At 42.8% G+C, this 144179-nt stretch overlaps 5 protein-coding genes, 1 long non-coding RNA gene and 1 pseudogene across 10 annotated transcripts in view; 4 read left to right on the top strand and 3 right to left on the bottom strand.

Annotated features, from left to right (window-relative positions):
* The window catches only part of LOC110498379 (frizzled-3), a 42609-nt gene extending 2804 nt beyond the window's left edge, over positions 1–39805 (top strand). The window contains exons 3-10 of the mRNA XM_036955028.1: positions 24511–24707; positions 25240–25705; positions 25846–26145; positions 26627–26878; positions 35694–35842; positions 36648–36759; positions 36869–37056; positions 37392–39805. Coding sequence (XP_036810923.1) covers positions 24511–24707; positions 25240–25705; positions 25846–26145; positions 26627–26878; positions 35694–35842; positions 36648–36759; positions 36869–37056; positions 37392–37602 — 1875 coding nt within the window. The 3' untranslated portion in view covers positions 37603–39805. The remainder of the gene's footprint in view (positions 1–24510; positions 24708–25239; positions 25706–25845; positions 26146–26626; positions 26879–35693; positions 35843–36647; positions 36760–36868; positions 37057–37391) is intronic.
* Positions 39806–40114: 309 nt separating this feature from the next.
* Positions 40115–44873, top strand: LOC118941489. Its single transcript, XM_036955027.1, has 4 exons — positions 40115–40322; positions 43763–43939; positions 44042–44291; positions 44461–44873. Exons 1-4 carry the CDS (start codon positions 40320–40322, stop codon positions 44481–44483), a joined length of 453 nt encoding a protein of 150 aa, XP_036810922.1. The 5' UTR covers positions 40115–40319; the 3' UTR covers positions 44484–44873.
* A 6242-nt stretch (positions 44874–51115) lies between these two features.
* LOC118941377 lies at positions 51116–58302 on the top strand. The gene is made up of 3 exons (XR_005037609.1): positions 51116–51475; positions 51928–52015; positions 58257–58302. It is a non-coding gene; the product is annotated as an uncharacterized LOC118941377 (long non-coding RNA).
* Positions 58303–58921: 619 nt separating this feature from the next.
* LOC110498084 (gastrula zinc finger protein XlCGF57.1) lies at positions 58922–96286 on the top strand. 3 transcript variants are annotated; one of them, XM_021574660.2, is made up of 4 exons: positions 58922–59074; positions 59515–59604; positions 64770–64941; positions 95930–96286. In XM_021574660.2, the coding sequence occupies exons 1-4, from the start codon at positions 59045–59047 to the stop codon at positions 96004–96006; spliced, it is 369 nt and encodes a 122-aa protein (XP_021430335.1). In that variant the 5' UTR covers positions 58922–59044; the 3' UTR covers positions 96007–96286. The 3 variants fall into 3 exon arrangements, with proteins under 3 accessions (XP_021430335.1, XP_021430333.2, XP_036810920.1); XM_021574658.2 differs by lacking the exon at positions 95930–96286 and adding an exon at positions 79838–82196 and having other exon boundaries at positions 58924–59074; XM_036955025.1 differs by lacking the exons at positions 58922–59074; positions 95930–96286 and adding exons at positions 59150–59288; positions 79838–82196.
* On the bottom strand, positions 93175–95577 carry LOC118936464 (transcription factor Adf-1-like). The gene is made up of 2 exons (XM_036955026.1): positions 95361–95577; positions 93175–94407 (listed from the first exon to the last, which is right to left on the bottom strand). Exons 1-2 carry the CDS (start codon positions 95491–95493, stop codon positions 93941–93943), a joined length of 600 nt encoding a protein of 199 aa, XP_036810921.1. The 5' UTR covers positions 95494–95577; the 3' UTR covers positions 93175–93940.
* heatr4 (HEAT repeat containing 4) lies at positions 96155–102123 on the bottom strand. Of its 3 annotated transcripts, XM_036955024.1 has the most exons (15): positions 101881–102049; positions 101637–101789; positions 101361–101564; positions 101027–101170; positions 99098–99274; positions 98683–98852; positions 98426–98530; positions 98182–98300; positions 97915–98095; positions 97664–97733; positions 97299–97488; positions 97001–97079; positions 96759–96912; positions 96519–96580; positions 96155–96276 (listed from the first exon to the last, which is right to left on the bottom strand). In XM_036955024.1, the coding sequence occupies exons 1-15, from the start codon at positions 102017–102019 to the stop codon at positions 96190–96192; spliced, it is 2034 nt and encodes a 677-aa protein (XP_036810919.1). In that variant the 5' UTR covers positions 102020–102049; the 3' UTR covers positions 96155–96189. The 3 variants fall into 3 exon arrangements, 2 of the variants coding, with proteins under 2 accessions (XP_036810919.1, XP_021430332.1); XM_021574657.2 differs by having other exon boundaries at positions 101361–101789; positions 101881–102123; XR_005037769.1 differs by lacking the exons at positions 96155–96276; positions 97001–97079 and having other exon boundaries at positions 101361–101789.
* A 3722-nt stretch (positions 102124–105845) lies between these two features.
* On the bottom strand, positions 105846–107596 carry LOC118941376 (annotated as a pseudogene).
* Between the last annotated feature and the right edge of the window lie 36583 nt (positions 107597–144179).

The raw sequence follows: 144179 nt of genomic DNA, 5'->3' as shown, positions 1-144179 counted from the left end.
ATGTAGCTGTACTTTCATCTTTTGCCTCGCTTTCTCTCCTCTGTCTAAATCTAGTTGTAGCATGATGATGATGACATAACTTATGTTTTGCTGCAGTGGACCAGTTATGTAAATATATTATGAATGAAGTGTAAAAATCCAATCTGGTCCAGAAATTCCCAGCACAGCTGTTCCTCATTTTCAGATGATCTTGACCCCGTCTGAATCACCCGAAAACATCACATGGGGAAAACCAACCAGGTGGTGATTTATTTTCTGTGTATTCAATCATTGGGCATTTTTTGTTGTTGTTGAATTGTATCAACATATATTAATGTTAAGATTTTAAACTAACGTCTGTTGTTGAACTTGATTTAATCCAGTAGAGAAGTTGCCTAACCTAAACCCTACCCTGCAGCCCCAGAAGGCAGCTTTACAAAATTGTTGCAACAAGAGGAGTTGCAATGTGCGAGTGTTCTAGTTGTCTCTCCAAGTAACCCTGGCAGCATCAGTGGAGGGCTCTGGATGTGGGAACCCGCAAATTTAATAATATCCCTCACGGGACACTGGCTATACCCGCTCTGATTCATAGTGTCTTTGTGTGTGCACGCGAACGCGGCTTACATCTGTCTCACCAGAACGCCGTGTAAACCCTGCCTTTAGTGAACCACATCCAATTACAGCAACAGAAAACATGTATTGAGTAGAGCTGTAGCCCTGACTGTTGAGCTATAGCTGGGCCCTGGGTTTAATGCTGTATGTTTGTCTGAGGCCTGTAGCCCTGACTGTTGAGCTGTAGCTGGGCCCTGGGTTTAATGCTGTATGTTTGTCTGAGGCCTGTAGCCCTGACTGTTGAGCTGTAGCTGGGCCTGGGTTTAATGCTGTATGTTTGTCTGAGGCCTGTAGCCCTGACTTTTGAGCTGTAGCTGGGCCCTGGGTTTAATGCTGTATGTTTGTCTGAGGCCTGTAGCCCTGACTGTTGAGCTGTAGTTGGGCCCTGGGTTTAATGCTGTATGTTTGTCTGAGGCCTGTAGCCCTGACTGTTGAGCTGTAGCTGGGCCCTGGGTTTAATGCTGTATGTTTGTCTGAGGCCTGTAGCCCTGACTGTTGAGCTGTAGCTGGGCCCTGGGTTTAATGCTGTATGTTTGTATGAGGCCTGTAGCCCTGACTGTTGAGCTGTAGCTGGGCCCTGGGTTTAATGCTGTACGTTTGTCTGAGGCCTGTAGCCCTGGTTGGTGGTGTAGCTGGGCCCTGGGTTTAATGCTGTATGTTTGTCTGAGGCCTGTAGCCCTGATTGGTGGTGTAGCTGGGCCCTGGGTTTAATGCTGTATGTTTGTATGAGGCCTGTAGCCCTGGTTGGTGGTGTAGCTGGGCCCTGGGTTTGATGCTGTACGTTTGTCTGAGGCCTGTAGCCCTGGTTGGTGGTGTAGCTGGGCCCTGGGTTTAATGCTGTACGTTTGTCTGAGGCCTGTAGCCCTGGTTGGTGGTGTAGCTGGGCCCTGGGTTTAATGCTGTATGTTTGTCTGAGGCCTGTAGCCCAGTTTGGTACTGTGCTGTGTATCCTGAGTGATTGACAGCAGGTCTATTGGTGCCAGATGACATTATTCACCATTGCTAACAAGCCACTAATCTGCCCCAACGCTCCACAATCGAGGGTTTGATTCTCAGCGTGGAACGATTCTCTCTCACCCGACACTGCAGTCAATTAAGCCTAAGGGGAGGAGAGGGGGGAGAAAGGGATGTGGCGAAGGGTTGAGATTAAAAGAGAGAGAGTGTGTGAACGGCCAAATGAGCTCTTGAGTCACAACAGAGCACCCAATGTTGCACCCACTAAGCAACCCCCCCCCAGCACATACACCTGTATATAGCCTCGTTGTTGTTATTTTATTGTTATTTTTTCTTTTTTACTTTTGTTTATTTAGTAAATATTTTCTTAAACCAATTTATTGAACTGCATTATTGGTTAAGGGCTTGTAAGTAAGCATTTGACGGTAAGGGCCCCTACACCTGTTGTTTTTGGCGCATGTGACAAATAAAATTAGATTTGATATGACGCAGTGGTGACAGCCAGGTGGTTCCCAAGGTCTTACGGTTCCCAGGGGAAATTGCTCATGATAACATCACTCTGGAGTTGGCCTGGTCTGACAGGATAATAATAAGGACATTTAATTAATAATAATTGATTGGATTTATCCCCTCTACCCTCTAATAATAACCCTGTACAAGAGAGAGACCAGATAGACCTGAGCTAAGGGACAACTACATGAGAGAGAGAGAGTAAAGGAGGTTGGATAGAAGAGGGAGAGAGTATGTGGTGTGTGTCAGTTTGATATGATGAGGGTGAGGGAAAGTGGGTGAGTGGGATAGAAAGAGAAAGTGTCTCAGACTGGAAGAGAGGGATAGTCAGGGTGTGTGGGAGGTCTGTCTCCACCATGGTGGTTCTCTTCTCTGTCTCTCTCTCCCAGCATGGGGTCCTGGCAGCCCACATACTCTACTGCTCTAATCAACTACACTAAACCCTGGGAACACCACTTGACCACCAGGTCCTTAGAAAAAAACACACACACACACACTGCTACCCTGAATTGGGTGATTATGCCATTCAAAGTCTGTCAGAGAAATGAAGGGAAGTATTTAGTCTTAAAAGCCTTAATTATCTTGCCATTTCTATAGAGCTTAGTTAAAATACAGAGAAACAATCAGAACGTCAATGCATTTTCACACATAGCCTTCACCAGAGACAGACAGTTGGCTGGGATAACACCAGTTAGCCTACACCTTGGTGAGACAAATCAAACCCATTCATCGATCTATACTGTGTAGGCTAGTAGTAGCTATATCCTATATGGTGATGACATATCCTCAGTGGGATAGAGAGCCAAGTTCTGCTTGGTGCAGTAGAGAAGAGCAGAACAGTCCCGTGATGAAAAGCATACCTACAGTGCCTTCAGAAATGATTCACACCCCTTGAGATTTTTTTCTAACTGGTCTACATACAATAGCCCATAATGTCAAAGTGGAATTATGTTTTTCGACAGAAGCACAAACAGATATAATATTTGACTAAAACATAATCATTTCAACCCTTGCTTACATTTGGTATACAAGCACATATACAGTGCATTTGAAAAGTATTCAGACCCCTTTACTTATATCACATTTTGGAATGTTACAGCCTTATTCTAAAATGGATTACATATTTAAAAATGTCCTGAGCAATCTTTACAGAATACCCCATAATGACAAAGCAAAAATAGGTTTTTAGAAATGTTTGCTAATGTATTACAAGTAATGAACATTATTTTTGATGGTAGTCTACTTGTGGTAAATTCAATTGATTGGACATGATTGGATATATAAGGACCCACAGTTGACGGTGCATGTCAGAGCAAAAACCAAGCCACTAGGTCGAAGGAATTGTCCGTAGAACTCCGAGATAGGATCGTGTTGAGGCACACATCTGGGGAAGGGTACTAAAAAAAAATCTGCAACTAACTTTGAAGGTCCCCAAGAACACAGTGGCCCCATAATTCTTAAATGGAAGAAGTTTGGAACCACCAAGACTCTTCCGAGACCTGGCCGCCCGCCAGGGAGGTGACCAAGAACCGAATAGTCACTCTGACAGAGCTCCAGAGTTCCTCTGTGGAGATGGGAGAACCTTCCAGAAGGACAACCGTCTTTGCAGTACTCCACCAATCAGGCCTTTATGGTAGAGTGGCCAAACAGAAGCCACTCCTCGGTAAAATGCACATGACAGTGCACTGGAAGTTTGCCAAAAGGCACCTAAAGGACTCTCAGACCATGAGAAACAAGATTCTCTGGTCTGATGAAACCAAGATTGAACTCTGGCCTGAATGCCAAGCGTCACATCTGTAGGAAACCTGGCACCATCTCTGCGGTGAAGCATGGTGGTGGCAGACTAGTAAGGATCGAGGGAAAGGTGAACGGAGCAAAGTACACAGAGATCCTTGATGAAAACCTGCTCCAGAGCGCTCAGGACATCAGACTGGGTCCGAAGGTTCACCTTCCAACAGGCAACAACCCTAAACACACAGCCAAGACTAAACAGGAGTGGCTTTGGGACAAATCTCTCAATGTCCTTGAGTGGCCCAGCCAGAGCCCGGACTTGATCACAAGAACGGTGAGCAAAAATCCCAGAACCACACGGGGGGACCTAGTGAATGACCTTCAGAGAGCTGGGACCAAAGTAACAAAGCCTACCATCAGTAACATACTACGCCGCCAGGGACTCAAATCCTGCAGTGCCAGACATGTTCCCCTGCTTAAGCCAGTACATGTCCAGGCCCGTCTGAAGTTTGCTAGAGAGCATTTGGATGATCCAGAAGAAGATTGAGAGAATGTTAGATGGTCAGATGAAACCAAAATATAACTTTTTGGTAAAAACTCAACTCATTGTGTTTGGAGGACAAAGAATGCTGAGTTGCATCCAAAGAACACCATACCTACTGTGAAGCATGGGGGTGGAAACGTCATGCTTTGGGGCTGTTTTTCTGCAAAGGGACCAGGACGACTGATCCGTGTAAAGGAAAGAATGAATGGGGCCATGTATCGTGAGATTTTGAGTGAAAACCTCCTTCCATCAGCAAGGGCATTGAAGATGAAACGTGGCTGGGTCTTTCAGCATGACAATGATCCCAAACACACCGCCCGGGCAACGAAGGAGTGGCTTCGTAAGAAGCATTTCAAGGTCCTGGAGTGGCCTAGCCAGTCTCCAGATCTCAACCCCATAGAAAATCTTTGGAGGGAGTTGAAAGTCCGTGTTGCCCAGCAACAGCCCCAAAACATCACTGCTCTAGAGGAGATCTGCATGGAGGAATGGGCCAAAATACCAGCAACAGTGTGTGAAAACCTTGTGAAGACTTACAGAAAACGTTTGACCTCTGTCATTGCCAACAAAGGGTATATAACAAAGTATTGAGATAAACTTTTGTTATTGACCAAATACTTATTTTCCACCATAATTTGCAAATAAATTCATAAAAAATCCTACAATGTGATTTTCTGGATTTTTTTTCTTATTTTGTCTGTCATAGTTGACGTGTACCTATGATGAAAATAACAAGCCTCTCTCATCTTTTTAAGTGGGAGAACTTGCACAATTGGTGGCTGACTAAATACTTTTTTGCCCCACTGTACATTGTGTTTGCCAATACCCCTAAGATCATGTACATTTGATGCAGCATTATGACGACTCATTGTCACAATGGTAGGGATTAACTGAGCTGGTCTTGGATCATTTACCAGTCATTGTTTCAACGCCTTGAAATGTGTGGACAGAGTCCAGGAGCCAAGATGATTTGGATGGACTCCGTCATTCCTGTAGAGTATCTTCTGTTTCCAGAATGTGTCAAAGTTATTAATAAAAGTGACTTCAGCAGAGCTACAGTAGTCTTTTAGCCAGATGTGTAATGCCAGCAGTCTGTTGAATCTTTCACAGCCGTGGCCCAACGATGGTACTGGACCTGAAATTATTGGCTGTTTTTGATTTTTTTTAAACGCTAAAATCAGTTCTTTAAAATCCATTTTCACATGTTCTGAGCTAGCCCTCCTGATGTTGTTTGACCCCACATGGACTACGACAGTGTCAGGTCCCAGCATCTGGGGTAGAACAGTCTGCAGCAGCCTTGTTATGTCCCGTACAGCCTTGTTATGTCCTGTACTCGTGCTCCTGTGGTAGAACAGTCTGAAGCAGCCTTGTTATGTCCTGTATTCGTGCTCCTGTGGTAGAACAGTCTGAAGCAGGCTTGTTATGTCCTGTATTCGTGCTCCTGTGGTAGAACAGTCTGAAGCAGCCTTGTTATGTCCTGTATTCGTGCTCCTGTGGTAGAACAGTCTGAAGCAGCCTTGTTATGTCCTGTATTCGTGCTCCTGTGGTAGAACAGTCTGAAGCAGCCCTGTTATGTCCTGTACTCGTGCTCCTGTGGTAGAACAGTCTGAAGCAGCCTTGTTATGTCCTGTATTCGTTCTCCTGTGTAGAACAGTCTGAAGCAGCCTTGTTATGTCCTGTACAGCCTTGTTATGTCCTGTACTCGTGCTCCTGTGGTAGAACAGTCTGAAGCAGGCTTGTTATGTCCTGTACTCGTGCTCCTGTGGTAGAACAGTCTGAAGCAGCCTTGTTATGTCCTGTACAGCCTTGTTATGTCCTGTACTCGTGCTCCTGTGTAGAACAGTCTGAAGCAGCCTTGTTATGTCCTGTACTCGTGCTCCTGTGGTAGAACAGTCTGAAGCAGCCTTGTTATGTCCTGTATTCGTGCTCCTGTGGTAAAACAGTCTGAAGCAGGCTTGTTATGTCCTGTACTCATGCTCATGTGTAGAACAGTCTGAAGCAGCCTTGTTATGTCCTGTACTCGTGCTCCTGTGGTAGAACAGTCTGAAGCAGCCTTGTTATGTCCTGTATTCGTGCTCCTGTGTAGAACAGTCTGAAGCAGCCTTGTTATGTCCTGTACTCGTGCTCCTGGGTAGCACAGGGTTTTTGACTTGGGGACCGAGATGTTTCTCACCATAGAGCTGTCTATGATGACAGCTGGTGATGTTGAATGGGCCGGTCTCTCAACCAGCCTCACGGTCTGGTGAGGCTGGGAGCTCGATTACTCCAATTACGGGCTCAAAATGGCCAGAAACAAATAACTCGTCAGTCTATTCTTGTTCTGAGAAATGAAGGCTATTCCATGCGAGAAATGGCCAAGAAACTGAAGATCTTGTGCAACGCTGTGTACTTCTCCCTTCATGGAACAGCTCAAACTGGCTATAACCAGAATAGAAAGAGGAGTGGCAGGCCCCGGTGCACAACTGAGCAAGAGGACAAGTACATTAGAGTGTCTAGTTTGAGAAACAGACTCCTCACAAGTCCTCAACTAGCATCTTCATTAAATAGTACCCACAAAACATCAGTCTCAACGTCAACAGTGAAGAGGCGACTCCGGGATGCTGGCCTTCTAGGCAGAGTTGCAAAGAAAAAGCCATATCTCAGACTGGCCAATAAAAATAAAAGATTAAGATAGGCAAAAGAACACAGACACTGGACAGAGGAACTCGGGCTCGCCATCTACTCCAGGGCCGCCAGTGTACCTGGGAACCCTTCTGTAGAGGGTGCATTTTGGTGTAGGATTAAGGGAGTGTTGCTGGTTTTAAATCCTCAATGATTAAGTCAGGATCTTTAAGCTGGTCCTAAATCTGTGGATAGTGGCATCTTCTATCTATGATGTATTGACTGTATTATAAAGCCGTTGTGACATAGGAGAGTAGTTGATATGAGTCTGATGTAACTGAATGGTGTGTGATGCAGCCCAGAGGGCAATGTTGTGTGACAGGAGCTGTGTGGGTGGTAGTGATAGTGGGTGTGACTGTATGTAGGGATGGTACTCATTGTATGCTGTGATGGCTGTGGTGCATACACATTCAAATAGACAAAACATGGGAACATGTTTTGATTTCCTCTTCACAGGGGTCTGTGCATAAATACTCCTAGTGTGTGTGGGTGCGCACACACATGTACATACCCCCTGACCTCCTGCAGGATGAGGACCATCAGAAGCCTTAATGTCAGATTGATCCATTTCTCCTCATCACCGGTTACTATGGTACCCAGAGCGGAAATGCAAAAAGATGAATGCCAGGAAGAGAAGAGAGGAGTGGAGCAGGAGAGACCTGATGAGAGAGAGAGAGATAGTTATGGAGGGAGGTGAAGAGTAAATTAAGGAGGTGGGTGTGTTGCAAGGATGGATAGGAAGGGTAGAAAGTGGATGTATATAGGAATGGCAAAACGAGTTGAGAGGGAGGAGGGGAAGTGGGCATGTGCTGGAATTCAGGAACAGCTCTTGTCTGATCCGGATTGAATGATGGAGGAATGAATAAATAAAATGAATGAACGAATGACTTGGCGAGTGTGGGAGAGGGCTGTCTTTTAGTCCCTCTCTTTTCAGAGAAGAGGAGTGCAGATTAAACTGTTTGTTCTCCTGCTCTTATCATGACCAGCCCCCTCTCTCTCTGGAAAGCCTGAGAGAGGAGGGAGAGAGGCAGCCCAGCATGGACAATAAGGTTACGGAACAAGAGAGAGAAGGATTGGAAAATGGAAATGGTTGATGCAATAAGAGTAGGGACTGTGTCACATTGTGCAAGGATGTGGCTAATAGAGGAAGGATATTATGAATGACAGAGTGATACAGCTTTAGGGTATGGGTGATGAAGAGAAATACAAGGATGTGGCTAATAGAGGAAGGATATTATGAATGACAGAGTGATACAGCTTTAGGGTATGGGTGATGAAGAGAAATACAAGGATGTGGCTAATAGAGGAAGGATATTATGAATGACAGAGTGATACAGCTTTAGGGTATGGGTGATGAAGAGAAATACAAGGATGTGATAAAGAGAGAGAGAGGTGGTAAAGAATGGGTGATGGAGAGAGGGCTGATGGTGTTGAATAGAGTAAGAGAAGAGATGAGTCAGCATTATTTTAAAAAGATGAACTGGTCTTAAGATGCTGTCCCTAAGTGCTCTGACCCCGGTGGCAACAAGAATAGACTGCAAACACAGTTGAGCCAAAAGCAACACACTACAAAAACAAGGTAGTTTCTAATTATGCCAATGATTTCCCCTTCCCTGATTGGCTTCACCTCTTCTTTCTTTGGTTTTACAGGCGTGTGTCAAATAAAATAAAATGGTATTTGTCGAATGCGCTGAATACAACAGGTTTAAACTTGAATGTGAAATGCTTACTTACGAGCCCTTTCCCAACAATGCAGAGTTAAAAAGTAATACAAAATGAGCCAATTCTTAAAAAAGGAAATAGTAACACAATAAAATAACAATAACCAGGCTATATACAAGGAGTACTACCGGTACAAAGTCAATGTGCAGGGGTACGAGGTAGTTGAGCTTGTTGAGGCATGTACATGTAGGTAGGGGTAAAAGTGACTAGGCAATCAGGAGAGATAATAAATAGAGTAGCAGCAGCGGATGTGGAGAGTGTGAGTGTGTGGCGCCAATTTGCATGTGTGTGTGTAAGCATATGTAGTGTGTGTGTGTGTAAGCCCCAGCACCATGTGATTGCAGTCTGCATGTTAGTGCTCAGCTAGTTTAGTAGTATGTGAGGTGTTAAGTGTCACCATCACCAGAGTGGCATTAGGGCACAGTAAGACCAGTCACCTGGCCTGACCACTGGGCCATAGTATAGAGACCAGTCAGCTGACCTGACTACTGGGCCATATTACAGAGACCAGTCAGCTGACCTGACCACTGGGCCATATTACAGAGACCAGTCAGCTGACCTGACCACTGGGCCATATTACAGAGACCAGTCAGCTGACCTGACTACTGGGCCATATTATAGAGACCAGTCAGCTGACCTGACCACTGGGCCATATTACAGAGACCAGTCAGCAGACCTGACCACTGGGCCATATTACAGAGACCAGTCAGCTGACCTGACCACTGGGCCATATTACAGAGACCAGTCAGCTGACCTGACCACTGGGCCATATTACAGAGACCAGTCAGCTGACCTGACCACTGGGCCATATTACAGAGACCAGTCAGCTGACCTGACTACTGGGCCATATTATAGAGACCAGTCAGCTGACCTGACCACTGGGCCATATTACAGAGACCAGTCAGCAGACCTGACCACTGGGCCATATTACAGAGACCAGTCAGCTGACCTGACCACTGGGCCATATTACAGAGACCAGTCAGCTGACCTGACCACTGGGCCATATTACAGAGACCAGTCAGCTGACCTGACCACTGGGCCATATTATAAAGACCAGTCAGCTGACCTGACCACTGGGCCATATTACAGAGACCAGTCAGCTGACCTGACCACTGGGCCATATTACAGAGACCAGTCAGCTGACCTGACCACTGGGCCATATTACAGAGACCAGTCAGCTGACCTGACCACTGGGCCATATTACAGAGACCAGTCAGCTGACCTGACCACTGGGCCATATTACAGAGACCAGTCAGCTGACCTGACCACTGGGCCATAGTAATCTCACTACTAATGACAGCTTTAGGAAGTGAGCTGCCGTGTGTGTGTGTGTGTTGTGTGTGTGTGTTGTGTGTGTACTTGTTTTCCTACCTTATTAGGACCCCAACTCACCCACTGTCCTGACAAGGTAGGAAAACAAGACATTTTTGGAAAAGTCAGGAATCTTTCAGGTCCTGAATTTGTTACAATTCTATTTTAAGTTTAAGGGTTAGGGTTAGGGTTTTTGGGTTAGGGTTTTTGGTTTAGGGTTTTTGGGTTAGGGTTTTTGGGTTAGGGTTTTTGGGTTAGGGTTTTTGGGTTAGGGTTTTTGGTTTAGGGTTTTTGGGTTAGGGTTTTTGGGTTAGGGTTTTTGGTTTAGGGTTTTTGGGTTAGGGTTTTTGGGTTAGGGTTTTTGGTTTAGGGTTTTTGGGTTAGGGTTTTTGGTTTAGGGTTTTTGGGTTAGGGTTTTTGGTTTAGGGTTTTTGGGTTAGGGTTTTTGGTTTAGGGTTTTTGGGTTAGGGTTTTTGGGTTAGGGTTTTTGGGTTAGGGTTTTTGGTTTAGGGTTTTTGGGTTAGGGTTTTTGGTTTAGGGTTTTTGGGTTAGGGTTTTTGGTTTAGGGTTTTTGGGTTAGGGTTTTTGGGTTAGGGTTTTTGGGTTAGGGTTTTTGGTTTAGGGTTTTTGGGTTAGGGTTTTTGGGTTAGGGTTTTTGGGTTAGGGTTTTGGGGTTAGGGTTTTTGGGTTAGGGTTTTTGGGTTAGGTTAAGGAGTAGTGTCAAAACATTTGACTCCCCCAAAAGTCCTGAAATTTCACGAAAATAAAGCTGTGTGTGTGTGTGTTTGGTAACCACAGGGCTCGGTCAGACAGAGGTAGCAGGTTCTCACGTTCCTAACACCAATCCCAGTGACTCTCTGATCCTCAGGGAAACCCATTCTTTTCCCTTTTTCTCTTCCCTTTCTCTCCTTCTTTTCACTTTTTCTCTCTCCCTCTCTCTTCTTTAAGCCGAAGACATTATACAGAGTTTCTTCAAGAGTTGGCAAACTGGCTTTCCTACCGTCACCCTAATCTTCACCACACACACACACACTGTGCAACTTGTTTTTCTCTGTGTCTGCTACCAACAGCCCCACCCTGTACCTTACAACTATCTGGGGAGAGAGAAGGTGAATGAAAGGTTATAGCGATAGAGGGAGGCTGTGAGACAGATAAAGAGATGAAACAGAGAGTGAGATTTATTTCCCTGTCTGGAACTATCCTCCAGACCCATCCATCACGGTCCCCCTCAAACTCCCAGTTGACAGCCCAGGACAGGCAGAGTCTGCTAGGTGTCTGCGCCAGACAACTATCCCGCTCCGGTGCCTGCCTCTCTCTCTCTCGCTCTCTCTCTTTCAATTCAATTAAATGTACTTCTCTCTCTCTCGTGGGGCTCACTAAGGTAACTTCCATTCAGTCTTTCTTTATACAAACCGTGGCTTCTACCGGAGAGAGAGAGGAAAGTAGGGAAACTTAATCCAGCTATTGAAGTAGAGGAGGAACAGACGGGGTCTTTTTCGCCCCTACCAAAATACCCTCCCTGTTTCACATACATCTCCTCCTACACACACAACCCACACAGCCTTCTGCTCAGCACCCCATAAACACCCCCAACGCTGCTGCCAGCACACACTCCTCTCCTATGGAGAATCTAACATGAACTTGTGTCTTCTGGAAACATCATGTCTATGTAGCACACAGTATGATACAAAACTCTTCCATTAATTAAAGGTGTTCAGAATACTCAACTCACCATAATCCTCAATTTAGAGCTGGGCTGAAACAAAAGCATGCACATCGTATCGCTATTCTCCTGAGACCAGTTTTTCAAAAGTTATCTATCTGGATTTCGCCTATCGGATAGGATTAAATACATATAACTAAAATGCATAGATTGGGAGTCCCCATTCCATTCAATGATTTGTCTGTTCTATTCATTCTATTTTTATGCATGAAATCCTATCCGATAGGTGAAATCCAGATAAATAACTTTTGAAAAACTGAGTCAAGGGGATGACCACGCCTGCCTCCTGCCCATCCTTAAGCCAAAGGGTTGTGCAATCACCCCAAGGCTTGTTTTAGGGGCGAAGGCTTTTGTCTTGTTTTTGACCAGCGACAGCAGAACAAAACATGTGCTCCCAAATAAAACCAGGTCGTCATGAATACAGATTTGATCACCATTCTTATCCCCCTCCTTTGACACCACAATCAAACCACTTAATGTCTGTTGTCCGGACCTCTGGCAGTGGGGGTGCCACAGGGTTCAATTCTTGGACCGACTCTCTTCTCTGTATACATCAATGAGGTCGCTCTTGCTGCTGGTGAGTCTCTGATCCACCTCTACGCAGACGACACCATTCTGTATACTTCCGGCCCTTCTTTGGACACTGTGTTAACAACCCTCCAGGCAAGCTTCAATACCATACAACTCTCCTTCCGTGGCCTCCAATTGCTCTTAAATACAAGTAAAACTAAATGCATGCTCTTCAACCGATCACTACCTGTACCTACCCGCCTGTCCAACATCACTACTCTGGACGGCTCTGACTTAGAATACGTGGACAACTACAAATACTTAGGTGTCTGGTTAGACTGTAAACTCTCCTTCCAGACCCATATCAAACATCTCCAATCCAAAGTTAAATCTAGAATTGGCTTCCTATTTCGCAACAAAGCATCCTTCACTCATGCTGCCAAACATACCCTTGTAAAACTGACCATCCTACCAGTCCTCGACTTTGGCGATGTAATTTACAAAATAGCCTCCAATACCCTACTCAACAAATTGGATGCAGTCTATCACAGTGCAATCCGTTTTGTCACCAAAGCCCCATATACTACCCACCATTGCGACCTGTACGCTCTCGTTGGCTGGCCCTCGCTTCATACTCGTCGCCAAACCCACTGGCTCCATGTCATCTACAAGACCCTGCTAGGTAAAGTCCCCCCTTATCTCAGCTCGCTGGTCACCATAGCATCTCCCACCTGTAGCACACGCTCCAGCAGGTATATCTCTCTGGTCACCCCCAAAACCAATTCTTTCTTTGGCCGTCTCTCTTTCCAGTTCTCTGCTGCCAATGACTGGAACGAACTACAAAAATCTCTGAAACTGGAAACACTTATCTCCCTCACTAGCTTTAAGCACCAACTGTCAGAGCAGCTCACAGATTACTGCACCTGTACATAGCCCACCTATAATTTAGCCCTATCAACTACCTCTTTCCCAACTGTATTTAATTTATTTATTTATTTTGCTCCTTTGCACCCCATTATTTTTATTTCTACTTTGCACATTCTTCCATTGCAAAACTACCATTCCAGTGTTTTACTTGCTATATAGTATTTACCTTGCCACCAAGGCCTTTTTTTGCCTTTACCTCCCTTCTCACCTCATTTGCTCACATTGTATATAGACTTGTTTATACTTTATTATTGACTGTATGTTTGTTTTACTCCATGTGTAACTCTGTGTTGTTGTATCTGTCGAACTGCTTTGCTTTATCTTGGCCAGGTCGCAATTGTAAATGAGAACTTGTTCTCAACTTGCCTACCTGGTTAAATAAAGGTAAAATAAAATAAATAAATAAAAATGTCCATATTCTCAGTACACACACACAGTGGTAGAGAGACCAGCACAGTACACACACACAGTGGTAGAGAGAGAGACCAGTACAGTACACACAGTGGTAGAGAGACCAGCACAGTACACACACACAGTGGTAGAGAGACCAGCACAGTACACACACACAGTGGTAGAGAGACCAGCACAGTACACACACACAGTGGTAGAGAGAGAGACCAGCACAGTACACACACACAGTGGTAGAGAGACCAGCACAGTACACACACACAGTTGTAGAGAGAGAGACCAACACAGTACACACACACAGTAGTAGAGAGCGAGACCAACACAGTACACACACACAGTGGTAGAGAGCGAGACCAACACAGTACACACACACAGTGGTAGAGAGACCAGCACAGTACACACACACAGTGGTAGAGAGAGAGACCAACACAGTACACACACACACAGTAGTAGAGAGCGAGACCAACACAGTACACACACACAGTGGTAGAGAGAGAGACCAGCACAGTACACACACACAGTGGTAGAGAGAGAGACCAGCACAGTACACACACACAGTGGTAGAGAGAGAGACCAGCACAGTACACACACACAGTGGTAGAGAGAGAGAGATCAGCACAGTACACACACACAGTGGTAGAGAGACCAGCACAGTACACACACACAGTTGTAGAGAGAGAGACCAACACAGTACACACACACAGTAGTAGAGAGCGAGACCAACACAGTACACACACACAGTGGTAGAGAGCGAGACCAACACAGTACACACACACAGTGGTAGAGAGACCAGCACAGTACACACACACAGTGGTAGAGAGAGAGACCAACACAGTACACACACACACAGTAGTAGAGAGCGAGACCAACACAGTACACACACACAGTGGTAGAGAGAGAGACCATCACAGTACACACACACAGTGGTAGAGAGAGAGACCAGCACAGTACACACACACAGTGGTAGAGAGAGAGACCAGCACAGTACACACACACAGTGGTAGAGAGACCAGCACAGTACACACACACAGTTGTAGAGAGAGAGACCAACACAGTACACACACACAGTAGTAGAGAGCGAGACCAACACAGTACACACACACAGTGGTAGAGAGAGAGACCAGCACAGTACACACACACAGTGGTAGAGAGAGAGACCAGCACAGTACACACACAGCAACTGTACCGCCCTCAACCGCAAGGATCTCCAGTTGTAGTGAGGTCTGCACAACACATCACCAGGGGCAAACTACCTGCCCTCCAGGACACCTACAGCACAAAATGTCACAGGAAGGCCAAAAAGATAATCAAGGACAACAACCACCCGAGCCACTGCCTGTTCACCCGCCACCATCCTGAAGGCGAGGTCAGTACAGGTGCATCAAAGCTGGAGCCGAGAGACTGAAAAACAGCTTCTATCTCAAGGCCACCAGACTGTTAAACAGGCATCTCTAACATAGAGTGGCTGCTGCCAACATAAACACTCAAATCTCTGGCCACTTTAATAAATGTAATAAATTGATTTAATAAAAGGTATCACTAGTCACTTTAAATGACGCCACTTTAATAATATCTACATATCCTATATTACTTATCTCATGTGTATATACTGTATTCTATACCATCTACTGCATCTTGCCTATGCCGTCCGGCCATCGCTCATCCATATATTTACAGTTGAAGTCGGAAGTTTACATACACCTTAGCCAAATACATCAAAAGTCAGTTTTTCACAATTCCTGACATTTAATCCTAGTAAGAAATCCCTGTCTTAGGTCAGTTAGGATCACCACTTTATTTTAAGAATGTGAAATGTCAGAATAATAATAGAGAGAATTATTTATTTCAGCTTTTATTTCTTTCATCACACTCCCAGTGGGCCAGAAGCTTACATACACTCAATTAGTATTTGGTAGCATTGCCTTTAAATTGTTTAACTTGGGTCAAATGTTTCGGGTAGCCTACAAGCTTCCCACAATAAGTTGGGTGAATTTTGGCCCATTCCACCTGACAGAGCTGGTGTAACTGAGTCAGGTTTGTAGGCCTCCTGGCTCGCACATTACTTTTTCAATCCTGTCCACATATTTTCTATAGGATTTAGGTCAGGGCTTTGTGATGACCACTCCAATACTTTGACTTTGTTGTCCTTAAGCCATTTTGCCACAACTTTGGAAGTATGCTTGGGGTCATTGTCCATTTGGAAGACCCATTTGCGACCAAGCTTTCACTTCCTGACTGATGTCTTGAGCTGTTGCTTCAATATATCCACATAATTTTCCCACCTCATGATGCAATCTATTTTGTGAAGTGCACCAGTCCCTCCTGCAGCAAAGCACCCCCACAACATGATGCTGCCACCCCCGTGCTTCACGGTTGGGATGGTGTTCTTCGGCTTGCAAGCCTCCCCCTTTCTCCTCCAAACATAATGATGGTCATTATGGCCAAACAGTTATATTTTTGTTTCATCAGACCAGAGGACATTTCTCCAAAAAGTATAATCTTTGTCGCCATGTGCAGATGCAAACTGTAGTCTGGCTTTTTTATGGTGGTTTTGGAGCAGTGGCTTCTTCCTTGCTGAGCGGCCTTTCAGGTTATGTCTATATAGGACTCGTTTTACTGTGGATATAGATACTTTTGTACCTGTTTCCTCCAGCATCTTCAGAAGGTCCTTTGCTGTTGTTCTGGGATTGATTTGCACTTTTCGCACCAAAGTACATTCATCTCTAGGAGACAGAACGTGTCTTCTTCCTGAGCGGTATGACGGCTGCATGGTCCCATGGTGTTTATACTTGCGTACTGTTGTTTGTACAGATGAGCGTGGTACCTTCAGGCATTTGGAAATTGCTCCCAAAGATGAACCAGACTTGTGGAGGTCTAGAATTATTTTTCTGAGGTCTTGGATGATTTATTTTGATTTTCCCATGACTTCAAGCAAAGAGGCACTGAGTTTGAAGGTAGGCCTTGAAATACATCCACAGGTACACCTCCAATTGACTCAAATGATGCTTCTGATGACATACTTTTCTGGAATTTTCCAAGCTGTTTAAAGGCACAGTCAACTTAGTGTATGTAAACTTCTGACCCACTGGAATTGTGATACAGTGAATTATAAGTGAAATAATCTGTCTGTAAACAATTGTTGGAAAAATGACGTATCGTGCACCAAGTAGATGTCCTAACCGACTTGCCCAAACTATAGTTTGTTAACAAGACATTTGTGGAGTGTTTGAAAAATTAGTTTTAATGACTCCAACCTAAGTGTATGTAAACTCCCGACTTCTACTATATATGTACATATTCTTAGTCACCCCTTTACATTTGTGTACATTAGGTAGTTGTTGTGAATTTGTTATATTACTTGTTAGATATTACTGCACTGTCGGAACTAGAAGCACAAGCATTTTGCTACACTCGCATTAATATCTGCTAACCATGTGTATGTGACAAATAACATTTATTTTGATAGAGAGACCAGCACAGTACACACACACAGTGGTAGAGAGAGACCAGCACAGTACACACAGTGGTAGAGAGAGACCAGCACAGTACACACAGTGGTAGAGAGACCAGTACAGTACACACAGTGGTAGAGAGAGACCAGCACAGTACACACAGTGATAGAGAGACCAGCACAGGACACACACACAGTGGTAGAGAGACCAGCACTGTACACACACACAGTGGTAGAGAGACCAGTACAGTACACAGAGTGGTAGAGAGAGACCAGCACAGTACACACAGTGGTAGAGAGATAGACCAGCATTCTACACACACACAGTGGTAGAGAGAGAGACCAGCATTGTACACACACATCGTGGTAGAGAGGGATCACCATAGTACACACACACAGTGGTAGAGAGACCAGTACACTACACAGAGTGGTAGAGAGAGACCAGCACAGTACACACAGTGGTAGAGAGACCAGCACTGTACACACACACAGTGGTAGAGAGACCAGTACAGTACACAGAGTGGTAGAGAGAGACCAGCACAGTACACACACACAGTGGTAGAGAGACCAGCACTGTACACACACACAGTGGTGAGAGACCAGTACAGTACACAGAGTGGTAGAGAGAGACCAGCACAGTACACACAGTGGTAGAGAGACCAGCACAGTACACACACACAGTGGTAGAGAGACCAGCACAGTACACACACACAGTGGTAGAGAGACCAGCACAGTACCCACACACAGTGGTAGAGAGAGAGAGACCAGCACAGTACACACAGTGGTAGAGAGATAGACCAGCATTCTACACACACACAGTGGTAGTGAGAGAGACCAGCATTGTACACACACATCGTGGTAGAGAGAGACCAGCACAGTACACACACACAGTGGTAGTGAGAGAGACCAGCACAGTACACACACACAGTGGTAGAGAGAGTCACACAGCAGGAAATATGAAAGAATATGAAAGGTATGAAAGAACACTCCATTCGGCTGGCCTGTAACAGTCATGCAGAAAAGAGCTGTGTTAATGCTTCTGTAAGAACATGGCACTCAATAGGAATGTAGAGGGAGTGTGCGTGCATTGTGGGGGATATCAAAAGAAGGCCTCTGATTGGTAGTTTTAACGTGAGGTGTTCCCATTCAGCCATTCTGATAGGTAGAGCAGGACAGGACCAGATGAACACTGAGACATAGAAATTGTCATACACACACTCACGCACAAACACACACTCATGCTCTTGCTACTCACACACACACATACACACACTAGAGGTGTCCATTTGTGGTGCCAATATGTTCACCTGTGAGCTTTGGCCCGTAAACCCAAGCTCACACGCTCTACCACTCTTTCTCACAAAGGCGTTTATGCATGACCAAGATCTCACCAGATTACATTATATTGTATTTTACCAGGTAAGTTGACTGAGAACACATTCTCATTTATAGCAGCGACCTGGGGAAAAGTTACAAGGGAGGGAGGATGAATGAGCCAATTGGCAGCTGGGGATGATTAGGTGGCCTTGATGGTATGAGGGCGGTTTTTTATTTATTTAACCTTTATTTAACCAGGTAGGCTAGTTGAGAACAAGTTCTCATTTACAATTGCGACCTGGCCAAGATTATGCAAAGCAGTTCTACACATACCACAACACAGAGTTACACATGGAGTAAAACAAACATACAGTCAATGATACAGTATAAACAAGTCTATATACAATGTGAGCAAATGAGGTGAGATAAGGGAGGTAAAGGCAAAAAAAAGGCCATGGTGGCGAAGTAAATACAACATAGCAAGTAAAACACTGGAATGGTAGATTTGCAGTGGAAGAATGAGCAAAGTAGAAATAAAAATAATGGGGTGCAAAGGAGCAAAATAAATAAATAAAATAAATACAGTAGGGAAAGAGGTAGTTGTTTGGGCTAAATTATACATGGGCTATGTACAGGTGCAGTAATCTGTGAGCTGCTCTGACAGCTGGTGCTTAAAGCTAGTGATGGAGATAAGTGTTTCCAGTTTCAGAGATTTTTTGTAGTTCGTTCCAGTCATTGGCAGCAGAGAAGTGGAAGGAGAGGCGGCCAAAGAAAGAACTGGTTTTGGGGGTGACCAGAGAGATATACCTGCTGGAGCGCGTGCTACAGGTGGGTGATGCTATGGTAACCAGTGAGCTGAGATAAGGGGGGACTTTACCTAGCAGGGTCTTGTAGATGACATGGAGCCAGTGGGTTTGGCGACGAGTATGAAGCGAGGGCCAGCCAACGAGAGCGTACAGGTCGCAATGGTGGGTAGAGGTTTAACGTTCCCCTGCACAGGGCCATGTCCCAAAACACTGACCTGGATAATTTTTTTAGACCATAGGAAAGAATACCGCCCACTTGCCTTCCAACACACTTCCAGCAGCATCTGGTCCAGGACAAACCCTGCTTAGCTTCAGAAGCAAGCCAGCAGTGGGATGCAGGGTGGTATGCTGTTGGCCTAATATTGACTGTGTGTGTGTGCTCAGTCATTTGAGGCTGTTGTGTTGGTGTGTGGGGGTGTGCTGTTACTGTCTTAAAAAACATGGAATCTTATGCGTTGCTGCACCCATTTGCGGGTAGAACTTCTTTTCTCGTGCACAGATCTGGAAAGCATCAATCGGGAATGATCAAAACAGATTCCTAACAAGGCAGGTAGGCCAACACACACACACAGAGAGAGTGGGGTGGGCCATACTCTAAGTGCAGCTTTTTATTCCTCTGCATTTGTCTTGATTCATTACCGTCAAATTATGTCTGAGCGCTGCTCATCGCTCACTCGCCTGAATAACCATCTTCCTTTAGGCAACAGTAAAAGGACACTCTAAAATGTGCAGTTTTGCACAAAACACAATGCCACAGATGTCTCAAGTTTTGAAGGAGCATGTAATTGACATGCTGACTGCAGGAATGTCCACCGGAGTTGTTTCCAGAGTATTGAATGTTCATTTCTCTACCATAAGCCTCTTCCAACGTCGTTTTAGAAAATTTGGCAGTTCGTCCAACCGACCTCACAACTATGTAACACAACATGTAACCACGCCAGCCCAGAGCTTCCACGTCCATTTTCTTTACCTGCGGGATCGTTTGTCGGGGGGGGGGGGGGCTAGCTGCCTGCCTGCCAAGTGGGTAGGCCTATGCCCTCCCAGGTCCACCCATGGCTGCACCCCTACCCAGTCGTGAAATCCATAGATTAGGGCCTAAATCATTTATTTCAATTGACTGACAGCAGACACATCGATGGCTCTGAACAAACTTTATTTGACTCTTTGCAAACTGGAATCCATATATCCGGAGGCTGCATTCACTGCATTCATTCAAACAAGACTCCCTAAATTGTATCAGCATATCGATTGCGCAACCAGGGTTGGACAAACCTTGCATCATTGCTATTCTAACTTCAGCGACGCATATAAGGCCCTGCCCCGCTCTCCTTTTGGAAAAGCTGACCACGACTCCATTTCGTTGATCCCTGCCTACAGACAGAAACTAAAACAAGAAGCTCCCGCGCTGAGGTCTGTTCAACGCTGGTCCGACCAATCTGATTCCACACTCCAAGACTGCTTCCATCACGTGGACTGGGATATGTTTCGTATTGCGTCAGACAACAACATTGACGAATACGCTGATTCGGTGAGCGAGTTCATTAGAACGTGCGTTGAAGATGTCGTTCCCATAGCAACGATTAAAACATTCCCAAACCAGAAACCGTGGATTGATGGCAGCATTCGCGTGAAACTGAAAGCGCGAACCACTGCTTTTAATCAGGGCAAGGTGACAGGAAACATGACCGAATACAAACAGTGTAACTATTCCCTCCGCAAGGCAATCAAACAAGCTAAGCGTCAGTATAGAGACAAAGTAGAATCTCAATTCAACGGCTCAGACACAATAGGTATGTATATACTGTACTCTATATCATCTACTGCATCTTTATGTAATACATGTATCACTAGCCACTTTAACTATGCCACTTTGTTTACATACTCATCTCATATGTATATACTGCACTCAATACCATCTACTGTATCTTGCCTATGCCGCTCTGTACCATCACTCATTCATATATCTTTATGTACATATTATTTATCCCCTTACACTTGTGTCTATAAGGTAGTAGTTTTGGAATTGTTAGCTAGATTACTTGTTGGTTATTACTGCATTGTCGGAACTAGAAGCACAAGCATTTCGCTACACTCGCATTAACATCTGCTAACCATGTGTGTGACAAATAAAATTTGATTTGATTTGATTTTATTTCCTTATATGAACTGTAACTCAGTAGAATCTTAGAAATGTTTGCATGTTGCGGTTATATTTGTGTTCAGTATATTTGGATAACTATTCAGCAGTCTTATGGTTTGGGGGTAGAAGGTGTTCAGGGTCCTGTTGGTTCCAGACTTGGTGCATCGGTACCGCTTGTCATGCGGTTGCAGAAAGAACAGTCTATGACTTGGGTGGCTGTAGTCTTTGACAATATTTAGGGCCTTCCTCTGATACCGCCTGGTATAGAGGTCCTGGATGGCAGGGAGCTCAGCCCCAGTGATGGACTGGGCCGTACGCACTACCCTCTGTAGCGCCTTACAGTTGGATGCCATGCAGTTGCCCTACCAAGCGGTGATGCGGCCAGTCCAGATGCTCTATGGTGCAGCTGTAAAACTTTTTGAGGATCTGAGGGTCATGATAGGTCCTTAGTGATATGCTTGGTTGGTATTCAGATTGTCAGATCTTCATACCGACCATGTGCCATACCAGGATAATCGGTAATACCAGCACTGAACACAAGGGGTGCTGTTTTCAAACCTCACTGATACTCTGTAATCCAAAGGTTAGCAATGCTAACAAGTACATGTAAAATCCCATAGAGAATGCTAATTAAATGCTAAGAGCACAGATTTTGTACAGTTTCTGACCTAAAGTATTCAAGTATTTTATACAGTTAACTTAACAGTTATACGATATCTAGCTGGCAAACATTTAGTTGTAAATTGCATACTGCAAATGTCTTTAAATCACCTGGCCCATGCTGCACAACAGTGAGTGCCTCTCATTGTTAATAATAATGTGACAGGTGAGATGAAGAACGCAATGTTCTTTATATCCTAACGTATTGCACAAGTTGACTGCAGGTATTTACTTAAAAGTAGCTACGAATATTCAAATGTATTTAAAAACTTCAAAGAAATTGTTCAGTTTTCCAAATACCCAGGTATACGGTCTATACCCTCACCACTATAGTCCCGTTGATGTGAATAGGGGTGTGCACAAATGGGGGTGTGCTCAGCCCTCCGTTTCCTGTAGTCTACGATCAGCTACTTTGTCTTGCTAACGTTGAGCGAGTGATTGTTGTTCTGGCACCACACTGCCAGGTCTCTGACCTCCTCCCTATAGGCTGTCTCATCGTTGTCGGTGATCAGGCCTACCACTGTTGTGTTGTCAGCAAACTTAATGATGGTGTTGGAGTCATGCTCAGTCGTGGGTGAACAGGGAGGACAGGAGGGGACTAAGCACGCACCACTGAGGGGTCCCCGTGTTCAGGACCTGTACGGCGGATGTGTTGTTACCTACCCTTACCACCTGGGGGCAACCCGTCAGGGAGTCCAGGATCCATTTGCAGAGGGAGGTATTCAGTCCCAGCGTCCTTAGCTTATTGATGAGCTCCGTGGGCACTATGGTGTTGAACGCTGAGCTGTAGTCAATGAATAGCATTCTCACATAGGTGTTCCTTTTGTTCAAGTGGAAAAGGGCAGTGTGAAGTGCAATAGAGAGTGCATCATCTGTGGATCTGATGGGGCAGTATGTGTATTGGAGTGTGTCCAGGGTGTCTGGGATGATGGTGTTGATGTGAGCCATGAACAGCCTTTCAAAGCACTTCATAATTACAGATGTGAGTGCTACGGGGCGAAAGTCATTTAGACAGGTTACCTTGGCGTTCTTAGGCACAGAGACAATGGTGGTCTGTTTGAATCATGTAGGTATTATAGACTGGGTTAGGGAGAGGTTGAAAATGTCAGTGAAGACACTTGCCAGCTGGAGACACACACTCACAGTATACACACGCCTGCTACTATTGTACAAATTACACATGGACGTACACACAGGTTGATTTGACTGGCCCTCTGTGTATCTATGATGGTGTTAGATGTATGAGCTGTTCATATGAGGTGACATTTAGACAGTGTAAAGCCCTTACACAGGTTGCCTGTCTGCTAGTCAAACACAGGGAAATCCCATCTCTGTCTGCCTCTGTCTCTCACGATTCTATTTCTCTGCTGGGGATTATATTGTGTGTGTGTGTGTGTGTGTGTGTGTGTGTGTGTGTGTGTGTGTGTGTGTGTGAGAGAGAGATTTCTGTTTTCTGTGAGCCCTTACATGCCTAAGAAAGAGCACTAATCATTTTTCACAGCATTAAAGTGATAGACAGGGCAAATTAGTGGGATTGTGTGTGTGTGCATACAGAGTGTGTTTTTTGACACAAGGGCTCAGTACACAGATTGCTAGGGCTTGTAGAGAAAATGCATTCAGACAAAAGCACTGATGTAGCCAGTAGCTATCTACCCAGCTGCTAGAGCAGGGATGGGTTCTCTCCATCTTTCTAACCCTGAAGAATCTGCTGTTTCTTCTTCTTCAAACCAGCATCTGATTTAGATCTGGGAAACCAGGTGTGTTTACCAGTAGAGCAGACACTCGGGCCCCAAAGGACCAGAGTTTCCATCCCTGCTCAATAGCATAAATGTTTATCTTGTTGCTCTCTGTGCGTGATGTGATGTTGTGGCTGACCAAAGGCGCGATATTCACTGTGTGTGTCCTGACTGTTCTCTGATGTGAGGGCTGCCTGTGAATATTTCATAGCCTGGAGTAAATATTTATGGTGCTTCTGACGACAACTATATCCCCCTCTCTCTATCGCCCTCTCTCCCTCTCTATATCATTCTCTCACCCTCTCTCTATCTCCTTCTCTCTATCCCCCTCCCCCTCTCTCTATCCCCCTCCCTATCCCCTTCTCTCTATCCGTCATCTCCCTCTCTCTATCTCCCTCTCGGTCTCTCTATCCCCCTCTCTCTATCCCCCTCCATATCCCCCTCCCTATCCCCCTCTCTCTATCTCCCCTCTCTATCCCCCTCTCTCTATTCCCCTCGCTATCCCCTTCTCTCTATCCCCCCTCTCCCTCTCTCTATCCCCCTCCCTATCCCCCTCTCTCTATCCCCCTCTCCCCTCCCTATCCCCCTCCCTATCCCCATCTCTCTATCGCCCTCTCTCTATCCCTCTCTCTATCCTCCTCTCTATCTCTCTCTATCCCCCCACTCTCTATCTCTCCCTCTCTCTATCCCCCTCTATTTCCCTCTCTCTCTATCTCCCGCTATCTCTATCCCCCTCTATATCTCCTTCTCTTTCTCTGTCCCTCCCACCTCTCCCACGTTGTTTCCCTCCCTCTCTCCTTTCCTCCTTCAGCCCTTCCACCCCATGGTGAACCTGCAGTGTTCGGAGGACCTGAGGATGTTTCTGTGTGCCCTCTACGCTCCAGTCTGTATGGAGTATGGCCGCGTGTCCATGCCCTGCCGAGCCCTGTGCCACCGCGCCAAGAGAGACTGCCACAAACTCATGGAGATGTTTGGGGTGGCCTGGCCAGACGAGACAGAGTGTAGCAGGTATGTATGGGACTGTTTCTGTGTTGGCTTTACACAACACTGTGTCCTGAACTTACCCTGAGCCTACTTTAACCTGAACTTACCCTGAGCCTACTTTAACCTGAACTTACGCCTGAGCCTACTTTAACCTGAACTTACGCCTGAGCCTACTTTAACCTGAATTTACCATGAGCCTACTTTAACCTGAACTTATCATGAGACTACTTTAACCTGAACTTACCCTGAGCCTACTTTACCTGAACTTAGCCTGAGCTTACTTTAACCTGAACTTAGCCTGAGCTTACTTTAACCTGAATTTAGCCTGAGATTACTTTAACCTGAATTTAGCCTGAGATTACTTTAACCTGAACTTACTCTTAAATTGTTGGAGAAATCTTAAACTGTCCATAGCCCAGTATCACCATCATCACAACCCTAATCTGATTTCCATGTAGAGCCTGAACCTTGAACACAAACATCACAATCCCTCTTTCAACCTAAACTCAACCTTAACTATTTTTATAATCTCTCTCTCTCCCGCTCCCGCCCCCAGGTTCCCAGACTGTGACGAGTCCTACCCCCGTGCGGTGGACCTCCAGACCAGTGCAAATCCCACCGATATCTCTCCCATGTCTGTCCAGAGGGATTTCGGCTTCTGGTGCCCCCGCAAGCTCAAAATGGAACCCGACCTGGGCTACTCATTCCTGGGCGTGAGGGAGTGCTCGCCCCCCTGCCCCAACATGTACTTCCAGCGCCCGGAACTCACCTTCGCCCGCTACTTCATCGGCGTGGTTTCCATCGTCTGTCTCTCGGCAACACTCTTCAGCTTCCTCACCTTCCTCATTGACGTCACGAGGTTCCGCTACCCGGAGCGGCCAATCATCTTCTACGCCGCTTGCTACATGATGGTGTCGCTTGTGTTCTTCCTGGGCTTCCTATTGGAGGACAGGGTGGCTTGCAACGCAGCGAGCCCCACCCAGTACCGGGCGGCCACCATCACACAGGGCTCCCACAACAAGGTGAGCCATCCCAGTCTGTTGTCTTAGTGATTTATTGATTAGCTGCTTTACTCTATGACATTCAGGGCCACTACTGTATATTAAAGAAGGTAGCAATGATAGGATGTAAGTGTGAGATATTTTCAATCTCCCACTCCCAGGCGTGCACGCTGTTGTTCATGGTGCTCTACTTCTTCACAATGGCGGGAAGCGTGTGGTGGGTCATCCTCACCATTACCTGGTTCCTGGCGGCCGTGCCCAAGTGGGGCAGTGAGGCCATCGAGAAGAAGGCCCTTCTCTTTCACACCTGTGCCTGGGGCCTGCCCGGCTGCCTCACCGTGGCCCTGCTGGCCCTCAACAAGATCGAGGGCGATGGCGTGAGTGGCGTGTGCTTCGTGGGCCTCTACGACGTCACGGCGCTGCGCTGGTTCCTGCTGGCGCCGCTATGCCTCAATGTGGCGGTGGGTGTTTTATGCTCTAGAAAGGAGAGTTGTTCTAAAGGCTTTTACACCTCTGTCTAATTACAGCAAATTAATTATCCATCTTGCATTGGGTAGTTTTTCCCCAACTCAGACCAACTGTCTGTGGCTGATTCTACGTGTTAAATCTGGACCAACTACGATGGAAAATGTCTTGCGGCAAACAACTGAGATTCTTTCAACAACCGTCCATAGATGGTTGGGTTGGCTGTTGGATAGATGTGTAGAAGCATTTAGAGTCTAACCTATGCATCCCTAACATACATGTGATGGCCCCTTGAATCAATACATTATCAATATCTGAAGATGGTCCCCTTGAATCAATACATTATCAATATCTGAATATGGTCCCCTTGAATCAATACATTATCAATATCTGAATATGTTTCCCTTGAATCAATACATAATCGATATCTGAAGATTGTTCTCTAACCTAGTCTAATCCCTATATATCTGCCTCTAGGTGGGTGTGGCTCTGCTTCTGACGGGGATCGTGGCGCTGAACCGTGTGCGTATGGAGATCCCTCTGGAGAAGGAAAACCAGGACAAGCTGGTGAAGTTTATGATCCGTATCGGGGTGTTCTCTGTGCTTTACCTGGTGCCCCTGCTTACGGTCATCTCCTGCTACCTGTATGAACACAGCTACAGGTCTGTCTGGGAGACCACCTGGGTCCAAGAGCGCTGCAGAGACTACCACATACCCTGTCCCTTCCAGGTAGGTGTACAGTTCCTTCAGAAAGTATTCATACCCCTGGATATATTCCACATTTTGTTGTGTTACAGCTTAAATTCAAAATGGATTATTATTATTTTTTTCAGCCATCAATATGCAATACCCCACAATGACAAAGTGAAAACATGTTTTTAGAAATGTTTGCAAATTTATTGAAAATGAAATACAGAAATATCTCATTTGCATAGGTATTCAGATCATTGAGTCAATACTTTGCACCTTTGGCAGCGATTATTATAATTTTTTTATTTAACCTTTAGTGTGTTAAATCGGAGGGCCTGTTGTCCGGACCTCTGGCAGGCTCTATGGGGGTGCCACAGGGTTCAATTCTCGGGCCGACTCTTTTCTCTGTATACATCAATGATGTCGCTTTTGCTGCGGGTGATTCCTAGATCCACCTCTACTCAGACGACACCATTCTGTATACATCTGGGCCTTCTTTGGACACTGTGTTAACAAACCTCCAAACGAGCTTCAATGACAGACAACACTCCTTCCGTGGCCTCCAACTGCTCTTAAACACTAGAAAAACTAAATGCATGCTCTTCAACCGATCGCTGCCCGCACAAGCCCTGCTGACTAGCATCACTACTCTGGATGGTTCTGACTGTGGACAACTACAAATACCTAGGTGTCTGGCTAAACTGTAAACTCTCCTTCCAGACTCATATTAAGCACCTCCAATCCAAAATTAAATCTAGAATCGGCTTCCTATTTTTCAACAAAGCCTCCTTCACTCACGCTGCCAAACATACCCTCGTAAAACTGACTATCCTACCGATCCTTGACTTCGGAGATGTCATTTAAAAATAGCCTCCAACACTCTACTCAGCAAACTGGATGCAGTCAATCACAGTGCCATCCATTTTGTCACCAAAGCCCCATATATTACCCACCACTGCGACCTGTATGCTCTCGTCGGTTGGCCCTCGCTACATATTTGTCTCCAGACCCACTGGCTCCAGGTCATCTATAAGTCTTTGCTCAGTAAAGCTCCGCCTTATTTCAGCTCACTGGTCACCATAACAACACCCACCCCTAACACGCGCTCCAGCAGGTATATCTCACTGGTCATCCCCAAAGCCAACACCTCATTTGGCCGCCTTTCCTTCCAGTTCTCTGCTGCCAATGATTGGAACGAATTGCAAAAATCGCTAAAGTTGGAGACTTATATCTCCCTCACTAACTTTAAGCATCAGCTATCTGAGCAGCTAACCGATCGCTGCAGCTGTGCACAGCCCATCTGTAAATAGCCCATCCAACTACCTACCTCATCCCCATAATGTTTTTATTTACTGTTTTTGTTGCTCTTTTGCACAACAGTATTTCTACTTGCACATCATCTGCACATCTATCACTCCAGTGTTAATTTGCTAAATTGTAATTACTTCGCTACTATGGCCTATTTATTGCCTTACCTCCTCACTCAATTTGCACACATTGTATATAGATCTTTCTATTGTTTTATTGATTGTACTTTTGTTTATCCCACATGTAACTCTGTGTTGTTTTTGTCGCACTGCTTTGATTTATCTTGGCCAGGTCGCAGTTGTAAATGAGAACTTGTTCTCAACTGGCCTACCTGGTTAAATAAAAATAAACTAGGCAAATTAGTTAAGAACAAATTCTTATTTACATTAACGGTCTACCCAAGGAACGGTGGGTTAACTGCCTTGTTCAGGTGCAGACAGCCCTTTTCAGGTCTTGCCATAGATTTTCAAGTAGATTTAAGTTAAAACTGTAACTCGGACACTCAGGAACATTCATTGTCTTCTTGGTAAGCAACTCCAGTGTAGATTTGGCCTTGTGTTTTAGGTTATTGTCCTGCTGAAAAGTGAATTAACCTTTCAGCGTCAGGTGTTCCATTCTGTTTCTTTTTTATCCTGAAAAACTCCCCAGTACTTAATGATTACAAGCATACCCATAACACTATGGAGAGTGGTCTTCCATAACGTGTTGTATTGGATATGCCCCAAACATAACACTTTGTATTCAGGACAAAAAGTGAATTGCCTTGCCACATTTTACATAGGTGCCCTTCTTTGCGAGACACTGGAAACCTCCCTGGTCTTTGTAGTTGAGTCTGTGTTTGAAATTCACTGCTCGACTGAGGAACCTTACAGATTATTGTATGCTTGGGGTACAGTGATGAGGTAGTCATCAAAAATCATGTTAAACACTATTATTGCTCACAGAGTGAGTCCATGCAATTTATTATGTGCCTTTTTACTCCTTAAGTTATTTAAGCTTGTCATAACAAAGGAGCTCAGAAAGTATTCAGACCCATTCACCTTTTCCACATTTGTTTATGTTACAGCCTTATTCTAAAATGGATTAAATAGTTTTTTCCACTCATCAATCCACACACAATACCTCATCATGACAAAGCAAAAAAAAAAAAAAAACTTAATTGTCAAATTTACATAAGTATTCAGACCCTTAACTCAGTACTTTGTTGAAGCACCTTTGGCAGTGATTACAACCTCAAGTCTTCTTGGATATGACACTATAAGCTTGGCACACCTGTATTTCGGGAGTTTCTCCCATTCTTCTCTTCAGATCCTCTCAAGATTTGTCAGGTTGGATGGGGAGCGTCGCTGCGCAGCTATTTTCAGTTCTCTCCAGAGATGTCCGATCGGGTTCAAGTCCGGGCTCTGAATGGGCCACTCAAGAACATTCAGAGACTTGTCCCAAAACCACTGGCTGTGTGCTTAAGGTCGTTGTCCTGTTGGAAGGTGAACCTTCGCCCCCAGGCTGATGTCCTGAGCGCTCTGGAGCAGGTTTTCATCAAGGGTCTCTCTGTACTTTTATCCATTCATCTTTCCCTCAATCCTGACTAGTCTCCCAGTCCCTGCTGCTGAAAAACATCCCCACAGCATGATGCTGCCATCACCATGCTTCACCGTAGGGATGGTGACAGGTGATGAGCGGTGCCTGGTTTCCTCCAGATGTGACGCTTGGCATTCAGGCCAAAAAGTGAATCTTGGTTTCATCAGACCAGAGAATTTTGTTTCTCATGGTCTGAGAGTCCTTTAGGTGTCTTTTGGCAAACTCCAAGCGGGCTGTCATTAGCCTTTTACTGAGGAGTGGCTTCTGTCTGGCCATTCAACCATAAAGGCCTGATTGGTGGAGTGCTGCAGAGATGGTTGTCCTTCTGTAAGCTTCTCCCATCTCCACAGAGGAACTCTGGAGCTCTGTCAGAGGGACCATCAGGTTGTTGGTCACCTCCCTGACCAAGGCCCTTCTCCCACGATTGCTCAGTTTGGCCAGGCAGCCAGCTCTAGGAAGAGTCTTGGTGGTTCCAAAATTCTTCCATTTAACAATGATGGAGGCCACTGTGTTCTTGTGGACCTTCAATGCTGCATAGATGTTTTGGTACCTTTCCCCAGATCTGTGCCTCGACACAATCCTGTCTCAGGGCTCTACGGACAGTTCCATCACCTCATGGCTTGGTTTTTGCTCTAACTGTGGGATGTTATAAAGACAGGTGTGTGCCTTTCCAACCATGTCCAATCAATTGAATTTACCACAGGGCCGTCACAACCTGAGCTCAATTTCGAGTCTCATAGTAAAGGGTCTGAATACTTGCAGTTGAAGTCAGAAGTTCACATACACCTTAGCCAACTACATTTAAACTCAGTTTTTCACAATTCCTGACATTTAATCCTAGTAAAAAATCCCTGTTTTAGGTCCGTTAGGATCACCACTTTATTTTCAGAATGTGAAATGTCAGAATAATAGTAGAGAGAATTATTTATTTCAGATTTTATTTCTTTCATCACATTCCCAGTGAGTCAGAAGTTTACATACACTCAATTAGTATTTGCTTGCATTGCCTTTAAATTGTTTAACTTGGGTCAAAGGTTTCAGGTAGCCTTCCACAAGCTTCCCACAATAAGTTTGGTGAATTTTGGCTCATTCCTCCCGACAGAGCTGGTGTAACTGAGTCAGGTTTGTAGGCCTCCTTGCTCGCAAGCCATTTTGCCACAACTTTGGAAGTATGCTTGGGGTCATTGTCCATTTGGAAGACCCATTTACTACCAAGCTTTAACTTCCTGACTGATGTCTTGAGACGTTGCTTCAATATATCCACATAATTTTCCCACCTCATGAAGCCATCTATTTTGTGAAGTGCACCAGTCCCTCTTGCAGCAAAGCACCCCCACAACATGTTGCTGCCACCCCCGTGCTTCATGGTTGGGATGGTGTTCTTCGGCTTGCAAGCCTCCCCCTTTCTCCTCCAAACATAACGATGGCCATTATGGCCAAACAGTTATATTTTGGTTTCATCAGACCAGAGGACCCTTTTTCCAAAAAGTACAATCTTTGTCCCCATGTGCAGTTGCAAACCGTAGTCTGGCTTTTTTATGGTGGTTTTGGAGCAGTGGCTTCTTCCTTGCTGAGTGGCCTTTCAGGTTATGTTGAGATAGGACTCGTTTTACTGTGGATATAGATCATTTTGTACCTGTTTCCTCCAGCATCTTCACAAGGTCCTTTGCTGTTGTACTGGGATTGATTTGCACTTTTCGCACCAAAATACTTTCATCTCCAGGAGACAGATCGTGTCTCCTTCCTGAGTGGTATGATGGCTGCGTGGTCCCATGGTGTTTATACTTGCATACTATTGTTTGTACAGATGAACGTGGTACCTTCAGGCGTTTGGAAATTTCTCCCAAGGATGAACCAGACTTGTGGAGGTATACAATATTTTTCTGAGGTTTTGGCTGATTTCTTTTGATTTTCCAAGGATGTCAAGCAAAGAGGCCCTGAACTTGACGGTAGGCCTTGAAATACATCCACAGGTACACCTCCAAATGACTCAAATTATGTCAATTAGAAGCTTCTAAAGTGATGACATAATTTTCTGGAATTTTCCAAGCTTTTTAAAGGCACAGTCAACTTAGTGTATGTAAACTTCTGACTCACTGGAATTGTAATACAGTGAATTATAAGTGAAATAATCTGTCTGTAAACAATTGTTGGAAAAATGACTTGTGTCATGCACAAAGTAGATGTCCTAACCGACTTGCCAAAACTATAGTTTGTTAACAAGACATTTGTGGAGTGGTTGAAAAACAAGTTTTAATGATTACAACCTGAGTGTACGTAAACTTCCGACTTCAACTGTATGTAAATATTTCGAACATTTCTAAAACCTGTTTTCGCTTTGTCATTATGGGGTACTGTGTGTCGATTGATGATGATTTTTATGTATTTAATCCATTTTAGAATACAACTTAACAAAATGTGGGAAAAGTCATGGGGTCTGAATACATTTCCGAATTCATTGTATTGACTCAAGACATTTTAACTTTTCATTTATATTTAACTATTTCTAAAAACATAATTCTACTTTGACATGATGGGGTATTGTGCATAGGCCAGTGATGAACAATCTCAATATAATACATTTTAAAATCAGGCAGTAAAACAACAAAATGTGGAAAAAGGAAATGGGTGTGAATTCATCCTGAAGTCACTGCAAGTTTAGAGGTATTTTTCTCTCTCGCTCTCTGTTTCTCTGTCTGTCTCTGTCTCTCTCTGTCTCTCTTTCTCCCTCTCTGTCTCTCTCTGTTTCTCTGTCTGTCTCTGTCTCTCTCTGTCTCTCTTTCTCCCTCTCTGTCTCTCTCTGTCTCTCTATTAATCTCTGTCTCTCTCTGTCTCTTTCTCTCTCTCTGTCTGCTAGTTTACTGCTCCTATTACCAGTCCCTCTCTAGTTAGTTTTCTGTAACCCACACATTGTAACGTTACTCTGCCCAACCCAACTCCATGGCATCAAGTTTCCTCCACTCTGTGGAGGCTTTGTAGTGCTCCCTCTTAATTATTAAGCACCTGGTGTGTGTGTGTCTGTGTGTCTGTGTGTCTGTGTGTGTGTTAGAGCTGGCACAATTACCGTGTAACCGTAAAAAAAACATTTTTGGTAACGAACTGCTGACTGAAGATTGACGAAACTTTGTTGCTCCTAGCTGAAACAACTCACTGGGCACAGATGTCAGTTCAATATCTAGTTTTGATTTACATTTGGTAGATTTTTCAACTAACATGAATTGAATGTAAAATCAACAAAAAAATTTACCATCTCGTTTGATCCAACCAATCAGTTTTTCACGCCGATTCAACGTCATCACATCAATTTTTTGGTGGTTGAAATGAGGTGGAAACAACGTTGATTCCACCAGTTTTGCCAAGTGGGAAGCAAGGTGTTGTAGCAAACGAGCACACATAAAAGGCTGCAAGCAAGGTGCAGCACTAGCACACATTGAACAGGTTTGGAACCTCTAACCCTGGCAATTTGGCTGGTAAACTCATGGATACACTCGCAATGGCTGCCTGGTATTGTGATGCAATAATTTCCATGGTAATGTAGAATGTTCATTCAAATGATTGGTATCAACAAACCACAGCACATACTTCCTGATTTGACTTCCTGCTTTGCTCCTAGGTGGAAAATGGGAAGGTAAAGACAACGTAATAATTCCATGCTGAAGCATTAGAAAATTAAAACATTAATGGGACCAGCGCTGTTGCTGGATTCTACAGGATTAGCCTTGAAAACGTGACCAGCGGTCAGAAAATCCAGTAATAACGTGGCTATAGATTCTTCTATTTTTTATGAACAGAATGACAGTTATAATATGTGTTCGCTGAGTAGTTAGCTGAAATTCAATACGATTGTGTTTACTTTTCACTTTGATGCCAAACTTTCTGTACTGCTACCATTCACTCCCAGTCATTCTGAATGCAGAAGCTGGTCCCTTGTTAAATAGTTCTGGCATGGTTCCCCAACTAGCGGCCCAACTGGCGGCCCAACCAGCTGCCCAACTGGCGGCCCAACCAGCTGCCCAACTGGCGGCCCAACCAGCTGCCCAACTGGCGGCCCAACCAGCTGCCCAACTGGCGGCCCAACTGGCTGCCCAACTAGCGGCCCAACTGGCTGCCCAACTAGCGGCCCAACTGGCTGCCCAATTGGCTGCCCAACTGGCGGCCCAACTGGCTGCCCAACTGGCGGCCCAACTGGCTGCCCAACTGGCTGCCCAACTGGCTGCCCAACTGGCGGCCCAACTGGCGGCCCAACTGGCGGCCCAACTGGCTGCCCAACTGGCGGCCCAACTGGCGGCCCAACTGGCTGCCCAACTGGCTGCCCAACTAGTGGCCCAACTGGCGGCCCAACTAGTGGCCCAACTGGCGGCTCAACTGGCGGCTCAACTGGCGGCTCAACTGGCTGCCCAACTGGCGGCCCAACTGGCGGCCCAACTGGCTGCCCAACTGGCGGCCCAACTGGCTGCCCAACTGGCTGCCCAACTGGTGGTTTTATTTGGCCCCTCGAGTTTTCTGATGGAAAACAATGATATACAGTACCAGACAAAAGTTTGGACACACCTGCTCATTCAAGGGTTTTTCCCTCAGGCCTTATTGCTTAATTATAACAGCTGTGCTTACACAGTCTCTGTTATACACACACCAACCACACACCGCACACAGATTACCAGGTGGCGAAAGCCTTTCATCTTCCCGGCCATGTATCAGTTAAAAGTGGACGTGTGTCTGCCACTGCAATAGAGAGAATGTACGTTAGTAGAACAGTTGAGAAGGATGGACATCACAGGAGGTTGGTGGCACCTTCATTTGGGAGGATGGGCTCATGGTAATGGCTGGAGCGGAATATTTGGAATGGTATCAAATATTTCAAACACTTGGTTTCCATATGTTCGATGCCATTCCATTCACTCTGTTCCAGCCATTATTGTGAACATCCTCCCCTCAGCTGCCTCCACTGGTAGACATTACAGCTGCAATAGTACACACATGTCTATCTCGCTCTCTGTCTCTCTCTACATCTGTCTCTCTGTCTCTCTCTCTCTCTCTCTCTCTCTGTGTCTCTCTCTACATCTGTCTCTCTGTCTCTCTCTCTCTCTCTGTGTGTCTCTCTCTACATCTCTCTCTGTCTCTCTCTCTCTCTGTCTCTCTCTACATCTGTCTCTCTGTCTCTCTCTCTCTCTCTGTGTCTCTCTCTACATCTGTCTCTCTTTCTCTCTCTCATAGTATAAAGTTGAATGAATGAAAGTAATATGAGCAGTGATGAGTGTGTGAATGTGTTGGTGTGTATATGGAATATGTGGTACGAGCAGGTGCTCTGACTTTTGTGTCCTCCCTGTGCAGTGACCCTCTCTGCATTCCGTAGTCACACTGGAATTCACATTTTACTCCATGTTATCTGATCGCTCTCCCGGAGGTCGATATGTGTGTGTTTGTTGTTTGTGTGTGTTGTTTGTGTGTGTGTGTGAGTGGCACATTTTAGTGATGTTATTTGTGGCCACAAGAGAAAGTTGTGGTTTTAGACCAGGGGTCTCCAACCCTGTTCCTGGAGAGTTACCCTCGTGTAGGTTTTGTCTCCAACCCCAGTTGTAACTAACCTGGTTCAGCTTATAAACCAGCTAATTATTACAATCAGGTGTGCTAGATTAGGGTTGGACTGGAAACGTACAGGACAGTAGTCTCCAGGAACAAGGTTGGAGAGCCCTGTTTTAGACTACAGGTAGCTAGTCTTTCTCGCTGTCTCTGTGTGCACACATACACACAGACACACACACACAGTCACTGCGCTGGCATGTGGAGTAGAGCAGAAGGGAGGACTGTCTGTGGGCAGTGAGCTGTGCAGTATGAGGAAGAGGACACACACCATCTCACTCTCCTCTCTGTCCTGCCTCTTTTGCTGTGTGTTAGGTTGAATAGTTGTTTTGATGAAATAGCAGATGATTCTGGACTCACTCCCTCAACCCCCTCTTTCTCTGTGTAGGTTAAGCAGACCAGTCGTCCAGACCTGGCCCTGTTCCTCATTAAGTACCTGATGATGCTGGTGGTGGGGATTCCCTCAGTTTTCTGGGTGGGCAGCAAGAAGACCTGCTTCGAATGGGCCAGCTTCCTACACAGACGCAGAAACAAAGAGTAAGCCGGGAGAGAGAAAGCGAGAGAGTGTGTGCTCATGTCTGCGCGTGTATTTTAATGTTTGTGTATTTCTCATTTCAAGCCGGTAATTTCAATACGTAGTAATGTAGAACCACTCGCTAACTTGATAAATTGCAGAAAATATTCAAATGAGCAATTTGACCAACATTTGAATGTGGAATGTCATTAAAAGCCTCGTCATTCCCTCCCTCCTGACACACACACTTCCCATAACCCGGTCTCCATGGTGATTAGGCTATTTTCTGTGCCTGTTCTCCCACCCTCAACAACACCCTCCTCCTCCACTCACCCCATCAATCTCTCCTCCCTCCCACTCCTCCATATCTCCATCTCCTCTCTGCAATTCTCTCATCCTTCTACCTTCCCTCTCTCCCTGCCCTCTTCTGTGTATCACTCCCTTTCTTCCCTTCTCTCCGCCATCCCTTTTCTTTCGGCTTGCCCTTCTCCTTCCCTCTCTCCTCCTCCTCTCCCCTTCCTCCCTCCCTTCTCCTCTCCCCTTCCTCCCTCCTCCTCTCCCCTCCCTTCCCCTCCCTTCTCCTCTCCCCTCCCCTCCCTCCATCCCTCCTTCCCCCTCTCACTTCATCCTCCCCTCCCTCCCACCCCTTCCACTCATTTCCTGCCCTCCCATGCCCCTCCCTCTCTCCTCCTTTCCCTCCCCTTCCACTCATTTCCTACCCTCCCATGCCTCTCTCTTCCCCTCCCTCCCCCTCTCACTCCCTCCCCCTTCACCCCTTTACCCCTCTCACCCACTTCCTCCTCTCTCCCTGCACTCCTCCCTCCACAGTAGTGGGGTGAATGAGAGCAGACAGGTGCTCCAGGAGCCAGACTTTGCCCAGTCTCTACTGAGGGACCCCCACACCCCCATCATCAGGAAATCACGGGGAACGTCCACCCAGGTATGACTGGCACCATGACCTTATCATAAAACATGGCCCTAACCATAATTCATAATGTAATATAATATGATATCACTAATTGTTTTTCATTCCTAATCCTCCTCCCCAGGGCACCTCCACCCATGCCTCCTCCACTCACCTGGCCATCCTGGACGAGCCTGACGACCCTAGACACGCCCCTGATGACCGCAGACCAATCCACTCACTGGGCCACGCCTCCTCCACCCGCAGCAAGGCTGGCAGCGTGCACAGCAAGACCAGTTACCATGGCAGTCTACATCGCTCCCGAGACGGACGGTAGGAGAGTGAGAGAGAAGTTTGAAAGGAGGGAGAGAGGGTTGGCTACGGATGCCACTATATATGAGCCGTTTTTATAATCAAAGATGAATACATGATGAAACTGGATTCAGGCTTTCCAAAGCCTATTGTAGTTATGGCACTTCAAGAGATCCTTTTCTGTAGACAGCTGCTAATCTATCTGTTATTAACAGTTCTATACCTGAGATAAAATCACCTGGCTGTAGATTAGAGAGCACAGCTGGCATACATGTTGGTGTGGATGTGTGTGTTGTACATAAAGTTGTGAACTACTGAACTAACGTCTCCTCCCCTTCTCTTTCCCCTACGCCCAGCTACACCCCCTGTAGTTACCGAGGCGGCGAGGAGCGCACTCTACCCCGCCACGACCACCTGCTGTCCACTCACAGCAGCCTCCACGGTCTGGATGCCCAATCACAGCACAGCAGCCAGTGTGATCTCTCCGTGGCCACACCCACCCTTATCACCCACGGGACGAGCTTCGGCCGCGTCACTAATAATGGTGACAATGGAGCCAGCGCCTGACCGGAAACAGGAAATTATGTCATCACTGCTGAACAGGAAGTTGTCAGTTGTCCCGCTCCCCACCTTTGACATACACACAGGTCCCTCCCATTCAGGAGGAATGTGTGAGAGAGGAAGTGGGGCCTTCAGTTTGACTGACAGATGGATCACTCCTGGACAGCTTTTCACAGAGGTTGCTAAGTAGCGAGATGCTAACCCTCAATCAGTCAGTTGGACTTGGATTGGACTCTCTATAGAGGGAATGGCTTCATGGCCAGAAAGCCAGCGCACTGAATGAATGAATGAGGGGGATTGTGTGTGTACTCTGATACACACCAAGAGACCCAGAGATGAGCTGATAAGGTCTACTCTGTGTGTGTGTTACAGTGCTCTTTTGCTGTGGTTGTGAAACAAGACTATTATATTTTTTTATACTGTGAAGATTGGCTGTGAGTACTGCTTAAAATATGAGCGTGAGTGTACTTGTAGTGCAGTACTATACTCCCACCTGGTGGAGAGAAACTATAGAAGCTAGGAGAGATCAATGCCTAGGCCCGACTTCCTAGGCACTCCTGTAGGTCAGTAAGGATGAATAGGGTTCAATAATAAGGTCATTTCTTCAACTTGTCTTATGATATGATAGGTGAAAAACATTTGGGGCCGTATTGCTTCAGAAGTGCGTAGGGAATAGTTGCTAGGGATCGATTTGGGATTCAGAAAGTTAGGGAAAAATAGGGAAGGACAGATGGAGGTTGGAGTAGTGCTTATTTTGCTGCTGCTTCAGAGCTAAGCAGAGAGGAATGTGGGGGACCTTTTAAAGGGGATGGGAGGGGGGGTGTATCCAAAGTTTTTGCTATTGACAAGCGCTGTGTGAAACAACAGAGGATCTGTACCCCTAACACTGGAAGAAAGGACTACTGGAAGAATGCACTGGGGAGGAAGAGGAATACACTGGGGAGGAGGAGGAATACAATGGGGAGGAGGAGGAATACACTGGGGAGGAGGAGGAAAAAAGGAAAATTGATAATATGGGAAAGATTGTGCTTGTGTTTACTGGTGTTTCTCCTGTCTTTCTGTATCCGTCTCTCACTCACACACATAAAACTGCAGTAGACTTCTCCATTATGGTCATCAGGTGATTTTCTCACAACCCCTCAAAATCTCTCAGCCTAGCTCACCCCTACCCTCAGCCTTACCTGTGAACAAACACACACGCAAACCTACATACACACACACACTCCAATGTACACTAAACCCTCCCTTGCCTCTAACCCAGCCTACCTCATCAGTCCAGAGGTACCTTAAACCACACCTGCCACTCCTCAGTCACCTCAGACTGCTGCTATTGTGTGTCTTTGTAATACACTGCTGCTCGTGTGTGTGTGTGTGTGTGTGTGTGTGTGTGTGTGTGTGTGTGTGTGTGTGTGTGTGTGTGTGTGTGTGTGTGTGTGTGTGTGTACACTGTCAATCTCCGGAGTTCTTCTTTGGTGTTTTTCCACCTGATGCCTAATACTTTACCCATGATGCTTCACCACACTGAGTTGCACCTCAAAGACGTGTCCACTGGGTACCTCAAGATGCAACACGTTCCTCTCTGTGTCTGTCTGTCTGTAGTGTGTTCCTGAGCAAAGTCGCATATTTTTGCATGTCAAACACCCAAATATCCTTGTTCTGTGCCCGCTTGTGTGATTGACTGTGCTTCTCCCAGTTACCTCCTCACTCTCACTCATTCCCTTTCAGTCTCTAAAGCTCTCCTGCCTGCTGTCATGGTAGAAGTTGCCCTTACCCACAATCATAACCTAAACCGTGGTCCTCGAGTGTCCAGATATTGCATGATTTAATTCCCAACTAAGCACCTCAATTATCTGACTACTGGTCTGGTCACCTCATGGAATGTTGAGGGATTAATTGATCAATATCAATGATTGGCTACATTTAACCTACATGTCCAAAGCAGATAATCAATTCCTTTTCAATTCCAGTAAATTCAGAAAGTAAACAAAATTCCAATTCCAAATTCTCCTAATTGAAAATCATGACAGAGAATTGGAATTTCTGTGTTCTTCCTGAATTGACAGGAATTGACCCCAACCCTGATTCCAAGACCAGGATTTGCTACCCAGGATGAGGGACAATTTGTTCTACCTACTCCTCTTGCTGTAAGTCTATCTCTGTTCACATCACAGCTTTCCTAAAAAATAAAATAAAATATTGAGCACTTTAACTCTATGGCTAGCTCTGTCAATGTGTGTAGATGTCAAGTTGAGTTGTAGAGTTATGCAAGAATTGCAATAAAGTTTTTGTATGAAAGTGTTTGCGATGTTGGGGTGTGTTTTGGTTAATCTTTGTGTGGTTATGTATACAACACTGCTGGGCCATCTCTCTCTCTTGTAAATATTGGACCGTGAAGTCAAGATATTTTGGGCTCTATACCTAAGCACCTTTTGATTTAATATGTCAACTAGAAACAAATGAAGCCTACATGATGTCAGTTAGTCAAAACAAAAGAAACTCCAGTCCAGGTGGTGGCGGTAATGCATCACAAGCCATGCCAACCGACATGATTATCCACAAGGAAACATCGTTTCGGAGCATGCGGAGAATGCTATTAATTTCGTGGCCTAGTCAAAAAGGTTCCAAACTTTAATTTGCCTATCATTTCGCACCTAATAATAACATAACTACTGTAGCTGCAAACGTGAAACGACCCTACAAAAAAGGACAGCTAATTCAATATCATGGTAAGTAAACAGCATATTTGCACATGGACGCTCTAGTCTAGAGCGCCTGGTTAAATTGTGTTTACGAGCATTTTGTCCAAATGGGCAAACTAGTGAGATGTGTGATACTTGAAAAAAAAGGAAGTTTGCTTCTTTTACTATCATCCTAAATTAAGATATTGAATTATTTTGCCGTCTAATGCATATTACGCTACTTTCCATGATGTGGACAGTGTTACATTACACATGGATGTTTCGGCCACATCGAATTGGGGGGTATTAACCGAATTACACCCGTTTTACCTCAGATTGGTGATGTTACTATTCAAGTTTATTTAATACATGCCAAAATATAAATTGCCTAAAAACAATCTTTGTTTTTGTACTGTCTACTTTGTCATAAGCACTGGGGGGGTCACAGCTCTCAAACCCTAATTGTTCATACATAGGGTTTTCTGTGGTTACATTCGCCCATGGTTGGCTCCATGAGAACTACAATTCCGAAACTGCGTTTTAAGTTTAGAAACGTCAATTATTGCTTTCAAACCGATTTTCTAAACATATGCTGATTTCCCCCTTATCTTTCATATCAGTGAGGTAGGTGGTAATTAACACAGGTGGCCACCTAGGTCTTCCCTAAACAAGCGATGTAACATGGCCGTGTGGAAAAACTAACCCTGTAAAGGTGTGTAGTAATTTAACATGTTTATTGTTATTATTTCTCGCTGATATGAAATAGTTCTTTATGTTTCTAAAACCGTAAGGCAAGCGATGTTTTAACGTTGACGAGTGTCAAAGTCACTTGTCACTGGCCACATATCAATAGACTGATTTTTAAAGTCAAACCATCACTTAAATAGCAACCAGCAGTTGTCACTGTTGATTGGCAGGTCGTTGTTTGTTGACATTAACTAACAGGAAAAGTTGTTTGTTCCATTTTCCTTGATTGCAGCCTCCTGAAATCAACATCTGCCATTCCAAAATATTGATAGAAGCCTTGTACAAATGCTAATCTAACCAATCATGTAGAGGCTATTGCAAGTTTCCATGTGGCCTTTGAATAAGGTTGAAACAGTGCTACACCCCTGTTTGGTCATTTGTTACAAAAATACATTTACACATGCATGTTATTCAATCATTGCACCCACACTACTCTTATGCATTGCCAGGCGCTAAAATAGAAGTTGCTTCTATTTGAACGCAATGCAAGACCTACCTCTCCTCATTGGCTTTTAGAAGCATATACCCACGTGCCATCTCCTCATTGGCTATACCCACGTGGGTGTTTGAAAGATGAACTGAGGTCGATTGTGGTAATACACCTTATTTTGAAAGTGTGTTGCTATCATATAAAGTCCAAAGAAGAAAAGGCCTGGAAGGAGGAGAGATGACTATAAACGTTTCGGTTGATTGTTTTATGTGTGGATTAATTGTCGGAGTAGAGAACCTTGTGCATTTCAGGTAAAATAACTCTGTTTATATTCCAGGCAAATTAGCTAGCAACAGCACGCTAGCTAGCTAAATTGCCATACATGTTTAATGCCTTTCGACCTGTCCCCAAATTAATATAATTGGTTTAGTTTGTTTTGATATTTCAACCGGCGTGTTGTGAGGAGACAAAATCAATTTGCGCATGATGGTGGGTTGGGCATGGTGTTACATTTACGGTGTTGGCGACCCACTTGAATCAAAATGCCGCACTTCAAAATGTAGCTAGCTGTCTTCTACATGTTGTCCTCTAACCAGTGAGGTATACATTATTCCCAGATTCCGTGTGGTTTTTGAGCTGTGTTAACAGGATGTGCAATCCCACTCGTGCAAATTGATTTCAAAGTGATAATTGATATGAGTGATTGACAAAGCAGTGTTTCTTTCTGGTTTGGTGTGTGTGCACTTTAATTAAAAGCTTCTCTTAATTTTTTTTTACAAGTAATATGATTACTGCTGCACATGTACATTACCAGTCAACAGTTTGGACATACACTTTATTTGTTACTGTTTTCTACATTGTAGAATGATAGTGGAAACAAACTATGAAATAACATATGGAATCATGTAGGAATGTCAACTGGCAGCAGCATCCTTTTCAATTAAGACCCAGAGTTATCCCCCCATTTTTACGTTGCTGCTACTGTTTTATTATCTATGCATCATCACTTCACCTCTACCTACATGTACATATTACCTCTTACCTCAACTAACCTTATTTGTTGTTTTTCTATTCTTTTTAAAAATGTATTATATTTATTTTTTATTGAGTAAAGACAAATAAGTGTTAAAGTATTAACTGCATTGTTGGTTAAGGGCTTGTAAGTAAGCATTTCACTATAAGGTCTACTACACCTGTTGTATTCGGTGCATGTGACAAATACAATTTTTGATTTGATATACCAGAAATCACCAGAACGGGTTTGCCCTGCCTTAACATAGGTCGAATTGTAGCTTGCTGGTTGACTTTACAGGAATGTTACCAAGCGAAGCTTGTCCTGGGAGGCTTCCTCCAACAGCCCATAAAGAAAAGATAGCTAGCTAGTGCACTCTTTTGCAGGAATATGATAGCTACTTTTCACCAATGCAAAGACCTTGTTGGGTTTGCTAGCTTATCCTCTTCATGTGTGTGTCATTTCCCAAAGATAAGACTTGGGTTGTTCTTGAATTGTGGTGGAATTTGCACCCCTTGCAACCATGTAAAACACTTTAAAATGACTAACAGTTACAGAACATAAATGTTTTTGTTGATATTGAACTTTTCATCAATGATGTTCAGACATTTTACTAAGGGGTTGGCTTGTCCCAGTAGTTGTAGTGACATGATTTAGGGATATATTATCTATTATTTTGAATGCTAGAATGTAAACCAGTATTTAAATAAATTAAAACAAAGTCTATTCCAAATACCTAATTTAATTTATTACAAAATATAATATGTCCCTTAGTTTTGTCACTGGTGTTTCTGCCTTAAATCGCTCTTTACAAAGAAGGATCCTGAGTATTAACTCTATCGGGGGAGGGGTCTAGAAAAAAATAAGATAATCACATCCTTTTATGTCATAAATTTGATAATTCCATTGACAATTTGGTGTCTATAACCAAAGTGTCAATTGGTGTTACTCAATTTAAATGAAATGACATTGTGATAAAAGTTACTAATCATATTACTTTAGTTATTGATCTTTAAAGGCTTAATGACCTTCAATTTGAGCATCTCTGGTCTCCATAAAATTAGTTTTTTGATTTACCTAAAATGTATTACTACCTTGCTGGTGGCACAATGTTGTCATAAAGGTAAAATATTTAGTCATTAAGCTGCCATATTAGTTGATGTACATTTTTCCAAAATGCCATGTGCCACCGCAATTCAATAATGTCCCTCTTGCTACACCCTTTCAGAAATCTAGTGTTTGTTCTATACAGATATTGAACTTGACAAGCCTACATAATATCTGTTGTTATTATTCTAGGATTGTGAGGACAGTGCCAGCCTGTCTCTTCCCTACCAACCTGATCCTGAACCTACGGTCACACTGGGTCCTGACTGTAACAGTGGAGCTCAGTGCACGTTGCCGCCTCTTGCACTGCTGCTGGAAGACTGCATTAACCTGCTGGGGCCAAATGCAGAGTCTATGAAACTCGAGGAGGTAGCGTAGTAAGCATACATTACAAAATGATGTAGTTCATCAATGTATATTGTTCCATTTGACACCACCTACAGTGTTTGTTTATGTTGTTTTTTATTTTAGGATTGTGAGGACAGTCCCAGCCTGTGTCTTCCCCACCAACCTGATCCCAATTCGCCCCTCAAGAGGGTGACCGTACTGCTGAAGGACTGCAGGAAATTACTGAGTCCTGGCTGTAACAGTGGAGCTCGGAGGATACTGCTGCCTCTCAAGAGAGTTCGAGTACAGCTGGAGGACTGCAGGAAGAAGCTGGGGCCAAATGCACAATCTATACAAGTTGAGGTTGTTGATAGCAGAGGTTCAACTCATCCAGGTAATTGATCAAATTTAGTAAACCTATAAGCATTTATTAATATTACTTTCCTCTAATCGGCACATAAGACGTGTCTTCCTGTGTTTCTAGACTGACCTGTTGACACTTATGTTGGTTTGTTTTGTTGGAAAGTCAATGACTTAGACTTCCCCATGATCTTTGATCTCAGATTTTATGTGGCCCAGAGGGTGACATTTTCCTCACAAAACAGCACTGAACTGTGGAAGACCACATCACAATACTCTGCAGTGTGGTAAAGTTAGTAATACATTTTTTTTAAATTCAAGCTCTAGTTGCAGTATTAAATTACTGCCTTATGTACTGTCTTGACTTGTGTCAAAATGCTTTTTATGCATGGGACAAATGTCACCATGGTCCTTTCTAATTATTTTAAATGTTGTTCAATGCTTATCTTGTCTGGCTTGTTATTACTGTGATCTTGTTGAAATGATTTAACTGATTTAGTTGAATCTGGTTTAGTTATTCATAGTGAATGTGTTTTTGGATAAACCGACAGACCTATGTGTTTAATTTAGATGTAAAATAAAAGATTTCCACGAAAGTGTAAAACTCTTTTCCTCATCCCTGATTTTCAGTTTGATTTGTTTTATTAGATAGTGAAACAGTGATATACATCTGCCTTACATACAGAGAGGCTAGGCTACACCATCAAAGCCATCACTTCAAAGACTTCCATGAATACATCCATCAATATATTCAGTCACAACCTCCTGAAGCAAAGACTCCTAGTTCTATCATATTCAAATTCCACATGAACATAATTGAACTTAAGTGATTCTTGTGGAAAAAAAATAAGCAACAAAGTTAAACTAATTTGATTTAAGAGTAATTGTCAGACTGAGTAAATGTAATCCCGTTTATTATTCAAAGGTCAACATTTAAACTATTTCGAGAATTTGCTAAGATCTGACAGCCTCAAAGCTCAATGGAATCAGTATTTGTGTTCTGTCCTGGCCACAGAAAAGAATGTCAGGAGGTACACTAGGAGGAGTTTCCCATTGAAAGTGTGAGATGTAGATGGAGCACTTCTCATGTCTCAGGGTCTGGTCAGACTACAGCACCCTGTGTCTCTCCATGGCTTCTCCTGGATCTTCTTTGGTCTCTGAACTTCTCCCAGCCTCAGCTATAGAACTCAGAGGACCTTGGGGATGGGGTTCTATAACTCTGACCCAAACGCAGAGCGGTGTTCAGATGCTGTGGGTGATGTCAGGGAGTCGTATGCAGAGCTTCTCCGAGACTGCTCAGAAATGTCATCTCCACTCACAGTGGAACAAAACAATGGCGGTCTACATGTTTCTCAGCGGATGGGAGCTGGGCAATTGACAATACTAAGAATATAGATTCTGCTCCAGGGTTAGTCAGAACTGTAACGCTCACTGTTTGGATCAAATATATCTTTGCTCCTTGCTCTCAACTTCTTTAGACCCTAGTCTCTGCTTCCTGTGGGTCCTGAGCTGGTCTGACTCTGTGGTGGATCTATAGGAAAACAACTATGGTCAAATTCTTAAATACGTTTTCAGAATGTCTGATCATTTTCTTGCCTTTGCATCTGGATTTCATATCTTAGACCCACTTTTGCAAAACTTGAAATACAATAAAGTATTTAGACATCTTACCTTTTTCCATATTTTGTTACATTACAGCCTTATACTAAAATGGATTAAATAGATTTTTTTCCCTTGGTCAATATACGCACAATACCTGATAATGACAAAACAAAACATTTAATAAAACTAACAAACATTTACGTAAGTATTCAGACCCTTTACTCAGTACTTTGTTGACGCACCTTTGGCAACGATTACAGCATCGAGTCTTCTTGTGTATGACGCTACAAGTTTGGCACACCTGTATTTGGGGAGTTTCTCCCATTATTCTCTGCAGATCCTCTCAAGCTCTGTCAGGTTGGATGGGGAGCGTTGCTGCACAGATATTTTCAGGTCTCTCCAGAGATGTTCGATCGGGTTCAGACACTTATCCGACGCCACTTCTGCGTTGTCTTGGCTGTGTGCCCCTGTCAAGGATGTCTCTGTACTTCGCTCCATTCATCTTTCCATCGATCCTGACTAGTCTCCCAGTCTCTGCCTCTGAAAAACATCCCCACAGCATGATTCTGCCACCACCATGCTTCACCTTAGGGATGGTACCAGGTTTCTTCCAGATGTGACGCTTGACATTCAGGCCAGAGTTCAATCTTGGTTTCATCAGACCAGAGAATCTGGTTTCACGTGGTCTAAGAGTCCTTTAGGTGCCTTTTGGCAAACTCCAAGTGGATGGACTCCAAACAAGTTGAAGAAACATCTCAAGGATGATCCGTGTAAACTGGATGCACCTGTGGTAAATTTAAATTGATTGGACATGATTTGGAAAGGCACACAGCTGCCTATATAAGGTCCCACAGATTGTATTTATTATGGATCCAAGGCGGCAGCTACCCTTCCTGGGCTCCAGCAACATTAAGGCAGTTTAAAAACATTTTCACAACAGTGTTCCCTCAGGCACCTACTCTAACCACTACCCCATATCTACAGTACAAAATCCATGTGTACGGTGCTTATGTTATCGTGTGTGTGTATGCATGTCTGTGCCTATGTTTGTGCTGCTTCACGGTCCCTGCTGTTCCATAAGGTGTATTTTTATGTGTTTTTAAATAAATACAATTTTACTGCTTTCATCAGTTACTTGATGTGGAATTGATTTCCTTGGAGTCATGGCTCTATGTAGTACTGTGTGCCTCCCATAGTCTCTTCTGGACTTGGGGACTGTGAAGAGACTTCTTACGGCATGTCTTGTGGGGTATGCATGTGTGTCCGAGCTGTAGTTCAAACAGACAGCTCGGTGCATTCAATATGTTTAATTCAACGTTGCATTCAACCTCTCATAAATACAAGTAGTGATGAAGTCAATCTCTCCTCTACTTTGACAAAGGAGAGATTGACATGCATATTATTATAATTAGTTCTCTGTGTACATCCAAGGGCCAGCTGTGCTGCCCTGTTTTGAGCCAATTGCAATTTTCCCCAGTCCCTTTTTGTGGCACCTGACCACACGACTAAACAGTAGTCAAGGTGCGACAAAACTAGGTCCTGTAGGACCTGCCTTGTTGATAGTGCTGTCAAGAAGGTAGAGCAGTGCTTTATCATGGACATACTTATCCCCATCTTAGCTACTGTTGTATCAATATGTTTTCACCATGACCGTTTACAATCCAGGGTTACTCCAAGCAGTTAAGTCACCTCAACTTGCTCAATTTCCACATTATTTATTACAGGATTTAGTTGGGGTTTAGTGAATGATTTGTCCCAGATACAATGCTTTTAGTTTTAGTCCTAAATATTTCTAACTTATTCCTTGCCAACCACTCTAAAACTAACTGCAGCTCTATAAGGGTTGCAGTCATTTCAGTCGCTGTAGTAGCTGATATGTATGGTGTTGAGTCATACGCATGCATAGACATACTGGCTTTACTCAGTCAGTGGCATTTCATTAGTAAAGATTGAAATAAATGAAGGGGCCTAGACAGCTTCCATGGGGAATTCCTGATTGTGTTGGAGAGGCTTTCATTAAAGAACACTGTGTTCTGTTAGACAGGTAGCTCTTTATTCACAATATAGCAGGGGGTGTAAAGCCATAACACACATGTTGTTCCAGCAGCAGACTATGATAATGTCAAAGCCGCACTGAAGTCTAACAAAACAGCCCCCCCAATATTTTTATCAATTTGTCAATTTCTTTCAACCAATCAGTCAGTTGTGTAAGTGCTGTGCTTGTTGAATGTCCTTCCCTATAAGCATGCTGAAAGTTTATAAAAAATGTTTACTGTAAAATAGCATTGTATCTGGTCAAACACAATTTTTTTTAAAATTTACTAAGGGTTGATTACTTTTTCTTCCCTCCAAGTCTGGGGGCACACACTTCCTATTTGCCATGTCATCCACTATTATCCTCAGTAATTTTCCCTCCAAGTTGTCAGACTCCAGTGGCTTGTCATTGTTGATGGACAATCATTTTTTCACCTCTTCCACACTCACTTTACGGAATTCTAAATTACAATGCTTGTCTTTAATTAATTTGGTCAGATATACTTGAATGTGTAGTGTCAGCGTTTGTTGCTGGCATGTCATGCCTAAGTTTGATTATCTTGCCAATGAAATAATCATTAAAGTAGTTTGCAATATCAGTTGGTTTTGTGATGAATGAGCCATTTGATTAAATTAATGATGTAGCTGAGTTAGCTTTTTTCCCCAAAAATTTCATTTAAGGTGCTCCAAAGCTTTTTACTATCATTCTTCATGTCATTTATCTTTGTTTCATAGTGTAGTTTATTCTTCTTTTTATTCACATGATTTGTCAATTTGCCATACGTTTGCCAATTGGCTGTGCTCCCAGACTTATTTGCCATTCCTTGTGCCTCATCCCTCACAACCATAACATTGTTAAATTCCTCATCAATCCACTGGGATTTTACAGTTTTTAGAGTCATTTTCTTAATGGGTGTGTGCTTATTAGTAACTGGAATAAGCCATTTAAATGTGCCAAGTGCAACATCTGTTTACTCATTACACACCATGGACCAACAAATATTCTTTACATGAACAAAATAGGAATCACTACAAAACGTATTGTATGTCCTCTCATACACAATATTAGGCCTAGACTTTGGAACTTTGGTTTTCCTAGGTATAGCTCCTATATTGTGATCAATACACCCGATGGATCTGGATACTGCTTTCAAGCTAATTTCTGTAGCATTAGTAAAGATGTGATCAATGCATGTTGATTTCATTCCTGTGCTGTTTGTAACTACCCTGGTGGGTTGATTGATAACCTGAACCATGTTGCAGGCACTGGTTAGTTTGAAGTTGTTTCTTGAGTGGGCAGCTTGATGAAAGCCAGTCTATTTAAATCACCCAGAAAATCTACCTCTGTTAATATTGCATACATTGTCAAGCATTTCACATGTTATCCAGATACTGACTGTTAGCAGTTGGTCTCTTGCCGCTTCCCACAAGAATAGGCTTTAGGTGAGGCAGATGAACCTGTAGCCATATTACTTCAACAGTATTTAACATGAGGTCATCTCAAATCTTTATATTTTAAATTTATTTAACCTTTATTTAACTAGGCAAGTCAGTTAAGATCAAATTCTTATTTACAATGACGGCCTACCCTGGCCAAACCCGGACAACGCTGGGTAAATTGTGGGACGCCCAATCACAGCTGGTTGTGATACAGCCTGGAATTGAACCAGGGTGTCTGTAGTGACGCCTCAAGCACTGAGATGCAGTGCCTTAGACCGCTGCACCACTCGGGAGCCCCTTCACAGGAATGTGGTTCTGATTATGAACAGCAACACCTCCACCATTGGTATTTCATGTAAATGTTATAACCTTGTATTGCTACAATACAACTCTATCATCAAAGGTATTATCTAAGTGAATTTCAGATATAGTCAGATTATGAATGTCACCTGTAACTAGCAAATGATTGATTTCATGAACCTTGTTTCTTAAGCTACATATGTTAACGTGGGCTGTTTTGAGCACTTTTCTTCTGGGATGCTTACTTGTTTTCATTGCTTTACTGGGGAGCTTAGCAGAAGTAGATATGTCCATGTTATTTATGTTAGTGCAGGGTGAGCTGCAGACAGTGGACTTCCTTCTAGGGCACACCGCCTCAGTGCTAACAGTATAAATCTGGTTCATAAGCACATGATTACTGCATACAATAGCTGTAGGATCAGCAGAGGCATTCAGTACAGTTAGAGAGACATCAATTAGGTTACCTTTATTGTGTCTACCAACAACCCTGGCGTATTGTATATTTGCCACTATGTTAGGGATTAGCTGATCTGGGCTTGGGTCATTGTTTGAACGCGGCAGGGTAGCCTAGTGGTTAGAGTGTTGGACTAGTAACCGGAAGATTACACTTGGAGTTTGCCAAAAGGCACCTAAAGGACTCTCAGACCATGAGAACAAAATTCTCTGGTCTGATGAAACCAAGATTGAAAACTTTGGCCTGAATGCCAAGAGTCACGTTTGGAGGAAACCTGGCACCATCCCTATGGTGAAGCATGGTGGTGGCAGCATCATGCTGTGGGGATGTTTTTCAGTGGCAGGGACTGGGAGACTAGTCAGGATCGAGAGAAAGATGAACGGAGCAAAGTATAGAGAGATCCTTGATGAAAATCTGCTGCAGAGCGCTCAGGACCTCAGACTGGGGTGAATGTTCACCTTCCAACAGGACAATGATCCTAAGCACACAGCCAAGACAACCCAAGAGTGGCTTTGGGAGAAGTCTCTGAATGTCCTTGAGGCCGGACTTGAACCCGATCGAACATCACTGGAGAAACCTGAAAATAGCTGTAGAGCGACGCACCCCATCCAACCTGATAAAGCTTAAGAGGATCTGCAGAGAAGAATGGGAGAAACTCCTTAAATAGGTGTGCCAAGCTTGTAGCGTCATACCCAAGAAGAATCGAGGCTGTAATCGCTGCCATACAGTCCCATGATTAGGCTAGATTAATAGGACTATTGTTCAACCCATATTGTACACTTTTTTCCACCTTCCAATATTTAATGTATTGAAATTGAATATGACAATTTTCAGGATGAATCAAACCACTTTTTTTATTCATCAATATATTTTGTGGGTGAAGAGTCTCCAAACCTGTTTTTTTTTTTATTATGATTCATACATACAAACTTTCCTAACCTTCAAATTTGTCCAAAAAATGTACAAAATCAAGAGTATTTTTTTATCTGCCAGTTGGTGCAGAAATGGAGCTGAATATTCTTATATTTAGATTGCTTTCTTTCACTGATCCCTATATACTGAACTCTGTTCCCCAGGCGCCGATGACGTGTGTCTATTAAGGCAGCCCACTGCACCGCTCCGATTCAGAGGGGTTGGGTTAAATGCGGAAGACACATTTCAGTTGAATGACAACTAGGTTGTCGACTAGGTTGTTTTCTGGTGTCGACAAAAGTCTAATTAAGAGGTACACCGTATTTAAAGGGATGTACTGAAAACCCTATTAAATGAAAATTCCATGAGAAAATCTGTTGGCCAGCAAGTGGGCGGGTTTTCAGTGGTTGAATTAAAATGTATTCAGCGCACACAAGAGAACCAGGCCTGCAAAGCACATTACGCACCTGCATAAGGTAAGTCTGAATACCAACTACTGAGAAGTGCGTAGGAAAGATGTGCATGGGAAAGAGTACATTTCCTAAATCTGAATCAGGCCTGTATTGTTTTGTAAAATGCCAAATAGTTTGGTGTCTTGTGAACGCAGTTTTGAAAACCGACAACATTGTTCCAAACTATGCTTGTATGTGATTGAGAAAAACAACATAAGGTCAATGGTAGTTCAAACCTAGTTAAATGCTGAATGAATTACATAAAATGTATGTGTACTTAAAGCTACAGTATGTATCCTTTTTGAGCGACCCGACCAAGTAAAAAAAAATCTGGACATAAAGCAGTTCAAGCAAGTAAAGACTATATGCAATCAATTAAAGTTATACAGTTTAGTATATTAATACAGGTCCGCTAGAATGTTTCTTACTGACTGGAGGAAGCCCCTTCATGCTGTCTGTCTTCCTGATTATTGCAGATTGTTCCTGCTCCTCTTCATTAGGCTGAAACACACCACCTCTCTTTCCTGCCACCATGTCCTCCATCTTCTCCAGCAGCTCTGTGACGTGAGTGACATCACCCCTGTTCTCATTATTCAGGACATGATAACTGTTTCCACATTTCTCAACAAGCCACTGGAGGGCCTCCCCTTCTCTCAATGTGCTGCTCAATGGTTGTGTCTCCCAGACAGTCCCCATAGGTGAACAGCACTATAGTGTGACTCCAGACTTTCTCACTGAGAAGATCCAGGCGTTCCTCTATTGATCTTCTGTGTTTCTCAGTGAATGAATGATCCCCTCATATGACCAGGAGGAGAGTGTGGGATCCTGGGGGACATAGAAACACACTGAGCACAATCTCCTGTTTAACCAGCTCAGGAGTTTCCACTAAGGGAACAACGTTTTTTGTTGTTGTAAATTCCCATGGAACAACCCCATGGGACACAAAGCAAATCATTATTTGGACACGTGCAATATGTTTTAATCATCTGAGAGTTATAAAAACACTAAAGTTAACATAGGTGTGTACAATGACTTATCTGTACCATGCTCTGAGGAAAAAGTTAGACATTATTGCTGTTTATATGACATTATATATCACAAAATGTTATTAGTCACATGCGCCTTACAGTGAAATGCTTACTTACGAGTCCCTAACCATCAATGCAGTTTATATACAGTATATTTAAAAATATATATATGAATAAGAAACAAAAGTAACAAGTCATTAAAGAGCAGCAGTAAAATAACAATAGCAAGACTATATACAGGCGGGTACCGGTACTGAGTCAATATGCAGGGGCACCGGTTAGTTGAGGTAATATGTACATGTAGGTTGAGTTATTAAAGTGATTATGCATAGATGATAACAACAGAGAGTAGCAGCGGTGTAAAAGAGGGGGGGGGGGGGGGGCAATGCAAATATTCTGGGTAGACATTTGATTAGGTGTTCAGGAGTCTTATGGCTTGAGGGTAGAAGCTGGTTTGAAGCCTCTTGGACCTAGACTTGGCACTCCGGTACCACTTGCCGTGCGGTAGCAGAGAGAACAGTCTATGACTAGGATGGCTGGAGTCTGACAATTTTTAGGGCCTTCCTCTGACGCCGCCTGGTACAGTGAGGGAAAAAAGTATTTGATCCCCTGCTGATTTTGTTCATTTGCCCACTGACAAAGTCTATCATTTTAATGGTAGGTTTATTTTAACAGTGAGAGACAGAATAACCAAAACAAATCAGAAAAATGCATGTCAAAAATGTTATACATTTATTTGCATTTTAATGAGGGAAATAAGTATTTGACCCCTCTGCAAAACATGACTTAGTACTTGGCAATCACAGAGGTCAGATGTTTCTTGTAGTTGGCCACCAGGTTTGCACACATCTCAGGAGGGATTTTCTCCCACTCCTCTTTGCAGATCTTCTCAAAGTCATTAAGGTTTCAAGGTTGACGTTTGGCAACTCGAACCTTCAGCTCCCTCCACAGATTTTCTATGGGATTAAGGTCTGGAGTCTGGCTAGGCCACTCCAGGACCTAAATGTGCTTCTTCTTGAGCCACTCCTTTGTTGCCTTGGCCGTGTGTTTTGGGTCATTGTCATGCTGGAATACCCATCCACAACCCATTTTCAATGCCCTGGCTGAGGGAAGGAGGTTCTCACCCAAGATTTGACGGTACATAGCTCCGTCTATCGTCCCTTTGATGCGGTGACGTTGTCCTGTCCCCTTAGCAGAAAAACACCCCCAAAGCATAATGTTTCCACCTCCATGTTTGACGGTGGGGATGGTGTTCTTGGGGTCATAGGCAGCATTCCTCCTCCTCCAAACACGGCGAGTTGATGCCAAAGAGCTCCATTTTGGTCTCATCTGACCACAACACTTTCACCCAGTTGTCCTCTGAGATATTCAAATGTTCATCAGCAAACTTCAGACGGGCATGTATATGTGCTTTCTTGAGCAGGGAGACCTTGCGGGCACTGCAGGATTTCAGTCCTTCACGGCGTAGTGTTACCAATTGTTTTCTTGGTGACTATGGTCCCAGCTGCCTTGAGATCATTGACAAGATCCTCCCGTGTAGTTCTGGGCTGATTCCTCACCGTTCTCATGATCATTGCAACTCCACAAGGTGAGATCTTGCATGGAGCCCCAGGCTGAGGGAGATTGACAGTTATTTTGTGTTTCTTCCAACAGTTGTTACCTTCTCACCATGCTTGGCGATGGTCTTGAAGCCCATTCCAGCCTTGTGTAGGTCTACAATCTTGTCCCTGACATCCTTGATGAGCTCTTTGGTCTTGGCCATGGTGGAGAGTTTGGAATCTGATTGATTGATTGCTTCTGTGGACAGGTGTCTTTTATACAGGTAACAACCTGAGATTAGGAGCACTCCCTTTAAGAGTGTGCTCCTAATCTCAGCTCGTTACCTGTATAAAAGACACCTGTGAGCCAGAAATCTTTCTGATTGAGAGGGGGTCAAATACTTATTTCCCTCATTAAAATGCAAATCAATTTATAACATTTTTGACGTGCGTTTTTCTGGATTTTTTGTTGTTATTGTGTCTCTCACTGTTCCAATAAACCTACCATTAAAATTATAGACTGTCATTTCTTTGTCAGTGGGCAAACGTACAAAATCAGCAGGGGATCAAATACTTTTTTCCCTCACTGTATAGAGGTCCTGGATGGCAGGAAACTTTGCCCTAGTGATGTACTGGGCCATACGCATTATCCTCTGTAGTGCCTTGCGGTCGGAGGCTGAGCAGTTGCCATACCAGGCAGTGATGCAACCAGTGCTCTCGATGGTGCAGCTGTAGAACCTTTTGAGGATCTGAGGACCCATGCCAAATCTTTTCAGTCTCCTGAGGGGGAATAGGTTTTGTCGTGCCCTCTTTACGACTGTCTTGGTGTGCTTGGACCATGTTAGTTTATTGGTGATATAAACACCAAGGAACTTGAAGCTCTCAACCTGCTCCACTATATCCCGTTAGGTAGTCTACATTATTAAGGGGGTAGAATTTAATAAGTATGTCTTATCTATTAGTGATCTGAGGGTCTCTCTCTGTTCCTGAACCTTCATCAGTCTCTGTTTTGCTCTCTCTTCCTCTACCTTCTTTCTCTCTTCTTTCTTCTCTAGTCTCTTTCTCTTTATCTAATAATGGCCTCCTCTGTTTCCTGACACCGCCTCCTCTGTTTCCTGACACCGCCTCCTCTGTTTCCTGACACCGCCTCCTCTGTTTCCTGACACCGCCTCCTCTGTTTCCTGACACCGTCACCGTCTTTCTTCTCCAGCAGCTCTGTGACATCATTTTTTAACAAGCCACTGGAGGACCTTCCCTTCACTCTCAATGTGCCGCTCAATGGTTGAGTCTCCCAAGTGGTGAACAGCACAATAGTGTGACTCCAGACTCTCTCACTGAGAAGCTCCAGGTGTTCCTCTACTACTCTGTTTCTCAGTGAATGAATCATTGACTTGATTTATTTTCTATTTCACCTTTATTTAACCAGGTAGGCTAGTTGAGAACAAGTTCTCATCTACAACTGTGACCTGGCCAAGATAAAGCAAAGCAGTGTGACACAGAACAACACAGAGTTACACATGGAATAACATGGAATAAACAATAAACAAGCCAATAACACAAACAAGTCACTGATACAGTAGAAAAAAGAAAGTCTATATACAGTGTGTGCAAAAGGCATGAGGAGGTAGGCAATAAATAGTCCATAGTAGTGAAGAATTACAATTTAGCAGATTAACACTGGAGTGATAAATGAGCAGATGATGATGTGCAAGTAGAGATACTGGTGTGCTAAAGAGCAGAAAAGTAAATAAAAACAATATGGGGATGAGGTAGGTAGATTGGGTGGGCTATTGACAGATGGACTATGTACAGCTGCAGCGATCGGTTAGCTGCTCAGATAGCTGATGTTTAAAGTTGGTGAGGGAAATATAAGTCTCCAGCTTCAGCCATTTTTGCAATTCGTTCCAGTTACAAAACGGATGGCACTGTGATAAACTGCATCCAGTTTTCTGAGTAGAGTATTGGAAGCTATTTTGTAGATGACATCGCCGAAGTCGAGGATCGGTAGGATAGTCAGTTTTACTAGGGTAAGTTTGGCGGCGTGAGTGAAGGAGGCTTTGTTGCGAAATAGAAAGCCGATTCTAGATTTGATTTTGGATTGGAGGTGTTTAATATGAGTCTGGAAGGAGAGTTAACAGTCTAGCCAGACACCTAGGTATTTATAGTTGTCCACATATTCTAGGTCAGAACCGTCCAGGGTGCTGATGCTAGTTGGGCGGGCAGGTGCGGGCAGCGAACGGTTGAAGAGCATGCATTTGGTTTTACTAGCGTTTAAGAGAAGTTTTAGGCCACGGAAGGAGTGTTGTATGGCATTGAAGCTCGTTTGGAGGTTTGTTAGCACAGTGTCCAAGGAAGGGCCAGAAGTATACAGACTGCTATGACCAGGAGGAGAGTGTAAGATCCTGGAGGACACAGAGACACACTGAGCACAATCTCCTGTTTAAACCAGTTCAGGACTACACTACAGTGGCAATGTGACTTGCCTCTGTGCTACTTCTCCCTGTCTCTTCACACACTGAGCAGCTGTCCTCAGGTCAAACTCCTCTCTGCCCAAGATGGTGTTTCCTGCTGAACTCTTTCCAGCTCTTCTGTATCTCAGCAGGACCATCTTCAGCTCTGTGTCTGTGTCTGTCTGTGTGTCTGTCTGTGTGTCTGTCCGTCTGTCCGTCCGGTCGGTCGGTCGTAGAATTCTACATTGTAGAATAATAGTAAAGGCATCAAAATCATGGAATAACACATATGAGATCATGTAGTAACCAAAAAAGTGTTAAACTAAAAATATTTGTGATTACTCAAATAGCCACCCTTTGCCTTCATGACAGCTTTGCATACTCTTGTCATTCTCTCAGCCAGCATCATGACGAATGCATTTCCAACAGTCTTGAAAGAGTTCCCACATATGCTGAGCACTTGTTGTCCAACTCATCCCAAACCATCTCAATTGGGTTGAGGTCGGGTGATTGTGGAGGCCAGGTCATCTGATGCAGAACTCAATCACTCTCCTTCTTGGTCAAATAGCCGTTACACAGCTTGAAGGTGTGTTGGGTCATTGTCCTGTTGAAAAACAAATGATAGTCCCACTAAGCGCAAACCAGATGTGATGGCGTTTCGCTTCAGAATGCTGTAGTAGCCATGCTGGTTAAGTGTGCCTTGAATTCTAAATAAATCTCAGACAGTGACACCAGCAAAGCACCCTCACACCATCACACTTCCTCCTCCGTGCTTCACGGTGGGAACGACACATGCGGAGATCATCCATTCACCTATTCTGCGTCTCACAAAGATATGGTGGTTGGAACCAAAAATCTATATTTTGGACTATATTTTGGAAAAAAGTCCATTGCTCGTGTTTCTTGGCCCAAGCAACCCCTTTCTTCTTATAGGTCCTTTAGTAGCGTTTTTCGTCCAGCAATTTGACAATGAAGGCCTGATTCACACAGTCTCCACTGAACAGTTGATATTGAGATGTGTCTGTTACTTGAACTCTGTGAAGCATTTATTTGGGCTGCAATCTGAGGTGCAGTTACCTCTAAAGAACGTATTCTCTGCAGCAGAAGTAAATCTGGGTCTTAAAGTAATGATGGACTGTCATTTGTCTTTACATTTTTGAGCTGTTCTTGACATAATATTGACTTGGTCTTTTACCAAATAGGGCTATCTTCTGTAGACCACCTCTACCTTGTCACAAAACAACTGATTGGCTCAAACGCATTAAGGAAAGAAATTCAACAAATGAACTTTAACAATGCACACCTGTTAATTAAAATGCATTTCACCTCATGAAGCTGGTTGAGAGAATTCCAAGAGTGTGCAAAGCTGTCATCAAGGCAAAGGGTGGCTACTTTGAAGAATCTCAAATGTAAAATATATTTTGATTTGTTTATCACCTCTTTGGTTACTACATGATTCCATCTGTGTTATTTGATAGTTGTGATGTCTTCACTACTATTATTTTCAAAGGCTAATTGATCATTAGAAAACCCTTTTGCAATTATGTTAGCAGAGCTGAAAAGTGTTCTGCTGATTAAAGAAGCAATAAAACTGGCCTTTAGACTAGTTGAGTATCTGGAGCATCAGTATTTGTGGGTTCGATTACAGGCTCAAAAATGCCAGAAACAAAGAACTTTCTTCTGAAACTCATCTGTCTATTCTTGTTCTGAGAAATTAAGGCTATTCCATGTGAGACATTGTCAAGAAACTGAAGATCTCATACAACATTGTGTCCTACTCCCTTCACAGAACAGCGCAAACTGACTCTAACCAGAATAGAAAGAGGAGTGGGAGGCCCCGGTGCACAACTGAGCAAGAGGGCAAGTACATTAGAGTGTCTAGTTTGAGAAAAGGACGCCTCACAAGTCCTCAATTGGCAGCTGTGCAGCAACACTCCCCATCCAACGTGACAGAGCTTGAGAGGATCTTCAGAGAAGAATGGGAAAAACCCCAAATACAGGTGTGCCAAGCTTGTATAGGCATACCCAAGAAGACTTGATGCTGTAATCGCTGCCAAAGGTGCTTCAACAAAGTACTGAGTAAAGGATCTGAAAACTTGTGTAAATGTGATATTTTATTTTTTTATTAGCAAAACAAAAATAAACTGGTTTTGCTTTGTCATTATGGGGTATTGTGTGTAGATTGATGAGGGAATAATACATTTAAAAAATAGAGTAAGGCTGTAACGTAACAAAATGTGGAAAAATTAAAGTGGTGTGAATACTTTCCGAAGGCACTGTATGTTTAAAATGCACGATTATCATGTTGCTATCTGAATGTTTAAAAACTTTTGTCGTATCCCACTTTGATTTTGTTGGATCACATGATTTTCTGTGAATAATTCGGGATGAGTTTGGCCTAAAATTGTGTAGTATGACCACTTCATGAGGATAATAGAATCTCTTAAGGAAATGTATTTTGTGACTCCCAGATGTCATTATACTCCCGTACGGACAGAGGGCGATATTGCGATGCACCAGCAATTCACTGCACACACTAGCAAAGAGAGAGGATGAGAAGCTTCTGTTCATGCTACGATGGCGTCAGAAGTGAAACCTGTCTTTGAGGTACGTTTCCACTCAGCAAACTTTAAAGATAAAATCAGTTAGAATGTATATTTTTTTAAGTACCTAAAAATTATCGTTTTATGTGCCTCATCACAATAAAATACTGCGTAGTGTTTGAACGCTCGTGCAGGATTACCAACTAATTGTGTTTGTTGTGGAATGCAGCTAGCCACGCGGCTGTTTTCATTTGGCTGACTGGCTTCTTGTATGACATGTTAAGTGTGCAATTGGTTGCGTATTGCAGAAGTGCATAATTGTATCGACTTATGTCATAATGATTTCATTTTTCAGCAAAAAAACTCATTGGCCTTTTTATAATTCTAAATGGAGATGTCCTATCATCAGTGAGGGGTTGATCGTGCTACTCTGTTGCAATTTTGATGTTTTCCTTTGTCTTGTTTGTTATTATGCTTTTAACTAATACATGTTTTCTGCAACAGGAGAACACTGCACTAGGATTCCTGTATAGGCTGATGAATGGGGCGTTTCAGGACAGAGACTCCAAAGATTCCGTTTTCTCCAAGGCTAATGTAAGCAGTGCTAATCACATCAGCGTTGCGTCGGCAACACTAAAAAAAGTAATTCCGGGTTACGGAATTTCAGAAATTGTCCCAATATAAGTCCCCCACGTAATAGTAGAAAATTATAATTAACCTGTATTTATTTATGATACATGTACAGTAATTGTCTAAACATTAACTATTATTAATATTTGTTCATATTTAAGTGACATTTGCATTAGATTTGGGGTTTAGGATGGTCAAATAAATGGTCAAATAATGGTCAAATAAATGCCCCCAATGCTAATCATTGTACATGGAATACATATTGGCTTATGCCTGCCCATACCATAACCCCACTGCCACCATGGGGCACTCTGTTCACGATGTTGACATCAGCTAACCGCTAGCCCACACAACTCCATACACACTCTGCCATCTGCCCGGTACAGCTGAAACCGGGATTCTTCTTTGAAGAGCACACTTCTCCAGCGTGACAGTGGCCATCGAAGGTGGGACGTTTTCTGACAGTTTGTTCAGAAATTCAATGGTTGTCCAAACCCACAGTTTCATCAGCTGTCCGGGTGACTGGTCTCTGACTATCCCGCAGGTGAAGAAGCCGGATGTGGAGGTCCTGGACTGGCTTGGTTATACGTGGTCTGAGGTTTTGCGGCCAGTTGGACTTAGTGCCAAATTCTCTAAAATGATGTTGGAGGTGGCTTATGGTAGATAAATTAACACAATTCTCTGGCAACAGCTCTGGTGGACATTCCTGTAGTCTGCATGTCAATTGCACGCTCCTTTAAAACATCTATGGCATTGCTGTGTGACAAAACTGCACATTTTAGAGTGGCCTTTTATTGTCCCCAGTACAAGGTGCACCTGTGTAATGATCATGCTGGTTAATCAGCTTCTTGATTTGCCACACCTGTCAGATGGATGGATTATCTTGGAGGAGAAATGCTCACTAACAGGGATGTTTACAATTTGAGAGAACTAAGCTTTTTGTGTGTATGGAACACGTCATATGTTTTATTTCAGCTCATGAAACATGGGACCAACATTTGACATGTTAAGTTTATAATTTTGTTCAATAATACGGAGTATTGCTAATAGAGCAAAATCTATTCTGGGTGCCGCAGTAAAAGTAATGTAGGGAATACTCAGTAGGGTCTGTAGAATGTATATATGATGTCATTTCATCGGGCTGTGAATAATACAGAGTGTTGCCGGCCTTTCACTGTTTTTAAAATGAGGTGTCTGGACACTATGGTACAAATATAGCACTGTTTCAGGAAAAATAAATTGTGCTGAAATCGAAGTGGGGTGGGTAGTACTCAAGTCAGGTCTGTAGACTCTATATACAGTGAATTCGGAATGTCCTATTCTTTTCCAGGAGCTGATTTAGAGGCTGGAGTACTGCTGAAAGGTTTGGGAGGAATCTTCTATAGTAATTGATCAGTCCCGTGAAAGATCTCACTTCTGTGATATTTTGTGGTCGTGGTGCCTGTACCACTGCCTCGATTTTGTCCTGTGTTTTGTGCAATCCATTGCAGTCAATTTCATGTCCACAGAAGACAATCTTGTCTTTGAAGAACTCCCACTTCTGTAAGTTTGCCTGTAGACCATACTCTTTCAGTCTTTTCAGGACCTTTTCCAGGTTAGCTAGGTGCACTTTGTCGGTGCGTCCTGTTATGATCATGTCATCCAGGATACACTGGGTTCCTGGGATTCCTTGCAAAATCGGGTCAATAGTTCGTTGCCAAATGGCTGGGGCTGATGCAATGCCAAAAACCAGGCGGTTATACCTGTATAGACCTTTGTGTGTGTTTATGGTCAGGTACTGTTTGGAGCTCTCTTCAACCGGTAGCTGCAGGTAAGCCTGTTTCAGATCGATTTTACTGAAGTGTTTCCCACCAGCTAGTGCAGCAAAGATGTCATCTAGACGTGGTAGGGGGTATTGGTCCACATGCAACATTGAATTCACAGTTACCTTGAAGTCCCCACACATTCTAACAGACCTATCTTTCTTCACAATAGGAACTATGGGTGTGGCCCATTCGCTTCTGTCCACTTTCGTCAGGATCCCTGTATCCTGCAAGTGATCGATTTCCGCTTCCACCTTTGGTCTCAGGGAGTATGGAACAGATCTGGCTTTGCAGAATTTTGTTGTTGCGTCATCTCTTAGTACAAGTTTTGATGTGAAGCCTTTTACTGTTCCCATCTGATCACTGAAAACTGTGTTGTATTTCTTCCACAAGTGTTCCAGTGTTTGGTCTGTGCCTTTCTCTTTGGACTGGAACGAATGGAGCATTTTCAAGTCACACCAGTTCAGCTTTATTTTTGAAAGCCATTCCCTGCCAAATAATGGGGGGCCAGTTCCAGGCACCACATACAGCTGTAACTGCTGTGTTTGCCCCCCATAATGCACTCTGACCTGCAACGCCCCCATTGGGCTCAATCTCTCTCCTGAGTATGTCATCAGCAACACATTTGTGTTCTTCAGCTTTATAGCCTTAAAGTGCTCATTGTAGACGGTAGTGGAAATTATAGACACTGCAGATCCTGTGTCCAGCTCCATTTTGAGGGGTTTGCCTTCGATATCTGGTGTTACCCATATTATGCTACTGCTGGGAGAAGTCACTGTGTTTAACTCCATTGTACCAATTAATCATTCATCTGAATCACTGCCACTGTTCTCTGCTAGTGCATTCACAGACCCTTTAATTTTCTCAGTTTTCCTGTTGTGACTGAATTTTGCTTTGCATTCTCTTTGAATGTGCCCCCTTCTACTGCATTTGTGACAAATTTCGTCTTTGAAACGGCAGTCTTCTGCTCTGTGACCATCTGTCACACCTGTTGCATTTTTCGGCCACACGGGGGCGCTGTCGGCTGCGTGAGAACTTGTGCAGGGAAATTTGTGACCGGTCAGTACTTCTTTTACTTTGCAACTCAAATGCACCTTTAGCCGCGATTTCCATAGCCACAGCAATTTCAACCGCCTTTGCAAACGTGAGCTCTGATTCTGTGAGCAAACGTTTTTGAATATGTTCATGTTTAGGTTCTCTCCAAACTGGCAATGTTCAGACAGTTTCTTTAACTCTGCTACATATGTACTAACACCTTCCCCCTCATTCTGATCTCGCTTGTGGAAAGGAAAACGTTCCGCGATGAGGAGTGGTTTAGGTGATTTTTGTAATATCTCCACAATCTCTGTGAATGTTTTATTTGAGGGCTTCAGAGGGGCAGTCAGATCTCTTAACAAACTGTATGTTTTTGGGCCAATTAAACTCAACAACGCTGGTACTCTTTTGTTATCAGCAATGTCGTTTGCAATGCAGTACTGTTCCAGTCGTTCAATGTAAGTTGCCCAGTTTTCTTGCGTGTCATCAAACACATATATTTTTCCGATGCTAGCCATTCTCTTTACCTCCGGCTCCACGGGTCTTTGATCTGCCGCCTCGTTCTCGTCAGCTCTCCCCTCGTCTTCACTGCTTGCTAGCTGTTGTGCTACAGGGTCAAAATCTTCCTCTCTTCCTACGAACTCCATCTGTATTCGTGATGCACACTGCAGGTAATCATCCTCGTCGCCATTGTAGTGTCTTAACACTTAGTACTTATTTATGTAATAAGACTCTGAATACAAGCAATTGAACTGGAGCTTCACATTTACTCAAACGGGTTAGTACCAGAATAACATAGAACAACACTGCGCATGACCAAGGGTGCTCCATCCTTAAAGGGGACATCAGTAATTAACAGAACATAAGTTAGCATAGATTTGATATATATATATATATATTCAAAGGTTGTTAGCCCCATAGAGAATGATAGAGGCCTTCAGTGGCTTTAGCTTGATGATCAGTTGATAATTTAATCAGTTGTGTAGTGCTAGGGCAAAAAACAAAACATGTACCCCTTGGGGTCCTGAGGACCAAGTTTTGGAAACCCTGGCATTTTGGCACAGACAGTGCCACAGAGCTCGCCAGCTTGTAGTCCTAAAAAGTGGGAAATGGGTTATCTCTGGTTCGTTCAGCCATTCAAATGGGGAAAGAATAGGTTTTTGGGATAAATGCCCCAAAAAATGTCTGGGGTTAAGACGTTTAGAAGATGTTATGTTTTGTTCTATGGGATAATATCAGTCAGTTAACATGACCTTTATGAATTATGAAGCCTGTGCTTTTTTTATTACACATGCTTCAAAATGTAAAACGAGTGATGTTAGCTGATGAAGATGATCACATAGAACAAAATGTTAAGTTATGAAGATCTCATACATCACTTGTTTTACATTTTTGAAGCATTTTTTGTAATCCAAAAAAAGCACAGGCTTCATAATTCATAAAGGTCATGTTAACTGACTGATATTATCTCATAGAACTAAAAGTATAAAATATTTTAATTGTCTATTAACCTCAGATTGTTTTAGCTGTTTATCCCAAAACCCTCCCCATAGGCTTTTAAACCATGGCGGAGTTGGTGCCTACAAAAAGACACCATTACCATTGCTATCTATTGAGGGCTTCCACCGTTTTAATGTCGTCAACTGGGTGGGACTTCCAACTTTATTGGCTGATCCCTCCTGGTGACCCTGTTAGTCATGTCTAACCTACCCTGTTGGTCGTCAACAACCAGGTGTTCCGGTTTTCAGGGAAATGGAAGAGACCCTGTGACGCGACTACTGCTTTTGGACTTTAACAAGGCGACAATATTAACTCCTCCTCCACATTTACTGGATTGGTTGAACAATGCAGAAGAGATCATCCCCGACAGTTATTTTATTCTCGTCAAGACCAGAATGTGGGGGGGGGGGGGGATCTAGTTTCAGGCATTTCTTTTACGCCTGCTAAGTTAGATTGTCTTACCAGGTCATCAGAAGGGATCAGCCAATTGTGAAGAAAATGTAATACTTTAAAATGCAGATGGCCTTAATGGCTCTGCCCATGCTGTCACAGATGTCTCATTGTGTCCGTGCCATTATGGCGTCTTTCCATCTGCATGGTTAGCCCTGACATCTCATCTGAATGAATATAATCCTCTTCGAATGATACTTTCACAATAAGTTTATGTACAGTATGAAATATACCTGCTGTGCTTTTGGTGTCTCCATTTTCTACAGGAGTATACAGCCCAAATGATTCTGGAGAGCGCTGTAGATTACTTACAGTAAATGTTTTTCCCGCCCTTCACTCCAGGATTGTAAGGACAACTTCAGCATAACTCCGCCCCATCACGCAAAAGACAAACCGCCCCTGCCGACTCTTAGAAAGGTTTCAGTGAAACTGGAGGACTGCAGGAATTTACTGGGAGACCGTTTCAGACAATGTGAAAGAGAGGAGAATGGATTTGAGGCTTCAATTCCTCTTGGTAAGTGTATTTGTTATGAAGTAGTGTGTAAAGCAGCCAATTCAATGTGCCAAACTGGGTCTAAATATATATATTTTTGGGGTATTCTGTTTAAGTTGTGTTCTTTATAACAATTGTGAGATAAAAGTGCTTGGAAAGTATTTATTGTGCCTTAAGTTTAGAAGATATAATAAGAGTTAACAGATTTCATTGTATTGTTCCATTGTTTTGAATCGAAGCCATCTGATCATTACCGTTTTTTTATATGGCGTGACTATTTTTGCAGATTTTTCTGGAACCCGAAGGTTCTTTGGTTAAAGATACTGAGATTTCTGTGCATGTGCAGGATTAATTTTTTTAACGTAGCTGCTGCCTACTCCGCTACTTACGTAGCTGTTGCTCGGGGGCTGCTCGTGCTTCGCTGCCGCTTCCTCCTCCTCCTTGATCGACAGTGAATGTTGTACACAAAAGGCATGTCGACATGTTTAATCGCCTCAGGCTATTAAGCATAAGTTGATTGCATGTTATTTTTTTCAAGAGGAATTGCATGCTGACATCACCAGTCAGTTAAGAACAAATTCTTATTTTCAATGACAGCCTATGTTACCCAACTAATTCTGATTCATCCGCCCCAACCGTTCCCTCTATACCATTTGTATTTCATATTCCTTTGACTATTGGATGTTCTAATATGTACTTTAGTATTGCCAGCCTAATCTCGGGAGTTGATAGGCTTGAAGTCATAAACAGCGCAATGCTTGAAGCATTGCGAAGAGCTGCTAGCAAACACAGTAAAGTGCTGTTTGAATGAATGCTTACGAGCCTGCTGCTGCCTACCACCGCTCAGTCAGACTGCTCTATCAAATCATAGACTTAATTATAATATAATAACACACAGAAATGTGCCTTATTTTCCGGATTTGACCATATCAATGACTTATCATTGTAAAAAAACAATGTTTATTATTTCAGTGAAATACGGAACCGTATTACCACATGAGAGAGAACTTCACACACCAGTCAGTTATACTTAAACTACATCTGCATTAGCACTTGACTTTCAACGATTTGCCATTTCTAATGAACTGTTGAGTGTCAACACAATGGCTACTGAGATCTTTTATAGCAAAGATCCACCCCCCTTTGACACGACAAACCACAGATATTTAGGAACTGTTCACAAAGAAAGACTTTTACTTGAGAGAGGAGTATCCTATAGCCAGATAGCATTCACTATACATTATCATTCAGTTTGGTCCCTAAAATGAGGTTCTAATCTCGTTCCTGGTACTTCATAGTACAAAAACACCAATTGTCAACTTTAGATTCTCAAGTAAACCCCCTCTTGACCCCACTCCTGGACAAGCTCACTGAGGGGAGTGACTTGCGCACAGACATTGTGGAGACAAGTAATTGGTTCCCCATTAATCACGCCTTCCCTTCACATGGTTTAAGAATAGGTAAAGACACATTCACATATGAAGACAATGTTCCCTCCTGCCCTCTTCCCTTTCTGATATTCTGCATAGCACCAGGGACATGTGAAAGACGAGCCTGACCTCTCCCCTCTCTGGGCCCCAAGTGACTGAGCCCTAGCTGAGGGAAAAGTGCAACTGCCAACACTAGAGTCCAAAGGGATACATTCTAATGACAAGTATCTCACATAGGCATATTATGCAACTAAAACATCTTAATTATCTATGTTACCCAACTAATTCTGATTCATCCACCCCAACCGTTCTGTGGCATCCATAAGTCTAAAAATTGCTGTTATATTGCACAACCTTCATTGTTATGCCATAATTACGTAAAATTCTGGCAAATTAGTTCGCAACAAGCCAGGCGGCCTAAACTGTTGCATACAGCCTGACTCTACGTGCAATGAACGCAAGAGAAGTGACACAATTTCCCTAGTTTAATATTGCCTGCTAACCTGAATTTCTTTTAACTAAATATGCAAGTTTAAAAAATATTGATTTTTAAGAAAGGCATTGATGTTTATGGTTAGGTACATTCGTCCAACGATTGTGCTTTTTTTCGCAAATGCGCTTTTGTTAAATCATCGCCCGTTTGGCGAAGATGGCTGTGTTTGTTAGAATGAAATGGTCTTCACACAGTTCGCAACGAGCCAGGCGGCTCAAACTGCTGCATATACCCTGACTCTGTTGCATAGAATGCAAGAGAATTGACACAATTTCCCTAGTTAAAAGAAATTCATGTTAGCAGGCAATATTAACTAAATATGCAGGTTTAAAAATATACACTTGTGTATTGATTTTAAGAAAGACGTTGATGTATATGGTTAGTTAGGTACACATTGGTGCAACGACAGTGCATTTTTTCGCGAATGCACTTGTTAAATCACCCGTTTGGCGAAGTACGCTGTGATTCATTGATAAATTAACAGACACCGCAACGCAGGACATGCTAGATAAACTAGTAAAATTATCAACTGTGTAGTTAACTAGTGATTGATTATTTTTTATAAGATACGTTTAATGCTAGCTAGCACCTTACCTTGGCTCCTTGCTGCACTCGCATAACAGGTAGTCAGCCTGCCACGCAGTCTCCTCGTGGAGTGCATTGCCATGATTGGTGTCCATAAATACCGATTGTTATGAAAACTTGAAATCGGCCTTAATTAATTGGCCATTCCGATTAATCGGTCGAGCTCTAATCATGACACGCAAGTTAAATTACCAAAATCGATTGTGAATCAAATATATTAATTTAGGGGCAGATCAATACAGCTGTTGCTAACAGCTGCAGTCCAACAGGGCAGTTCAAGAAGAGTTAAGGAACATTGAGTTATTTTATCTGACATGCATGTGGTCCACTTATTAGCTTGTTCTTTGTAGAGATCTTACCAGGAGTCACACAAGTGTGTTCCTCCACTCTGATAATTAATCCACAGATAAAGGCAAACCTAGTTTTTAGTTAGTTAAACCCACATGGGTTTAAATCTTCCTGATATCCAGTAAGGAGGGGACTTGTGGTGCATCTCCAATAGAACCAAGCTATGGCTATGAAGATGCTCGTTAATGCATGTGAGCAGTGTGTGTAAAATTATTTGATGTATGTGCACATTTATTTAGCAACTCTCGGTCACTCAACGTGGCCAGTGTGGTGTGCGTGTTAGGCTAGATGCAGCTATACACAAAATACATGCTCAACCAGGGCTGTAGCTACATATGAGGAAACCGATGTCCGGACCTCAGTCATTTTTCAGAATCAAAAATCTAATACATAGTTTTGGGGGAACTGTTGATAGTTAGAATAGTAGAATACACAAAGTGCAATTTTGAAGATTGGTTGTGCATCAGCAGTTTTCCTCTTGTTGTCACTCAATTAGTCCATGTCTGTTAACATTTTTTAAAAGCTATCTTACCTTGTTGTAATCATGGCCGAATTACTGGCTGGGCACGCAGGGCATTGACCTCCAAGGGGGCCCCCCCATTTAATTTTGTTAGTCATTCTCACTAAGATATCATATTAACATGGCATAAGTCATGGCAAGATGTGTAGAATTTCAGGAAAATAGCTGTAAATCAAACTTATTTGTTCACATTTTTCTGGGAACAGAAAGCATTTTTGAGTTTTTAAATTGTATAGAAATGCAGTTAATGAGCTTTAACTTAAATATCTATATTTGGACCTCACTAAAACTCAGACCCTGGCTACGGCCCTGTGATCAACATGTTCATACAAGCTTTGGTGTCGTAACAGTATTGCAACATAAGCATGTTTGAAGATTCTAAAGAACATGTTCTGAGAATAGGCCTATACTGTCTACATCCCCGCCAGTGATAACACACAGCAAAAACAACAAGCAAGTCATCAGATATTGAATGACCTTGTATTCAGATGAACTCCTTTTGAATTTAGAAAATAATTATTTGCCTCTGTGTAGACAAACCAACTGTATTGTTCAATACTTCACAACGGGGTTGAAAAACCTTGTAGGATGTAATCATTTAGCTTTATCCACTTTTATTGAATTGCTGCAATAAAACTGTCATTCTGATCTTGGAATGTTCTGATCACAGCATGTAAGTGTGTATAATTTGCATATCCAGACTCAACTCCAAGACACTATTGCTAGAATGTTAATGTTCACGCCCATGTAGCTGGGTTTGTGTTGTAGTCATCCCTTGACATGTGATATGCTTGATGTTTGACGGCTGTCAAACTCCGATTACGCCCATACATCACGCTGTTATCGTTGGAGAAATTCGTTTTGCGTCCGGTTTCAAGCCCTCAACATTCTGGTCTGAAGTACAGCACGCTATCGACTGAGCCCAAATGTATTAATTGGGGTTGTGGCCGACTGGCTAAAAACACTATCAATTGTAATCTTTAACATGTGGAAAGGGGGAAAAGTATTATTATTCGTTTTTCACAAGCTTTTTTTCAACCTTTACTAAAGAACTGTCTAATAGCCGAACTAGGTGTGACCCCCCCTCCCCAACCTGCAACAAATCATTTGTATCTGCCTTTCCACATCTACCTACAGATGGTTAATGTTCTGGGGAAAAAAATATATATTAATTGGTCATGGCTCCTGAGTGTCGCAGCGGTCTAAGGCACTGCATCTCGGTGCAAGAGGCTTTACTACAGTCCCTGGTTCGAATACAGGCTGTATCACATCCGACCGTGATTGGGATTGGCATAAGGTGGTGAACAATTGACTCAGTGTCATCCGGGTTTGGCCGGGGTAGACGTTTGTAAATAAGAATTTATTCTTACCTGACTTGCCTAGTTTAAACAAAGGTTACATTTTAAAAACAAACTGGCATTATCCGCAGCGCAATCAATAGGTGAACAGTGGCTGGTGCCGTTATGCTGTTCCAAGGATGTGTAACCGAAGAGACCACGAGAACTGGGATGGATCCCAAGGCAAATATGGCTTACCAGTGAACCTCCGGGTGTTCATTAATACTGTCTCATACGCATTAAAGACAAGGTTAATGAGTACTTGAGGTCACCGAGAAAGTCTGGACACGGCCTGCTCTCCCTTATGTAAGGAATTAGGCACTTTCCCATGTTTACTACAGTATGTACTGTAGGCTATGTTTACTTGTCACACTGCACAGTCGCCTAATAAACAAATGCAGGTGGCTTATATCTTCAAAATGCTTTAAATGCTTCCAAATGTAAAAGCATGTACAGTACTGTATTTCTTCACAAGCTTCTTTATGATTTCGTTAATAAAATAATCATAACTCTTTCAAAATGCAGATGTTGATGTAGTTATGGATCCATAACAAATTACTATGGGAATAAATATCACTGATTTACAGAAATATTGGAACAAAGTTGTCTAATGATGGCAAACAATTCAGAATCCTATTATGATGTAGCTTTCTCCTGACCGTCACGTTGTACAGCACCATATTTTCCATGCCATCCTAAAGGAAACCCCCGAGGGTTTCGTTTTTCTCGAATAGAAACACCATAATATGAATCAAATTAATTAAGCCCATAGACAGTTGAAGTTGGAGTCATTAACTTATTTTTCAACCACTCCACAAATTATAGTTTTGGCAAGTCGGTTAGGACATCTACTTTGTGCATGACATGACACAAGTCATTTTTCCAACAATTGTTTACAGACAGATTTCACTTTTAATTCACTGTATCACAATTCCAGTGGGTCAGAAGTTTACATACAATAAGTTGACTGTGCCTTTAAACAGCTTGGAAAATTCCAGAATATGATGTCATGGCTTTAGAAGCTTCTGATAGGCTAATTGACATTTGAGTCAATTGGAGGTGTACCTGTGGATGTATTTCAAGCCTACCTTCAAACCCAGTGCCTCTTTGCTTGACATCATGGGAAAATCAAAAGAAATCAGCCAAGACCTCCACAAGTCTGGTTCATCCTTGGGAGCAATTTACAAAAGCCTGAAGGTACCACGTTAATCTGTACAAACAATAGTAAACAAGTATAAACACCATGGGACCACGCAGCCGTCATACCGCTCAGGAAGGAGATGCGTTCTGTCTCCTAGAGATGAACGTACATTGGTGCGAAAACACCATCCCAACCGTGAAGCACGGGGGTGGCAAAATCATGTTGTGGGGGTGCTTTGCTGCAGGAGGGACTGGTGCACTTCACAAAATAGATGGCATCATGAGGATATATTGACGCAACATCTGAAGACATCAGTCAGGAAGTTAAAGCTTGGTCCCAAATGGGCAATGACCCCAAGCATACTTCCAAAGTTGTCAAAATTTCTTAAGGACAACAAAGTCAAGGTATTGGAGTGGCTATCACAAAGCCCTGACCTCAATCCTAAAAAAAAATTGTGGGCAGAACTGAAAAAGCATGTGCGAGCAATGAGGCTTACAAATCTGACTCAGTTACACCAGCCATGGGACAAAATTGGGACAAAATTCACCCAACTTATTGTGGGAAGCTTGTGGAAGGCTACCTAAAACATTTGACCCAAGTTAAACCATTTAAAGGCAATGCTACCAAATACTAATTGAGTGTATGTAAACTTCTGACCCACTTGGGAATGTGATGAAAGAAAAAAAAGCTGAAATTAATAATTCTCTACTATTATTCTGACATTTCACATTCTTAAAATAAAGTGGTGATCCTAACTGACCTAAGACAGGGAATGTTTACTAGGATTAAATGTCAGTTCAAATGTATTTGGCTAAGGTGTATGTGAACTTCCGACTTCAACTGTACTATGTTATTACAAAAAAAGCTTTTAAGTTCTCTGCTAATGCCTATTTGGAAGACTATCAAATGCTTCTCAGATGCTATCTGGTGGTCAAACTAGCACTAACTTGCTTTCACAGAAAAAATGGCTGACAACATGCCACAGAATGCTGCAGCAGCCTGCATTGTGTGCTGCAGTATGGCAACTTTTAAAGGAGCAACCACTGTACTTTCGTGATCATTGAAAGGCGAAGTAGCAGTTATTGGGCCTGTGTGTGGTTTAAACAGTTTTTTTTGTGGGGAGATACATGCATGTATCCTGGCAGCATATCAAACACAGGCAAGATACAGACATCATTGCAAACATTGGCTATAGAAGGAGGCACGTCTGGCTGGTGGCTTTGATATGGCAGCAACTATAAAGATTAGCCTACATCACACAACGCATAGTTTTCTTCAATGCGATGTGTAGGGACTTGTGCAACTGCAATATCTGTTACAAGAGACAGAAGGTTGTATCCTTCATAATACAGTGCCTTCAGAAAGTATCCATACCCCTTGACTTATTCAGCATTTTCTGTATATTGTTCTGAAGCTATTACAATGTTGCTTTGGCTGTATACATGGGGTCATTGTCCTGCTGGAATGTAAATCTTCACCCCAGTCTAAGATACTTTGACCTTTTGAAGCAGGTTATCAAGGATTTGCCTGTAATTGTCCCCCTTCATTGTCCCCTTTTTCCTTACCAGTCTCCCAGTCCATGCTGCTGAAAAGCATCCCCATAGTATGATGCTGCCACCGCCATGTTTTACGGTAGGGATGGTGTTAGACGGTTGATGAGCTGTGCCTGGTTTTCTCCAGACGTAGCGCTTTGCATTCAGGCCGAAAAAGTACAAGTTGTCTCTCATCAGACCATATCTTTTGCCTGTCTCTCGTGCCTTTTTGCAAACTCCAGGTGTGCTGTCATGTGCCTGTTTCTCAGGAGTGGCTTCCGTCTGGCCACTCTCCCATAAAACCCAGATTGGTGAAGTGCTGTAGAGACTATTGTACTTCTGACAGTTTCTCCCATATCAGCCAAGGAACACTGGTCATTGGGTTCTTGGTCACCTCCCTGACCAAGGTCCTTGTTGCTCAGTTTGGTCGGACGGTCAGCTCTAGGCAGAGTCTGGGTAGTTCCATATGACGAAGACCACCATGCTCTTGTAAACATTCAACACTAGACATTGTTTTCTACCCTTCCCCAGATATTACTCGTCACAATTCTATCTCGGAGATCGACAGACATTTCCTTGGACTTCATGGTGTAGTTTCTGCTCTGACATGCACTGTCAACTGTAGAACCTTAAATAGACAGGTGTGTTCCTTTCTAAATCATCTTCAAACAATTTGAGTTGGCGGACTCAGGTGGACTCCAAGTTGTAGTGACATCTCAAGGATGATCAAAGGAAATTGGATGCACCTGAGCTCAGTTTGGAGTGTCATGGCAAAGGGGGACTATTAATATAATGAGATATTTCTGTATTTAATTTTCAATCAATTTGCAAATATTTCTAAAAACATTTGTTCACTTTGATGGGTGAGAAATGTACATTTATTTGTATTTATTTTCTCCCCAATTTCGTGGTATCCAATTGTTAGTAGTTACTATCTTGTCTCATTGCTACAACTCCCGTACGGGCTCGGGAGAGACGAAGGTCGAAAGCCATGCGTCCTCAGAACCCAACCAAGCTGCACTGCTTCTTAATACAGCGCGCCTCCAACCCGGAATCCAGCCGCACCAATGTGTCAGAGGAAACACTGTGCACCTGGTTAGCACGCACTGCGCCCGACCCGCCACAGGAGTCGCTAGTGCTTGATGAGACAAGGATATCCCTACCGGCCAAACCCTCCCTAACCCGGACAACACTAGGCCAATTGTGCGTCGCCCCATGGGCCTCCTGGTCGCGGCCGGCTGCGACAGAGCCTGGGCTCGAACCCAGAGTCTCTGGTGGCACTGCAGTGCCCGAGACCACTGCGCCACCCGGGAGGCCCCTAGAAATGTAAATTTAATCCAGTTTGGTTAGACACTATTAGTGGTTAGAGCGTTGGACTAGTAACCGAAAGGTTGCAAAATCGAATCCTCGAGCTGACAAGGTTCAGGGGCAAAAAAACAGATTTTTACAAGGTGGTCATTGAAAATAAGAGTTTGTTCCTAACTGACTTGACTAGTTAAATAAAGGTGTAAAAAATATATATCTTGACAAATGCATGAATTGGACCACTTTCCCGTCCTTTTAGGTGTCAGGGAAATGTATGGAGTAAAAAGTACAGTATTTTTTTGTAGTGAAGTAAAAGTTGTCAAAAATACAAATGGTGAAGTACAGATACCAAAAAAAACGACTTGGGTAGTACTTGAAAGTAATTTTACTTAAGTAGTACTTGTAAAAATACTTTCACCACTGCTCAATTGAGAATTTCCACGTAGGGCTGCACAATATGGGCAAATAGTCTTGCTGCAATTAGGATTTGACTTGCGAAATAGAGCAAACTGTTGGAATCATGGAAATGGAATGACTATTCTAATTCTATAGTTAGAATATAATAGTAGACACTTTGAATACAGTGTTTGAGATGACTACAAATTAAAATGCCAGGGAGGAGTTATTGTGACAGGGTAGGGACTAAAGTGTTGATAACTGTTTCCTAGGGGATCCTATAAGCTTTGGCTACATTGCATGTTTTAGCTTAGCTACTTCATGTAGCTAATATATTCTTGCTTTGCATATTCCTCTTTGATTTAGAAGACACTGTTGCACAAACATGCTGATTTAGTTCTCCACCATCACTGGTATTAGCAGGCTGTATTAGCTAGCTACGTTTGCTCTTACTCAGTACATTTATTAGCTATTAGCATTAGCGGCTAACAAGATTTAGGGCAACTTTCTAAAGGTTTGCTGATGTAACACAAACTAATAGTATCAAATGTATTTGTCACATACACATGGTTAGCAGATGTTAATGCAAGTGTTGCGAAATGCTTGTGCTTCTAATTCCGACCATGCAGTAATATCTAACAAGTAATATAACCTAACAATTCCACAACAACTACCTTATACACACAAGTGTAAAGGAATGAATACAAATATGTACATAAATATATATGAGTGATGGCCGAACGGCATAGGCAAGATGCAGTAGATGGTATAGAGTACAGTATATACATATGAGATGAGTAATGTAAGGTATGTAAACATTATATAAAGTGGCAAGTGATAAATTGATTACATTCATTTTTCCATTATTAAAGTGGCTAGAGATTTGAGTCTGTATGTAGTATGTTGGCAGCAACCACTCAATGTTAGTGATGACCCTCTCTGGGATATGTGGGACGGTAGCGTCCCACTTGGCCAAAAGCCAGAGAAAATGCAGAGCGACAAATTCAAATCAATTCCTATAAAAATCTAACTTTCATGAAATCACACATGTAAGATACCAAATTAAAGCTACAGGTGTTGTGAATCCAGCCAACATGTCAGATTTCAAAAAGGCTTTTTGGTGAAAGCAAAGGATCTAAGGATAGCACCATAGTAAACAAAAGATAACATTTCAACCCTGCAGGCGCGACACAACGCAGAAATAAAAATATAAATCATGCCTTTTGACGAGCTTCTTCTGTTGGCACTCCAATATGTCTCATAAACATCACAAATGGTCATTTTGTTCGATAAATTCCGTCTATATATACAGTGCCTTGCGAAAGTATTCGGCCCCCTTGAACTTTGCGACCTTTTGACACATTTCAGGCTTCAAACATAAAGATATAAAACTGTATTTTTTTGTGAAGAATCAACAACAAGTGGGACACAATCATGAAGTGGAACGACATTTATTGGATATTTCAAACTTTTTTAACAAATCGAAAACTGAAAAATTGGGTGTGCAAAATTATTCAGCCCCCTTAAGTTAATACTTTGTAGCGCCACCTTTTGCTGCGATTACAGCTGTAAGTCGCTTGGGGTATGTCTCTATCAGTTTTGCACATCGAGAGACTGAAATGTTTTCCCATTCCTCCTTGCAAAACAGCTCGAGCTCAGTGAGGTTGGATGGAGAGCATTTGTGAACAGCAGTTTTCAGTTCTTTCCACAGATTCTCGATTGGATTCAGGTCTGGACTTTGACTTGGCCATTCTAACACCTGGATATGTTTATTTTTGAACCATTCCATTGTAGATTTTGCTTTATGTTTTGGATCATTGTCTTGTTGGAAGACAAATCTCCGTCCCAGTCTCAGGTCTTTTGCAGACTCCATTAGGTTTTCTTCCAGAAAGGTCCTGTATTTGGCTCCATCCATCTTCCCATCAATTTTAACCATCTTCCCTGTCCCTGCTGAAGAAAAGCAGGCCCAAACCATGATGCTGCCACCACCATGTTTGACAGTGGGGATGGTGTGTTCAGCTGTGTTGCTTTTACGCCAAACATAACGTTTTGCATTGTTGCCAAAAAGTTCAATTTTGGTTTCATCTGACCAGAGCACCTTCTTCCACATGTTTGGTGTGTCTCCCAGGTGGCTTGTGGCAAACTTTAAACAACACTTTTTATGGATATCTTTAAGAAATGGCTTTCTTCTTGCCACTCTTCCATAAAGGCCAGATTTGTGCAATATACGACTGATTGTTGTCCTATGGACAGAGTCTCCCACCTCAGCTGTAGATCTCTGCAGTTCATCCAGAGTGATCATGGGCCTCTTGGCTGCATCTCTGATCAGTCTTCTCCTTGTATGAGCTGAAAGTTTAGAGGGACGGCCAGGTCTTGGTAGATTTGCAGTGGACTGATACTCCTTCCATTTCAATATTATCGCTTGCACAGTGCTCCTTGGGATGTTTAAAGCTTGGGAAATCTTTTTGTATCCAAATCCGGCTTTAAACTTCTTCACAACAGTATCTTGGACCTGCCTGGTGTGTTCCTTGTTCTTCATGATGCTGCTCTCTGCGCTTTTAACGGACCTCTGAGACTATCACAGTGCAGGTGCATTTATACGGAGACTTGATTACACACAGGTGGATTGTATTTATCATCATTAGTCATTTAGGTCAACATTGGATCATTCAGAGATCCTCACTGAACTTCTGGAGAGAGTTTGCTGCACTGAAAGTAAAGGGGCTGAATAATTTTGCACGCCCAATTTTTCAGTTTTTGATTTGTTAAAAAAGTTTGAAATATCCAATAAATGTCGTTCCACTTCATGATTGTGTCCCACTTGTTGTTGATTCTTCACAAAAAAATAGTTTTACATCTTTATGTTTGAAGCCTGAAATGTGACAAAAGGTCGCAAAGTTCAAGGGGGCCGAATACTTTCGCAAGGCACTGTATATCCAAAATGTCCATTTTATTTGGCGCGTTTGATCCAGAAAAACACAGGTTCCAACTTGCAACGTGACGACAAAATATCTCAAAAGTTACCTGTAAACTTTGCCAAAACATTTCAAACTACTTTTGTAATACAACTTTAGGTATTTTTTAAAGTAAATAATCGATACAATTGAAGATGGGATGATCTATGTTCAATACAGGAAAAAAACAAACTCAAGCATGCTTTCTGGTCACGCACCTCTATCAAACAGTACACATGAAGTGACCCTCGTTCAAGATGGCCGTACTTCATTACACAAAGGAATAACCCCAACCAATTTCTAAAGACTGGTGACATCCAGTGGAAGCGGTAGGAACTGCAAGCAAGTCCCTTAGAAATCTGAATTCCCAATGAAAACTAATTGAAAAGAGGGTGACCTCAGGGGTTTTGCCTGCTACATAAGTTATGTTATACTCACAGACATGATTCAAACAGTTTTAGAAACTTCAGTGTTTTCTATCTAAATCTACTAATAATATGCATATCTTCTCTTCTGGGGATGAGTAGCAGGCAGTTGAAATTGGGCATGCTTTTCATCCAAAATTCCAAATGCTGCCCCCTATCCCAGAGAAAGTAAGTCTGATGGCCTTGAGATAGAAGCTGTTTTTCAGTCTCTCGGTCCCTGCTTTGATGCACCTGTACTGACCTCGCCTTCTGGATGATTGTGGGGTGAACAGGCAATGGCTTGGGTGTTTGTCCTTGATTATCTTTTTGGCCTTCCTGTGACATCGGGTGGTGTAGGTGTCCTGGAGGGCAGGTAGTTTGCACCCGGTGTTGTGTTATGCAGACCTCACTATCCCCTAGAGATCCTTCCAGTTATGGGCGGAGCAGCTCCCGTACCAGGCGGTGATAGCCCGACAGGATGCTCTCGATTGTGCATCTGTAAAAGTTGTTGTGTTTTTGGTGACCAGCTGAATTTCTTCAGGTTGAAGAGGCGCTGCTGCGGCTTCTTCCCCACGCTGTCTGTGTGGGTGGACCATTTCAGTTTGTTCGTGATGTGTACGCCGAGGAACTTAACTCTCCACCCTCTCCACTACTGTCCCGTCAATGTGGATAGGGGGCTGCTCCCTCTGCTGTTCCCTGAAGTTCACGATCATCTCCATTGTTTTGTTGACATTGAGTGTGAGGTTATTTTCCTGACACCACACTCCGAGGGCCCTCACCCCCTCCCTGTAGGCCGTCTCGTCATTGTTGGTAATCAAGCCTACCGCTGTAGTGTCGTCTGCAAACTTGATGATTAAGTTGGAGGCGTGCATGGCCACGCAGTCGTGGGTGAACAGGGAGTACAGGAGAGGGCTGAGAACGCACCCTTGTGGGGACCCAGTGTTGAGGATCAGCGGGGTGGAGATGTTACCTACCCTCACCACCTGGGGGCGGCCCATCAGGAAGTCCAGGACCCAGTTGCACAGGGCGGGGTCGAGACCCAGGGTCTTGAGCTTAATGACGAGTTTGGAGGGTACTATGGTGTTAAATGCTGAGCTGTAATCGATTAACAGTATTCTTACATAGGTATTTCTCTTGTCCAGATGGGTTAGGGCAGTGTGATGGCGATTGCGTCGTCTGTGGACCTATTGGGGCGGTAAGCAAATTGGAGTGGGTCTAGGGTGTCAGGTAGGGTGGAGGTATGTCTATAGAATGCTAGTGGATTTATATTAAGAAGCAAAGTGAAAACAGCATTGTTGTCATCAACATTGTTGCATGTGCTGCATTGACCATGCAGACTGCATGCAAATGTCTTGTTGCTGAGGAACATCAAATGTGCTCCTTGGGTGACAGGGGGCGTGGCTAGGAATGTGTGGAAAGTGTCAAGAAGAGAAAGAGCAAAGAGACATGACTCAAGTAGCGAAGTAAACTATACAAATTGATATTACACATGGCATATCACATTTAACAAACCAAACATTCAAATTCCGGTATAGAAGGTAATGTAAAAACCCAAACCGGTCCCTATATCAATACAGTATCATAATGTTGGTCACTGTAGGCCTCTTTCATGGACACAGATTAAAGGACAGAGACTCCACTTTTTAACCTGCTTTGATCAATTCCGGCACCAAACCAATGTCTTCATATGAGAAAGGTGTTTGTGGTTAAAAAGATAAGACTCCCCAAAAAATGCTTCTCTGTGACATAAGGTAAGATTAAAAGTGCTTTTCAAATCCTGCAACAAGTTTCTAGCCCAAGGGAGGGTATTTTCCTGCTCCCCACATCATCGCAAATCTCATGGTGTTTGATAAGTTGTGAAGGAAATCTTGAAAATGTTAATATTGTCTTTTGCGTCATAAACAATCCTTGGTTCCTGCTTGTGCTTGGTAAAGATATGAGGAGGGGGGGGGTCTTTAAGACCATTTTGCAGAATGCACAGAATATGTTCTTTAAGTTAAGATAGGAGATGGAGCCAGTCACATGTAGGACCCAATAAATCATGTTGGTTGGTTTTTATGTAGCCGTATATAGGGAACGCCTTTGGAGAGCTCACTTCAGAGCGGGACTTTATGTATCTAAGTTTGACTGTGACCTCGTTAGCATTCCGATAAACAATTTATTAATTTAAGATTGGCTTTGAGTGTCCTTAGGTAGAATTTCCATGACAACGTGTCTTAACTTTTGATGTCACCGGGGTAGAACTTCTCTACAAAACTTAGAAATGTGCCGTTTTCACATGTTAACTGGTATTGTGCTGGAGATAAAGATGACGTTGAAAACCTGGACTAAATACTGTCAGATTTAAATATCCTAATACAGTTTTGGATTAATCGACATGGCTTGATTTTCTTGATTAATCTGTCTTTAATTAAACTTCCTAAGACATTGATCTGTTCTTTTATCTAACCCAAGACTGTTTCAATCACACAGGACGGAGCCCTAGCCGCAAACAGCCGAAGAACAGAAAGAGCTCCTCTACATCAGTAAAGCCTAAACAACAACAAACATTTTTCACGATTAAGATGCACCACTGTAAACAGTGTGGGAAGAGTTTTAGTAATTATAAAGATCTAAGGAATCATCAGAAAGTGCACAAAGGAAAGTCCTACCACTGCTCTGACTGTGGAAAGTACTTTTCTATCTTAAGTGCTTTGAGAGTTCATCGGACAGTTCATACGGGTGAGAAACCTTACTCGTGCTCTGAATGTGGGAAGAATTTTAAGCACATGGGAAGCCTACGAGAACATCAGCTAAGACACTTGGGAGAAAAACCCTTTAGCTGCCCTGACTGTGGAAAGAACTTTATAACACAACGTTATCTGAATAAACATCGGCGAACTCATACCGCTGAGAAGCGATACCCCTGTCCTGACTGTGGGAGAGGCTTCACTACGGCAGGACTTATGAAAAGACACAGAAGAATCCATACTGGTGAGAAGCCATACCAGTGCTCTGACTGTGGGCAAGGATTTGCCAGATCCGAGGCATTAAAATCTCACCAGCTTACTCATAATGGAGAAAAACCTTATACTTGCCCTGATTGTGAAATGAGTTTCAGCTCATCAGCGGGCCTGAAGTATCATCAAATGAATCATACTGGAGAGAAGCCCTACCACTGTGCAGCCTGTAATAAGAGATTCAAGTCAGCTTCAAGTTTAAAGTCTCATCAGAGGACGCACACTGGAGAGAAACCTTACCAGTGTCGTGACTGTGGGACAACATTCTCCAGTCTCAGTAATCTTAAAATACACCAGCGCATTCATTCTGGAGAGAAGCCTTACTCTTGCCCTGACTGTGGAAAGAGATTTTCTGCAGCATCCTCTGTAAAAGCACACCAGCGGTCACATACTGGTGAAAGACCTTTTCCATGCTCTCATTGTGGGAAGGGCTTTACCATAAAGGCACATCTTGTGGTACACATGCGGATACACACTGGAGAGAGGCCCTACCACTGCACTTTCTGTGATGCAACCTTCTCCTCTTCAGGTCCCTTGGTGAGGCACATGCGAATACACACTGGGGAGAAACCTTATAACTGCATTCATTGTGACAAGAGCTTCAAAACCTTGCATGAAATTACTGGTCATACAAGGGTGCATACAGGAGAGAGACCTTACCACTGCTTTAAGTGTGAGAAGAAGTTCAAGGGCCTGGGAGACTTGAGAAAGCATGAGCACACGCATACTGGAGAAAGAGTAGCATGTGGTCAGTGTAAGAAGACCTTTGCCTCCAAAGGAGGATTAAGGTTACACAAAATGTCACACACAGGAGAGAAGCCCCACCACTGCACTGTCTGTGGGAAGAGATTTGTATCAACTTTTCTTCTGAAAACACACAATCGAGTGCACAGTGGAGAGAAACCGTACAGTTGCTCTGACTGTGGGAAAACATTTTCCCAACTGGCTAACTTATGGACCCACCAGCGCATGCATACTAGGGAGAAACTGTAATGCTGCTCTGAATGTGGAATGTTATTTATATCAAAATCTTGCTTGAAGGTGGACTTGGTATTCCATAGAGACGATCAGCCTTATTCCTGTGGCCGGTTTGGAAAACCAAACACACACCCAAGCCTATTGGCGAAAAACGGTTCCAATGCTCCAACTGTGGTAAAAATGTCACCACATCAGGCCTGAAGTCATAAGTATTTGCATACTGGAGAGAAGTCTGAAATGTCTTGGTTGTGGAAAGGGTTTTGCATTATCACGTCAGTTGAAAATGCATTACAGGGTTCACAGTGGTGAGAAGCCTTACATGTGTAAAGACTGTGGGAAGTGTTTTCCCCATTCCTCTAATTTGAAGTGTCATCCGATACAACACACTGGAATAAAACCACACCGCTGCTCTGACTGTGGCAAATTATTCACCTAGTACAACATTGGTGTGTGCAGACTGGAGAGAAGTCCCACCACTACCTTGAATGTTGAAATATCTTTTCAGTATTAAAAGAACACAAGCGTGTTCACTCTGGAGAAAAGCTTTACTGTTGCTCGGACTGCAAGAAGAAACACCAGAAAACATCATGCAGTAGTCAAAGCTATTGAACCAATTCAATGTTAGTGGTGATGTAGAGTTATTATAGCTAAACATTGTTATGCTTAAACTTATGCTATACAAAACTGATTTGGCTTAACAGATGTATAGTTTTTTATTAATGACAGTTTAATCGAACATTCCATGTGGTTATAATATGATTTCCTATGCAGCTCAATAGTTATCTACTATGAATCATTTGTATGGTTTTTGTACCAAACATTCACAAAATTATTAAATGCTCTTTAACCCTGAATTTATTTTTCTTCACTTTTGTCCCTCTGGTCTTGAGTGTCTCTAAAAGCTGATTTTGTGTGTGTGTGATACATTTAATTTAGTGAGCTTTGATTACATTATTGTAACAAGTGCTGTTTCGTTTGCAAGAAATTCCTCTGCGGGCAGAGGTGGTGCAGAAACGTACACATTAATTTGAATTTCAACCAGTGTCGGATGAAGTGCAATTTCTAAGTCGTCTTTACAAAAGCAGTCTTAATTAGTGTATTGGGGTGTTAAAGCTGGAATCCTTAAAGGCCCCATTCAGTCTTTGTAATTTTATTTTTAAATAACCACTGTATGTTGAATAGATGAGTGTTAATTTAATGAAAACTCAATGTTTAATTTATTTGCCTGAGCCTCCTTTGGTGTTTGAAATGCTCAGTCTGATCTTGTGGGTGTTAGGAAATTAATGTGAAGATATTTATATACATGGGCCTGATAGGATGGTCTGGAGGCTTTACCCAGATGAACAGTCATTGGTCTATTATAATAAGATCACATTGTGACATGTGGGCCAAAAGGTCCATCTTACCTGAACAGGCTGAAATTCCAGACAATTTCTTCAAAGGACTCTTGTACAAAAAGGGCATTTTCATAATTTTCACAATTTCAGTGTTATATCGACCTCACAGTGGTGGAAAAAGTACCCAATAGACATACTTGAGTAAAAGTAAAGATACTTTAAAAGAAAATGACTCAAGTGAAAATTAAAGTTGCCCAGGACAATACTACTTCAGTAAGAGTCTAAAAGTATTTGGTTTTAAATGTACTTAAGTATCAAAAGTAAATGTAATCGCAAAAAACTACTTTAACAAAATTAAGTATACATTTCTAATTCCTTTAATTAAGCAAACCAGACGGCATGATATTAGAGGTAACATTTTTTTCTACGGATAGCCAGGAGCACACTTCAACACTCACCATACTTTACAAACGAAGCATTTGTGTTTAGTGAGTCTGCCAGATCAGAGACAGTAGGGATGACTGGGACGTGAATTAGACCATTTTCCTGTCCTGCTAAGCATTCAAAATGTAATTAGTACTTTTGGGTGTCAGGGAAAATGTATGGAGTAAAAATAATATTATTTTCTTTAGGAATGAATGTAGTGGAGTAAAAGTTGTCAAATATAAATAGTCAAGTACAGATATCCCCCAAAACTACTTAAGAGGTACTTTAAAGTAGTTTTACACCACTGCGACATTCCACTGGTGATAGAACAGCAGATCAATTCAGCAATAAGACCCGAGGAGGTGTGGTATATGGCCAATACCCGGGGGTGCCTTATTGCTATTATAAACTGGTTATCAACAACAATGTAATTTTCTGTCATACCAGTGGTATGTTTTAAGCAATAAGGCCCCAGGAGGTGTGGTACATTGGCCATCTACCACAAACTCCCAAGGTGCCTTATTGCTATTAGAAACTGGATACCAACGTAATTAGAGCAGTAAAAATGCATACAGTTGAAGTCAGAAGTTTACATACAACTTAGCCAAATACATTTAAACTCAGTTTTCACAATTCCTGACATTTAATCCTAATAAAATGTCCCTGTTTTAGGATCACCACTTTATTTTAAGATTGTGAAATGTCAGAATAATAGTAGTGATTTATTTCAGCTATTATTTCTTTCATCACATCACATTCCTAGTGGGTCAGAAGTTTACATACACTGAATTAGTATTTGGTAGCATTGCCGTTTTTAAATTGTTTAACTAGGATCAAATGTTTCAGGTAGCCTCCCACAATAAGTTGGGTGAATTTTGGCCCATTCCTCCTGACAGAGCTGGTGTAACTGAGTCAGCTTTGTAGGCCTCATTGCTCTCACACGCTTTTTTTCTTCTGCCCACAAATGTTCTATGGGATTGAGGTTAGGGCTTTGTGATGGACACTCCAATACCTTGACTTTGTTGTCCTTAACCATTTTGCCACAACTTTGGAAGTATGCTTGTCCCTTTTTCAGGACCCTGTCTTTCAAAGATAATTTGTAAATATCCAAATAACTTAACAGATCTTCATTGTAAAAGCTTGTTCAATGAACCGTAAACAATTAATGAACATGCACCTGTGGAATGGTCGTTAAGACGCTTACAGACGGTAGGCAATTAAGGTCACAGTTATGAAAACTGACTCTGAACAACACCAAAAGAAAGATGCCCAGGGTCCCTGCTCATCTGCGTGAACGTGCCTTAGGCATGCTGCAAGGAGGCATGAGGACTGCAGATGTGGCCAGAGAAATAAATTGCTATGTCCGTACTGTGAGACGCCTAAGACAGTGCTACAGGGAGAAGAGCAGACCGTCCTCGCAGTGGCAGACCGCGTGTAACAACACCTACACAGGATCGGTACATCCGAACATCACACCTGCGGGACAGGTGCAGGATGGCAACAACAACTTCTCAAAAAACGCACAATCCCTCCATCAGTGCTCAGACTGTCCACAATAGGCTGAGAGAGGCTGGACGGAGTGCTTGTAGGCCTGTTGTAAAGGCAGGTCCTCACCAGACATAACCGGCAACAACGTCGCCTATGGGCACAAACCCACCGTCGCTGGAGCAGTCAGGACTGGCAGAAAGTGCTCTTCACTGACTAGTCGCGGTTTTGTCTCACCGGGGGTGATGGTCGGATTTGCCTTTATCATCGAAGGAATGAGCGTTACACCAAGGCCTGTACTCTGGAGCGGGATCGATTTGGAGGTGGAGGGTCCGTCGTGTCACAACATCATCGGACTGAGCTTGTTGTCATTGCAGGCAATCTCAACGCTGTGCGTTACAGGGAAGACATCCTCCTCCCTCGTGGTACCCTTCCTGCAGGCTCATCCTGACATGCTCATCCTGACATGACCTTCCAGCATGACAATGCCACCAGCCATACTTCTCGTTCTGTGCGTGATTTCCTGCAAGACAGGAATGTCAATGTTCTGCCATGGCCAGCGAAGAGCCCGGATCTCAATCCCATTGAGCACGTCTGGGACCTGTTGGTTCGGAGGGTGAGGGCTAGGGCAATTCCCCCCCAGAAATGTCCGGGAACTTTCATTTGCCTTGGAAGAGTGGGGTAACATCTCATAGCAAGAACTGGCAAATCTGGTGCAGTCCACGAGGAGGAGATGCACTGCAGTACCTAATGCAGCTGGTGGCCACACCAGATACTGACTGTTACTTTTGATTTTGACCCCCCCCCCCTCTTTGTTCAGGGACACATTATTCCTACCGCAAGCTCTGAACCTTGACACCGGATCATCCCAGCTAGCAAGCTGCTATCCGAGTGGCTACTCCTGGCTAACATCTCTGTCCCGAAGCAAGCACAAGCTAGCCTCATCTCCCAGCTCGCCAAAGAGGTCCAGCAGTCAATTCTTGGGCTACAATACCTCTTTTGCCAATTAGCGACGGATGCCCATCTGTTAGCCCCGGCCCGCTAGCTGTCTGAATCGCCGTGTCTCCAGATCGCCTAGTATAGTAGCAACTACAGCTCCTTGACTCATCTAGTGCTACTCATTGGACCCTATGATCACTCGGCTACACATGCCTCTCCCTAAAGTCAATGTGCCTTGTCTATTGCTGTTTTGGTTAGTGATTATTATCTTATTTCACTGTAGAGCCCCCAGCCCTGCCCAACATGCCTTAGATAGCCCTTTTATTCCACCCCCCCACACATGCGGTGACCTCACCTGGCTTAACTGGTGTCTCTAGAGACACAACCTCTCATCGTCACTCAATGCCTTGGTTTACCTCCACTGTACTCATATCCTACCATACCCTTGTCTGTGCATTATGCCTTGAATCTATTATTCCGCGCCCAGAAATATGCTCCTTTTACTTTCCGTTCCAAACGCACTAGACGACCAGTTCTTATAGCCTTGAGCCATACCCTTATCCTACTCCTCCTATGTTCCTCTGGTGATGTAGAGGTTAATCCAGGCCCTGCAGCGCCTAGCTCCTCTCCCATTCTCCCGGCGCTCTCATTTGTTGACTTCTGTAACCGTAAAAGCCCTAGTTTCATGCATGTTAACATTAGAAGCCTCCTCCCTAAGTTTGTTTTATTCACTGCTTTAGCACACTCCCCCAACCCTGATGCCCTAGCAGTGTCTGAATCATGGCTTAGGAAGGCCACCAAAAATCCTAAAATTTCCATCCCTAACTATAACATTGTCCGACAAGATAGAACTGCCAAAGGGGGCGGAGTTGCAATCTCCTGCAGAGATTCCCTGCAGAGTCCTGTCATAATATTCAGGTCTATACCCAAACAGTTCGAGCTTCTACTTTCAAAAATCCACCTTTCCAGAAACAAGTCTCTCACCATTGCCGCTTGTTATAGATCCCCTTCAGCCCCCAGCTGTGCCCTGGACACCATATGTGAATTGATTGTCCCACATCAATCTTCAGAGTTCATACTGTTAGGTGACCTAAACTGGGATATGCACCCTGTCCGTCCTGCAATCAAAGCTAGATGCCCTCAATCTCAAACAAATTATTAAGGAACCTACCGGGTACAACCCTAAATCTGTAACCATAGGCACCCTCATAGATATCCTGACCAACTTGCCCTCTAAATACACCTCTGCTGTCTTCAATCAGCAATTACTGCCTCATTGCCTGCGTGCGTAATGGGTCCTCGTGGTCAAACGACCACCCCTCATCACTGTCAAACACTCCCTAGACACTAGACCCAAACTGTTATAAACCTATATCCATCCTACCCTGCCTTTCTAAAATCTTCGAAAACCAAGTTAACAAACAGATCACCGACCATTTAGAATCCCACCGTACCTTCTCCGCTATGCAATCTGTAATTATTTCGCAACTATGGCCTATTTATTGCCTTACCTCCCTTATCCTACCTCATTTGCACACATTGTGTGTAGACTTTTTCTATTGTATTATTGACTGTGTCATGACGTTTGCCAGTGGGTAGGGTTATGACAGTCATAAATACCTCTTTCCCCCCTTTTCCTCTCTCTACCCTACTGATGTTACATTTGCAAAACCCTTGGTTAACATAGATTCTGGTAATCCGACCATTGAACATATGCGGTGGTACTTAATGAATATGAGGTCAGTTCGGTTGTCATCTGAGACACTCATCAATGATAAGATGACAAACTCTACAGTGGATAGTCTACACATCAGAGTTATCGGATTCACATGGAATTGTTGTTCAATTTAAATGTTTGAATATGAAATTATTCGTGATGGGATGTGATTTTGGGTTTTCATAAGTTAGGGTTCTGCTCAATCAGTGGCCCGCCCCTGTGAACATGGGCTAGAAAACTTTTCAAACACGCCCTCCTCTCCCTTCCTATATAAAGCCTTGACGACAATATAACCTGTTCCGAGGATGTGAGGACGACGGTCCGATGTCAGAATGGTTCAGATAATAACTACAGAACGAAGCCAACATCAGCGTGAGCTTTGGTTGCGAATGGTATGAACTTTGAACTCTTATTCACTACAGAAGTGTGATACCTCCTAGCCATTGAGTTAGCAAACGCAGCTGCAAACGCAGGTTAGGAAGGAACAGACAGAGTATTCCGTCTACCACACAATGACGTTCATACAATGTATCCAATTTACCAGCAGAGACATTCTTCAAAGGACTCGGTTGGGCAACACGGTCTTCCATCTACCACCAACCTACCGACGCGCAGCTCAGAGTAAATATTTATTGCATTTTGCTTTTCCAAATGGGCGGTAATTTAGAATGCATAAGATACTGTATTTACGATAGCACAGCTTCGCCCTTTGTTCCTCAGTCTTCCCGCTCTTTCACTCAAACCCAGCCCCTTTTCTTTTGTGTAACCAGCTGTCATATCTGTTCCGCCCGCTAGTGACGTTTTCCTTTATGACATAATTTGTAATCAAGTTATGATTGAATTATGTGTGTGTAATTCTGTGTGATTAATTAGGTATTTAGTAAATAAATAATTAAACCCAATTTTGTATTGCTGATCCAACTTGTTAGCCAGGGTTCGTGCAGATAACCAAGAATTTACAACTTTCAGATGAGACTGAATTACGATTAATATTGACTGCTATTTATGTAAAATATTACTAGGTCTTTAAGAGAATATTTGGAAGATAACCGCTCTATAAATATTATTTTGTGGTGCCCCGACTCTCTAGTTAATTACATTTACATGATTAGCTCAATCAGGTAACATTAATTACGGAGAAATTATTTTATAGAATGTCATATCACTTAATCCGGCATATACAGTTGTCGTGTCTTTGGCTGTTTGTTTATTACATGTGTAACTTTGTGTTGCACTGCTTTGCTTTATCTTGGCCAGGTCGCAGTTGTAAATGATAACTTGTTCTCAACTAGCCTACCTGGTTAAAAAATACATACATTTAAAAAATCTGTTTTTTGAGCTGGTCATGGGTGCACCTCAGCCACGTTCAAGGTCCTAAACAATATCATAACCGCCATCAATAAAAGACAGTACTTTGCAGCCGTCTTCATCGACCTGGCCAAGGCTTTCGACTATCAATCACCACATTCTTATCGGCAGACTCAATAGCCTTGGTTTCTCAAATTACTGCCTCGCCTGGTTCACCAACTACTTCTCAGACAGAGTTCAGTGTGTGAAATCGGGGGGCCTGTTGTCCGGACCTCTGGCGGTGACAGAGGGCTCAATTCTCAGATGGACTCTTTTCTCTGTATATATCAATTTTGTTGCCGGTGATTCTCTGATCCACCTCTACTCAGACAACAACATTCTGTATACATCCGGCCCTTCTTTGGACACTGTGTTAACAAACCTCCAAACATACCCTTGTAAAACTGACTATCCTACTGTTCCATGACTTTGGCGATGTCATTTACAAAATAGCCCCCAACACTCTACTCAGCAAACTGGATGTAGTCTATCACAATGCCGTCCGTTTTGTCACCAAAGCCCCATGTACTACCCAACACTGACTTGTATGCTCTCATTGGCTGGCCCTCACTACATAGTCGATGCCAAACCCACTGGATCCAGGTCATCTATAAGTCTTTGCTAGGTAAAGCCCCGCCTTATCTCAGCTCACTGGTCACCATAGCAACACACAGGCGCTCCAGCAGGTATATTTCACTTCCAGTTCTCTGATGCCAATGACTGGTACGAATTGCAAAAATCACAGAAGCTGGAGTCTTATATCTCCCTCTCTAACTTTAAGCATCAGCTGTCAGAGCAGCTTACTGATCACTGTACCTGTACACAGCCAATCTGTAAATAGCACACCAAACTACCTCATCCCCATATTGTTATTTATCCTCTTGCTCTTTTGCACCCCAGTATCTCTACTTGCACATCATCATCTGCACATCCATCACTCCAGTGTTAATGCTAAATTGTAATTACTTTGCCTCTATGGCCTATTTATTGCCTTACCTCCCTACTCTTCTACATTTGCACACACTGTACATAGATTTTTATATTGTTACTGACTATACACTTATGTGTAACTCTGTTGTTTTTGTCACACTGCTTTGCTTTATCTTGGCCAGGTCGCTGTTGTGAATGAGAACTTGTTCTCAAGTGGCCTACCTGGTGAAATAAAAAATATTTTATTTGTTATTCACATGTCTGTGGAACTTGTTCAGTTTGTCTCAGTTGTTGAATCTTATGTTCATACAAATATTTACACATGTTACGTTTGCTGAAAATAAAAGCAGTTGACAGGATGTTTCTTTTTTTGCTGAGTGTACAGTTGAAGTCGGAAGTTTACATACACCTTAGCCAAATACATTTAAACTCAGTTTTTCACAATCCCTGTCTTAGGTCAGTTAGGATCACCACTGTATTTTAAGAATGTGAAATGTCAGAATAATAGTAGAGATTTATTTAAGCTTTTATTTCTTTCATCACATTCCCAGTGAGTCAGAAGTTTACATACACTGAATTAGTACTTGGTAGCATTGCCTTTTTAAATTGTTTAACTTGGGTCAAACGTTTCAGGGAGCCTTCCACAAGCTTCCCCCAATAAGTTGGGTGAATTTTGTCCCATTCCTCCTGACAGAGCTGGTGTAACTGAGCCAGGTTTGTCGGCCTCCTTGCTCGCACAGACTTATTCAGTTCTGCCCACAACTTTTCTATAGGATTGAGGTCAGGGCTCTGTGATGGTGACTCCAATACCTTGACTTTGTTGTCCTTTAGCCATTTTGCCACAACTTTGGATGTATGCTTGGGGTCATTGTCCATTTGGAAGAAATATTTGTGACCAAATATATCCACATAATTTTCCTGTCTCATGATGCCATCTATTTTGTGAAGTGCACCAGTTCCTCCTGCAGAAAAGCACCCCCACAACATGATGCTGCCACCCCTGTGCTTCACAGTCAGGATGGTGTTCTTTGGCTTGCAAGCCCCCCCTTTTTCCTCCAAACATAACGATGGTCATTTATGGTCAAACAGTTCTATTTTTGTTTCATCAGACCAGAGGACATTTCTCCAAAAAAGTATGATCTTTGTCCCCATGTGCAGTTGCAAACCGTAGTCTTGGATTTTAATGTAGATTTTGGAGCAGCGGCTTCTTTCTTGCTGAGTAGCCTTTCAGGTTATGTCGATATAGGACTCGTTTTACTGTGGACATAGATACTTTTGTACCCGTTTCCTCCAGCATCTTCACAAGGTCCTTTGCTGCTGTTCTGGGATTGATTTGCACTTTTCGCAACAAAGTACTTTCATCTCTGAGACAGAACTTCCATCCTGAGCGGTGTGACGGCTGTGTGGTCCCATGGTGTTTATACTTGCGTACTATTGTTTGTACAGATGAACGTGGTACCTTCAGGCATTTGGAAATTGCTCCCAAGGATGAACCAGACTTGTGGAGGTCTTGGCTGATTTCTTTTGATTTTTCCCATGTCAAGCAAGGAGGCACTGAGTTTGAAGGTAGGCCTTGAAATACATCCACAATTGACTCAAATAATGTCAATTAGCCTATCAGAAGCTTCTAAAGCCATGACATTTTCTCAAATTTTCCAAGCTGTTTTAAGGCACAGTCAACGTAAACTTCTGACCCACTGGAATTGTGATACAGTGAATTATAAGTGAAATAATCTGCCTGTAAACAATTGTTGGAGAAATGACGTATCGTGCACAAAGTAGATGTCCTAACCGACTTGCCAAAACTATAGTTTGTTAACAAGAAATTTGTGGAGTGGTTTAAAAACAAGTTTTAATGACTCCAACCTAAATGTATGTAAACGACTAAACGACAACTGTATGTATGCATAGAGTACTAGTCAAACGTTTGGACACCTACTCATTCAGTGGTTTTTCTTTAATTTGACTATTTCCTACAATATATAATAGTGAAGACATCAAAACTGTTAAAACAGATTCTTCAAAGTCGCCACCCTTTGCCTTAATGATGCTTGATGGTTTTGCGACAGCACCTGAAGAAACGTTCAAAGTTAATGTCTTAAAGTAATGGACTGTTGTTTCTCTTAAATTATTTGAGCCGTTCTTTCCATAATATGGACTTAGTCCTATTTGGTAAAAGAACATCTTCTGTAAATCACCCCTACCTTGTCCAAACACATTATGAAGGAAAGAAATTCCACAAATGAATAAGGCACACCTGTTAATTGAAATGCATTCCAGGTGACCACCTCATGAACCTGGTTGATTGAAGGCTAGAAGTGTGCAAAGCTGTCAAAGGGTGGCTAATTTGAAGAATCTTAAATATAAAATATTTTGATTTGTTTTACTTATTCTTTGGTTACTACATGAATTCCTACGTGTTATTTCGTCTTCACTATTATTATACAATATAGGAAATAGTCAAATAAAAACCCTGGAATGAGTAGGTGTCCAAACTTGACTGGTACTGTACATTACACAAGAATGATATTTATGGATTATACGACATTTCTCTTTGGTCAACCCAATATTTTATGACTCTAAACCCGCCTGCCCCGCAGATATAACGGTTTAGGAGTCAACCTGCGCAAATCAAACTAAATTGAAAGAGAATAGAAACATTTGTCATTTAGCAGATGCTCTTATCCAGAGTGAGTTAAGTGCTTTGCTCAAGGGCACATCAAATGATTTTTCACATAGCTCTGGGATTTGAACCAGCAAACTTGTTTACTGGCACAACTCTTAACCGCTACTCGCTGCCAGACTGTATATTGTGTGGTGTGCAAAACACAAACGGAACGATATTGAAAACAGAGGGATGGTGAGATGTGTAGAAAAATTAAGTGACAGAAGGAAAACATTCATATCTTTTGGATCAGGCAAGTGGAACAAGTGCCATTCTTTGAAACCAAACATTAGTTTAAATTAGCACAGCAGGGAAGAGATAAACATCCCTTTGTTTGACATTGCTTGTGTCAAACATGATTTTTTTTACACAGGCACTAACTAGTTAGCCTCAATGGAAAAGTAATTGGGGCCACACTCAAATGTTGGTGGGATTTCACAGTATTGAAATTGGAACTAAGAGTGTTTTGATATGACATTTAAGTAGAACTGGAGCCAGCATAATTGTCCTTTAAAACAACTCATGTGCACCTAGTTTTGATTTGCAAAAGGCTACGTGGAACATGACAAGCTCTGCTGTGGCAGCGGATCAAAACCATTACTGCGTATTCATCTGCAGGTAGTTAAAAGCTTAATGACTACAAAGATTAAAATACTCCAAGAGCTGAAGTTACATGGTGGCTGAAAGCCCTCAAAACACTGCCTTTGTCAGTTACCTGTAGCATATGGGCAATTCCACATTGATGCGGACACGCCGATGTTTCACTTTATAATGCATGTGATGCAAAGTTAAACCACAACTATGCACAAGGCCTACTTAATGTCCACTGAAAATGTTACAAAAACACATGACAGCACAGTCATTCTCTTACCAAACTTTACATCTGCAGTGGAAATGGTTTAACTTTTCAATTATTTTTATTTGGACAGACATTTAAGTTTAAAAAAATTGCATACATAACTTGACATACAGAATCAACACCTTAGTGAAATGGGGCAGCATTTAACCACAACTTTTATTAAGCTCAATAACATTCTAAAATGCATGAATGAAATAGCCAACTTCAAAAAGTAAAGACAAAATATAAATTGTCAAAAGAGCAACTATTGCACTAACATGGAGAACATTTACTCAACTGTTTTTATTTTTACAACCAGACTAAAGTATTACAGGAGCAAACTAAATGCATACCTGTATGCATAGCCACGGGAGGTAGTGGTGCTGAAGCACCCCCTAAAATAGAAAAGTAGTGAACTGGGCCTTTACTCGTCCTTTATTAGCCCCCACCCCCAAGCATCATCTCTTGGCTGTATGAATGTGACCAGAGGGTAAGGTGACACTAAACAGACCAACATTGTTACAATATTTTTTTACAAATAAAATTGTAAGTAACAAACCATCTCCATGTGTTCGTATATATAACACATGTATAAAGGGTCTTGGCTAAAAGCAGCCCTTTCCACATATTAGGAGAAAGAAAACATTTTAAACAAAAAAAACAATGTTTCTAGCTTAGTCCGGTTAAGTACTACAGCCCCCTCCTGTCTATCACTACCACACTGAAACATCACCAGTGGGCTCAAACTTGGAAGGTTTGTGTGTGTGTGTAGGGTGAGGGGTTCCAAAGAAGCACTATTGGACACTTTCTCAAGGTAACTAAATGAAAATTGATCAAATGTATTTCCAACAAAATGTTCTGTCCTAAGTAAGTCCAAACTCGTTGATACAAAATATATTTACTGTACAGTTAGGCTAGTCGGTGTCCTCAAATTCAGCATCGTGGAGAAGTTGGTGAAATTTCAGCTTAATTGCACACTTTTTCCTGTAAGGTAACCGCTTGAGGTGAGGGAGTAGGCTCATGAAAAACATCTCATCCTCATTGTCTCCTTGTCCAGCTGTTTGCCAGGAATCTTTCCATGTCATCTCATGTAAGTTGTTGTCCAAAGGTGGTGACATCTTGGTATCAACCACACTTCCATCTAGATCAATCAGGACGTCAGAGGTGCTAGTTGTCTCATCTTTTCCATCATCAAACTCCTCTGTGCTATTGCTGCCGCCAGTTCCTCTACCTCGCTGTATGTATGGGATCAGAAATGCCATTAACTCACTATATCTCCATTTTTTTAGGGCCTTCCCTGTGGCACCACGGATCCGATCTGCTTTCACTTTCCTTGTGAACACATCCCTCAGGTTTCTCCATTTCTTTCGGGCATCTTCCTCTGGAACATAAAAAGAGGATGTCTCTGTTCTGTTCTTAAACTTTCCCTTATGGCTATACCAGTGCTTTATGCATGGTCATTTGGATGAGCCATGTGTTCCCACAAACGTAGTCTTCCAATTTGTTCACCACCTCGTCTAAGTATTTGGTTAGTAGAAACATAGTATTTTGTTCTGCCCAACTGCAACCTTCCACTTAGCCCATATCCAAGCTAGGCCTAAAGATGAGGGATAGGGATGGTGTAGGACTAACCACGCAAATTCATAAACAGCTGGGATGCGTAAAAGCCCCCATCTCTATAGTGTATAATTATGTTGTCACTGGATGAAATGGCTTGCACTGCTCTAGCTATGAGTCTTACGCCAATGTTGACATATTGTTAAATCATTGGATTATATTCTTATACTAACACTGACCGAATCATCGTTAAACTGCTGGTGTAGCAGCCAACATTTTTGTTGGCATTACACTTGTGGTGCAAATCACGAGTGCCCACTCAACTGGTTCACCTCAGGTAGAAAGTTAATGAGTTAGCTAGCTAACGTTAACTAGTAAACAAACCGTGACACACTGCCCCCTGTGGTTAACTAACTTTACACCATATATTGACCACGGCAATCAGCATTACTAATCAATCAACAACGTAGCCAACTATTCCAATGCAATTGACAAGACAATAAAGAGCGATGAACAGTCAATGGTCGCAAACAATTAAACTAACCAGGCAAACAGTAGCTAGCTAGCATAGCCCTGGAAGTTAAACCCAGTGTGAACAATGTTATTCGCTAGAAAATATAGCAAGCTAGTCTACACAATAGTCAGATATGTCAAACGTAATAACTAACGTTAGCGTAGAACAAGTTTAGCTAGTAACGTTAACATTGTTACTCACTTTAACTTAGCTAGCTAGCCAAAATGTATGCTAATGTTCTTAGCTAGTTAATTAGACCATACCTTTCAGTCCCAGTTGTTTACCCACAGCCTTCCATGCATCCGATTTTTTTATCGGGTCTCTATATGAAGTCAAAGTTGAGTTATATAATTCTGGGTAGTCTGAAACCGCGGATATGATTCTTTCTGCAGCCATCCCAAGACTATCTAGTTAGTTATCTAGCTAACCAGGGGCTGGTAGCCAGACCACTGTGAAGTCAGCAAGAATAACTAAGCACTTCCGGGTCGGGGTCACGGATTTTTGGAATGCTTTAGAATGAGTCCATATGCACAATAATCGATGGGCTATATACTGTATTTAAATCTAGAGTTTACACACAGTTGTTGCTTCTATTATTGTGGCCCTTAATCTGTGGAATACCGGTCAGATGCGAATAGAACAAGCATATTGCACTGTACATTGTGGTGTCCATTCTACTAAGGATCACTGTATATCCTCCAGAATCTACATACACAAGCTCATCACAACTATGTGTGTGGCACTGTAATGTGCAATATGTATGTTCCAATATGCATATCAGAGTCATAATCTGACCTACAGTATTTCCCACATATGTTGTTCTCTCTTTCAGAACAATGGTATAGCTCAGCTCCTGGCCTAGGTGACCGGTGGAACAACTGCAAACAGGTTCTGCAGTGGAGGAGCTAACAGCACAGCTCCATCAATAACATCACTACCTGACAGTAAATCAACCTCTTCACAATCCCTTACCACTACATAATCCCCCAATACTACTAAAGCAAACAGTCAACAAATACTGTATTTATTTTATGCGGCCATGGTTATTAAATATTATCTTCATTTTCTTGGAGTGCTGAAGTTTCTCCACTGTCACACGATGGAGTGTTGATGATCTTGATAAGCAGATGAAGAGGATTTGTTGACAGGGCTTGATTCAAGCGTACATTTAGAGGAGGACTACAGAGAAAGGGGGAGTTCTGTTAATTTACAACATCCACCTTAACGGTTTGTTTTAATCCTGGTTATGATTTATTCATGTCATTTGTAAAATACATATTTGTTTTGTAAGTAATTGCTTGTTTTAATAGTAGCTGTTCGTTTTATATAATAAATCAATTTAGCTTAAAATAAAGTGTACATTTCAAACTGGTTTGTTCTCTAGTTCTGCAACAAGACTAGGAATTCAGGACAGGGAATACCTGAGTCACAGAGGAATCTGAGGAGTGAGTCGGCCTTACTGTGGAAGGGCAATGTTTAATTCCTAGAAAAAGACAATGCCCACAATGGTTTCATGTTACCTTCTTCAAAAATTATATTCATCACAGTCAGAAAACTGCATATACTGTAACTGTGGGAAATAAGGCTCTAATTCACTGCACATCAAGATTTACATTAAATATTTAACTCAGCTTAACACACCATAGTAGTCCATCACTCACTGTTGTAGCGTTCCTGCAGCAGCTGTGATATTGGTGTAGTGTCCGGCCGGCTCTCATTTACCAGATACTTCCTCTGTTGCTGGTACATGTTCTCCAGCTTCTCCATCAACAGCACTTTGTCTGTGATGATGCTCTTGGTGCATAGCCTCTGAACCTGCAAACCAGGAGGACGGAACTGATGGCCCTCAGTTTGCAACCAAAACACAAGTGCCTTTCCATGGCTAACCTTGAAACACATTTACCTGATCTTTGATTTTGTGGACCATGCCCCTGTCTCCATCAATACTGTAGCCATAGTTTTTGAGGAGCCCCTGTATATGCCTTGTAGACAAAAAACTTTTTTTTTGTTTATAATGTTATGGACATAGATACATAGATAAACACTCATACCTTTAAAGCTAACACAGATGTGGCATGACATTATATCCCACTGGGCACACACTGATTAAATCAACTTTGTGATGTGGCACCAACGTGGAATAGACAATGAATTGACGTCTGTGCCCAGTGGGATGGATTTTGATCTAAACTCTGACTCACCTATGGACCTGGGGGTGGGGTTCCAGTACAAACCTCTCCTGTAGGAGGTTCTGCAGCTCTGGTCCCTTCACTTTAAGGATCTTTAGGGCCTGGCAGGCGGCGATGCGTACCTGGGGTTTCTCCTCATGATGTAAAGCCCAGAGGAGGTGGTCCTGGAGAGTCGGCGTGAGGCAACCTATCTTCCCTAAAGCTAACAAACAATTGCAGTGTCTCGACACATTCACACATCTGCTTTCTGACACTAAACTTATACTGTATATTTATATACACTATCACAGAAAGTTGCATATCTAGTGCAGTTGCAGCTTCACACTGTCATTACAATATCCACTCTGTTGGCCAGTGGTCATCACCATGCTGCTTACCACTGATTGCAACAACTTTAACCTCCCATGCTGGGTCATTCTGTGTTAGCTGAATCAGCTGATTCAAGACCTAAAACCAAAAAGTAAAGACAAGGATTTTTCTCACCAGAAGTCCATAGTCTATCTATATTGAAGTGATATTGCCAAAGAAGACGTGGTTTATAGGATATATTGGCATGAGTATTAGGCACAAGACAAAGTCGAGACAAACATTGTATGCAAACTGCTGCCTCTCCTCAATCCTTTCTCACCATGCTGTACTTCATAATTAGAGCTGCAGCAGTCAGACAGGCCTGTTTCCTCACGGCCACAAAGTTGTCATTGAAACATTTCAGGAAGGGTGGCAGCAGCTTGGCAGTCATGATCTGTAGATGAGCTATGAGGATGAGAGCTTCCACCCTCCAGGAGGCAGGACCTTCCTCAAGCTTCATTCTAAAACAGCCAATGGGTGAGGTTTTAGGAAGAGTGAGATGCTCTCTAATCAGCTCATTAGTGATCACCAAATGCCAGTCTGGTACCTCAGCTCGTTGTGCACATCTCTTCCCATTCCTAGTTTCCCCAGGGCCTGGGCTGCAGCCTGCTTCACGTTACCACTCCAGTCATTCCACATCAGGTAGATCAACTTGTTTGCAAGGTCCTACAAAATATAATTTCTAATGAGTACATAATCACATATCAATATCATAATTTAGGTTTGATTTGAGACACCAAATAAATCACAGAATTAGGGACTCAAGAAATCTATGCGATTGCAAGAGACACCTTATTAATTGGTCCTTTCAATTGGGAGATAGTGTTGCAAGCCAAGAGTCTGGTCCTCCAGTTGGCACAATTCAACTCCTCAGCCAGCAGAGAGCGAACTAGAGTCTAAAGAAAAATGTTAAGCCCAGAAAAAGGACATTTCAGATATCATGGATTTGTGATTAAACAGAAGAACACAGGCTAATAGTGCTTGCCCCAATGACTGGGTATATCATTTAGTTGAAGCAAGTTAAGGGGAACAAATTTGAGTTACGCACTGTCTTGCTACTGATGCTGGCAAGTAGAGCGGCTGACTGTTTATTATCTGTGTGAACCTCACTGACGAAGTGCTGGGAGAGAAGTCTCTGAATGACTGGCCGACTGTAATCCCCCTCCACGGCCAGGCACTGCGCTGCCACCCAGCTGTCTGCACCTACACCTGCAGAGTCTGACACAAAACACTACACTCTTCATTTGATGTCAGTGAAATGCAATTCATCCTGAATAATAAACCCATACATAAGTTATTTATTTAAAGTATTGGTGTTACATTTACGGTTTATATTCCATTCAGATGTGAGTATTCACACAGACAGTATGGGTCTTGGTGTTAGAACGTAGTTGCACCTCTTGTTTTTCCCTAAGGTATATGTCGTTACAATGTACTCCAAAATCAATACAACCTGACGTAACCTTGATGTAGTGCATTGCAGAGGATTACACGGGCTCGGGAGTCTGGCGTCCCCATGGCGTACTGGCACACTGCTGCTGCCATCTGAACTCTCTTCACAGGGTCGTCCAGAGCTAGGAGAAGAAGAGGCTGGAGCTCCTGAGGAACTGGCTGGATGTCCCGCACACGGCCATACTGACCTGGGGGGAGTTTCCCAAAAACAAGTGCTATGTATGTTTTGTCCTTGTCCACTATATGTGCACATAAAGTTGAAGTCAGACGTTTACATAAACTAGTTTTAATGACTCCAACCTAAGTGTTTCAACCACTCCACAAATTTCTTGTTAATTAACAAACTATAGTTTTGGCAAATTGGTTAGGACATCTACTTTGTGCATGACACAAGTCATTTTTTCAACAATTGTTTACAGACAGATTATTTCACTTATAATTCACTGTATCACAATTCCAGTGGGTCAGAAGTTTACATACACTAAGTTGACTGTGCCTTTAAACAGCTTGGAAAATTCCAGAAAATGATGTCATGGCTTTAGAAGCTTCTGGTAGGCTAATTTACATAATTTGAGTCAATTGGAGGTGTACCTGTGGATGTATTTCAAGGCCTACCTTCAAACTCAGTGCCTCTTTGCTTGACATCATGGGAAAATGAAAAGAAATCAGCCAAGACCTCAGAAAAAAAATTGTAGACCTCCACAAGTGTGGTTCATCCTTGGGAGCAATTTCCAAAAGCCTGAAGGTACCACGTTCATCTGTACAAACAATAGTACGCAAGTATAAACACCATGGGACCACGCAGCCGTCATACCGCTCAGGAAGGAGATGCATTCTGTCTCCTAGAGATGAACGTACTTTGGTGCGAAAAGTGCAAATCAATACCAGAACAGCAAAGAACCTTGTGAAGATGCTGGGGGAAACGGGTACAAAAGTATCTATATCTATAAGTCCTATATCGACATAACCTGAAAGGCTGCTCAGCAAGGAAGAAGCCACTGCTCCAAAATCGCCATAAAAAAGCCAGACTACGGTTTGCATCTGCACATGGGGACAAAGATCATACTTTTTTGGAAAAAAACTGTTTGGCCATAATGACCACTGTTATGTTTGGAGGAAAAAGGGTGAGGCTTGCAAGATGAAGAACACCATCCCAACCCGGGGATGGCATCATCACGGGGATGCACGGGGAAGCACGGGGATGGCATCATCAGGTTGTGGGGGTGCTTTTCTGCAGGAGGGACTGGTGCACTTCACAAAACATCATGAGGAGGAAAATGATGTGGATATATTGAAGCAACATCGCAAGACATCAGTCAGGAAGTTAAAAGCTTGGTCGCAAATGGTTCTTCCAAATGGACAATGACCCCCAAGCATACTTCCAAAGTTGTGGCAAAATGGCTTAAGGACAACAAAGTCAAGGTATTGGAGTGGCCATCACCTCAAACCCATAGACAATTTGTGGGCAGAACTGAAAAAGTGTGTGTGAGCAAGGAGGCCTGCAAACCTGACTCAGTTACACCAGCTCTGTCAGGAGGAATGGGCCAAAATTCACCCAATTTATTGTGGGAAGCTTGTGGAAGACTCCCTGAAACGTTTGAACAAAAGTTAAACAATTTAAAGGCAATGCTACCAAATACTAATTGAGTGTATGTAAACTTCTGACCCACTGGCAATGTGATGAAAGAAATAAAAGCTGAAATAAATAATTCTCTACTATTATTCTGACATTTCACATTCTTAAAAGAAAGTGGTGATCCTAACTGGCCTAAAACAGGGGATTTTTACTAGGATTAAATGTCAGGAATTGTGAAAAACTGAGTTTAAATGTATTTGGCCACGGTGTATGTAAACTTCCGACTTCAACTGTACTCACACACAATTACCAAAACAAATGAAAAAAGATGAGTTGAGAGATGACGCAATCTATTACATGTCACCTGCATCTGTGGGATGTTGCTTTTCCCTCGGTCTGTTCACTGCCCCTGATGCACAAGTGGCTATGGCTGACAGGCGAACATGGTAGTGCAGGTCTTTAAGGGCCCTCTTTAACCCTTCAATAGTCACACTCTGCCAGGTGATCTCTAGAACAGGAAGGACCAGCCTCCTCAGGTTAAAGACAAACTGAAGTAGTTAATGAAGTAACAATATACAGTAACTTTGGAGTATATCCGGGCATGCTGTAGTGTAACGATGTGAAATAAATTAGGCTTAACAGCACAGTGATAGACAAATGCTTAGAGAACATCAATATTGAATGACAAGAAGACCTACTGATCTTCCAGGCACTCCTCCATCCCTCCACTGCGTAACGTAAGGAGGAGAGCTCGGCCATAGGGTTGTAGTGGGGTTGCTGTCTGGGCGCCTCTGTGTCCTTCCCGCTGTAGTCAGGCGGTCTCAGACCCAACTCTGTGGCATAGTCAGCAGTGGTAGGCAGGTCCACCCACCGCCGAGTACCTTTCTCCACCCGTCGCATTCCTACCCAATGGAATTTTAATGAGTAAAATCGTGCTTTAACAGGGGTTGCATTTATTTGGTTAAAGCCCCAACCTTGTGTCTCATTGTGCATGGTTTCTGCTTTTGTCCACTTATCTGGACCACAGGGGAAAAAGTCTTGAAGGTTCTTTTGGTACTCTGAATTGTTGTCCATGATGATGCGATCGTGGTTCCGTGGATCTCGCTGATGTACCTGTTTGGCTATTCCTGCAACATGCAAAGTCAAGGAAATGTGATGTAGATCAATAACCAATATAGAAAATACTATTTCAGTTGCATGTGTATTGAGAAGTTGTACCAGAAAATATCTCCTGTTCAAAGTTATTCTCTGTGTGCAAGACATGGCTTCCAGCACGGGGGTTGAGGCTATCCTGAAGACGAGGAGGTTGAGGGGTTTCAATGTGCTTGACTGCTACAGTGTTGGCAGTCTGGTTCATACCCCCAGGCTCATCAGAACATGCAGGGGGAAGAGAGTAGCCCTGCACCCTGCAGCAGGTATGTCAAGTGAAAATAGAGATCAGTGATATAAAACTGTGAATACAAATTCTGATGATCTACACATTATAGAAACTCACATAAAACATCAACTTTAGTGCATTAGACACTATTTGTTTGAGGCGTAAAACTGACTGGGGACTCAATAAGTCAACATTAAATATTACGGTAGGTTTTGTCTCCTTGCCTGTAGTATACTGGAAGAGGTGTCTCAGCCTTGTGGCTCTGAAGAGCCTGCTGCTTCTCAGTCTGCTTGTGGAGATCTTGGTAACTGCATAAATCCTCCTCACAGATGGGCTCCTCATTGACTAGATCTGTGGCGCTGGCTGAACCATACTGACTCCTCAGCAGTGACTGCAGCCGAGTCTTATTCTGGCACTGGTTTGGAATCTGTTGACTCACTATCCACTGGGCTGTGGTCTTGGTCAGCTTCTTTAGCACAAACTCATCCCAGTGGCAGCTCTTTAAACGGTCCTCCCTACCTTCTGTAGATGCTTCCTTGAGACAGTTGTAAACATTAGAAACTCCTCGTAGTCCTGTCCTTTTAAAGGAATCCAAGAGCCCCCCCTGGTGACTAGGGAGTGTAAAGGAGTCTTTAGCAGTCAATGGCGCAAGATGGGATATTTGTAATTCAGGGAGCATAGAGGGAGGGTCTCTGAAGCCTCTGTTCTTGGCAGGATCCTGAGGTGAAGGATGAAGGGGGATACCTTTCATTGATTTTATCCCTGTGCTCTTCGGCTTGGGACTTGGTGCCAGAGGTCCAGAGGCATTGAAAAGCCAGTGGAAGTCAGCTTGACTGTAAGGTATACTGTCTGACCCCATCTCCCATATAACATCTTTGGAGAAGGTGAGACCGCAGGTGGCATTGTTGAGGAGTTGTCTGTAGAGCTGCTGGCCTTTCAGATTTTGTAGACAGCCCACCTTTGATTTGGTGCGTTTTACCAAATCCATGCTGCTTAATGTATCCTCTTGGGGAACAAACCATTCAGAATTTTTTTTTACATAAATAAATTGTGTGAAATTCAAAAAGCCTCACATTGCTAGGTTCATATGTTGCTGAGTGGATAAAATACCATAAAAGGATGCATAAAATCTCTTTTTAAGGAATAATGTAAATCGCATCTTGAGCCTGCTAATCAGCCCACTTAAATTATAAGTATAAGATGCATGTTTCAAACCATAACATTTCAAACCATAAAAAGCCTAAACACTTACCTGCATATTTTGTTGTCTGTCCGTATACCTGTTGTCGTAAACAAAATACTAGGTCTAAAATAAATATATATATATATATATATATATATATATATATATATATATATATATATATATATATATATATATATATATATATATATATATATATATATATATATATATATATATATATATATATATATATATATATATACATATACACACACATATACACACACACACAGTGGGGAGAACAAGTATTTGATACACTGACAATTTTGCAGGTTTTCCTACTTACAAAGCGTGTAGAGGTCTGTAGTTTTTATCATAGGTACACTTCAACTGTGAGAGACGGAATCTAAAACAGAAATCCAGAAAATCACATTGTATGATTTTTAAGTAATTCATTTGCATTTTATTGCACTCTTGCACTCTCACAACTAGTGGTCGACCGATTATGATTTTTCAACGCCGATACCGATTATTGGAGGACCAAAAAATTGCCGATACCGATTAATCGGCCGATTATTATTTTTTTATTTGTAATAATGACAATTACAACAATACTGAATGAACACTTATTTTAACTTAATATAATACACCATTAAAATCAATTTAGCCTCAAATAAATAAGGAAACATGTTCAATTTGGTTTAAATAATGCAAAAACAAAGTGTTGGAGAAGAAAGTAAAAGTGCAATATGTGCCATGTAAAAAAGCTAACGTTTATGTTCCTTGCTCAGAACATGAGAACATATGAAAGCTGGTGGTTCCTTTTAACATGAGTCTTCAATATTCCAAGGTAAGAAGTTTTATAGGACTATTTCTCTCTATACCATTTGTATTACATATACCTTTGACAATTGGATGTTCTTATAGGCACTTTAGTATTGCTAGTGTAACAGTATAGCTGCCGTCCCTCTCCTCGCCCCTACTTGGGCTCGAACCAGGAACACATCGACAACAGCCACCCTCAAAGCATCGTTACCCATCGCTCCACAAAAACCGTGGCCCTTGCAGTGCAAGGGGAAGAGCTACTCCAAGTCTCAGAGCGAGTGACGTTTGAAACGCTATTAGCGTGCACCCCACTAACTAGCTAGCCATTTCACAGCGGTAACACCAGCCTAATCTCGGGAGTTGATAGGCTTGAAGTCATAAACAGTTCGATGCTTGAAGCATTGCGAAGAGCTGCTGGCAAAACGCACGAAAGTGCTGTTTGAATGAATGCGTACGAGCCTGCTGCTGCCTACCATTGCTCAGTCAGACTGCTCTATCAAATCATAGACTCAATTATAACATAATAACATACAGAAATACGAGCCTTTGGTCATTAATATGGTCGAATCCGGAAACTAATTTCAAAAACAAAACGTTTATTCTTTCAATTAATAAATACCGTTCCGTATTTTATCTAACGGGTGGCACCCTAGGTCTAAATATTCCTGTTACATTGCACAGCCTTCAATGTTATGTCATAATTACATAAAATTCTGGCAAATTAGTTCGCAATGAGCCAGGTGGCCCAAACTGTTGCATATACCCTGACTCTGTTGCGAGAGAAGTGACACAATTTCCCTAGTTAAAAGAAATTCATGTTAGCAGGCAATATTAACGAAATATGCAGGTTTAAAATATATACTTGTGTATTGATTTTAAGAAAGGCATTGATGTTTATGGTTAGGTACACGTTGGAGCAATGACAGTCCTTTTTAGCAAATGCTCACCACATCGATGATATGCAACGCAGGACACGCTAGATAAACTAGTAATATCAACCATGTGTAGTTAACTAGTGTACCGATCGTTGTCCTCCTCAGATGAGGAATAGGAAGGATCAGACCAAAACGCAGCGTGGTAAGTGTCCATGTTAATTTTAATAAATTAACTGAACACTGCAATAACCAAAAAACAACAAAGAGAGTGAACGAAACGAAACAGTTCTGTAAGGTGAAGACACACAACAGAAAACAACTACCCACAAACACAGGTGGGAACAGGCTACCTATTTATGGTTCTCAGAGACAACAATTGACAGCTGCCTCTGATTGGGAACCATACCAGGCCAAACACATTGAAATACAGCACAGAACAAAACAATAGAATTGAAAAACATAGAATGCCCACCCCAACTCACACCCTGACCAAACCAAAATAGAGACCTAAAAAAGGATCTAAGGGGAGGACGTGACAACTAGTGATTATGATTGATTGATTGTTTTTTTATAAGATAAGTTTAATGCTAGCAAGCAACTTACCTTGGCTTCTTACTGCATTCGCGTAACAGGCAGGCTCCTCGTGGAGTGCAATGTAAGGCAGGTGGTTAGAGCGTTGGACTAGTTAACAGTAAGGTTGCAAGATTGAATCCCCGAGCTGACACGGTAAAAATCTGTTGTTCTGCCCCTGAACAAGGCAGTTAACCCACTGTTCCTAGGCAGCCATTGAAAATAAGAATGTGTTCTTAACTGACTTGCCTCGTTAAATAAAGGTGTAACAAAAATAAAAAATCGGCCCAATCGGTGTCCAAAAATACAGATTTCCGATTGTTATGAAAACTTGAAATGGACCCTAATTAATCCGCCATTCCGATTAATCGGTCGACCTTTACTCACAACCTCCTTATTTGGAATATATTGTAACCGAATCAGTCAAATGTCTCTTGGCCCCTCAGAGTGAGGTTTCCAGGCAGGTGGATCCCTGGCCGACAAAGTAGCGCCGCACCTCTGTGGTGGAGTCACCACTACAACAGCACTCGGGCCGGTGAGGACGGGGAAGAAGTGTGCGTCTCGGAATGTGGGCGGTCTCTCATTGAGAGCCAGCTGGCTTGAGGCTCCTCCACAGGCCCACGGTGTGCAGAGATCCGTACATGCGGCACAGTGAGAAGCGTGAGTTGTCCAGGGATAGAACAAGACATGACGGGAGAAGACGGAGGAACAGCTGGAGCTGGTGGTGGCCCGCCTCTGTCCAACCTCGCTCTGAAGCTGGCAGCAGTGCTCACAGTCCTGCACCAGCATGCTATAGCTCTGGGCTGGGTGGCTGTCCAGCAGGAAGTAGTTGGTGGACCTGGTATCTTCAGCTGTACCAGAGTCTGAAGACGCCATGTTAATCAGCATGGCCTCTGAGTAGCTGGGGTACAACTGGCAGTTGGAAAGGATGTGTCACGCCAACTCAGGGCTATCCACTGTATCTACCCGAGGGAGAACTCTCCTCAGAGAGGATGTGCCACTCCAGCTCAGTGCTATCCACTGTATCTACCCGAGGGAGAACTCTCCTCAGAGAGGATGTGCCACTCCAGCTCAGGGCTATCCACTGTATCTACCCGAGGGAGAACTCTCCTGATGGAAACCTCCTCTATTGGAGAGGGGCTGTTGTGGCTGTCCTCCAGCCCAAAGAGCTTCTCAACATGGTAGTGCACAAAGGCTGTACGGTACTCTATAAGCACTCTCAGGGGCCAGGACAGAATGAGAAGAGCAGTGAACCAGAACGACACCTGAGAAGTATACCAGGGCAACCGGTAAGGTTCCATGTAGGCTATCAAATGCTCTGTAAAGTTCACATTTTTCAGTTGCAACCCTTCTCGAGCCTCCATGTAGTAATTTAAACCCTCAATCTCTGAGAAGAACCTGGCACGTTGGTTGAGGTAATTATTTTCTGGTCCAGCCCCAGCAAAACTGAAGCACTTGTTGAAACAAAGTTTTGTTGCCGGGTGGCTCTCCAGTCCACGTAGATCCCGTGAGACGTCCCACATACCACAGCGACTGTATTCAAACTCTCCCTCACCCTCGTGTGTGTTGACCCGCTCATGGTAGACCTGGGTGGTGGTGTAGGCTTTCCCGATCTGGTAGCAGGTCACCTGTCTGGTCCTCTGAACAAAATGGCCTTCCACCAAACACACGGACGGGCTTTTTGCATCCTCAATAGGCACTCATACACGCTATCCACATCAGCCTTACAATGTAGCTGACTGCGAGCCCAGCAGTGCCAACACTCTACCAGGTAGACAACATAGAGCATGAACAGGAAGGCAAGAGGGATTAACACATAGCTGTCAGAGCAGGGGCTGTCATGGTAAATCATAGCGCCTCCTCCCATGCCAACCTCCTTGATTGAGGAAATGGAGGTCAGGAGGTGACGGATGAGTCGAAGCTGAGCTTGGTGACTCGGGTGAGCTGGCACCAAGCCACAGCGCCCAGGCAACTGTACATTAGCAGGGAGAGCAGAAGGCACCGACAGAAGAGCAGAAGGCACCGACAGAAGAGCAGAAGGCACCGACAGAAGAGCAGAAGGCACCGACAGTGGGACTCTGGACACATACAGGCACTCAAGGACTGCTTCACAGGCCGCTGATGCAGAAAAAGAGAGGAGGAAAAAGAGAAACAGCGTGAGAAAAAAGCTTACGTACAATCTTTTCAAAGTTAGAGTATTGTATGGCAAAAGGCTGCATTTAAATAACTTTTAGCAGTGTGATTAAAAGGAGAACGTGGTTTGAAGAACTTACAGAATTCACCAGGGAATCTAATAAAAGTACAACAGTTTATTTACATTTCTACTTTCCTGTGACACTATGTCTGATGAATCAGTTCGATGATATGGCTGTGTTTAAGGCTCGCTGGATCACAATGTAGTCTATTTGATATTTACCTATACAGGTTGAAAGGTTTTTAACGGGGCAGAAAGCAACAGTGTCACATGAATAATAGATCTACAGTACCACATGAAAGAGAATGGTAAAACATGATGAAAATGCCAATGAGCCTAAAAAATGGCACTGATCCAATTTTGCTGTGGGCAAATGAACATGACATGGCTGTAATGTGCTGAGCTTTTCCAAACTCAGAATGCAGTAAATGAGGTTGGAGCGATAGCATGTAGGTCACGTGAATGTAATTTAATTAGGCTATGCTGCAATGGGAACAGCTGCTGATCACATTAGCTCAATGTACAACTAACATTTGTCCCAAAATCCTCCCTCAACTGTATTTTCAGTCCCCCTATGTTTCTGCTAACGTGTCAAGCATCTTTGCATGGGTTACAGAAAGCATGCACCATGTCCAACAAGGCATGTGTATCCTCAATCCCAGTGACTCGTTAAATAATCTATGACCTCAGACGGCTGCTAAAATGAACGTTGACTTTCTATACGAAACTTGACCACAACAGAATCAAAACACACAAGTCATCGGATCACACATTCTGTGTGCCCCATTTCTGCTGAGTGTCAAGTGAACAGTTCAGTGCAGCAACCCGTCTTTGAAAGTGCTCACATTTGCAATTCTGACTGCCAACGAAATGTCTCCTCTTCAGCAGGGGCATTCTCACCAAGTTTCTCTATTTTGTTCCAGTACAATGAGTCAGACCTAAGGCTACTGGCCAGAACATTACAAATAGGCAGGGTTAACTTAGTTATACTTTGTCTTGTTGTATTCAGCTAATTACGGTCCTTCAGGTATCTATAGCCATTCACCCATGAAGATCCATTGACAACATAGTGGAAGCGTCATTGTGGTCTTTTCAGCTCTCAGAATTAGTGTTGCTTCATGCAAGAAACGTCTCATTAACTGATATGTGCTCAAAGGAGAGCTCAGTCAGCAATGACTCATGAGTCAATCATCAGTCAACTTGGTTCCAATAACAGTGGTTCCCAACCAGGGGTACTAGGACCCCTAGGGGTACTTCGTTTATCCACAAGGGGTACTTGAGAAGACTCATGAGACCATAGGGCCTACTAGTAAAATGCACATGAGGTGGCACAGTACTTCTGGGGTACTCTGGCCAGATCAAAATTCAGTTTGTGGTACAGTAACAGAACATAATGTGTTACTGGTAAAGTGTTTCACATGAAGGTTATGAACCAAACTAATCAGACCAGACAGAAAGGGCTGACTCAGACGGGACATGCAATCAGGCATCGACAACACAAGCAAAACACCCAAAATAGCATTGACCTTTTTAGAGCATCCTGGTACAGGGCAAAACAGCATCATAGGTCAAGACCTCTGGGTCATGCACATACTGTCGGTTTGAGGTAAAAAACAACTTGTTGTAATTTTATGGTCTCTCATAGAAGCTGTATTTCACGGTAAGCTGCACACAACCAATTCCCCAGATGGAATAAGTGTTATTACAGACTGGAGGTAAAGCTCTCGCATTCCGAGTACACATCATTAAAGGGTACAAAATCCAGGTTCTTAGAATTACTGTATTGAGCCTTGCATACATGTCATTACTAGGCTCTGTCTTCTATGACTTGTATTTCTTTGGGAAATGACATTGTTTAATGAGTTATACATAACAGTACTTTTGAATGTAGAATTACATTCATGTAGATATGATGGTAGGGATGGACATCATACAGAGAAACTATTAAATGAAATAGTATTTTGCTGGTGAATTAATAGTGATTATTAGACTCCAGTGAGCAGATAAAGGATGTTGTGGTTACCAATTGCACTCAGTATAGAATTCCTTCCATCTGAGCAGAGGACTGAAATAGACATGACATGAATAGCAACAATCAATATATGATATGGGCTACATGTATAGGCCCACAGATATTGAGTGTGTGCCTTTTATTACAAGACTGCGTGTAGAAGGCTATCTATCATGACATTTTAATTCAGAAAAAAGGCAACACCATTATGCGCTTTCAGGATGATGCTGTCATTCCTATCATGTAATCTGCATTTAAACGCTTAGCCTTTTGCATTTGAATGAAAATGTTGCATTAACTCTCACCTCTTCCAGTACATCAATGCTGGCCGGTGCATCGTCTCCATCATTGGGGGTGTTGGGCTTCCGCAGTGGTATCAACTTCCAAATTGGGAGAGAACATGCTGCTGTCTGGACATGATAGCATCAAGTCTAAGCTTCCCGAAGCCAAGCCCCCTCTCCTTTCTGGTCCTCAACAGAGCTTCAGATCATCTGGGCTGGAGCCAAGGCAAATGGGGATCCCGCTTTAGGAGCTCCCATCGCTTGAACCCGGCGGGCAGGGACAATTCGATCGCGGAGGCTTTGCTAATACAGTCAAACAGAAACCGTAATGTGAAACACCAAAACAAAAGTGATGAAAGTGATACGCTGTCACACATGAGCGCACAATAAATGGCCTGATCACTGATCCGATATATAAAATGAATGGCAAAACATCCTAATGTAGGCTTCTGTGCACAGAGAAAGTGATGTCATTTCGCTTTTTACAAGCAGGAAAAAGCATAACAGAATTTTACATTTAAAAATAATTGATGCGCACCAATGATGTGTGTAGGCTATGTGCAGCATCAGCATCTGTAGCCCATTAAAGAAGAAGACGAGACTGTTCAATTACTACATTACATCACATGAAATACTGTAGATAAGGCTGAGCAATCCATGACACCACTTGTCTGCAGCCAGATAGCCTCGATCCAAAAAGTGATATTTTTCCTAAATTATGCGCCCATACTAAATATCTTCAGTAGCTTTGATTGGACTGATCATACTTTCAAAATCTTAGCTACCAGTCATCATGAATCAAGTCGACAATCTACTTGCAAATCCTTTTCAATCCTTGTCATATGAAGAGAAATAATGAAGAGAAATTGTAGATCAAACGTATCAGTGTTCATCAGCCATTGAACATAAACATTACACAAGTTGGAAATCGCAAATTCAACAATGAGTGGTTTGGAAGGAATCAGTGGCTAACTGCAAGCATTGCAAAGAAATCACAAGCCTGCTATTCAGTGGAGTGGGTGTGTCCCAAGTATGGGTTTAAGAGCTTAAAAGGATAAACATTAGCCATGCTGTCAATCCAGCATGACTTCTGCCGCGCTCAAAACAACTAACTCAGAACTGGGAAATCTGATTTTAGTGACTTCAAAACTGGGAACTTGAAAAAAAATGAGCTCCAACTGGGAAAATAGGGTTTTAAGGTCATCCAACTCGAATTGGAAGTAGGGAACTCGGGCCTCTTTCTAGAGCTCCGACCTGATGATCATTGACGTCATCATGATTCGACCTTGTTTTTTCAGAGTTCCCAGTAGTCTTGAAAGCACCATAAATCCAGAGAATGCCAGACTTTGATAACAAAGTTTAGTGATGAAATTTGCCCCTGAAGGACTGCTGCGTCACCTTCCTGTTCAAGTGAGCATAGCACAACAAGATGAGTCCAAAAATGTATTGTATGCTGTTGCATAAATTATGTAATATGCCAGGGAGATTAACTAAGAAAGTAATACTAAGTGTATGTTGTGTAGTAAGCTGTTAGTAGCCAATGTGCCTCACCCTAATCATTTGGACCCTTTTCCGGTCAGAATTCCGCTCATAACAGATACTGCGTTTTGGAAGTGTCAATGGGGGAATGATATTTGGTTTTCATTTGATACTAAATGGTCAGCAGGTGTCGCTATTTTAAAAGGCAACTTTAAGGGTCATATATTGTGAATACTGTGAATATGCACTGGAGGCCTGGTGCGTGGAGCCGGTACAGGACATACCGGACTGGAGAGGCGCAATGGAGGCCTGATGCGTGGAGCTGGCACAGGACATACCGGACTGGAGAGGCGCACTGGAGGCCTGATGCGTGGAGCTGGCACAGGACGTACTGGGCTGTGGAGGTGTTCTGGAGACCTGGTGCGTGGAGCCGGCACAAATTGTACCGGAACAATGACACACTTCGCACGGCGAGTGCGGGGAGCTGGCACAGGACGTACAGGGCTGTGGAGGCGCGCAGGAGACCTGGTGCGTAAAGCCGGCACACATGGCACCGGACAAATGACACGGAAGGCGATCCTGTCCTGCCAGGATTTCCTCCCAAGTCCAGGATACCTTCTCCTCCTGGGCACGCTGCTTGGTCCTGTTGTGGTGGGATATTCAGTCGCGATCGTCGTTGGAAGCATACTCGGACCAACTTGCCGAGTGATCTGGGTTCCACATCTTATTTATTTAAAGTAAGTTAACTACAAAACAATAACGAAACAACAAAATGTGACTACGTGATACACAAAATAATATCCCACAAAACACAGGTGGGAAAAAGGCTACCTAAATATGATCCCCAATTAGAGGCAACGATTACCAGCTGCCTCTAATTGGGAACCATACCAAGCACACCAACATAGAAATATGAAAACTAGAACACCCCCCTAGTCACGCTCTGACCTCAACACCATAGAGAACCAATGCTCTCTATGGTCAGGGCGTGACAAATTGCTTGTGCCAAGAGAGAGAAAGAATATGACATCATAAAGGGAATAATGGATTATACTAAAACAACTGAACTAACTGATCAATAATTATTGGAGCTATCATCATTGCAAATGCAGTCAGACTGTATCTATGAGGAAAAGGCCCAGGGAGCGTTTGTAAGATCAAGATGAAAATGGATGGAAGAGGGAGAGAAAAATACAAAATATTTATTTAATTTAGAAACAAGGGCAGGAGAAAATAAATATGTAAATTAATGATCAGTAATACTCCCAATGAAAATCAAAAAGAAATCTCTCAGCATGTTGCCCAGTTTTATCAGAATCTGTATACATCACCCCAGTCAACTTCCAATATGGATATTTTCTTAGACAATGTAGCAAACATTGCTCAGAAGATAGGTAATGATTTCAGGGATTTTTGTGATGATTAGTTATCTGAAATTGAGATAAAAGACTGCATTAAAAGACTTAAGGACAATAGGTCCCCTGGAAATTATGGTTTAATAAGCGAGTTTTATAAAGCATTCAATGATAAATGGATTCCTTTCATTCTTGCTAGGTTCCAAGAATCAAAAGAAAAAGGCTTCCTTAAAGCTTAAGGCTTCCTTAAGGCTTCCTTAAAGCAAGGTGTAATTACTTTGATTCCCAAACCTAATAAGGATAGTCTTTATATTGACAACTGGAGACCCATTAGCCTGTTGAATACTTATGGGAAATGATTTGCCCTTATATTTGCTAAGAAGTTGAAACAAGGCGTGCATCATATAATTGATGAAGAACAATCTGGTTTTATGCATGGTCGACACATTAGTAATAACATCAGGTTGATCTTAGATATGACTGACTATAATGACCTCATCCTTGATGATAGTTTTCTTATGTTTGTTGATTTGTATAAAGCTTTTGACACTGTAGAACATGGGTTTATGTTCAAAGCAATACGTTTTTTGATATAAAGCAATTTTTTTTATAAAGCAGTCCAAACTTTATATAGTGGTTGTACTAGCGCTGTAAAATTCCCTCAAGGGACATCCCAACATTTTTCCAGAGAACGCATAGAGCCACGAGTTGAGTATCCGTTATATACCATGGCTATAATTTAAAATGTTCTTCTAGAAATGTGTTAATTTGCTGCTAAAAATATGTTCAACAAGTAGCTAGCAGAAGTTGTGACAGAAGTTGCCCTGGTAACCAAACAAACAGACTTTCTACTTTAGCTAACCAAATGATCAGTCCTAACTTGCTATTATGAAGATCGAATTCAACAATGGCAACAACAACAAAAATCGACGTTTCCTTTCAAAGGCAGCTCAAACATAGAATGAACTATAGCCATTGAATTGTACCATGCAAGTAATACTATGCGTTATAGGGAAATAATGCACGGTCTAGAATGCCTAATTCCTAAGAAAAGTTTGCTTTCTGATCAGAAAAACTGTTCATTTCGAGGAGATCGCATTGAATATCAAACACTAAGCTAGCTAAATAGGTTGTTGCTAGCAAACCTGCCAATATTACAACCAAATAAAAAAATACCAGTTGCTGAAAACAGCTGGTCAACCTAGAAACATGTGGGAGGATTTGACAACATAGCGACACTTGCGTCATAACTGCAACATGGGGACCAGAGAAATTCATATTCGTCACTTACCACATTAGGTCATCAGATGCTCCCAAAAAATAAGTATCCGTTGGACCTGCATTTACAATGAATACAATTTAGGTTGGTGTGGTTGTTGGTTTAGCTTTCTCTAACTTTGTAGTAAGTATGGTCTGCATGTGTAGGCACATATTGCAAACTGTCCCATTATCTGGTTTTAATGTCCATTTTAGAATGCACTTCTAACCAATGAGAAATGAATATTCAACAACGCTGTGGTATAATTTGTGATAACTCCTGACTATGTGTAACGGATGTGAAACGGCTAGCTTAGTTAGCGGTGGTGCGCACTAAATAGCGTTTCAATCGGTTACGTCACTTGCTCTGAGACCTTGAAGTAGTGGTTCCCCTTGCACTGTAAGGGCCGCGGTTTTTGTGGAGTGATGGGTAACGATGCTTCGAGGGTGACTTGTTGATGTGTGCAGACGGTCCCTTGTTCGCGCCCGGGTATGGGCGAGGGGACGGTCTGAAGTTAAAATTTTACATAAGGGCTGTTGTTCATTCTAGTAATTATATGCATTCGTTGTTGCTATGCTAAACAAATTGGCATGTAGCTAGCTAGCATAGATTCGATGATGATGATGCGAGACAATAATTTCAATAAATAATGATTGAATAAATATCCAATAAGCCTACAGTACATAGGCAACAACTATGGTTGGCGAGTCCGAGCTTACCAAATAGCTTGGTTATGTTAATGGTGACGTGTCCGTTGATGGCACACAGGTGGAAGAACTATCCGTGCATGGTCCAGGCGCTGGTTGGTGACAGACAGTCAGTGCTTGTCTCTTCTTTGGCGGAGAATGAGACGTCCCACTCTTATCGTTGCCAGCTAAAATGGCACTCCAACGCTTTCTGTTCAGCCAATAACTAACTATTGAGTGAGCTCTCACACGGATGGACACTCACAGCCGTTATTTCCCTTACCTCAATAGGCCCGCATCGAATAACTGTTGCATTCTGAAGTTGTTACCGTTAGTTATTTTCTCATGTTTTGACCCAGTCGTTCATTCTAATCATTATTTTCATTCAACAATGCTATGCTAAACAAATCATCAGCATGCTGCTAGTTAGCAGAGATTCGATGATGATGAGAGACCTGAACGTCAATAAGTAATGATTTAAAAATATTCTAGTCGATATTGGATATAACGTAACAGCCTCGCCTGACTGTGGGAAAAACAACCTGTGGTTACCTAGGTTACCCATTGGCTCAAACGCAATTTTATTGTCTGCTTGTTTTAGTCAATTACAAAAATGAATTCAAGAAAAGTACAACATGTTTAAAGATTACTTTTCAAAATGTATTTTTCTCACTACTTAGAAAAACATAATATTGTAGGGCTTCCCTCATGCCCCCATCACTGTCTGATGTATGCCGCTGTGCATGGGCTCAGAGCCCTCTGGTTTCTGGTCAGGCTTCAAACAGATGATGTGTTCCAGGACTTTGGTTCTTCCTTGCTTCTGACTGAAGAGGCCCGGGCTCGTTGTCTAGTATCCTGAGTTTCCACCCATCCATTCCACCCATCCCCCCTCTTAACAGAGGGGTAGTGTGTTAACATAGTGCTGCACCTAGCCAGGGGATGGTCTGTGTGGAAGATTAATTTGCTAATGTTCCCACTTTTATAATAGTCAGCAAAAAGTGTCTCGATTTTCCATAAGGAGCTTTTTTTTGTATTATTTTCGTGCCTTATCATTTTTTACATGCAGAGGGTATTGTATTGTAATTACCTATGAACAGCGGGAGAGGGTTTCAAAGGCCTTTGCATTTGGGTGGGGTAGGCTTTGAGACTCTCCTGCCATTGATGGGCTCAAGGGCTTTGACACCACTCACTTCACATGTCAGTGCTAATTGAAGATGCTGTCAGATATGTTCTTTCCTAGCAAGCTTGGTAGCCTCAACTTAGCATTCAGTCCTTATAAAGTAAAATAATATAATTTTAATATATTTTTTCTCTGCTTTTAAAATAGCTTCAAACTAAACATGACTCACTCAGTTCCAGGTTGGATGGTGTTTTCAGGTTTCTGTTTGTTTGCTAGATGTAACGGTCTGAGTGAAGTGGGTGAGGAGTCAGGCGCAGGAAGCAGAGAGTTCAGGGGAGTGCTATTTTAATGCACTGAATAAACGCTGAACATAAGCCAACCCTCACAAAAACACAGGGCGTACCGAACAAACAAATGCCCCAAACAGGGGGACTTAAACTGTCCAGGGAAAACCCACAAAATGGGAAACCACAAAACCCAATAGACGTGCACACAAGTACACCAAACAGACGATCACAATAATTAATCCCGCACAAGGAACCCTGCGGGCCGGCTGACTAATAAAGCCTATTACCTAACTCAAAACAGGTGCACACAATCAACACATAAGGAGGGGGAGGAAATAATCAGTAGCAGCTAGTAGGCCGGCGACGACGACCGCCGAGCGCCACCCGAACGGGAAGGGGAGTGTCCTTCGGTCGGAGTCGTGACACTAGAGCATTTGCTGTATAGCTTTGGTAGTAGGAATCCTTCCAAGTAATTTTGTCCAAAGTCAGGTTGAAGGCTTGGAGTTTAGATTTGGAGTGAAGGTTTTGTTGTGTAGGGTAGTATTATGTATATGTCCTTGCCAAAAAATCCAAGTTTATCTAACTCAGAATCTATATTTTAAAAACATGCTGGAAAATGTAGGAGCTCATCTGCTCATGACCCCTCTCTCTCTCCTCCATTCCTTTCTCGAGCTCGCAGAGAGAGGGGCTGTTAACAGTTTAATTAAATATGTTTTGTTGGGAAAATATGTTACTATCGATGTTCTCAAACAGATTTCACTGGGTAGCTGCAGGAATAGGGTTGGAGAGCCCATGGCATACAGAGTTTGGAAGAAGTATCACCTGTTGCGCAGCGAGAGCATGCTCCTCAAACAGTGGTTGACGTCTGGAGTGAAGATGTACTTATAAACCCAGACATTTCTGCTTGCAATTCCGTGTGAAAGCAGAGTTTTGATGCTTGAAGAGGAAGAGGATCCCAGCTGCTACTATATTTATTTCTCAGCTGCTAGTATTAAGCACATGCTCCGCTATGAAAACCGGAGTAGCCTACCTGGCATGTTTAAAAAACAAACCTAGTGAAAGCAGCCTCCATTCGCTATTCGAGTGCATACAGATTATGTATTTTTTCCCCTGCCCCTGTTCCTGCCCATTTGATAATGGGCCATTCTAAATCGATGCAAATTTGACATATTAGCACAGACCAGATTACTATGAGAATAATCTGACGTGTGAAAAATATGATCACTTTGAGAGGTGTGAGCAGCCTGAGTCAAGGAACAGAGCGCAAGCTTTTTTGTGACATTCTCAAATCATTATTAGCATATATAGTTGCATTATGCTTCCCATATTTGTTTTCATTTCGAAGACATTCTAAGATTTGTATCATTAACTATAGTTGCCAATTAACTCTACATCTATCGTAAAGGACCTGTTTCAAATTATCCACTTTTACGCTCAACATCGCCACTTCATGCCAGTATCGCTCCGGAATGGAAAACATATCCTTTCTATTTTATTCAGCAAAGCTCAATTATATTCTTCTTACTATAAAATCATGTAATTTTAAGCATATCTTGTGTGCAAAATGAATACGCCTACTACAGCCTATGGTGTGGCACATACAATAGTCCATTCATTATGTTCTTCTGTGTAAGTGTAGTCAGGAAGCAGGTGCGGAAGGTGAGTTTAATCATGAACCGATACAGATGACGAAACATGAGAAGCGTACTGAACGTGAGATAAAATAATACAACCTAATGACTGATACTACTGAGGGCTAAATAAAGGGGGAGTAAATTAAATGGATTTCTTGGAGATGCTAAAGGTCTTTATGTTAATTAATGGACCGGCAGTCAGTTGCATGATAATTACCAGCTGACCGCCACAGCCCTAGTCTTAGCCTGGCTATATAGCATCATCATATAGAGTTATTCAGGGCCAGGCTGTCTCATCTCCCTATACAGTAGGCTCATCTAGTCCTTCAGTCACTGTATTCCTCAGACAGGTGGCTTTGTTAAGTAGTGAATCTGTGCATCTGTGAAGTCTCCACTTGTTGGGATACTTGGCAATTTCCCCTGTTAATTATATCAGATACGGATAGTTGACCATAATCATTTTCACAATATTTGACTGAGCTGTTTGTACTCAATGCTTCCAGGTTCTCACTGTTGAAAGATAATTCTCTCACGGACCTTGTCTATGTGATTTGGAATGTTCCTGGCTGAATGTTGTCAGGAGACTTTTCAATCCCAATGATAATAACAATCAATCAATAGCTGACCAATCCCAGAGGTTTGTAAGACCATGGGTTTAATAATAATTAGTCAAAGACTCAGCTTATACAAAAGTAGTACAGTTTATTCAGAGAACGTTCTAAAGTCAAGAATACAAAGACATCCATTTCATAGCTGCTCACATACTTCCACACAAACAGTAGATATCCTACGCACATACTTCCACACAAACAGTAGCTATCCTACACACATACTGTCCTGCTACCCAGCCGACAAAGATTAGGGGAGGTCGTGAGAATCACTCCCCGTCCTCCCTCAAGATAGGGAGATCCTGGGAAGTACTCTCAGTGGCCCCCAGCCAAGGTTGGCACCGAATCTTGCTCAGACAGTCTGTTTTTAAGATACTACAATGGACATATTGTACAGATATATTGTTATACCCTAATTCTGCCTAAAACTACACTCACGGATATATAATTCTACTGACTGAAACCACACACACACATCATTAAAATAATCTCATGATTCTAATCAATTTCATACAATCCAATGGTTTCAGGGTGGAATATTCTAATCATTAATTAAAAAATATAAATCCCATTAACAATCCACCCTTAATGACTAAATAATACACACTGATTCCTCAAATACTACATAGATGGTATCCAATAATAATTCAAACCAATGCATGTATGTACAGCCGATATTCAGCAATAATTGTTATAGGCCTATATCCAATTATAGCGCTTCCTGTTAGGATTTTTATTACAATGTTCATTAAAAAAAACATTCTTAAACATCAAAAACAGTCTCATCCAACATGGCCTCCTCGTAGTTAAAAGAAACGGAGCCATCTCCTAGGCCTGTAGGCCTGTATTCGTCATCCCACTTGCCGGGGCTCAGAATCGGTCTGTACCTCACCATCTGTTGCATCATTGATCTCTCCAGAGTCCTGGTTATCAAACCTCTCATACACGAGACCAAACAACATCCACACAGAACCAAAACACTCATACAGGTGAAAGTTGCCCACAACACAGTGATTATGACATTTTTCCATTTCCCAAACACACTGTCAAACCAATTTGTTAGAGCATTATCCACCCGAGAGTTCTCTGCTAATTCGTGAGCTAATGCGGTTAAACCAGCCAGGGACCTGGTCACTGATCCGTCTGGAGCTGTGTTATTAAAAAATCTACGTACAGCAATGACAATGTTATTAAAAATCAAACGTACAGCAATGAACCCCAATCATTCTACATACCCCGCCCTTTTCTGCCAATTAACATATCGAGAGTCAGTCTATTTTACCAGGTCATGAGGGAGGTGGCGGATAATGGGTCAGAGAACCCCTTTACTGCATCCCCAGTATCATTCACAAATCTCTGTTGATTATAATAAATGTCATTAATCCAATCCACATTTTAATTTATTGTCAACCACCAAAAGAACGTAGTGGTAAAGTCTTCACCTATTTGATTCATAGCTTTGTATTAATAGGTAACTTCCCTGAGGATGACAATAGCATCCATCTAGACTCCCATCCTGGTCAAAACTCCTCTTATGCCTACTTTAGCCTCCTATAACTGGCCTCTGATGACTAACTCGAACTGGTTGGACCAATAACCCCGGGGCGCAAGTGCCTAACCACCCTTTCTGGTAGTTTCTGTCGAATGCGTCCTTTGCTGGTACGAGCCCACCCTACATCAGTTATAGGTTCTGTGAGGTTAAGAATTGTCTCCTGTACTTCCAAACCTAAGTCAGTCACATTAACGATTACCTTTCAGCCATTAAAATCATCTAAGTTCTCTGTGCCATTCTTGTATCTATAACACTGGTACTCATCAGGAGTTAAAGTGTACTGAGGTGGGTTGGCCGAGTACCTCAATCTGGCCAACCCAATCCTTGTAATGTTATTTGCTTTCCTAGGGAATTGTTTAATGTTTACCTTAAATCCTACATCTTGATCTTCTTTGACTCCTTATTCTGTAAGTCACTCGTCCTTGATGGTCAGTGTATTATATAGTTTATCTTTTACTTCTTATCAAAGACAATGGCGTCATATAATTAGTACCGGAAGGTGGTGGATCTGGATGTATCAGAAAGGTTACCAAGACTATGATGCAGCTCAGAGCCCCTACTCTTCCCAAAAACCGCCAACCCTCTCCTGCCCTTAGTCGGTCTGCTAGGTACCACCCCATACTCACACTTCTAGGATCACCCACAGTGATGAACGGTCAGGATAGGAATTATTTGTGTAAGGAGGTAACCCCCGGATGCTGTTGGTACTCGGTTCTTCTCCTAACTCTGTGTGTGATCAGCAGTGCTTATATGTGTACATACCCTTTTGCAGTGGGTAATGCGGACCCAAGTGACTCTCTCAGCTATTCTAATGGCAAAGGCGGTGGTTTAACAGAACCTGGTATGGGCCTTCCCAACAGGGCTGCTTCCAGTCTATTCTCCTCTGGGACTGGATTTACCCCCGTCTCCTGGTTGGATTGAGTGAATCACCTTCTCCTGTAATTCACCTGTTGGGCACAAAATCTTGGACATACGGGTTTGGTTAACAAACAGTCTTCTCATGTGTTCTGCTAGTATATCTCCAACTTCTATGTCAACTTCTATGTCTACCTGTTCTGGTCCCTAACTCTGGCCTTCTATTTGTTTTACCTGATTAGCTAAACTGTCATCCATTATTTAAAGAAATAGATCCTAGTAACCCAACTCTAGGGATAATATCTTGACCTAATATCTTGACCGATCTTGATCGTCCGGGGGGGAATCTAACTCCTGACCTTTTCACTTTCAGTTAGATCACTGCTCTATAGCTGGAATTCCTCTGGTGCCACTGCCAACCAGCCTTAGTCTTCTTAAAAAGGCACTATTTTATGTGGACTCAGTGTTGTATAGCTCCTCCCCTCCCCCAGACCCTGGGCCGAACTGGGTCCTTTGCTAAGCCTGTGTCCAGCTGCCCTCTGTCCGGGCCTGCTACCTCTCTCACCTGGCCCACATGGAGCCTTCTGTCCTCTCCTCCAGAGGAGGACCACCACCTGGGCCGAACTTCCTGGCTCAATACCTAGCTCCTCCCAGAACTCTCCGGCCCCCCCATCCTGTCCGATTGGTCCTTCCTGACACTCGTCAGCCTGTACGAGCAGGCAGAGACACCGGACGGAGGGGGCCTGCAGGTGGAGTTGCTCCCTGCAGGTGAAGTGCAGTCGGTCACACACTGCCTACAGTGGCTGCTGCTGCTGGAGGTCTGGAGGGAGGAGGCTCTCAGGGTGGTGCTGCCTGTAGCCAAGCTGGCTCGTCTGGCTTGTATCTTCCTGTGCTCCATTAATTTCTTCCTGGAGAGGACTGTCTAGAGGCTGACCTGGGCTCTGGACCTCAACTCCCCTCCTCCAGGCCTGGCCTCCTTCAATGACCTCTATTCTGCCCTGGTTGGACAGTTTGAGTCGGTGTCAGTCGGGGACCCCCTGTTTGACGACTTCAGCAGAGATGCTTCAATGCCACCATGAAGTTGGCTGTGTTTGTGGAGCATGTGGGCCTGCTGTGCTCCCTGGATGTAACACTGGAACAGGTGAGAGGGAGGCTGGTTAACATGCTGGATTGAAATTTGTAATTGAGAGTACAGGGTACATTTCTGTGTAAACGGCCAGTAGATAGAGCACTGGGGTTCTTGTCACTTTCTGCAAAATTGTGCGATTTGACAAAGTGTCTAAATCATGTGACATAAAGATAGGCTAAATTAACCCCTCTCTGTGTTCCTCCTAGCTGGCCATCCCTATGGAAAGGTTCACGTCGCCCCCAGATGATTCTCTCCCACTGATACTCTACTCCCTTGCGCTGGTGACAGGGACACTGTGGCGGTGCTGGTGTCGTGTGCTCTACGTGGTGGCTCTGTCCCACCTCAGACCCACATGATGACAATTGACTGGACTGTGTTGCATTGCAGTTCCTAGAAATGTCATACTGCTCAACAGGGCTAGGCAATTTGAGGGTAATTGAGAATCGCTCTGTATTTTGGATATTAACTCTTTTGTACGCCCCTCTGAAAGGCTTTCCCCCCCTTCTCCAGTAGGTTGAAACAGCACGTCACAGCCTCCTGAGGAAGACTCACTACTACCTGACTGATGAGGTACACACTCGTACTCACTCACTCTCGTACTCACTCACTCTCACTCACTTCCCCTGGGCCTTCCAGCTCTTCACTCCTCTCACCTTCCCCTGGGCCTTCCAGCTCTTCACTCCTCTCACTTTCCCCTGGGCCTTCCAGCTCTTCACTCCTCTCACCTTCCCCTGGGCCTTCCAGCTCTTCACTCCTCTCACCTTCCCCTGGGCCTTCTTATCCTCCTGCCACTCCCCCCCTCTCCCCTGATTGTCTTTCCTAACATCTGTCCTGTCCGGATTAGGTGTTGAGGAGCCACCTGCTGCTGTTCAGTCTGCCCCAGAAAGACTCTGAGCTGGGCTTCGTCACTGACGATCATCTGCCTCCCATCTGGCAATGCAGACTGGAGAGTGTTCTAGGGACCCAGGAGGTTAGCGAAAGCAAGGGGGAATGAGGACAGTGATTAGGGGGGGCAAATCATGGTTTTCATTTGAGGTCTGTGGTCATGCCAAGGGTCCAAGCTCCAGGAGGGTTTACTGAAAACACTGAGCGAGGATAAAGACATGCTGTAAAAGGGCCTGGATGTGTCTGTCAAAATGATCAGTAAAGATCCTTTAGTATGTTTATGTAACTTCAGCACTGTTGGAGTATTACATTTGTCTTTAATCTTTGTTGTCATTCAGCATTAAACTAAAAAAAAAAAATTGATCTACTTACAGATGAATACGCAGTAATGGTTTTGATCCGCTGCCACAGCAGAGCATATCATGTTCAATGTGGCCTTTTGCAAATCAAAACTAGGGTCAAATTATGTAAATATGTTACTGAATATGAGATTATAATTAAGCTGGCTCCTGTTCTACTTAAATGTCATGTCAGCCCGAAAAACAATGAAACACTTACACTCCAATTTAAATAATGCTACATGTAAAATCCCACAAACTTTTACCAGTGTGGCCCCCGTTACTTTTCATTGAAGCTACTTAACTAGTGCCTGTCTAAAATCTCATTTGTAAAGTGCCCACAAGGAATGTCAAACAAAGTGATGTTTGTCTCTTCCCCGCTGTGCTAGTTTAGATAAAAGTTTGGTTTCAAAGACCACTTGCCTGCTCCATAAGATATGAAAAGGCTTCCTTCTGTCCTTTTCTCTTATTTGTCTAGTTTTTATTGAACTAGGCATGCTGGGCCAATTGTGCGGCGTCCTATGGGACTCCCAATCACATCCGGTTGTGATACTGCCTGGAATCAAACCAGGGTCTGTAGTGACGCCTCTAGCACTGAGCTGCAGTGCCTTAGACCGTGCACCACTCGGGAGTCTACACGTGTCCATGTGCCACTCTCACCCCTCACCTTGTGATTGGGAACATTGTTCTGTGTAGGGTGCTGTCTTTCAGATGGGACGTCAAACGGGTGTCCTGACTCTCTGTGGTCACTAAAGATCCTATGGCACTTAACCCCGGTGTCCTGGCTAAATTCCCAATCTGGCCCTCATACCATCATGGCCACCTATCATCCCCAGTTTCTAATTGGCTGATTCACCCCCCCCCCCCCCCCCCCCCCTTCTCTTCTATAACTATTCCCTAGGTTGTTGTTGTAAATGAGAATGTGTTTTCAGTCAACTTATGTAGTAAAATAAGGGTTCAATAAAAATAATAAATAAATAGTAAATTCCTTCCCAAAAGAGTTGTATTTTTCTGTGTTTTGTACACCACACAATGAACAGTCTATGAGAATCTCTGTTTCTTTTCCAGTCAATTTCTTTCAATTATTCATACAGTTTTATTTGACATTGATTGCTTACAGTGCAGGTTTTCACACTCAACAAGTTGAATGTCAGGCTGGTGCCTTGGTGAATAGCGTCCATTTCACTCTCTCTCTTTCGCTCTTTCTCGCTCTCTCTGTTTGTAACTAACTCTTCCCTAAAGAACAGTCATTGGTTGGTTAGTTTTCTTGTTAGCTTCCTCCGGAATGCTGTCTTTGTGGTTTGCCAGTATGGGAAGACAATGGACCCTCCTGTGGGCTTGTCTAATACTGATCATATGGTTGCCTCCACATCTGGTATGCATTGTTACTCAAGCAGGGTTCCCTGAGGTTTCACACCGGTTCCCATATGAAAGCAGGCCATGTACAGTACATAAATATTAAATGGTGCCAGGTTCATCATGGCTATATTATTGTAGGCTGTTCAACGCTGTGGTACAAACGTGTTGATGACATAGCTTCCAAGACCTAACTTTCCAAAAGAAAATGTCACACCTGATTTGTTTCCCTGGTCAACTGCCTGGTATACTGTATGTGTTCTCCATGACCTTCTCATATATTTACCACGCACAATGGAGAGCTGATTATTATTCTAATTACTTTTTTTGTCTCTGGGGAAATCAATGTTGGGGCGGCAGGTAGCCTAGTGGTTAGAGCTTTGGACCAGTAACCGAAGGGTTACAAGATCGAATCCCCGAGCTGACAAGGTAAAAATCTGTTGATCTGCCCCTGAACAAGGCAGTTAACCCACTGTTCCAAGGCTGTCATTGAAAAGAAATATGTGTTCTGAACTGACTGTCCTAGTTAAATAAAGGTAAAATAAAAATTGTTGTAATGTATTAGCAAAAATTATTAAAACACCTAAATAAGTCCAGAAGATTGACTATCACAAGTGTCTCTCTCAAATGATGTTATGATAATTAGGTTCAAATAACATAACAGATGTTTTCTCTCTTAAACACTATTCTTTCTCTCCTTCCTGCTGCTATAACTTTGTTCAAGAGAGTCTGACAGTGTTCCCTGGGACAGACTACAGACAGGTCTCTGTAGACACAGAGCTTGAGCACACTGCTGTAACATTCCTCCAGAAAGGAGTCTCACCTGATCGATCTCCTCTGTTTCCTCCTGAAGCTTGAATATGATCCATTAAACTATCTGCAGCACTTTCCAGATGGCCACTCAGAAGTTGACAGAAATGGGGTGGGATGGCGTTAGGCCTATTTCTACAGGCAGATTGTTTTTTCCAACTCAACACACACCTTGCAATCTCAGTTCAGTTAGAATGCTTTTAAATGCTCAGCAACTTGTATGATTTTGTGCACAGTTGATATGGAGCAGAAACCAATTCTTAAGAGTTGCTGTAGCTTCTGTAGGAAAATAGGGCATACTTCCATTGAATGAAGAGGGCTCCATGCAAATTGAAAATATGAATTCTTCCACTACAGTTGTAGACAGTATAATGATTATTTACGTGGAGTTGTCATGCGTCCGCCGTCACTCAGCTGCAAACTTCAATGTAAAAACGTCTCATATCCTGTGAGTCATTTTGTGTGTTTCTGTCAAACAACCTTATATTCAACTCAGTTAACCTTTTTTAAAGAGTGTTGTGTTATGACTTAGTGCGCCATAGTAGAATTATTTCTCAGAAGTTTAGGTCTCAGCCATCTTGATAAGCAAAATATCCTAGGGAATAACCACACACTTCCTGGAGTGATGTGTGGAAAGAAGTTAATTAATATGGGTAATTAACCAAGATGGGTTCTAAAGTCAAAACAACCGTACAGTAATAATGCATCTCTTTGTGTGTGTCTGTCTCACTGTGACTAAAGCGATCGTTCAGTTGTACTGCCTTGTTCTTGAATGTCCGAGATGTAGAGAACGCCCACCGGATAGGTTTAGCTAAGAGTACAGACGTGATACCTGGGACTACTGAAACAAAAGCCTGATATATGTAACACCATGTAACATATGTGACGACTGGGTCATATTTCTCTCCTGTCATGGCTGGGTGCCATCTGGAATAGCTGCTGGGCATGTCGGCTGTTTCAGACAGATAGAGCTAACTCTGTCAGTGGGATGATGCAGCCTTTGGCCAATGTGCAGCAGGCTGTGTTCCAACAGGCATAATCTCTGGTCTAAGAGTGTGTTTCGAACAGGAGAGGGTAAAATATGGTCTGTCTCTAGATAGTGCAACTGTAACAGCTTATGGCCGATATGTATGGATCTTTGACCCTTGGATGATTGATATTCATGACGAACACAACATTGGTCTCATCCATCTCTCTGGTTTTCCCCCATTTTTTTTAGATCCATAAGCCTAAACTGGGTCAATGGAGTGAAGATTCTTAAACCTGTTTGTTATAGTGAATTATCTTCAATGGGCAGAATAGCATTTGAACCTCAAGTGGCACGTTGTTGTAAAGTTCATGTTGTCCAGTAGGAGGTGCTGTTAGGTCATCTGAGAACTCCCTAAGGTGGCAGGAACACTGGACCGATTGACCCGGTCCTACAAGAGGACTAGTAAGCCCCAGAATAAGTGGACTAAATTGCTATCACCAGGTCCTAATGTCATTCAGTGGGACTGATTATATTAGTTTGAGGACATGATGCTCTGGCGATGGCGTGGTTTCTTAACACTGCCCACATTGAGTCCAAGTTGTTCTCGTTACAGACAAAAACAAAGACAGGGTAAAATGCATACTTCCCTTTAGTATGCTTTTTGCCAAATACAGGCAGGCTTCTGTCTGACTGTTATTCCTATATAAACGGCACCTTACTACAGCAGGTAGTGTCATGCACCAACATGGTCTATAGAGCATTCCTGTCCACATATGGGAAATTTAAGGGTAGATGTGTGTGTACATGCATGTTTAGTGCTGGGGTTGAGGTCGACGGTGACCGATGTTGTTCTTTCTTTTACTTTCAGGATGACGTGGTAGGAGAACTCAACTCACAGAGACTGTAAGCCATCTCCTTGTTGTTGAGGTAGATTACTCATTTACAGTGAATTAAATTGAGACAAGCACTGTGATTCAGTTAGTGGCCAGCAATAACTTGCCTTGTCACGCAACTGAGAGAGAGGCGGTGAGAGACAGTATACCACGCTTCTCTACCTCTGGCATATGAGGAATATAGCACCTCTATAAAATTATTCTTAGAGAGCAACATCTATTACAGGTTGCTAACACCTGCTCGACCTTTAAGTCTCGTAAAATGCTATTCCTTCACATTATCATCATCACAGTCATTATCATCATCACAGTCATTATCATTATTGCGGTCATTATCACAGTCATTATCATTATCGCGGTCAAGTCGTATCAAGTCATCATTATTATCTGCTAGCTGAGAAAGGAAGCAAGGCCTCCCTTTTCAGGGCTATTTAGTCATTTGTCCCAGGCTAATAGAAATGGTCAAGGTCAGCAATGGAAAAAAATTCAACTATTGATTTTATACACAATCAGATACTGAGGCAGAAACGCACGAAAACAGAATTACTAGGGACGTTGTTTTTTTATTAGTTTAAAGTTATAACTGTTCATTAAGGATGTATATATATGCTTTATTGCCTTATGCTTTAAAGATGTGGCATTGTGCAAGTGATATTTGACCAACTGGTATTTCAAAAGAGTATGCTATGGTCAAATAACCGTCAATTTCGCAACTACGTCATCTGCACAACACGGGGTCATGTTTAAACCATTAATGACGCAAGTTTCCTGCCAGCATAGGTTGGGCTGGTGTGTGGATGAAAGCTTAGCTGACGTCTTTAAAGCCTCTGAACTAGCAAGACCCGGGACCCAGAGCGAGTGAGCGGGCGGGCGGGCGGACGGACGGACGGACAGACAGACAGACAGACAGCAAAATCCTAATGCCATGATGATAGTCAGTCCACATAGTTCTCTCTCTGTAGTTTGGGGTTTGTTAATTATTTATCAGCCAGCTAACGAGGCACTACTTTCCAAGTAGGGCTGAGAGAGAGCGAGAGGGAGTGGAGGAGCCCGAGCTTGGCATGAAAGGGTTTTTAGTGTCAGTTTACAACTTCAAACAACTGGGGGAGAATCAAGTCAATAATAAGAGATGGAATTTTAGCCTTTACCACCTTACTCCTCTATCAAATGAATGGTGGGAACTACCTGCAGCACATACAGAGAGGCTAACCTTACCCTGCTGTTCTGTGTCTGTCGGCATTCAGTGATTCAGCCTATGGGTTCCCATTCTCCAACACTGGGGCCCTGTTGATGCCATCTCAAATTCTCTGAATTCTAGCATTGCTATTTCACTTGTATAAAGCTACTGCACGAAATAATGCCAAAACAAGGCATACTCTAGGTCACCTCGAGATACAATAGACCTGTCCTCGTATACCTCAGGTATGCAGTGTCTGTCCTGATTGAAGCCCAGTCATTCATCGACACCAAGCCCTTTTGTTTCAATCCATAAATATCCTAATGTTTGGAAATGACAAGTTCTTCGGTGGCTTCCCACCCACAAAATTATTTAAAACACATTTCATGGTGGTGTTTTGATCGAGCTCTCACCGTGGAAATTAGTATATCCCTTCATAAGCTTTTTAAGAAGACTTTGAGAGATGGCTCCTCAGCCTTCTACAGATTATTTAACTTTGACAGTTGGGAGTTTTTACACTAAGATCTTTGAAATAGTTTAGTGTTCATGCATGTTTTTCCTAGTTCTCTACCTGTTCATAACACACATGGCTTGAAGTTACCGAGGAGAGACATGGAGCGTCATTTTTTTAGTTCATTTATTTATCTAGGTAAGTCAGTTCAGTTCAGAAGAAATCCTTATTTACAATGGCGGCCTACCCCGGTCAAACCCGGACGACGCTGGGCCAATTGTGCGCTGCCCTATGGGACTCCCAATCACGGCCGAGATACAGCCTGGAATCGAACCAGGGTGACGCCTCTTGCACTGAAATGCAGTGCCTTAGACTGCTGTGCCCATAAAATGGACCATTGCATTGATTTTATAAAGACACATCACACCACTAATCCCAGGCTAATGACTAATTAAAGCATTAATGCACATTAACAACCAGATACTAGATAACCTAGACTGACAACATTAGTATCTCACTTCCCCATCACACGTGACAGAGGATGTATCAGGAAACTCCGATTAATTAATGAATCAGTGCCTGCATTGTTTCGCTTTGCACAAATATCAATCAAGCCATTAAGCCAGTCAATACCAAAGTGGTCATTTGGGACAGAAGATTGCTTATTGGATAATTGTTTAACATCATCCCCCCCCAGGCAGGCAGATCATTTAGGTTAATGAATGGGAAAAGTGCAGTGAGAGATGTAAAGAGCAGTGTTTGTGCCAGTTGAAGCCCCCCTGGGCAACATACATTGATCCTCTGTGTGCTTTGTTTATCAGGGCTGCTGTGGGGAGATCATGCTTTTGGAATTGAAGGACTGAGGGCCCCAATTAGGTCTGCCGACTGGCCTGGCACACACAGACCCGAGTGTCTGTGGTAATCACTGACTGACCTGCCTCCTGTGTGTCTGTGGTAATCACCACTGACCTGGTCTGGAACAGAGCTGACTATGGAAATGTCCAGAAAGACAAATCATTTACTGTATATAACACACTACCCTAGGAAAAGTAAATACTGTAATATGTTTATCCTGATAAACAAATGGGCCTTCAACTGATGTTCCTGAAAATCTTCTTTTTGCTACTGGTCATTGTCTTGTTGGCTACCTTAGTTTGTTAATGCAGTCCCATCACCTTCCTCTAGCGCTCTGTCAGATGTCCCATTTGCTCCAATGCCCTTTGTTCAAGATCTGAACAAACAGGACGACCCTTCGCTGGGTCATTACACCCATGCTGTACCGTTTATTTGTAGTACTGAGCTGCAAGCTGAGCTGGGAGAGAGCAGTGCACACCGACATGACAGAATGGAGCACTGTGTACGCTGGGAGATCAGCAGCAGCCTCTCCCTAGGTGCCAGCTCAAGGCACATTGTTTCCGGTTATTTATGTCTGCACCATTTGAAATTCCACCTGTGCACCATCCCATGGGAACTGGGATTCTTTATATCACAACGCATGATTGAGTTCACTCTGATGTCCACTAGGACATTAGATGGACCAGTATAAATACCATTGTTTAATTGTACAGCAGGGGATTTTAGGGACAGAGATCAAAGGTGTTGGGCATAATTTATTGCTTTATAGGGTTTGAGGTGACAGTGCATTGTTAATTGGGAAGGCCGAGCAGCACATGCAATACAAAGTGATATTTTGTGTGATCTCTCATTTTCTATGCTGTCCTCTGCGTGCTCTTTTCAAATGTCCAATAGGATAACTTAGATTGGACTGAAGTTAGTGGATTGGACAATTTGAATGCTATGATAATATTCACAAACTAGCTAGTTTTATTCCACACAGTGAGCCAAGGACAAGAAGATAAGATGTACATATTGTCTTCTTGGCCAGAGATTCAATTGATGTCAAAGTTAAGCATTTGTTCTACATAGCATACATTGTTTCATTGTTTCAACTCCTGAGATGTCCATTACTGTCAGGAGCTGGCTTGTAGCCCATAACAGAGGGAGATAATGTGGAGATAACAAAAATATATTTATTAAATAAAGTAAACTATATCCAAGTAACAATGGAGTGTGTAGTCAGTAGTGTAAGTGAGTGGATGCGTGCATAGATGGTGAAGCCAACCCTGGAGCCAACCCTATTCATAAGGAGCTGAAAAGTGGCAGGTGCATTACAGACTGAAACTCATAACCGAATACCAGTATAGACCGGAGGGTGTAATAAAGGCAGAGATTTCACCTACCAATAACCCTTTAACAAGTAAAAATTGCTCCCAAACTTTGCTGCTCCGACCTGATCAACGCAGTCCTCCATCAGAGTAAGAGGAGATGAATCTGGCTTAGTGACACTGTTTACCTTACGGTAGTCTGTTTGTCCCATCCGGTTTACTGACCAAGATACAGGAAGAAGCCCAGCTGAAGAAAGAAGGCTCACTCCAGCACCTATACCTAATCTCAGCATCCAGACAATGGAGTTTCTCAGAAGAAGCTCTATAGAACCACTGACGGATGCGGTCAACATCCCCAACATCAATATCGTGTTCTATTAAGTTGATACGTGTAGGTGTATTAGAAAACAAAACTTGAAAACGAATTAGACCAACAAACTTGTCTCGCCTATTCGCAGGTAGATGAGCGAGAAGGCAATCCAAAACATCCAGTGACTGAATTTTTCAACCTACTCTGCAGTACGCAATCGACGGGACCAGGGACATCCTCACCATGCATGGACCTAGCATGACAAAAATAACCTAGTAATGTAGCAGTACCGGCCAAAAGAACAGGCCCCAGAGGAACGTGCATAATAGGGTTTTAGTAGATTTACATGGCACAGTTTGTGTGCTTTCTTTCATTCCGGAGTGGCAACTAGATCGTTTTATTTTTACCGTATATGGACCTTGAAACTTGGTTTGAAAAGGAGAACCAACAATTGGCAGCAGAGCAAGAACCTGGTCACCTGGACTAAAATGATGAGGCTCAGCTCACCGATCAAATATTCTCACCAGTGGCGTATAGGCGTCGCCGGAAATCACACATAAGATAACAGGGACTGAGGTGGCTCGGGAGACTTCCATTTATCCTGGAGCACCGCTAGAAGCCCACGTACACTATGTCTGAACACTAGGTAATTTGGACTGAAACCTGTGCCCTCCTGTTAAAACTTCCCTGGCGGCTAACAGTACCCAAGGCAACCCCTCCTCCCAATCCTTATCCATCTCCGTACAATAAGCTATCAACAAAGACTTGTATTTGATGGAAACGTTCCAGCGCTCCTTGACTGCGCGCTTGCCAAATTGTGTTTAATAGTTTGAGAACCTGACCAAACAGATTAGAGGTGAAATTAGAACCTTGGTCACTCTGAATAACCTTAGGGATTACAAACAGGGAGAAACTGAGTCAAAGCTTTTAGCACAGACTTAGTCGTGATAGACCGGAGAGGATAGGCAGCAGGAAACCTAGTGGTGCAACACATTACAGTGAACAGGTAACTACTACCATTCTTGGAGTGATGCAGAGGGCCAACACAGTTAATAATCAGATAATCTAAAGGCTGACTGAGTACGAGAATAGGAAACAGCGGTACCGGCTTATTTGCTAGATTTGGTTTACCTGTTAATTGACAGGTGTGACAGGTTTTGATGAACACGGAAACATCCCACTTTAACCTAGGCCAAAATAAATGTTTCAGTATGCGATTGTAGGTTTTCCTCATGCCCAGATGTCCAGCAACATTGTTGTGGGAAGTTTAACACCAACTCACGAAACTTAACTGGCACAACATCCTGACTAATAGACTCCCCACAAAACTACTATGAGGAACCCACTTTCTCATCAGGACATCATCCTGGAGAAAATAGCCATGGGCGACATCTTCCAACTGTTCCACAGGCACAATTTGGTCATGCAACTCTTCTGATGTGTGGTTAGCCTGTTGCACCTTAATTAAATCAGAGTGGGGCACAGATAACATGATCACAAGGAAAGTAGTGACGGATTTCTTTGTAACATCATCGTTAGCCGGCTCAGTGACCAGGCCGCCACGACTCATGGACAGCGTCACTGTGCACGCAGAGAACAACTCTGGGAAACGCTGCGTACTCTCATGGGGAATCCCTACAACCGATAGCATAATGGAAACCACTAGAGATGGAAACATGACAAGCCATACCCGATCACAAATTATTCCCAAGAATAACGTTGATACCCTCAATAGGCAATGAAGGATACACCCCTACAACAACCTCTCCTTTCACTAGTTCAGCATCCAACATCAGTTTATGCAATGGAACTGACAGTGTTCAACCCAATTCCCCAAATTTGTCTCAGCAGAGAAGGGTAACACAGACTAATACAAATGACTCAGGGGCACCTGTGTCCCTCATGATCATCACTGGCACTGGGTCGTTATTTCCTAACAGACACAAAACCCTCCGTAATGAAAGGTAAATCATCTGGCTCAATTGGGACTGTCAAATGCCCCTAGGCATGAAACGGAGTGACAGGAGTGAAAGGAGGCTGTACCGGCATTGCAAATAACGTAGGCTTAGGTTTAACGTTAGCATGAGTACTGAATTTAGCCTTAGCCCTGAAAACAGGACATTCATTTTTCCAATGACCTGAACCTTGACAATAGTGACACTATTGACTGAAGTCAGCTTTACAACAGAAGCCAGGCTCAACTCTAGATGAATGAAGCTCTGCCCGTAAACCAGAGCATCTCGGTGGCCGAGGCCCAAATCTCTCTGAACGCCCCCACTCACTCTGAATACGGAGCAAAGCCACTTTTGTGAGTCAAAACATACTCATCCGCGAAAACTGCAGCTTCAGAGACAGCCTTCACTTTTCGTTTGTTAATGTATGTGGCCATACGATAAGGGTTTGTGTCCTTAAATTGCTCTAGCATAATCATATCACACAGCCCCTGGTGGAAGTCCAGCAATTAAACTGTGAAGATAACTCACGCGCAACCTCAACATGAGTCTGTTTATCAGCCTTTTTTAAAGTTCTAAATTGTTGGCGGTAAGCCTCAGGAACCTATTCATAACTCTGTAACACATCCATTTTAACCTTTATCTGGAAGAAGGCAAGCAAGATGCGCTGAAGCAGCTGTTTGGCAAGTATCCAGCCCTCTTCAGTCAGAAGCCAGGAAGAACCAAGGTCCTGGAACACATCATCTGTTTAAAGCCTGACCAGAAACCTGTGTGCCAGCATCCTTACCGTGTGCCTGAGAGGCTGGTGGTAGCGCTCAAGGAAGAGCTCCACACCATGATAGAAATGTATGTTGTCGAGGCATCATCAAGTCAATGGAGCAGCCCCATTGTCCTTGTCACAAAGAAGGATGGGTATTCGTGTGTCTACATGGACTTCCAGAAGTTTCATGCCATCTCCCAGTTTGATGCCTACCCCATGCCCCGCATTGACGACTTACTGGAGAGAATAGGCAGAGCTCATTACATCACCACATTGGATCTCTGCATCTTTGCTGCCTATTTAGACAGTGTAGTTATCCACAGCCACTCCTGGAAGGAGCACATACAGCATCTTAGCAGAGTCCTTGGGAAGATCCATGATGCAGGTCTCACGCTTAACCCCCTGAAGTGTGAGTGGGCGAAACAGGAGACAAAGTACCTGGGTTACCAGCTGGGTAAGTTTGAAGTTCAGCCTCAGGTGGACAAAGTGGCGTCCATCAGGAACAGCCCTCAGCCCAGAACCAACCCAACTCAACCCAACCAACCTAGTCCTTCCTAGGTCTGGCAGGGTGGTACCGGAGATTCATTCCCCATTTCTCAACTATCGCGGTTCCTCTGACCAACCTCACTTCAAAGGTGACCAACAACCCTATGAAGTGGACTGAGTGCGAGGAAGCATTCATAATGCTGAAAAAATGCCTGTGATCATTCCGTTCTCCAGACCCCTGATTTTCAGAAGAGGTTCCTTGTACAGGTGGATGCTTCGGCTGTGGGAATTGGAGCTGTACTGGCCCAAGGGGAGCCAGGAGAAGAGCTCCCCGTGCTATAACTGAGTCGGAAGAAGGAGTGTTTGACTATAAAGTGGGCACTAGATAGCTTCCGTTACTACCTTTTTGGGAGAGTATTTGACCTGCACACGGACAACAGAGCCCTGACCTGGATCCAGACCATGAAGGACTGGAATTCTCTCCTTACCAGGTGGTATCTGGAGCTCGAGCCCTTCCGGTTCTGTGTCCATCACAAGGCAGGAAAATAAAATGTCTACCTATCCCGACTCCTGAACCTGGTTGCTTCAATGTTGTTCGACACACAAGTTAACTTAGCGATCTCAGTTCATACATTACACACATATTTCTTACTTCCCATCAGTAACAGTTTGGCATGGTATAAAGAATACACAGACAAGCTTTCATGTTTAATTTAAATGACATTTATTGTACTTATCAATGTTATGGATGAGTGCTGTTTGTCTGTTTCTGTTCCTCTCTCCCCGTAGCTTCCAGGGGGTGGCTTTGTAGGGCCTGTCCCGAATGGCGCGTTCATGTGAATGGGCGTATTGGAAGACACCATGTTAGGAGTGATGGAATTTTGTAAATGTGCTATATTCTATTATGATAAACCGATTACAAAGGTTCAATGAATATAATTCATAATGTGTTTAGCTGAGTGGAAAATGTAGGCTTTGATGTTTGTAATGGCTTAATTCATGAGTTTGGTATGTTCTGATGGGAGGGGCTTCCCCTAAAAAATGAGCCTCTCTCTCAGTTCAAAGGGGGAACCATTTTCATTGAGCTGTTAATGGCGCAGCATTGTTTTAGCTGTCCCATAATGTATACTTTTGGGGGCAGTACTGTTAATAAGTACTTTTGTGGTTCCGCCATAGTTTTATTTGACAGAGGTCGGTTTTTCAGTTTAGCCTTCTGACCTACTTTATGCTACAGTCACATTACTTATACATTCATACATTGCATTGTCAAAGGTGTACAATGAAGTGGGGGTATTACATTATTCCAGAGAAAGTAATGTTCTTTATGCATTTATTTTCAGCCTTCCCTGGACATTGAGAAATACATTAGAGACATGTACGACCATAAATTTACACAGACTGTAACATTGGCGTCTGTCACGTTCTGTGGGAAGCCAAGGTTATGTCTTTTTTCACTCAATTAAATCACTGCAAACACCTGCTTTTCTCCAGGAGTGCTACCACAGGAGTGCACTAACATGCCTGGGAGTTCAGTTTAAAACATTCCAACCTGCAACAACACATATGGGGAGGTTTGGAATGTACCTCCACCATTATTAACTACTGATAAATTCATTGTCAAATTTCACTAGTTTTCACTGGAAATATTTTACTTTTAAAGTAGCCATTAAAACTAAATTTAGTGACTCAGAGCTGAAACTTGAACCAGAAGACAAGTAATGGAGAAATGTACATGTGATGGTTCTGTGGAAGTCCCAATTCTTTATTGGATACTCCCTCTTCCTCCCTAGCTACCGCCTTTATTGTAGCAGTATTAGAGGAAAATTACAAAGATGGACTAGTACATTCTTCACCACATTTGTGAGGAAAAAGTAGATTCATCCCTCTCATTGGCATGTTTGAGAAAACAGGAATGCGCTGCCTACATACATATTCCTGATGTTACAGAGGTTAACAGGGTAAACCACCTTATGAATGTTTGATGGATGATATATAAAGCAGTGACCTAAGATCTCACACTTTCTGAAGCTTTGAAATGTACAGTTGAAGTCGGAGGTTTACATACTCTTAGGTTGGAGTCATTAAAACTCATTATTCAACCACTCCACAAATTCCTTGTTAACAAACTATAGTTTTGGCAAGACGGTTAGGACATCTACTTTGTGCATGATAGGTCATTTTTCCAACAATTGTTTACAGACAGATTATTTCACTTATAATTCACTGTATCACAATTCCAGTGGGTCAGAAGTTTACATACACTAAGTTGACTGTGCCTTTAAACAGCTTGGAAAATTACAGAAAATGAATACATGGCTTTAGAAGCTTCTGATAATTGACATAATTTGAGTCAATTGGAGGTGTACCTGTGGATGTATTGGAGGTGTACCTGTGGATGTATTTCAAGGGCTACCTTCAAACTCTGTGCCTCTTTGCTTGACATCATGGGAAAATCAAAAGAAATCAGCCAAGACCTCAGAATTTTTTTTTTAAGACTTCTACAAGTCTGGTTCATCCTTGGGATCAATTTCCAAACACCTGAAGGTACCATGTTCATCTGTACAAACAATAGTACGCAAGTATAAACACCATGGGACCACACAGCCGTCATACCGCTCAGGAAGGAGACGCGTTCTGTCTCCTAGAGATGAACGTACTTTGGTGCGAAAAGTGCAAATCAATCCCAGTACAACAGCAAAGGACCTTGTGAAGATGCTGGAGGAAACAGGTATAAAAGTATCTATATTCACAGTAAAACAAGTCCTATAACAACATAACCTAAAAGGCCACTCAGCAAGGAAGAAGCCACTGCTCCAAATCCGCCATAAAAAAGCCAGACTACGGTTTGCAACTGCACATGGGGACAAAGATCATACTTTTTTGAGCAATGTCCTCTGGTCTGATGAAACGAAAATAGAACTGTTTGGCCATAATGACCATCGTTATGTTTAGAGGAAAAAGGGGGAGGCCTGCAAGCCGAAGAACACCATCCCAACCGTGAAGCACGGGGGTGGCAGCATCATGCTGTGTGGGTGCTCTGCTGCAGGAGGGACTGGTGCACTTCACAAAATAGATGGCATCATGAGCTGGGAAAATTATGTGGATATATTCAAGCAACATCTCAAGACATCAGTCAGGAAGTTAAAGCTTGGTCACAAACGGGTCTTCCAAATGGACAATGACCCCAAGCATACTTCCAAAGTTGTGGTAAAATGGCTTAAGGACAACAAAGTCAAGGTATTGGAGTGGCCATCACAAATCCCTGACCTTAATCCTATAGAAAAATGTGTGGGCAGAACTGAAAAAACGGGTGCCAGCAAGGAGGCCTACAAACCTGACTCAGTTACACCTGTCAGGAGGAATGGGACAAAATTCACCCAATTTATTGTGGGAAGCTTGTGGAAGGCAATCTGAAACGTTTGACCCAAGTTTAAACAATTTAAAGGCAACGCTACCTAATACTAATTCAGTGTGGGTAAACTTCTGACCCACTGGGAATATGACGAAAGAAAGAAAAGCTGAAATAAATCATTCCCTCTACTATTATTCTGACATTTCATATTCTGAAAAGAAAGTGGAGATCCTAACTGGCCTAAAACAGTGGATTTTTACGAGGATTAAATGTCAGGAATTGTGAAAAACTGAGTTTAAATGTATTTGGCTAAGGTGTATGTAAACTTCAGACTTCAACTGTAAATATTGTTGAAAAGGGCTTTAGCTAAGAAATTATTATTAAGAATATGATAAACTGGAAAAGTCAATTACCATGCTAAACAACTAAACTGTCAATCTAAATTCTAATCTAAATGAATCTTTACATCTATAATCCTTATATTTGTGATGTCAAGCTTCCTCATTTTGTTAAACATAGTATCCTACTTTTTGGGGGGTTTATTTTGCTTCATATAAAGGCTACACCTTGTATGGATCCAACAACATTGGGATTTGTCCAGTTGTCAATGGTATGATTGTTCCATTTGTTCATAAATATCCAGCAACTTCGCACAGCCATGTCCAGACGCTGTTCTTGTTTTGTTTATATGTCCGTTTATCCATTAAATCTTCACTCCCTGTACTTGGTTCTCATCTCCCAGCGTCGGTCCTCACAGAATGCTGGCACCAATATTGGAAGCATCAGGGAGCATTTTTGTTTTTTGTTGGGTTTGGTGATGTCAGCTGGCGCTGCCGAAGTAACCAGGGCTGCCTCAGCTGGCTCGTCGGGCTTCCATGCCTTAGCTGGCTCAAGAGGTTTTCTTGCCTCGGTTGGCTCGGCAGGTTCCCATTCCACGTCATGCATCAGATGGCTTGTCGGGCTCCCACGCGTCTGCCGACTCATCAGGCTCCCATTCCCTTGTCCAGACACTGTTCTTGTTTTGTTATATTTCCGTTTATCCATTAAATCTTCACTCCCTATATTTGCTTCTTGTCTCCCAGTGTCTGTCTTCACAAGTATATACAGTACCAGTAAAACGTTTGGACATTCCTACTAATTCAAGGTTTTTTCTTTATTTTTTAAACTATTTTATACATTGTAGAGTAATAGTGAAGACATCAAACTATGAAATAACACATATGGAATCATGTAGTAACCAAAAAACTGTTAAACAAATCAAAATATATTTCAGATTCGTCAAAGTAGCCTCCCTTTGCCTTGATGATAGCTTTGCACACTCTTGGCATTTTCTTAACCAGCTTCATGAGGAATGCTTTTCCAATAGTCTTGAAGGAGTTCCCACATGCTGAGCACTTGTTGGCTGCTTTTCCTTCGCTCTGTAGTCCAAGTCATCCCAAACCATCTCAATTAGGTTGAAGTCAGGTGATCGTGGAGGCCAGATCATCTGATGCAGCGCTCCATCACTCTCCTTCTTGGACAAATAGCCATTACACAGCCTGGAGGTGTCCTGTTGTCCTGTTGTCCATTGTCCTGTTGAAAATCAAATGATAATCCCACTAAACACAAACCAGATGGGATGGAGTATCACTGCAGAATGCTGTGGTAGCCATGCTGGTTAAGTGTGCCTTGAATTCTAAATAAATCACAGACAGAGTTACCAGCAAAGCACCCCCACACCATCCCACCGCCTCCTCCATGCTTCACGGTGGGAACCACACATGCAGAGATCATCTGTTCACCTACTCTGCAACTCACAAAGACACTGCAGTTGGAACAAAAAATCTCAAATTTGGACTCAACTATGAAATAACACATTTGGAATCATGTAGTAACCAAAAAACTGTTAAACAAATCTAAATATATTTGAGATTCTTCAAAGTAGTCACCCAGATTTCCTCCGGTTTAATGTCCATTGCTTGTGTTTCTTGGCCCAAGCAAGTCTGTTCCTCTTATTGATGTTCTTTAGTAGTGGTTTCTTTGCAGAAATTTGATCATGAAGGCTGGATTCACGCAGTCTCCTTTGAACAGTTGATTTTCAGATGTGTCTGTTTCTTGAACTCTGTGAAACATTTATTTTGGCTGCTATTTCTGAGGCTGGTAACTGTAATGAACTTATCCTCTGCACCAGAGGTAACTCTGGGTCTTCCTTTCCTGTGGCGGTCCTCATGAGAGCTAGTTTCATCATAGGGCTTGATTGTTTTTGCAGCTGCACTTGAAGAAACTTTCAAAGTTCTTCACATTTTCCTGATTGACTGACCTTCATGTCTTAAAGTATTGATGGACTGTCATTTCTCTTTGCTTATTTGAGCTGTTCTTGCTGTGACATGGACTTGGTCTTTTACCAAATAGGGCTATTATCTGTATACCACCCCTACCTTTTCACAACACAACTGATTGGCTCAAACGCAAGGCACACCTGTTAATTGAAATGCATTCCAGGCATTCCAGGCATTCATGACTACCTCATGAAGCTGGTTGAGAGAATGCCAAGAGTGTACAAAATTGTCCTCAAGGCAAAGGGTGGCTACTTTGAAGAGTGTCAAATATAAAATATTTTGATTTGTCTAACACTTTTTTGGTTACTACATGATTCCATATGTGTTATTTCATAGTTTTAATATATTCACTATTATTCTACAATGTAGAAAATAGTCAAAGAAAGAAAAACCTTGAATGAGAAGGTGTGTCCAAACTTTTGACTGGAACTGTAGGTCTTGGATGTCAGGAAGCTTGGGTCCATCGATATACTGGGCCGTATGCACTACCCTCTGTAGCGCCATCCGGACAGATGCTGAGCAGTTTCCATACCAGGCGGTAATGCAGGATGCTCTCGATGGTGCAGCTGTAGAACTGTTTGAGGATCTGTAGACCCTTGCAAACTATTTTCAGTCTCCTGAGGGGGAAAATGTGATGTCATGCTCTCTTCACAACGGTCTTGGTGTGTTTGGACTAGAGGTTGACCGATTAATCGGAATGGCCGATTCATTAGGGACGATTTCAAGTTTTCATAACAATCGGAAATCGGTAAGTTTTGGACACCGATTTTTTTATTTTTTATTTTTACACCTTTATTTAACTAGGCAAGTCAGTTAAGAACACATTCTTATTTTCAATGACGGCCTAGGAACGGTGGGTTTTACCTTGTCAGCTCGGTGATTCAATCTTGCAACCTTACAGTTAACTCGTCCAACGCTCTAACCACCTGCTTCTCATTGCACTCCACGAGGAGCCTACCTGTTACGCGAATGCAGTAAGAAGCTAAGGTAAGTTGCTAGCTAGCATTAAACTTATCTTACAAAAAACAATCAATCATAATCACAAGTTAACTACACATGGTTGATGATATTACTAGTTTATATAGCGTGTCCTGCGTTGCATATAAGCGATGACGTGCGCATTCGCGAAAAAGGACTGTCGTTGCTCCAACGTGTACCTAACCATAAACATCAATGTCTTTCTTAAAATCAATACACAAGTATATATTTGTAAACCTGCATATTTAGTTAATATTGCCTGCTAACATGAATTTATTTTAACTAGGGAAATTGTGTCACTTCTCTTGCAACAGAGTCAGGGTATATGCAGCAGTTTGGGCCACCTGGCTCACTGCAAACTGTGTGAAGACAATTTTTTCCTAACAAAGATAGCCAACTTTGCCAAACGGGGGATGATTTAACAAAAGCGCATTTGCGAATAAAGCACAATCGTTGCACGACTGTACCTAACCATAAACATCAATGCCTTTCTTAAAATCACTACACAGAAGTATATATTTTTAAACCTGCATATTTAGCTAAAAGAAATCCAGGTTAGCAGGCAATATTAACCAGGTGAAATTGTGTCACTTCTCTTGCGTTCATTGCACGCAGAGTCAGGGTATATGCAACAGTTTGGGCCGCCTGGCTCATTACGAACTAACTTGCCAGAATTTTACGTAATTATGACATAACATTGAAGGTTGTGCAATGTAACAGCAATATTTTGACTTAGGGATGCCACCCGTTAGATAAAATACGGAAAGGTTCCGTATTTCACTGAAAGAATAAACATTTTGTTTTCGAAATGATAGTTCCCGGATTTGACCATATTAATGACCAAAGGCTCGTATTTCTGTGTGTTATTAGGTAATAATTAAGTCTATGATTTGATAGAGAAGTCTGACTGAGCGATGGTAGGCAGCCGCAGGCTTGTAAGCATTCATTCAAACAGCACTTTTGTGCGTTTTACCAGCAGCTCTTCGCAATGCTTCAAGCATTGAGCTGTTTATGACTTCAAGCCTATCAACTCCCGAGATTAGGCTGGTGTAACCGATATGAAATGGCTAGCTAGTTAGCGGGGTGCGCACTAATAGCGTTTCAAACGTCACTCGCTCTGAGACTTGGAGTGGTTGTTCCCCTTGCTCTGCAAGGGCCATGGATTTTGTGGAGTGATAGGTAACGATGCTTCGAGGGTGGCTTTTGTCGATGTGTTCCTGGTTTGAGCCCAGGTAGGGGCGAAGAGAGGGACGGAAGCTATACTGTTACACGGGCAATAGTGCCTATAAGAACATCCAATAGTCAAAGGTATATGAAATACAAATGGTATAGAGAGAAATAGTCCTGTAAATACTATATTTACTACAACCTAAAACCTCTTACCTTGGAATATTGAAGTCTCATGTTAAAAGGAACCACCAGCTTTTGTATGTTTTCATGTTCTGAGCAAGGATCTTAAACGTTAACTTTTTTACATGGCACATATTGCACTTTTACTTTCTTCTCCAACACTTTGTTTTTGCATTATTTAAGGAAACATGTTATATTATATTAAGTTAAAATAAGTGTTCATTCAGTATCGTTGTAATAGTCATTATTACAAATACATTTTTAAAAATCGTCCGATTAATCGGTATCTATAGTCCACAATCAGCTCCTTTGTCTTGCGCACATTGAGAGAGAGGTTGTTGTCCTGGCACCACACTGCCAGTTCTCTAACCTCCTCCCTATAGGCTGCTCTGTCTTGCCGAAGCGGAGAAGCCAGACAGCTCTATATAATCCATGTCGTCGTTCAGCCAAGTCTCTGAAACATTTTTATTTATTTTATTTCACCTTTATTTATATAAAATATAAAATAAAACATAAAATATTACAGTTTTGAATGTCCCCTTGGTAGGATATTCTTAATTGTAGATTGTCCCGTTTGTTTTCCAATGATTGCACGTTGGCCAATAAAACTGATGGTAGTGGTGGTTTACTCACTTGCCGATTCTCACAAGGCATCCAGACCTCTGCCCCCTGCATTCCCATCTTTTCTTCAAGAGAATGACAGGGATGAGGGCCTCGTCTCCGGGAAGCAGTATATTCTTCATCAGACTCATTCAAGAAAAGATCTTCGTTCAGTTCAAGGTCAGTAATCGCTGTTCTGATGTCCTTTTCGATCATAAGAGACGGTAGCAGCAACATTATGTACAAAATGAGTCACAAAAAAATTGAAAAAACAAACCCCTCCGGTGCCTCTCTGTCCTCCAAGACGTAAGACAAGTTACATCATCCAATTTGTATGCTATCGTACGTCCGAGTAAGACATGTGAAACATATCATAGTAAATGAAGTGTCACAGATTGACAGTACATACCGAATAATATGAATTGCCCTGAGACCACGTTGGTTACCGCCACAATGTGACAAAAACTCCCCTCTCTAATTGCATCAGTCAGAAATGTGGGCATTTGGTAGTAATTGACCAAAACATGTCTCTTTGTAATGCCCATGTATCTGCGCCCACTTCTGGCCCATTTCCCAAGCCTTTGGATAGGATTCCGACTGCTCTAGCAGGGTAAGGGGACCCGTCATGTTTTATGGATGATGGTCCACCACGTCTGTGGCTGAGTGGGAACAGCAAGTCTATGGCTGAGTGGGAACAGCAAGTCTGGGGTGGAGTGGGAACAGCAAGTCTATGGCTGAGTGGGAACAGCAAGTCTGTGGTGGAGTGGGAACAGCAAGTCTATGGCTGAGTGGGAACAGCAAGTCTGTGGTGGAGTGGGAACAGCGAGTCTATGGCTGAGTGGGAACAGCAAGTCTGTGGTGGAGTGGGAACAGCAAGTCTGTGGTGGAGTGGGAACAGCAAGTCTATGGCTGAGTGGGAACAGCAAGTCTATGGTGGAGTGGGAACAGCAAGTCTATGGTGGAGTGGGAACAGCAAGTCTATGGCTGAGTGGGAACAGCAAGTCTGTGGCTGAGTGGGAACAGCAAGTCTGTGGTGGAGTGGGAACAGCAAGTCTGTGGTGGAGTGGGAACAGCAAGTCTGTG

This window comes from Oncorhynchus mykiss, chromosome 19 (genome assembly GCF_013265735.2).
Source record: "Oncorhynchus mykiss isolate Arlee chromosome 19, USDA_OmykA_1.1, whole genome shotgun sequence".
Taxonomy (NCBI): domain Eukaryota; kingdom Metazoa; phylum Chordata; class Actinopteri; order Salmoniformes; family Salmonidae; genus Oncorhynchus; species Oncorhynchus mykiss.
Note: the sequence above shows the minus strand (reverse complement) of the source record. Positions and strands in the feature narration are given on the sequence as shown.

Coding starts and splice junctions, on each gene's coding strand:
- LOC118941489 (XM_036955027.1), top strand. Junction 43,940..44,041: donor AGTCTATGAAACTCGAGGAG/GTAGCGTAGTAA, acceptor TTTTTATTTTAG/GATTGTGAGGACAGTCCCAG. Junction 44,292..44,460: donor CAGAGGTTCAACTCATCCAG/GTAATTGATCAA, acceptor CTTTGATCTCAG/ATTTTATGTGGCCCAGAGGG.
- LOC110498084 (XM_021574658.2), top strand. CDS start 59,045: ATGGCGTCAGAAGTGAAACCTGTCTTTGAG. Junction 59,075..59,514: donor AAGTGAAACCTGTCTTTGAG/GTACGTTTCCAC, acceptor TTTCTGCAACAG/GAGAACACTGCACTAGGATT. Junction 59,605..64,769: donor CCGTTTTCTCCAAGGCTAAT/GTAAGCAGTGCT, acceptor CCTTCACTCCAG/GATTGTAAGGACAACTTCAG.
- LOC118936464 (XM_036955026.1), bottom strand. CDS start 95,493: ATGGCTGCAGAAAGAATCATATCCGCGGTTTCAGACTACCCAGAATTA. Junction 94,408..95,360: donor TAAACAACTGGGACTGAAAG/GTATGGTCTAAT, acceptor TTTATGTTCCAG/AGGAAGATGCCCGAAAGAAA.
- heatr4 (XM_021574657.2), bottom strand. CDS start 102,019: ATGAACCAGACTGCCAACACTGTAGCAGTCAAGCACATTGAAACCCCT. Junction 101,790..101,880: donor TGAACAGGAGATATTTTCTG/GTACAACTTCTC, acceptor TGCATGTTGCAG/GAATAGCCAAACAGGTACAT. Junction 97,489..97,663: donor TAAAGTTGTTGCAATCAGTG/GTAAGCAGCATG, acceptor ATTGTTTGTTAG/CTTTAGGGAAGATAGGTTGC.